The following is a 144,179-nucleotide window of genomic DNA, read 5'->3' as shown; positions in this document are numbered from 1 at the left end:
ACTATAACCATGGCAGTTACTGTGAACTGACCTAATAATGCATTGAGCAAATGGGGTAATCTCCACCCATGTAGGACAGGATAGAAAATTATAGAGTAGGATGCAAAGTAGGTAGTTTTCATGACGGTATTCTAAAGAAGTTTATTAGGATGGAAAAGTCACATGCCATTTGAAAAATTGCTTGATGCAGGATAAAGTGATAATTTAACATAAACCTACAGAGAGAGGTAAAGTTTATGACATTTAATTTACTTTGGTTGGTCCTTCTAAAAATATGTAATGCTGTAATATTTTTGTCTCCTGCAGTTTTTAATATAAATGTATAGGAACAATGGCCTGCAATGAAACTTGTGAAACATACCAGTGCAAAGTTAAATGGAGATGTCCCTGTAAAACTAACATAAATGACTAATGGGTTGCAATCTGTTAGAACAGACAAACGTGTTTTGTTTAACTATGTATGATGATGCTTCTCCCTCTCTATCTCTGTCATCACTCATTAACGTTTTTACATAGCTAACTGGGATTATGAATCTGCAGTAAAAATTTGTTAAAAATACAGTAAAAGCATTCTTACCCACTGTTTCTTTTACAGAATTCAGTAAACTATGAACAGCATAGAACAGAATGATCTCCATCTTAATGTTCAAGGATCCAAAGTAACAAGGTCCAGCCTTCCAGTTCTAGTTGAAAAAATACAAATTAATTAGCTTCAACAGGTTCTCTTGTATTACAGTCCATTTTTTAGAAATAATGAATTGGTTCTCCAGCATTCTCCAAAAATGATCAGTGAGATTTTTTGAAGTATAATTCTGAACTATTTACACATAATGTGTTTTAATTCATTACAGCTATTATTCTTTTTTTTTTATTACTAAATTGCTTTCATTTGTTTAATAGAATAATTTTTTTTTTCTTTTTCTTTTTTTCTTTTTTTTTTTTTTGGCTGCGTTGGGTCTTCATTGCTGCACACAGTCTTTCTCTAGTTGCGGCGAGCAGGGGCTACTCTTTGTTGTGGTGAGTGGGCTTCTCATTGTGGTGGCTTCTCTTGGTGTGGAGCACAGGCTCTACACACACGGGCTTCAGTAGTTGTGGCACGCAGGCTCAGCAGTTGTGGCTCGCAGGCCCTAGAGCGCAGCCTCAGTAGTTGTGGCGCATGGGTTTAGTTGCTCCGTAGCATGTGGAATCTTCCTGGACCAGGGCTCGAAGCCGTGTCCCCTGCATTTGCAGGTGGATTCAAAACCACTGCGCCACCAGGGAAGTCCCTAATAGAACAATTTTTTGCAGTTTTTTTTACATTTTTAATTGAAGTACAGTTGATTTACAATATTGTATTAGTTTCAGGTGTACAGCAAAGTGACTTGGTTATACATATATATATACATGCTTTTCCAGATTCTTTACAAGATATTGAATATAGTTCCCTGTACTGTACAGTAAACCTTTGTTTATCTATTTTGTATATAGTGGTGTGTATCTGTTAATCCCATACTCCTAATTTTTCCCTCCCTCCCCCTTTCCCCTATGGTAATCATAAGTTTGTTTTCTATGTCTGTGAGTCTATTTCTGTTTTGTAAATAAGTTCATTTGTATTATTTTTTAGATTCTGCATCATAAGTGATATCATATGATATTTGTCTTTGTCTGACTTACTTCACTTAGTATGACAATCTCTAGGTCCATCCATGTTGCTGCAAGTGGCAATTTTTCATTCTTTTTATGGCTGAGTAATATTCCATTGTATATATTTACCACCTCTTTATCCATTCATCTGTTAATGGACACTTAGGTTGCTTCCATGTCTTGTCTATTGTAAATAGTTACAGCTACTATTTGTATTGATGCTTAAGTTGTCCCATCTTTGGCCAGTAAGAATGTCTTCAAGTTTGTTTCTGACCAATTTTGACATGGTCCTATTAATCTTTGATAACTTCTTTGATTTCTGGTAAGATAGGCTGGTCCAGTGTTCATTGTGTATATTTTCTACTTGAAAAATAGACCTGGAATTAGCCATTTCTTCAAGAGTCTTCCTTCTTTCTAGTAGGAAACTGTATTTAGAAACTAACTGCAAAAGGTTCATTGTTACTGAGCTAGTCATTATTTGTAGGCTTTTCTAGCAAGCTACTTTTAACAAAAATTCTAATTGATCCATTTGATGTATGTTGGATCTCATTCCATGACCTCATTTTAGAATGTCTTGCTTTCTCCAGGCTTCTAAATGACTCCTTTTATGGTCTTGAACACTCATCTTCCTACCTGGTTTCAGAGAAAGTACCCTTTCTTCCTCTGAATAAAATGTTTTAATTGTTGGAAATCAATAGATTTTGAGGGGCTTCCCTGGTGACACAGTGGTTAAGAATCCGCCTGCCCACGCAGGGGACACGGGTTCGATCCCTGGTCCGGGAAGATCCCACATGCCGCGGAGCAAGTCAGCCCGTACGCCATAACTACTGAGCCCGCACACACCACAACTACTGAGCCTCCGCTCTAGAGCCCACAAGCCACAACTACTGAGCCCACGTGCCACAACTCCTGAAGCCGGCACACCTAGAGCCCGTGCTCCACAACAAGAGAAGCCACCGTGATAAGAAGCCTGCTCACGGCAATGAAGAGTAGCCCCCGCTCGAAACACACACACAAAAGAAAGCCCACATGCAGCAATGAAGACCCAATGCAGCCAAAGATAAAATAAATAAATTTATTTTTAAAAAATGATTTTGAGAACATATGATTTCTTCAAGGGGCCTATTGTGGCATAATTCCTAAGGCGGCAGGTGTTAGAATCAGATTGCCTGGATTTTAATCCATAATGTGGGAAATTAACTTGATGCATTGTGGTTCCTAAGCATCCTACCAGGCGAGCTATCCTAGACCATGTCATTGTGCAGAAAGGCACAGATCAAATAAAGTTGCTCAAATCACAGTTTGTGGAATTACCTTAAAACATACAGCGTGAAGCAAGGGGGTAAGAGATGCGGTAGGCTGAGACACTTAGGAATAGGTCCGAGCTAGGTGGTGGACCACACTCTCTGAATCCTGTGTTATGCAACATTCAGATGGATGCTCTCTCTCTCTCCCCCACATCAGTCTTCCCTGCTGTTGGTGTGATTACAGAGAACAAAGCTGAGATTGAACAAGTGTGCTTAGCAGGAAGGTACCTGAAAGTGAACACACTCCTTTTTTTTGTTTGTTTTTTGGAGAGAAGAAGCTGGGACAAGAACTTCTGGCCACAAGCTGCAGCTTGCCAATTAGCCTGCTGAGCAGCTGTGGATTTTATCTGCTCTTGGATTGAGCACATGAGGAGCCAGAATGGGACTGTAATGGGTGTCGCCAATGGGTGTCTGATTTTGGAGATGATATTAAGATATGACAAAGAGATTATGGTAGTGTTAAAAAAAATGTTTAAAGAGATATGGGTTCAAAACAAAGCAGGAGAGCTTGACAGTACTATTTTAGCTCTTGGTGTTAGTAGAGCAGTTGCCTTATACTTCTGCTTCTTGGTTCTAAATCCACACTAGTAATTCAGAAGGTGGGGTACAGGGTGTGCTCTTCAGCCCTAGGTTCCTTGGGATTTTCCTAGTGCCCCATGGGGCTGAAGGTGTGGAAGGTAGGGGTACAGGATTGTGGGAGAAACCACCACAATGATTTCATGGTTTCATGGGCAAATATGCTTTGAAAAGTTGGAGTTGAATGAGCTTAAACTGGATTCTTAATTACAGGACAACTTTATGACACCAAAACTATGGCTACTAATAAGGTCTATCTGATTTAAAAACAAAACATTGCTTTTAATAAACATTGCTACTTCTGAAAATCCCAGTGTATCCAGGCAAGATATTTCAAGTTAATGAGATTATTAGTAGGAAATTTAAAATGTGAAACCTCTGATAATAATGTGATGTGCAAATTTGGGAATAAGACAATTTTTAAACTTTTTATTTGTAAGACATTTTATAAGATATAATTTTAAAACATTTAAAAATATCCACAAAGCTATCATCCTAACACAATTATTTTTAAATTTTGTGTTGTTTATTACTTACGTAGATAATTCTTAAAGAATTATCATATTTTTCTACTTTATGTTTTCCTTTTTCATGTTTCGAAGTCTTCCTAATTATCATTTTAATACCTCTTATTTTACTCTGTTGATATACCATAATTTTCTAAGATATTCTAATGACAGATACTTAGGCTATTTTCAGTTTTTAAACTATATCACAGTCAGTGCTATAAGGAAAAGCTGTATCAGTGACTGGTTTTGCTTGCTTAAACATTTTCTTTAGGTGGGATAAATTTTTAAAAGTCAAATTGAGACAGGCTGGGACTTGAGGCCCTTTACTGTAGTGCTTGTACCTGGACAACCGTTTCTTCAAGCAATAGAATACAAAGAAACTATAAGGGATTAAAAATAACTGCATGCATGCTCAGTTAGGGCAAATTATGAACAGCAAGATACAAAAAGGCCAAACCCCATCTGCCACTTCTTAAGTTCCAGGAGCAAAAGCAGGGTACCACGCATGATCCCTGCACACAGCACCACCAAGGGGGTGGGCAGACCACCTAAGCCACCCTTCTGGCCCCCACCAATCCACCTCTGCCCTCACCCCATTTAAGGAACCAGCTCACCCCACTCTAGGAGCGAGCAAGGGAACCTGTTACTTGTTTTCACTCCCTCGTGTTGCAGCACAAGTCCCAATAAAGCCTTGCCTGAATTCCTTGTCGGGCCTCTTATCAATTTCTATTGATTAAAGAGTCCAAGAACCCAGGTCCATAACAAAATTACAATAAAATAGTAGGGGCTTCTGCTTTTGCTTTATGTAGGCTTACTGCTTCCAAAAGTGTTCTATCATGTACATCTTTGACATGATATATAAATTAAGTAACAACTTCTGGTCTATTTCAAAATGCCTATCTAAACTCCTTTAAAAACATTGTACATATTTATGAATCTGAAAATCAACCCTTGAAAAGCAGAATATAACGGTAACAAAAAATAGGAATTCTCCTCATTTTGCCTAAAGCGTTAAAAAAAAAAAAACTTCAGAAAGTAATTAACTGATGTATTGATTAATTGTAAATTTTCTTCTTTCTTTGAAACTCTCGCTAAAAATATTATTAAAAATCACCGGCATAGTCAGCATGTAGGCAGCATGAAGGACAGAATAATTTACAAAATGAATATTATCTCAATTTTGTAAAGTGCATCCTTTCTTTAGAAATAAAAAATTAATGATTCACTTTAACAGCTCACCCTCAGCCTCCTAGCTTCATGTTGTAAAAACATTAGAATTCCTTCTCCCCAAATAACCAGTTTTGTATTCTAATTGATTTAATTCATCCCTTTACCTTTTGGGGTTATGTAAATCAGGTTCATTATATATAGGAAATGTTTTAAATTACTTTTTAATTGAGGTATAATTATCACATAGTAAAATGCACAGATATGAAGTGTATTTTTTATTTATTTATTTATTTATTTATTTTTGGCTGTGTTGGGTCTTCGTTTCTGTGCGAGGGCTTTCTCTAGTTGCGGCGAGCGGGGGCCACTCTTCATCGGGGTGCGCGGGCCTCATCGTGGCCTCTCTTGTTGCGGAGCACAGGCTCCAGACGCGCAGGCTCAGTAGTTGTGGCTCACGGGCCCAGTCGCTCCGCGGCATGTGGGATCTTCCCAGACCAGGGCTCGAACCCGTGTCCCCTGCACTGGCAGGCAGATTCTCAACCACTGCGCCACCAGGGAAGCCCTGAAGTGTATATTTTAATCAGTTTTGACAAACACATAAACCTGCATAAACTATACCCCAAAACTCAGAAGGCTACTTGTGCCTCCTTCTAGTCAATCCTCTCCTTCTCGCCTCATCTCCCAGAAACAATCCCTGTTCTGATTTCTTTCATCATGGATTAACTATGTTGTAGAACTTTACAAAAATACAATCATTCAGTAGGTACACTTGTGTTCGCTTCTTTGGCTCAGCATCCTTTTGAAATTCATTCATATCGTTGTATGTTATCAGTAGTCCCTTCCTCTTTATTGCTGGATAGTATTTCACTTTATGAATATACTTCACTTTATTTATCCATTCTCCTGTTAATAGACATTTAGGTTGCATAGACACAAAGTAAGCACATGCTGTTGGAAAAATACCCCTAATAGACTTGCTTGGCACAGGGTTGCCGCAAACCTTCAATCTGTAAGAAACACAATATCTGCAAAGTGCAACAAAGTGAAGTGCAATAAAACAAGGTATGCCTGTATGTATAGTATAATTCAATAAAAAGTTTTAAAAAACAACCAAACAGACTACAACACAATACCGCGACATACCCACCAGAATGGCTAAAATTAAAAAGACAGAAAACACTAAGTTGGAGAAGATATACAGCAACAAGAATGGCTGTACAGGGGACTTCCCTGGTGGCGCAGTGGTTAAGAATCCACCTGCCAATGCAGGGGACACGGTTTCAAGCCCCGGTCCATAAAGATCTCACATGGTGTGGGTCAACTAAGCCCGTGCACCACAACTACTGAAACCCGTGTGCCTAGAGCCCGTGCTCTGCAACAAGAGAAGCCACCTCAATGAGAAGCCCATGCCCTGAAACGAAAGAGTAGCCCCCGCTTGCCGCAACTAGAGAAAGCCCACGTGCAGCAACAAAGACCCAACTCAGCCAAGAATAAAAATTAATTAATTAATTAATTTTAAAAAAAAGAATGGTTGTATAACTGCTTTGGAAAACTGGCAGTATCTACTAATGCTAAAAATATGTATACATATGTGTATATGCAATTATATGTATATCACCCAGCAATTCCATTCCTAGGTATACATGCCAAAAAGAAATGTGTGTGTGTACACATACATATGTATGTATATATATATATCTATATACACACACATATATGTGTGTGTACATATATGTGTACACACACACATATATATGGCTTAAGACTGTTCAAAGCAGCAGTATCCATAATAATCCAAAGCTAGAAACCGCCCCAATACCCATCAATGATAGAAAGGATAAATAAATTGTGGTATGCACACACCACCAAATGTTATGTATCATGAGAATGAACAAACTCCAGTTGCATGCAACAACATAGATGAACTTCACAAACTTAAAGTTGAGAACCCAGATATCAAAACATATGATTCCATCTATATAAAGTTCAAAAATAGGCAAAACTAATCTATGATGTCAGAAGGAACATATGATTAACTTAGGGGCCTTTGTGACTGGTTAGCAGAGATGAGGTCCCTTGTGGTTGTGATAATGTTCTGTTTTATGATCTATGAACATTACACAAGAGTGTGAAGTTTGTGGAAATTCACCAAGCTGAGCATTAATGGCCTGTGCTGTGTACTTTTCTGTGTGTATATTACACTTCAATAAAAATCTACTTTAAAAATGCCCTCAGGGCTTCCCTGGTGGCGCAGTGGTTGAGAATCTGCCTGCCAATGCAGGGGACACGGGTTCGAGCCCTGGTCTGGGAAGATCCCACGTGCCGCGGAGCAACTGGGCCCGTGAGCCACAACTACTGAGCCTGCGCGTCTGGAGCCTGTGCTCCGCAGCAAGAGAGGCCGCGATAGTGAGAGGCCCGCGCACCGCGATGAAGAGTGGCCCGCGCTCGCCGCAACTAGAGAAAGCCCTTGCACAGAAACGAAGACCCAACACAGCCAAAAATAAATAAATAAATAAATACTTTTTTTAAAAAAGAAAGAAATCTAGGGAATCAATAAGGAGTTGTTACTTTAGATTGGTTGGTCAGGGTAGGTTAAAAAAATTTTTTTTAAATGCCCTCAGATCTGAGATCCAGTCGGATCTAACCTTACTCACATGCTATCTTGTCTCTTTGGGTCACTTTTTCTTTTTTCCTTTCAGTGTTACCAGAAACATCGTACTATCAAAAAGGGAAGTTCTTTTGCTCCTTGCAACACTGTGAACGTAATATATACTTGTGTTCTAGAACAGTCTAGTGACACAGCATTAAGCTATGTCATCAATGTATAATAGCTGACTAGTTTGGAAAAACAGAAACAAATGCAGCGTTGAAGTGGCATATGGTATCTATCCCCGTTAGATAAATCATTAACCCGGTGCTCTGTGTTACAGGGTATGTGACTAAGCTTGCAAACCAAGTCAGGGATCAAAAGTAAGGACACCGTGGCACCTTCCTCTCTCAGGGAACCAGGGAAGAGAACTAATTTGGTGAGGAGTTCCAAGCACCTGCTGTCTCAGACCAGCTGTTGGTTCTCTCACTAAAGATGCTTCCCTCTGATCTTTAAGGGAAAAAAACACCTTCAAGAAAGGTTTTTAGGTCCTACTGTGTAGCACAGGGAACTACATTCAGTCTCCTGAGAGAAACCATAATACAAAAGAATATTTTTTTAAAAGTCTATGTGTGTATAACTGAGTCACTTTGCTGTACAGCAGAGAGTGGCACAACATTGTAAATCAACTACACTTCAATAAAAAACTAAATTAAATTTTTTAAAAAAGGTTTTTAAAAGGCTGTAAAGTTCAAACAAAACATCCCTTTCCCCCCTCAATTAGTTCACGGGAAACTTTCTGGAGGAGTTGAATGGGCTGTCGATTTATCTACTACCAACTGTTGAAAAATAATCTAAGGAAAGTTTACACGATTTACCTTTTTCCAAAACGAACTTCCCCCGCCCTTGCGGATAGCAATTTCTCTCCGTCAACGTCTCGATTAGTGGCAGCTGCAATGAATACGGATCATGCAGGGATGTGCGCTTACTCAGCCGGAAGGGGGCGCGCAGGGACGTTACCGAGGATTTCAATTAAATCGGTTTCTGTTTATATCCCAGGGTGGCTGCCTGATCAAACTACCTGAAGCGAGCTGGGGTGAAACTGCCTCAGAAACTCGGAGCAGCTCACCACCGCTTAACAAAGTAAGCGCAAAGTCTGTATTCTTCAAAGTTCGTTCAGGGTGACTGTTTCAGTGAAAGGTGTTGGTGCATTTTGGTCCTTGCTGGGAAAGTATGAAATCAAATACAGCATATTGTAGGAGTCTGGGTAGTGGGAGCAATGACAATTTTGTTTAGCCTCTTCACTTCCTCCATCCCCCTTTGGTGTTAAAAGGTCCATTGTTCTTGAGGGACAACAAAGCAGAGAGCCTGCATTGGTAAAGAAATAGCAAACGCCCAAAATGGCTTTCTCTGGTATTTAAATTTAAGCAATTATTTTCAGCTATTCTCAATACTCAAACCTGGGCCTTGTCATTACCTGTAAAGAAACTACAATAGTTTCAGGACTACCACATTTTTCAAGTACCACTGGAAAAAAGTCACAGATTAAAAAACCCTCATCTGATTTCATTTTATCAAATGGTTAATATTTCTCAACTTCCTGCTAACAGAATATCAAATGCTAGGCTAGCAGCTGGACTAATTATTTTTAGTTGTATATATTGCTTTCTCCACCATATAGGAAACGTTTGAAGACAAAAGTGGCTCCAATTTAGCTTTTCAAGAGAGTTTTTCAAACTCTCTCTCCGTCCAGTCCAGAATATCCATATGTGTCCCATGTGGTGTCTGGAATATGGTGCTTTGCAAATAAATGTAAATAGAAAAAATAAACTAATAAACAGAAGAAAATATGAGGTAATATTTGTATAACCTTGGGGATGGGGAGGTCTTCTTAAGCAGGACAGGAAACCCAGAGAAATTAAAGAAAAAAAATAGACATGTTTGACTACATAAAAATTAATATTTCTTTGCAAGGCAAAAGATATCATAAACAAAATGAAAAGAAAAAGTGAGGGAAAATGTTTGTAATAAAAATGACAGAAAATGGAAAATATCTTAATAAACTGGCTTCCTACAGGTTAATAAACAAAAGACAACACAATAGAAAAATGAGCCAGTGTATGAAGAAGCAATTCATAGAAGAGGAAATAGGAGAAGATGCTCAGTCTCACTGGGAGTCAGGAAAATGCAATGAATTCATGAATATAAATACGCAAGAAAAGCCTGAAAATACCCAATCTGTGAGTGGTTGTTTCAGGGCCCAGGGGCCTAGGGGAGGGTAATAGACCTGGGATTTGAAGTCAAAAGGGATTTCACCTTTAACTGCAATGCTTTATTTCTTTTATTAAAATATATTAAGATTTAAGAGGAATGTGACAAATGGTAACAGTTATCAAATTTAAGTTCTGTCTTTTGGTGAACATACATTTGCATTTCTTGGGTATATGCCTAGGAGTAGAATTGCTAGGTCATAGGAAATGCATATGTTCCAGTAATGTCCTGTTTCTTAATCTGAGGTGTTGGTTACAGGGTGTGCTCAGATTATGAAAATTCACTGAGATATATATTGATATGTGCACTTCAATAAAAAGTTAAACAACAAAAATAACAAAAAGTAAAGTTTAACAACTTTATTAACTTTGACATATAAAAATTGTATATATTTAACGTATACAACTTGATGTTTTGGTATATTGTGATACCATTTTTTCCGATGTGTGATACCATTTTTAAACCATCAGATTGGGGGAAAAATAAATTATGAGAGATCAAAGGTATGAACCTTATACAAATTAAATCAATATATATTGACTTGGTGGGAGTTCCCTGAGGAGCTAAGTGAAGAAAGCAAGCTGTATATAGACTGACCTCATTTTTGTAAAAATAAAGAACAAAGATAAAACTCCTTTTACGTGCATTTGTGTATGTATAAGCAAGAAGAAAAGACTGCAATAGATCTGCATTTTCTTATGGAAGGGTAAGATTAAAAGAGGAATGAAAAGAGAGATAATTAGCTTTTCTTTAGTCAGCTCTGTATGATCCGAATTACTAAAACCAGAATTGTTTCTAGGTATTGTTTTTACACTTTTTCTTTAAGGTTTTAAGATTTTATTTAAGTCTGTGATGCAGGACATCATCTCTTGCTGAGTTAGATTATATCCTCAAGCGTATTTTCACAAAGGTACGTCAATCCTCTTTGCTTATTTAGAATGCCCTTCTGCTGACTTTTTTTTATTGAGGCATAGTTGCTGTACAATATTATAAAAGTTTCAGGTGTACAGCATAGTAATTCACAATTTTTAAAGGTTATATTCCATTCATAGTTATAAAATATTAGTTATAATCCCTGTGTTTTACTATATGTCCTTGTAGCTTATTTATTTTATATATAGTAGTTTGTACCGCTTAATCCCCTACCCCTATCTTGCCCCTCCTCCCTTCCCTCTCCCCACTGGTAACCACTAGTTCTCTATATCTGTGAGTCTGTTTCCTTTTTGTTATATTCATGAGTTAGTTTTATTTTTTAGATTCCACATATAAATGATGTAATACAGTATTTGTCTTTCTCTGTGTGACTTATTTCACTTAGCATAATACCCTCCAAGTCCATCCATGTTGTCATAAACGGCAAAATTTTATTCTTTTTTATGGTTTAGTATTCTATATATATATATATATATATATATATATATATATATATATATATATATATATACATATGTATAATCTCACATCTTCTTTATCCATTCATCTGTTGATGGACGCTTAGGTTGCTTCCATATCTTGGCAATTGTAAATAATGCTGCTATGATCATTGGGGTGCATGCATCTTTTCAAGTTAGTGTTTTCATTTATTTCAGATATATACCCAGGATTGGAATTGTTGGGTCATTTAGTAGTTCTAGTTTTAGTTTTTTGAGGAACCTCCATACTGTTTTCCATAGTGGCTGCACCAATTTACATTCCCACCAACGGTGTATGAGGGTTCCCTTTTCTCCAAATCCTCACCAACATTTGTTATCTGTGTACTTTTTGATGATAGCCATTCTGACAGGTGTGAGATGATACCTCATTGTGGTTTTAATTTGCATTTCTCTGACGGTTAACGATGTTGAGCATCTTTTTATGTGCCTGTTGGCCATCTCTATGTCTTCTTTGGAAAAATGTCTATTCAGGTCTTCTGCCCATTTTTTAATCTGGTTGTTACCAGAATTTTTTCTCAGTACTTTTGTTTGAGAAATAATTCACATATGATAAAATTCACCAATTTAAGGTATATAATTCAGCAATTTTTAGTATATTCACAAAGTTGCACAAACATTACTGCTATCTAATTCTGAACATTTTAATCACTCCCTGAATCCCCCCCAAACCCTGTACCCATTAACAGTCACTCTCTATTCCTCCTGCCTTTCAGCCCTCAAAACTGCCAATCTACTTTCTGTCTCTATGAATTACCTATTCTGTACATTTCATATAAATGGAATCATATAATATATATGTGCCTTTTTGTGCCTGGCTTCTTTCACTTAGCATAATGTTTCTGAGGTTCAACCATGTCGTAGTGTGTATCACTAGTTCATTCCTCTTTATGGTTGAATAATATTCCATTGTATGGATATAACACATTTATTTATCCATTCCCCCGGAGATCATTTACATTGTTTCCACTTTTTGCCTCTTACGAATAATGCCACCATGAACACTGTGTACAAGTTTTAATGTGGACATAGTTTTCCAACTTTCTTAGGTATACACACAGGAGTGGAATTGCTGGATCATATAGTAACCCTGTGTTTAAACTGTTGAGGAACTGCCAAACCACTTTTTAAAGCAGCTGCATCATTTTACTTTTTTACTATCAATGTGCAAGGGTACAAATTTCTCCATATCCTTTATGACACTTGTTATTACCTGTGTTTTTTAATATAGCCATTATGGTAAGAATGAACTGTACCATGTTTGTTTTGATTTGATTTCCCCTGATGGCTAATGATGTTCAACATCTTTTCATGGGCTTATCGACCATGTGTATATCTTCTTTGAAAAAAAATGTATATTCAAATCCTTTGCCTATTTTTCAATTCGGTTGACTTATTGTTGAGTTGTAAGTGTTCCTTACATATTCTGTATAAAAGCCCCTTGTCAGATATATGATTTGCAAGTATTTTCTCTCATTTTGTGAGTTATCTTTTCATTTTCTGGATTAATGTCCTTTAAAGCATAAAATATTTTAATTTTGATAAAGACCAATTTATTTTTTCTTTGATTGCGTGTGCTTTCAATGTCATATTTAAGAAATTATTGTCTAATCCAAGGTCCTAAAAATATACACCTATATTTTCTTCTAAGAGTTTTATAGTTTTATCTCTTAAATATTGGTCTCTGATCCATTTTGAGTTAATTTTTGTATGTGGTGTGAAATAGGAGTCTACCTTCATTCTTTTACATGTGGATATCCAGTTTTCCCCAGCTTCATTTGCTGAAAAGTCTATTCTTTCCCCCACCTTGAATTGTTTTGGTATGCTTGTTGAAAATTAATTGGTCATAAACATATGGGTTTATTTTTGGACTCTGAATGCTACTCCATTGATCTATAGGTCTATCCTTATGCCAGCAGCACATGTCTTGACTACTATCTAGGTAATTTTTAAAAAGAAACTGATTAAAAAATATATATTTGATTGAATTTAGTCATGTAACATCAAAGGACTTATTAAAGCTCTCTCTGGGGACTTTACTGTTTTAAATTTTATTAATCCCGGTATTAGTTTTCTTTTGCTGCTGAAACAAATTACCACAAACTCAGTGGCTTAACACAAAACCAATTTATTATCTTACATATCTGTAGGTTATAAGTCTGACATGGGTCTCACTAGGCTTAAATCAAAGGGTGAACAGGGCTGAATTCTTTTCTGGAAGTTCTAGAGGAGAATCTGTTTCTTTGGTCAGCTTTTTGTCCATATTCCTTGGCTCACCCCTTCCTTCTGCTTCAAAGCCAGCAACATTGCATCTCTTAGACCGCTCTGTAGACACATCTCCTTCTGACTCTCTTCTGCCTCCCTCTTCTACATTTAAGGACCCTTGTAATTACATTGACCCACTTGGATACTCCAGAATAATCTTATTTTAAGTTCATCTAAATTGCAACCTTAATTCTATCTGCAACCTAATTCCCCTTTGCTAATTTATTCACAGGTTCTGGGGATTAGGATGCAGACATCTTTTCTTGGGGAGGGGGGACCATTATTCTGCCTACCACATTCCCCGTCACAAACTTTGAATCATAATACAAATGTTTTTTAATAGTTTACATCAATGTATGAGTAGCTTTAAGATCATACAGCAAGTAAGTGACAGGGCTGAGGGAGGACACATGTTTTAATTCCCCAGACGGTGATCCACTTGCCTCATTTTTTATTCAAGAAATATGTATTGAGCATTTAGATCATGTGGCAGGCAACCTTATGCTGCTTTAATAAAGGCATTTTAGACTTGTTGGGTTTGTTGGGTTTTGAGTTCAAGATCTCCAACGTTAAAATTTTTTAAATAATTTTAAAAGAATATTTAAGGATGACTGATTACTTCTAAAGAGCTAACGGTACAAAACGTATTAATCAAGTGAAGTCAGAAGTCATTCAATTCACAAGGATTGTGATGCCAAGGCAGGAAAGGCTAGTGAGGTCGGTAGGAAAGGAGCAAAAGGGGGTGGGACTCAATCAAGGATGGATGGCCAGTCCTTGCAGGGATGCTCACAGAATGGACTTGTGGCTTTAAAAAAAAAAAAAAACAGATGCTTTCACATCTACTCTAGATGCTTTGTTACTAGGGAAGAGCTTGAGAAAAAGGGAAATGTATCCATGCAATGGCAATAAGGGAAACTCAATATGTGACCTAAATGGGGAAAACAAAAACTTGCAGAAGAGTGTGTATTACAGAGTTAGTTCATTCATTTACTCAATCATTCAACAAGTATAAGCTCCAGGCATTGTGCAGGGGGTCAAGAATACAGCTCTGAAGGATGCATGGAGCCCCTAACGCAAGCCACCTCCCTGGCCAGGTCCTCCCTTGGTTGCGTGCTGCCCCTCAGAGGAAGGGTGGGCTGAGAAGGCTGTGTTCCTCCATGTCTGCCTCCTGCTGGCCCTGTCCTCTTCAGTTCTCTGAGGGCCTCCACCCCGATCTTCTCCTCGCAGAGCATGGCTCCCCCCCTCTCCCAAGTCCCAGGATAATCCTCAAACCATAATGATCCCAAACAGTCCATTTCCCAGGCTGCATCTTTCAAATAAACATGTCGGGGTGAAGCAGGAGTGGTACATAGGACTGGAAGAAGCCAAGAGAGGGGGTGTACAGGGCAGGGTGGGAAGGAGGAGAAGAACCCTCTAGTTTCTGTCTTCTTAAAAGCACAGTGTAGTGAAATGGGTAAAATCTGGTGCCTGGAGGTGCAAGTTGCCTGGGTTGGAGCCTGGGCTTTTCCGCTTGCCACCTGAGACACATCCTCGAACACTCTCTGTACCTGTTTTCCCAATCATAACATTGGAGGAATATTGTTATTTCCTAAGGCCGTATTCATAATATGGACAAAGCATTCCAGCAGCACCTCAAACATAATAAACACTCTATGTTAGCTGGAAGCACAATCTGGGGAGCCCTCTGCCACTGTGACATCAAGGTAGGTCTGCTCAGCTCTCTGTCTTCCTCTGCAGCTCTATTCCTGGTGACCCGTGGGTAGCTCTCAGGCAAAACTCAACATACTCAATGACTTAACAACTCCTAGGGACAACAGTCCAAATTCATAACGAGTGGAAAAAGGAAATTTGCATCAAAGGGACAAATCTGCAAATGTTTGCGTGGTCCCACTGTGGATAACCTCTGAGGTTATTATGCAGAGTGATTTCATTCCTGTTTTCTCAACTTCCTGCTTCTAGACTTGGCCCAGGAGCCTACCTCTGCCTAACAAAGCCCATTGCAGTGCCTTTCCAACAAGATTCCTCCCTTGGCAGCCCTCCTAGTATGTGCAAGCAGCTCATTTTAAAATAGAATCCTTTTTTCCTTTGGTCCTTCTGCATTTAGAATGCAGGGTACTAAGTGGAAAAATAGAGTCATCGTAGTCCTTTCTCCCATTTTCTTCCCTCCTCTGCCCCAACCCTTTTCTTCTGGGTCTCTTTTCTTCCTCTTTTATTGTCTTTGCTCTTTGTTCCCTTGAACTTCTCAAAATGGAATGACTCAGAATGGAGCTGATATTGTCCTGGACTTGATATTGTTCTGAACCAGATAGATGATAGTCTAGGTAACAGTACTTTCTTTTCTGAACTTGGTGCTTTTCTGAAAAAGGAGAGACGGGAGGTTCTTGGATGAAGAATCAGAGCTGGAGAGAGAAGCAACCTACTCCAGGGAAAAGACATTCTGGGAGCTGATTAGTTCATTTTTGGAGCAATCACCCTCCAGATTCCCAGGATGGCCAGACTTAGTTTCTCTTAGACTTGGAGTAAAATGTATCATGCTGGACCCAAGTGCTCCTCTGGTCTTCAGTCCAGTGTCTTTTATCTCTGGGTTTCAGGCTGTAGATGATATCAACTGTTTTATTATTTATTGTAAAGTGACTGTCTCATCTTGGATCCACATATGATTTATTTTGTTGGTTATTATTTCCTGAGTCATGAAAGGAGGGGTTCCAGTGTTCAGGAAGCCCAAGAATGGATGAGATTTGCTTGACTGCTTAGAAAACTCTGTCTAAAAATGAATCTTTTCGGAGATATGCCCAAGGACCAAGTACAGGGTGGAATTTTGCTCTTAACCTACAGATAACCTATCTATCTCAGTTATGGTTAGACTACGAACAGTATTTCAAGGGAAAGAAAATATTTTTAGTTTTTAACCACAATATATGTTGTGTAGGTAGATGTGAATAACACCTTTGGGGGGGAAAAAAAAGAAAGGATAGCTGTGTGATTAAAACAAAAAATCAAGTTGTCATCCAACTTCTTTTTTTTTTTTCCCTTTAAATTAGTCTTTTAATTTGATTGACTGATTTGAGTTAGTTCTGAAAACTGAACTGATATTTTACCAGTTCAGACAGCCATGTTGAGACTCGGCCTCCTGATCCTATAAAGGAGGAAAAATAATTTTTCCTCTACTCTTCTGAGTTCTTGGTTGAGACCCCTGTGATGAAAGATGGATTAGTGAGGGAAAAGCAAACAGAAGTTGATTAACATGTATACCTCATCTACACATGGGAGACACCCAGGGAAAAATGAGTAACACTCCGAGGTGGCTTAGACTTCAGGATTAAATTCCATCTTAGTAGGGAAAGGGGAGTAAGTCCCTTAGGGAGAGTAAACGATTTTTAGGAAAGATGAACGGGCTCTTAGAAGAACAGATGGGAGACAGGATAGTTTGATGTCGACTTCTAGTCTCCTTTCCTGTGATAAGAGTCAGTCTTCTTTGGTTGATGAAACTCCTGGGGCAGGAGATTTATGACAACTGAGTTCCTTTTGGAGGGTCTGTCTTTACGCAGATAAGAAAAGTCTATCCCAGCATTTGCTGTTTTTCAAGTGCCTTCAGCTCAAAATAATCCACATACCAGAGTTTTGAGGTGGTGTATTCTGCTACCCTTTCACCCTTCACAGAGTCTATGACCCGGGGCTTATTAGGTTGCTCATTTAAAACAATCCAAGGGAGTTACCAGATTCCTCGCATAATTACTCCTGTCTTAAGTAGACCAAGGAAAATCTAAATTATCAGTTCCACAAGTGTGAAGGAGAGAAACTCTGAAGTTAGAAGGACAGGTCCCATGAATGGCTTTTCTGTCTCTTTACTTTTCGGTAAATGTAAGCAGTCAGAAGAGAAGGCCTGCTACTGTACTGCAGCTCGACATCTTTCTTGTTTTTTTCCTCCCTCTGTGGCTGTTCCTTCTGGTTCTTCCTCTTCTCCCAGAACTCTTACCCTTGGGGAGCCCCAGGGCTCTTTTCTTGGCCCTAGTCACCATTTGCTTTCATTCCCCTGTTATCGCGTTCAGTCTTGTGACTTTACATTCCACTCGGGAATTCAGGAGTGTGCAAACTTGAAGCGACAAGATGCCCGCAACTCTCAAATGGTTCCTTTAAACAAAGAAAGCACAGCGGATATAAATAGAGAAACATAAGGCAAATGTGGCAAAATGTTAATAATTATTGAATGGAAGTAGGAAGTATATGTACTAAATATATGTACAATTCTGTGTTTATAAACGTACATGTTAAAAGAATGGAAATAGGTAAACAAATATCATCTATAATATAGATGATATATACTGAGGACTCCCGAATCATGTCTCCTGCCCAGACCTTTCTCCTGAACTCCAGACTCCAACTGCCCCCTGACTTCCCCATTTGGGGGTCAGAGTAACATACCCCAAACTGAACTGATCTGCCCTCCTCCTTGCAAGGCTGCTACATCAGTAGCTTCCCCACCTCGGTTGATAAGAGCTCCATTTTTTGTAGCTGTTCAGGCCAAAAACCTTGGAGGCACATTGACTCCTCTTTCCCTCCCAGCCCACATCCCATCCTGCAGGAAGTCCTGTCGCTTCTGTCTGCAGAGTGTATTCAGGAGATGGTCACTTTCCCCACCACCTCTCTGCACCTCCATCTAAACCGCTCCCAGCCCTTCCTTGGATCACTGCAGTGGTCTCCCAACTGGTTGCCCTGTTTCTGCCTTGTCCCCCTACGTCTATTCTCAACTGAGAAGCCAGAGAGACTCTTTAAAAATGAAGTCTAATTGAGTTCCCTGTCTGCTCAAAAGCAGAGTCTCAGCCAGAGTAAACAAGGAAAGAGTGGAAGCTGAAATCCTTCTACAGCCCTGGGCCCTACGTGGTCTACTTCCACTTCCCTCCTGGCCTGCTCTGCTCCAGTCACCCTAACTCCCTCACTGTTTCTGGGATAAGCCAAAATGCTCCTGCCTTCTTGGGACTCTGTACTGGCTGCCACCCTTTCCTGGAAGGCTCCTCCTCTAAACATTTACACCTTTCCAAGTCTTTGCTTACAGTTACTTCTTAACAAGGCCTCCCCCTGTGACTGCAGCCTGCTCTCCACACGGGCTAGATCCATCTATCCTGCTCTCATTTCCCTGCAGCACTCGCCACATTCTAACACACTCGCTATTTCACTCGTGTATTGATCACCGTCTCTCCCACTTGAATATCAGCTTGGTGAGGCTAAGGATGTTTTGCCTGCTGTTAAGTGCCCTGTCCAAGAATACTGCCTGGCCCAATTATGGAGCCTGGAAGGCAGTAAATATTTGTAGAATAAATGAATTCAATGAATGGTGACACTTTGGTTGTATTTCTTGAGCCAAAAACCTATACTGTGAACTTTAATAGGCCATAAATTAAACTTAAGTCAAAACTCTTTTAAGCTCAGAATCCTGAGCTACACTCTCCTGCCACTCCAGTTTGTTCTTTATTTTCTTACTACAGTGGTGCAAAGCTGTCTGTGAATGGCCTCTTCTATGAATGATTTCATTGTTCTTTTTATTCGTTATGTTGCAGTTCTGGGAACTCATCTCAATTCAGCTGTTTCATTGATTTCACTTAATACTTCCTTAAGGTGAAACTACACTACTCAATAGGTGAGAATCAGTGTGAGTTAAAGTCCAAATAAGAATAATCTCCCTTTGAACTGGCGGAAGTTAAACAAGTGTCCCATGGGATATGAAGATGCACCTTTGATATCTGTTCTCCCTAAACCTCACTCCCACCTCTACATCCAATGACAAGCCAGGTTCTTCCTAAATGTTGTTAGTCCCTTGAACCAGTATGAAAAATTCTTTTTGATAACATAATAGATTTTCCTCAACCTTTCTTGGCTGATTCCTTACATAGGAGATGCAGAATTATCATTATGCTCCCAGAAAGGGCTATATATGTAATGCAACATTGTTCTTTTCTATAGTAATTCTGCTACTAAAAATAGTCTATTCTAGAAGATGGCCCCACTTTTTTCTAGCTTGACCGTATTCATAGACATTTTAAATGCCTTTCTTGGTTTCTCAAACTAAATCTTATAGCTTTAAATGGATGAAAGCCCAATGGCTACTGAACAGAATAAGTTCATCTTATCCTTTCTATTTCATCTCTTCCCTTTCTATTAGACATGAAAATTGGTGCATTCAGAGAGAAAAGACAGCTAATAAAGGCATTAAATGGAAATGAATTTTACAGCAGTAAGTTGAATAGAGGTTTTAAAAAAGATCTGATCCCTGAGAGAGAAAATGGTAACATTCATGGGGCAAAATCCTCAGCAAAATCCAATTGGTGAATCTGGGCAAAGGGTATCTGGGAGTCCTTTGCACAATTCTTGCAGCTTTTCTCTAAGTTTGGAATTATTTCAAAATAAAGAGTTTTGTTTTTTTTTTAAAGGTTTGATCCTTTTGGGCTAAGTATTAGTAAATAGGGCATCAGCATGTATTAAGCATCTAGCAGTCTTGCTGGGGATACATAAAGATGAACAGTATTCAGATCTTGTCCACATATTGTTCGCAGTCTAGAAGGGGAGAGAAACATGTAAATAAATGTCGTGGGATAATAAAGTGGGGTATCTCTGTCTCAGCTTCAACTGAGGTACCAGTGAATAGATATCAGTGTAATAAAGAAAGTTGATGGTAAGACTCACCTCTCCCCATGCAGAATTTGCACAGGAAATGAGAAATAATGAAGTTCTAGACTTCTTAGTTCAAGGCTATAAAAAAGGTAGAGGGCCAATCCCTGAGAGAAGAGAGTTGGAATGCGACTTTCTTAATCTCATGCTTGAGGGGTACTCTGAGCGGATACCTTGGAGGGCTTTCAAATGTATTTCTCCGGAGGGAATAAACAGAAAACAAAAACCCAAATGGCAGACTTAAGCCCTAACATACTGTTAACATAAATGGTCTAAATAAACCGATTGAAACAGAGGGCTTGGTGGAGTCAATAAAACACATGACCCAATTGGATGCTGTCCACAAGGAACTCACTTCAAATATAATCATGTAGGTGTGCCAGAATGTGTTTCTTCCAGTTGACAGATGCAGAACTCAAGCCTGAGACATTTCAAACAGACCACAGAACAGGGTTTGAGAGAGGGGGTTGCTGCTTTGGTGGTAGGGTCAGGAGACTGCCCAGCATTGGAATCGTCCTGCACTTCTTCTGTCCTGTCCAGTAGGACTGACTGCCTAGAACAGAAGAGGCTGGAGGGGGCCCCAGAGGCCAAGGGGCTGAGGTTGGAGGCACAAGTGACTCTCCAGAGGGGCAGCTCATCCTCCTGGGCAGGGAAATGGCAAGGAAGGGGCCAATTCACCTCTCTCCCAGACCCCAACCCTGGCAGTAGTAGGGAAGGAAGTGAGCACAGAGAGAGCAGAAAGAAGATCTAAGTTCTCCATCCTAGTGCAGTAGGATATACCCTAGTTGAGGCTCTGAGTTTTGATTATTACAAGAAAGTGGACACTCCGATTTCTGAAATGAGACTGTATTTGCTACCTAAGTTGACTGTAGGAACAGTGAGCATAAGTCTATCTATTATGTAAGACTGAGCAGAGGCATCACAGGCCAACTGGAATTTTCAGCTAGTGCCCGGAGAAGAGGAACTCCATTGAATAAAAAACGACAGCGTTTGTATGAACATTGATACTATCAAGAAATTATGGTTAATTTTTTAAAGAGTGGCATTAATATCATTATTATGTTTTTTAGAAGATTTCTTGTCGTTTAGAGATACATCCTGAGGTATTTACAGATGAAATGATATGAAGTCTGGGGGCTTCCCTGGTGGCGCAGTGGTTGAGAGTCCGCCTGCCCATGCAGGGGACACGGGTTCGAGCCCTGGTCTGGGAAGATTCCACATGCCGCGGAGCAACTAAGCCCGTGAGCCACAACTACTGAAGCCCACGCACCTAGAGCCTGTGCTCCGCAACAAGAGAAGCCACTGCAATGAGAAGCCCGCGCACCACAACGAAGAGTGGCCCCCACTCGCCACAACTAGAGAAAGCCTGCACGTAGCAACGAAGACGCAATGCAGCCAAAAATAAATAAATAAGTTAAATTTTTTAAAAAAATTTATTTATCTATTTATGGCTGTGTTGGGTCTTTGTTTCTGTGCGAGGGCTTTCTCTAGTTGTGGCAAGTGGGGGCCACTCTTCGTCGCGGTGCGCGGGCCTCTCACTATCGCGGCCTCTCTTGTTGCGGAGCACAGGCTCCAGACGCGCAGGCTCAGTAGTTGTGGCTCACGGGCCCAGTTGCTCCGCGGCATGTGGGATCCTCCCAGACCAGGGCTCGAACCCGTGTCCCCTGCATGGGCAGGCAGATTCTCAACCACTGCGCCACCAGGGAAGCCCAATTTTTTTTAAAAAAGAAATGATATGAAGTCTGGTATTTGCTTCTGAATAATACTGTTGAGGGGAGGAAATGAGTGCAGGCATAGATGAACAGTTTTGGTCATAAGGTGATAATTGTTGAAGCTGAGTGATGGCAACTATTCTACTTCTATATATGTGAAGATTCCATTATATAAAGTTAAAGAAAAAGAAGAGTGGAAGAAAGAAAGTTAGATTTTGACCACTATGTATGATGCTTGCTCAACCTCCTGGTTCAACAGGCAAGTTAAACATGTGACACTAAGGGTGTAAGATAGCAACAAAGGGTGATATCTGCTCAAAACAGAGAACACCTCATGCAGGGGAGTTAAGAATGGTTTACGCAATGGGCTATTTGTTTTGGGTCTGGAAAGTTAACTAGGGGTTTCTAGGCCAGAAGTGGGGGATGACACTGCAGATGGAAGAAATCATCATGATCTGAGGCAGGATTGTGAAGAGACATGGTGTGTTCAGAGGATGGTGGCAAGCGGAATATGGCCACAGTGAAGGGTGTGTGGTTGCAAGGTGGGGAATGAATGCTCTGGTAAGGACGGGGCAGGCTTTTAAAGCCTCGTATAACATGTTGGGGAGTTTGCGTTGTATCCTGTAGCAGGTAGAACAGAGCCTGCAGAGACTTTGAAACAAGAGAGTTAACGTGATTCAATTAGGTTATATTTTAAACAGAGACTCTAGTGACAAAGAATGAAAAATGTCCCACTGGGCGGGTGAGGCCGGCGACAGGGAGACCAGTAGGGAAGTTATTGCTGCAATGCAGTGCACACAGGAAAGGGGATAATGGACCCAAATGGAGTCTTATCAGAGCCCCGGGCATTATTTCATCCTGTCTTCTAATAATCACTCCTCACTAGAAAACCCACCTAAATTCTCAAGCCACTTAATAACAACAAAGGCAGAACATAGAAGATCCAGAAGCTGAAAGGAAAAGACAGGGAAGAAGACCAGGTAAACTGTGTTGGACACACGTCTCTTGTTTTCTCCCTGGGCACTTGCTAATGTTCTACTAGGGACTAGGCACACAGCAGGCAACTAATAATTACGCTTTTGGGCAACCAGATATTATTATGTCTTCTGATATAATGCAAGGAAGTACCAATATCACCTATGACACAGTCTAGCCAAAAATGTTTAATTGGAACACATGAAATATTTCGATCTATTTTATAGTTTGTAGGAAATACGGGGATAGAGGATCAAGCTAATATACACAAGCAAGCAATCAGACAAAAACCAGGAGGTGGGAAACCTGGCTGAGTCTCTTCATTAAGTCAGTGCAATACTGCAGCAGACTAGGCTACATTAAAAGAGACTTAAGGGGCAAAATAACCAGATGGGATGGAAATCCTGGACTGAATCTTCTTGAACAAGATGAGTGATAAAGACAGTTAAGGATGTTGAGCATCCTTTCATGTGTTTGTTGGCAATCTGTATATCTTCTTTGGAGAAATGTCTATTTAGGTCTTCTGCCCATTTTTGGATTGGGTTGTTTGTTTTTTTGATATTGAGCTGCATGAGCTGTTTGTATATTTTGTAGATTAATCCTTTGTCAGTTGCTTCGTTTGCAAATATTTTCTTCCATTCTGAGGGTTGTCTTTTGGTCTTTTGTCAAAAGCTTTTTCTGCATCTATTGAGATGATCATATGGTTTTTCTCCTTCAATTTGTTAATATGGTTTATCACATTGATTGATTTGCATACATTGAAGAATCCTTGCATTCCTGGGATAAACCCCACTTGATCATGGTGTATGGGAGAAATGTAAATCAAAACTACAATGAGGTATCACCTCATACTGGTCAGAATAGCCATCATCAAAAAATCTACAAACAATAAATGCTGGAGAGGTTGTGGAGAAAAGGGAACCTTCTTGCACTGTTGGTGGGAATGTAAATTGATACAGCCACTATGGAGAACAGTATGGAGGCTCCTTAAAAAACTAAAGACAGAACTACCATATGACCCAGCAATCCCACTACTGGGCATATACCCTGAGAAAACCATAATTCAAAAAGAGTCATGTACCACAATGTTCATTGCAGCACTATTTACAATAGCCAGGACATGGAAGCAACCTAAGTGCCCATCGGCAGATGACTGGATAATGAAGATGTGGCACATATATACAATGGAATATTACTCAGCCATAAAAAGAAATGAAATTGAGCTATTTGTAGTAGGGTGGATGGACCTAGAGTCTGTCATCCAGAGTGAAGTAAGTCAGAAAGAGAAAAACAAATACTGTATGCTAACACATATATACGGAATCTTTAAAAAAAAAAAAAATGGTTCTGATGAACCTAGGGGCAGGACAGGAATAAAGACGCAGACGTAGAGAATGGACTTGAGGACATGGGGAGGGGGAAGGGTAAGCTGGGACGAAGTGAGAGAGTGACATGGACATATATACGCTACCAAATGTAAAATAGATAGCTGGTCAGAAGCAGCTGCATAGCACAAGGAGATCAGCTCGGTGCTTTGTGACCACCTAGAGGGATGGGATAGGGAGGGTGGAAGGGAGATGCAAGAGAGAGGGGACATGGGGTTATATGAATACATATAGCTGATTCACTTTGTTATACAGCAGAAACTAACACAACATTGTAAAGCAATTATACTCCAATAAAGATGTTTAAAAAAAATAAAATAAAATCATTTAAATAAAAAAAAAGACAGTTAGGGATCTGGATATTGAAATAAAATTTACTAAAATGAAAAGATAGAAAGCATTGACTGAAAAAAGAATTAGGTTACAAAGCAGTATGTAAAATATAATCTAATATGTAGTTAATAATTACAATGATAAAGATTTCGAATATGAGTTAATGTGATGGTCTCTGGTTTTGATTTTTGCTTATCTGCATTTCAATTTTTTCACTCCATCTATACTACATCTGTAATAATGATGTCATTTTTTAAATGTTAGAAAATATTTTTTTTACTTCAATAGTTTGGACCCAGCTCCATTTCCTCTCCCTGTGATTTCTCACAGTTTATTCACTATAAAAAATAATACTGCCACGCAAAAAGACAATGTTTAATTGGCTTAATTGTGAGGGGAATTCAACTTCATATATAACACTTCTGAGTTAGTTATTTATTGAAATTAATGAATGTTGCAACAAGTGATGTTTAATAGTGTACAGACAGCTTATGCACAGCAATTATTTGTGCTTCAGTTTATATTCCAGTGGCTTTATTCATTGTTATGTATTTGGTGATAATTCAATAAATACTTGTTGATGATTATGTGAAGGAAAAGTGAAGTTAGAAGGTTTGCTTTTTCTTTTCCATCAGCACTACAGTTTGGAGACCAAATTATGTGTTTCTGTCCTCATTTTCATTTTATTCTGTGGTTGAAGCAGATGACCCAGTTACTGTTTCCTGATTTTGAAGTAATTATATGCAGGCATTTGTGCTATTGCTATTTTAACTTCTAATAGTTCTATAGAGCAGAGACAGCAGTGGACTCAGAGCTACTGTACTTAAATTCTAATCCAATTTAGTCACTAGCTAGCTTAGTTTTTCACATATTTGAACAAGGCTAGATGACATCTAGGGTTCCTCCTAGCTCCAAAATTCCATAATTCTAAAACGTTGCATATTTTTTCCAAAGTGAGATTCTCTGAGCAAAAACCAACAAACAACAAAACCCTATACATATTGTGAGGGCTTAGCCAGTAGCAAGTTGTATGAATGGTGTCCCATAATTTGCACATGATGACTTCATAAAGAGATTGAAACGAGAAATTATTGTTATTTTTTATATTTCCAGGACAAATAAAAGCAGTAGGTTGCCTCTAGTTCTACAGATGATCTATTAGATTCCAAAATAACTATAGTCTCAAGCAGACTCTAATAAACCTAGCAATATAAAATGCCCTATTATCCATCACAGGGAAATACAAGTTTATAATTCAGGTTAGATCATGTTAACAAATGTAAGATATCTATCTTTTATTTTCGTGGGCTTTGGGGTCAGGCTAACTTGGGCTTAAATGACAGTTTTGTTACTCTGGTTCATTTTCCAAACCTTCTATAGAGTTTTTTATTTTTAATTTCCAAGACCATTCTCTGAATGTTTGCTTTTTTCCCTAGTAGCATACTGTTCTTGTTTCATAGTTACTGATTGTCTTCTCCCTGCATCATCACTGTTTTCAACAGATTCTTTTTCCTGTTTGCTTGTCCTGGTCCACATCTTTGACACTAGAAGCTTTCTTCTGATGTGTATTAATCCTCAAGTATCTGCTTTTTTTTTTTTATTGAATTGTTTGCTTTTTTGTTGTTGAGTTGTGACTTTATTTTATTTTATTTTATTTTTTTAAAACCCAGATTTATAGAATTGCCATTACATGATGCTATCTTTTTATTTATTTATTTATTTATTTTTGGCTGTGTTGGGTCTTCGTTTCTGTGCGAGGGCTTTCTCTAGTTGCGGCAAGTGGGGGCCACTCTTCATCGCGGTGCGCGGGCCTCTCACTATAGAGGCCTCTCTTGTTGCGGAGCACAGGCTCCAGACACGCAGGCTCAGTAATTGTGGCTCACGGGCCTAGTTGCTCCGCGGCATGTGGGATCTTCCCACACCAGGGCTCGAACCCGTGTCCCCTGCATTAGCAGGCAGATTCTCAACCACGGCGCCACCAGGGAAGCCTGTGACTTTATTAATTATTATGGATACTGGACCCTTACCAGATACGTGATTTGCAAATATTTTCTCCCATTCTGTAGGTTGCCTTTTCACTTTCTTGATAGTGTTTTTTTAATACAGAGATGTATTAAAATTTGACAAAGTCTAATTTATCTATTTTTTATTTTGTAGCTTATGCTTTTGGTGTCATATCTAAGAAACCATTGCCTAATCCATGGTCATGCAGATTTTCCTGTTTTCTTCTAAGAATTTTATACTTTTAGCAGTTACATTTAAATCTTTGATTCATTCTGAGTTACTTTTTTTAAAATTAATTAATTTATTTATTTTTGGCTGTGTTGGGTCTTAGTTGCTGTGCGCGGGCTTTCGTTGCAGCGAGCGGGGGCTACTCTTCGTTGCAGTGTGTGGCCTTCTCATTGCGGTGGCTTCTCTTGTTGCGGAGCACGAGCTCCAAGGCATGCGGGCTCAGTAGTTATGGCTCGCGGGCTGTAGAGCACAGGCTCAGTATTTGCGGTGCACAGGCTTAGTTACTCTGTGGCATGTGGGATCTTCCCAGACCAGGGCTCGAGCCTGTGTCCCCTGCATTGGCAGGCAGATTCGTAACCACTGCGCCACCAGGGAAGCCCATTTTGAGTTACTTTTTAAAATATGATGTGAGGTAGGGATCTAACTTTTTTCTTTTATGTGTGAATATCCAGTTGGCCTAGCACCATTTGTTGAAGTGATTATTTTTTTCCCACTGTTGGGAATCAGGCACACTTGTTGAGACTCAATTGACCTTAGCTGTATGGATTTACTTCTGGACTCTGATTTTATTCCATTGACCTATATGCCTGTTGGTATGCCACTACTACACCACCTTGATTATTGTAGCTTTGTAGAAAGTTTTAGAATCAGAAAGTATGAGTCCTCAAAGTTTTTGTTTTCTTTTTCAAGATTGCTTTGGCTATTCAGGGTCTCTTACAATTCCATGTGAATTTTAGGGTCAGCTTATCCATTTTTGCAAAAAACGCTGCTGAGATTTTGATATTGAATCTGTAGATCACTTTGGGTAGTATTGGCATGTTAACAATATTTTTTTCCAAATCATAATCATACGGTGTCTTACTACTTATTTAGTTCTTTAGTTTCTTTCAGCAATTTTTTTTTTTTTTTTAGTTTTCAGTGTATAATTCTTATATTTCCCTGGTTAGATATGTTCCTAAGTATTTTATTCTTTCTGATTTTATTGCACGTGGAATTATTTTCTTAATTTCATTGTTGAATTGTTCATTGCTAGTGTATAGAAATATGACTAATTTTTGTGTGTTGATCTTATATCTTGTAACTTTGCTGCATTCATTTATTAGCGCTAATGGTTGTGTGTGTGTGTGTGTGTGGTTTCTTTAGAATTTTCTATATATATGGTCATGTCATCTGCAAACACAGATAATTTTATCTCTTCCTTTACAGTTTGAATGCCGTATATTTCTTTTTCTTACCTAATTACTCTGGCTAGAATTTCCAGTGTAATATTGAATAGAAGTGGTGAAAGTAGGCATTCTTGTCATGTCCCAATCTTATAATACTCTTGTTTGAGCATGTGGGTAGATGGAAAGTCTGATTTGAAGCTTTGAGTGCAAACATGGACCTTACTGACTGAAATTCTCTGTAGTTGATCTGGCTGCGCCAGTTGGTTGGGTGACCTTCAATGTTATTACCTTTAGATTTCTCTGTTCTGCTAAATCCCTTGTCCCCTGCTTTCCAGCTTCCAAAACTGTGATGCTATTGTCTCTTCTCCCACTCTTCCTGTCCTTGTGAGTTTATACCTTAAAAAAAAATTCCCTTTAAAATGTATTAGTATTGTTTTACTGGGCAAAAGTATTTACTATCTTTCCCTGGAACTCTGGGAATGAAATTAATAGGTTTTGTGCCAGTTGCTATTTGTCATTCCTGACTCAAGCACTCAGGCTTAATCCAGTTCCATGGATAAAATATGCTTTTCACTTCTTAGTAGACTTTCAAAGTTTAGAATGGCCTGAACTTTCTCCTTAGATCTTTTAATAACCCAGAGACACCACTGACATGACCTACTGGCCCTGAGAGGAGCTGTGGTGGACTGTGCCTTGGGAACACCAGAGTTATCCAGCAATAACTCTGGAAGGAGCTAGTCACCAGCTAATGGAAGCCTCCAGTGTGGTTTCTATCATACTATTCTTGAGCTCTTTTTGTTTATCTGCACCACAAAATAAACTCTAATTACAAAAACTACTCGTGAATTGGCCTTATATCCCATCAGGAAAAGCCCTTGTCGTAATCTAGTTCTTTGGAAAGCTGTGGCACCAGGAAGCCACTAAAGGGCCTTCAGCAGAGCCATATTTAGACACGTCTTCTGATCGTTCCTGGGAGTCATTGGTTTCTCTGGTTTTAGGGCATGGGCTCTGAACCCTGACCGCAATGAGAATTATCTAAAACTTAAAAATAAAGAAAAACAAAAGCTTGTCCTCAGTCCTCACTCCAGACTAATTAATTCAGAATATCTGGGGATGGAGCACAGACAGTGGTATTTTTTTTAAGGTCCTCTGGTGATTCTAAAGCACAGCAGGGGTAACAGCCCTGACTCAAGGGGCTACTGGAGGGAAGTGATTAGCTGAAGTTTTGGGGGCTTCTCCAGAGCTTATTAAGATAGTTCCTCTAGATAGGAACAAGCCAGAGGAACCCAGGCCATCTCACTTCAACTCTGAGAGTTTGGAAATGAAGCAACAAGATCTTTTGATTGTTTTCCTTCTGAGGAAATTGTTTGACCTATGCAGGCTTTTTTTTTTATATATATATAAATTTATTTTTGGCTGTGTTGGATCTTCGTTGCTGCGCATGGGCTTTCTCTAGTTGTGGTGAGCAGGGGCTACTCTTCGTTGCAGTGTGCATGCTTCTCATTGTGGTGGCTTCTCTCGTTGCGGAGCACAGGCTCTAGGCACACGGGCTTCAGTAGTTGTGGCACACGGGCTCAGTAGCTGTGGTGCACAGGCTTCGTTGCTCTGTGGCATGTGGGATCTTCCCGGACCAGGGCTCAAACCCGTGTCTCCTGCGTTGGCAGGTGAATTCTTAACCACTGCGCCACCAGGGAAGTCCCCCTATGCATGCTTTTTGAGGACTTATCTCTTGAGTGTGGCAAGGAGTGCTTAGGAATTGTATGACACTCTTGAGCAGGCAGTATAACATCTCTTAGCCTCAGTTTCCTCAAGTATAAAAAAAGAGAATTAAAATCTCATAGAGCTCAATAAATAGCAACTCTTCCATTGTTTAAAAAATAAAAATAAAATAAGAGGCAAAATGAGAGCTTGAAAATGGTACTACCGAGGTCAAATATGCTACTGAAGAGCTGCTCTGAATGTAATATGTCTGGTTAGCACTGTGTCTGGCAGGGATGTTGCAAGGATGGTGTTGCATAACAGTGCTTTGCACATTTTAACGTTCCTACAAATCACCTGGGGATTGTGTTAGGATGCAGATGCTGATTCAGTAAATCTGAGGCAGGTCTGAGAATCTGCATTTCTAACAAGCTCTCGGGGATGCTGACGCTGCTGGTCCAGGGACCACACTTCGAAGAGTGAAGCAGAGGACACATCTGCCAGCCTTGGTATCTGCCCAAACTGACCACCCTCCTCCATCGTCTTCCATTCAGGACTTTTGTGAGGGTTGGGGAGAGGAGGATACTGGTTGGACCCACAATGGGCCTCTCACCCCAGAAGGTCTTATCCACAGGCGGGGCTTCAAAATATAAGATGGGAGAGTGTAAGGGGGCTTGGTCATTAGCTGAGCCACTCAGACTAGGCATTTGCACCAAAGCAAAGGCCAGGCCCCAAAGGCAGTACCTGTAGTTCCCAAAGAGCCAGATAGGCACTAGAGTTCCATTCCATGTGTATCTAAGACACCCCTCCCTTTCCTCCAATGAGCCTGGATGCATTCACTCACTCATTGTTTGTTCAACAAGTATGTTCCGAGTACCTACTCAACTCCAGGCACGGTTCCGGATTCCAGAGATACAGCAGAGAACAAACTGAGGCCTCTCTTCTCAGGGAGTTTGATTCTAGGGGAAGACCTCTTGCAACCAAACAGGAAAGCTAAATGCAAGAGGAATCCCACCAAAGGGCATCCAGGGTCACTCTGTCACGTTCTGTTAAACACTTGGAATGCGTTTAACTACGTCAAGGGAGCTTGTTATGGAGGAGGCTGTGTAAGCCAAAAGTGTGAACACATTTTAGAAGGATCAGACACAATAAAGTATGATGGAATCTTAACTGTCAATGTATGAAGTATATATGCACTCAGATTACAAAGATAGCAGGAGGTACATGGAGGCACCCTTTAATTTTTCAGAACTGTACTTTACAGAGCATTTGTTTTTAAATAACTGCATCTGAAAATGGTTCAGGATAGGCACTTGGCCTCACTTTTTTTTTTTTTTTGGCCTCACTTTTATGCTAAACATTTAAAAAGTACTGTATAAGCTACAAAAGAAAGTCACTTATATTGAATGTGTAAACTCGTGAGAAAGACGATGAGTCTTTTTCTACAGCATTTAGTAGCAAAATGACAAAACCATGCATATATGCAACCTACAGCATTCTTAAAAGTGTTTTATAAAGCAATAGTTAAAGCATAAAATGGAGCAATTAGCAACATTTGGAATTCCGATGTTCCCAACCTGTCCTTGTTTCCTGCTTTAGGAAGCAGTGAAGCATAGCAGTTACGGACATAAGTTTTAGAGTCAAACATACTTGGGTTCTAATCCCAGCTCTTCCTCTTGGGAGCATGTGGCCTTGAGAAAATTACCCAACCTCCCTGAGCCTCAATCTCCTCATCAGTAAAATGGGAATAATAAAAATACCACCCTCACAGAATTATTATAGGGGTTAACTTTAAAAACCTATATGTAATTCAATACTCTCTGACTTTTACGAATCACTGTACTCACAAAAAAATACTCCCATCTCCTCCCCGCCCAGTGACCCAGCATTACTAATAGGAGTGTTTCAGTAGAACCTGTCATGACATCCTTCCCCGTCTTCTTCTCCAGATTTGAATCCCCTTATCCACTGCTGCTGTCTGTAGCCTCATGGTGGTACCCTCTGATTCCCATACCTAAGCTGTGGTCTCTGGGTTTTCCCGACACTTCCAAGTTCTCAGAGCCCAAAAACAGTGCTGAAGCAAACAGAAGGGGGAGGAAGGAGCCTTCTCCTCTTTCTTCCCTGTTATTGACAGGTCTCCCAAAGCCCCTCTTGAATAGTTCCATCAACTTCTGCTTCTAACTCTCTCTCACTAGCGAGCTCAAAACCAGTCCAAGGAGCTAGGTGGATACCGGAAGCCCTTCTATTTCCTTCCATTCCCCAATTCCTTAACCTCAGCCTCTCCCTGTCCCCAGAATTCCTCTCCACATCCTGTTACAAAATAAGAACTCCTTACATATGAATGTGTACATGCTAACTGATATGAACCTGGGTGTAGGATTGGTGATGGAAGTAGGGTATCTATGTTGACAGTAGCCAGACAATAAATGCCCTGTTTTACACAGAAGTGTTTGGATAGTGATTGCACTTCATCCCACATGTGACAACTCTCTTTTCCAACTTTTAATTTCATTGACCAGTGTAGAGTATCATTTTGTACACAATGCACTCTACTAGAGACAGACACTAATTTTTTTTCTATTACTGACGGAACACATCAATTCCACAGTGTCAGATATTTATTAATAGGGTTTGGGGCAATGAAAAGAAATGGGGTGCTGCTTCCCTTGTTTTCCCAGTGGGTGAGAGAAACAAGATTCATTCTCAACTCTTAATGATCGGAATGGTTTTTGAGGCTAGTGAACTGAATCCAAGGTTGGCACTCAGAAAAAAGCACAGAGAGGGCAGTTCCTTTTTTTGAATTGTCCACATGAGCTTAGTGAGTTTATATGGGGTTGACTTGCCTCAGCAATTGGATATCAGGGATGACTGAAATGGCTGAATTGGCCACAGTGCCATTCAGCAGAACAGCTGGAGACACATTCAACCAAATTCCAAGGAACAGTGCGTGTGTCCCTGTATATCACAGTAATGTCATGCCCTTTGCTCCAGAGAAAAGGGCTTTTTGTGAATGAGGTATTATATTTGCACATTCTTTATGCACAGTCTTTTTATATTGCTGAATGCTACAATTTAATTTTTTATTGTGACAAAATACACATCACATAAAACTTAACCATTTTTATCACTTGAAGTATACAGTGTATTGGCATTAAGTTCATTGTTGTGCAAATCATCACCACTATCCATCTCCAGACCTTTTTTTATTGTCCCAAAGAGAAACCCTGTACCCATTAAACAAAAACTGTCAATTCCTCCTTCCTCTAGCCACTGGTAATCGCCATTCAACTTTATGTCTCTAAGACTTTGACTATTCCAGGTACCTCTTATAAGTGGAATTGTACAATATTTGCCCTTTTGTGATTGGCTTATTTCACTTAGCATAATGTCCTCAAGTTCATGCATGTTGTTGCATGTGTTTCTTTCCTTTTTAAGGCTGAATAATATTCCATTGTATTTATATTTCACATTTTGTTTATCCATTTTGTCCATCCGTTGATGAGCATTTTTTTTTTTTGGCTGTGTTGGGTCTTCGTTGCTGCATGCGGGCTTTCTCTAGTTGTGACGAGCCGGGGCTACTCTTCCTTGCGGTGCATGGGCTTCTTATTGTGGTGGCTTCTCTTGTTGCGGAGTACAGGCTCTAGGCACGCGGGCTTCAGTAGTTGCAGCACACGGGCTCAGTAGTTGCAGCATGAGGGCCCTAGAGCATATGGGCTTCAGTAGTTGTGGCTCGCGGGCTCTAGAGCACAGGCTCAGTAGTTGTGGCCCATGGGCTTAGTTGCTCTGCGGCATGTGGGATCTTCAGGACCAGGGATCGAACCCACATACCCTGCATTGGCATGCAGATTCTTAACCACTGCACCACGAGGGAAGTCCCTGAAAGGTATATTTCTTACTGAGCATTTTTTAATTCTATCAAAGTATCAATAACTTTGAAAGTTACTTTTGCATGAAAAAATTTAAAAGAATTTGTGTAAATTCCTCAGATAATATAGTTATTATACTTAAGAAAAAATGAAAGAATATATGTTATAAATCTAAAACAAACATAAGAAATTATCGAAAATGTTAGAAAAATGTCAAGAAATGGCATTCTATGTATCATAATAGGTAGATGAATGCAAACCTGTTGTTAGGTGTAGGAACCATACAGTTCAAAGATAGTTACCTACTCTTGGCTGCCTGTCTGTTTTAATAATTCAATTTGCACTCAAAATCCAGTCAGAGAAGATCATGGGGGAAAATTTTGATCAAGTTATAGAGTTCTTTTAATGCAAGAATCTTGTATTTTCTTTTCTATACAAATTCCAGTTCTCGGTTGCAACTTTTGATCCTTGGGTATAAAATGAATTGAGTTAGAAAACATATTCAGAACAAACTGACTAAACTAGTGGCTCTCAATTGGAGAATGGTCTGAGATGTTTGCCAGTGTCTGAAGACAGTTTGGTTGCCACAGCTCCAGGGGTGCTATTGACATCTAGTAGGTAGAAGCCAGGATGGTGCTAAACATCCTGCAGTGCACAGGACAGCCCCCACAAGAAAGAATTATGTGGCCCAAAATGTCAAATATCAATAGCACCACTGTTGAAAAACCTGGCACTAAACAGACAAAATATATCGTACAATTACAATCAACTCAAACAGAATTGAGGTTTGAAAGTAGTTGATCACAATGAGGCTATATTTCCCTTCTCATAAAGAATGCTGATTATGGGGCTCTGACATTTCCTTTTCTCTCTCCCTCTCACTTCCCCTTCAACTTTCCTTTCTTCCTTTCTTTGTTTAGTGACATGAAAGAAACTTATCTACCATCTTCTCCACTCATTTTGGACTTTCAGTATTATTTTAAAGTGGTAAGAAATGTGGTGGGATGGATGGGGTTTGGATTGGAAGTCAGGCAGCCTGGAACCAGTCCTACCACCTTGAAGTGGAAAATACTGACCGTGTGACCATAAGGCACAGTTTTCCTGACTCTTTCCTCCTCTCACAAATGGGTAGAGCCAATTTTCCTCGTGGGCTCTGCTCCAGCTGCAACGAGAATTCACTGCTGGTGTCACTTCTTATTGGTTCATGCCTCATTTAGACCCGTGGTGCCCAAGCCAAATATTTTTACTATTGCCACAGAAAGTGGATATAATAACTATACCACCCACCCCAAAGAGTTTGGAAGGATCTTGTACAGTAACTAAAAATACTTTCAAAGAATAACAATCATATAAATGTAAGGCCTTAGAGAATGAAAGGATATTAAATTACCAAGGATGAAAACCCAAAGATCAAAATGTGCATGGCCACATCTGGGGGTTCAGGATGAGGTTATTTTAAACTTGTTTTGCTTTTTAAGCTGAGTATTTGTTTCTGCTACCATTTAATTTTGGGAAGACAAAGGCTGCTATGGCCTTGAACTTTATCTCAGAGTAGTTCAAATCCTTTTTTTTGGTCACAGGAGAGCAAATTATGACAGAATAGAAAAAAATCTTCTAAATAATCGGGTCTTCATGGCATGGATCCATGTGAGCCCTTCTGGGACAATATTTAATCACTTTGTAAATTGCATATGGTGATTGTGTTATAAATAATAGTCCTATGTGCCTCATTAAGCCCCAAATGAAACTCATGGCTCTCCTTGCCACCCTGACTAGATGCATTATCTCTGAGGTTGTCTTGGGAAACAGGTGGTGCGCTCTCTCTCTCTCTCTCTTAATTAACTGGTGGATCAATTAATAAAAATTGCCAGATAAGACAAGTAGCTTACCTCCTGAGACTCTGGATATCTGTCATAGTCTATATTTAAGGCTTGAGATGGAGTTTTACAAAATGCCAGCCTGTCCTAATTTCTTCCACCAAAACCATTTAAAATATATTTGCTTAGAATGAGCCAACTTCCTTTGATGCAGCAATGAGAAAGAAACATAGACGTTGAATTCCCATCTTTCTGTAAGTAGTTCATTTACAAGAGACCTATTTATTGTGAAACTGGAAAGTAGGAGATTTGCTTCTTAAGACAGGTTTGTAGGGCATTGCTATTCAAAGTGGGATCCATTGACTGTGATCAGTTGGCAAACTATTTGTTACTTGTCCGTGACAACATAAGCACAGAAATTGAGAGTAAGTATCTAGGAAGTTTTACAGCAATCTAAGCACGTGATTGTTTTTCTAGTACTTTATTTTCATTTCATTTGGCAAAAGTGTCAGTAGATGTTGGACTGGAAATGAAAAAAATCTGGTCCTTCACTGAAGATAGTTTGAGAAGTGCTTGTGTAGGGAATCTTTCAGCACTATGCTATCTTCTCCAAGGATAACTGTCTACATAAATTTTTCATAGGCTACAGAATAATACTGTTCTGTCCTTCTGAGCTGCTCTACTTCAAAGTGTGAAGACATACAACATCCTGTGTTTTCACTGGAGCAAATACCAGCTCTTTGATGGAGAACCAGTTTCCGTTCCTTCTGCCCTGCTAGCCTCCTTAATCCTTTCCCAGTAGTCTCCTTAATCATTTCCTTCCAGAACTTATGCAATACAAAAGTGCGCCCTTTATAATGTGTGTGTGATACACTGGCCGGGCCCCTGTGCTTAGAGGGTGCTGATGAATATCTCCTCTCTCTGGTGCCTCTGCATTCCTCCGTCCCATTCCAGGAGGAGTTGTGTGTTATTATCATTCTTGTATCAGAGACGAGTTAGGTTAGCTGAGATGTGAGGTAACCGGTGATGGGAGATGAGATGACCTTCCCACATTCCGTCATAGATTGTGAAGGAAGCGGGCGCTGACTTAGGCGCCCTCCTAGCCTCTTTGTTATCCTTTCAGCCCGCAAGCCCTTCCCCACCCTGAGAAGCACAGACAGGAGCCTCTCATAGCTTCAGGGCCCATCTGGCAGGCGACACAGCATCTGATTAAAACTGAAAGGTTTAGGGTCCCTTCTGTAGACCTATATCTGCTTTTTGGAGCAGTATGTGTGTATTGCAGGGTAGGGGGAAAATGGACAATTTTTTCATTAAAAACTTTCAAACCTAGAATTAACAAATGCCAATTTTATCTTTCTTCCAGATATTTTTTGTTTGTATTAAAAAAACGAACACATTAAGTTCTCCCCAGTCTAAATCTTCTTCCCTCCCTTCCCAGATGTATTTATTATCATGAAGTTGGCAGGTACATTTCCTGTCTCTGTTTTTATACTTTAACTGTTTTATTTATTTTAATAAACACGTATATACACCATACAGTTATCTGTTGCTGTATTACATATCACCCCCAAACTCTCTGGCACAAAGTAACAACAATAATTGTATGATTATCTCTGACGGTTCTGTGAATTGACTGGAGTCAGCTGGGCGGTTCTCTCATAAAGCTGCAGTCAGATGGTGGCTGGGGCTGGAGTCACGTTGAAGGCTTCCTCACTCACAGATCTGGTGGCTGATGCTGGCTCTTGGTTAAGACCTCAACCAGGGCCATCAGCTGGAACACCTACATGTGGTCTCTTCGTGTGGCCTGGGCTTCTTCACAGCACGGTGGCTGGATTTCAAGAGGAACAGGTAGAAGTTGTAATACCTCTTATGATCTGTGTTTGGAAGCACATGGCATTATTTCCACCATAGTCATAGGCCCATCCAGATTCAAGAAGAGGGAACATAGACCCTCCCACTTCTTGATAGGAAGAATGTAAGTGTCACAATGTAGGATGAGAAGTCTTGTTGTGGCTATCTCGGAATATGCAACCTACTGCAAGCACTTATTATGTGCCAGGTGCTTTTTAAGTGTTTTACAAATTGTACATATCCACAATCAAGATGTGATACTATTTTGTCTGTTTTTAAACTTTTAATAAATGGCAGCATATGTTATGTATCATTTTGTATCCTTTTTTGCTCAGCTTTATAGTTTTGAGCTCTATGTAGCTGATACATGAGTGTTAATTCATTTTTTAATTGCTATTTTGTATTGCATTGCAGGAATATGTCACAATTTATTCATTCCCCATGTCCATGTATCTTCATTTTTTAATTGAAATTATATAGTATGTATTACTTTGTGACATCCTTTTAAAAAAACTACAGTAAATGGTCAGCACTTTCCCATGCCACCAAATACTCTCCTAACACAAAAATTTTAGTGGCTACATTGTATCCATCTATCACACAAATGGAACATAATCTTGTGACTAAAATTGTGACTAAACACTTAGAGTTGAAACTTTAGGTGGTTTGTAATTTTTCCCCTGTTATAAACAAAGCCACCACAGCCATCCATATATATAAGTATTTGTGTACATTTTTATTATTTCCTTAGGAAAATTCCTTGTAAGAGGAATGAGCAGATAAAGGGTATAAACAATTATGAGGCTTTTAATACAAATCGCCGATCTTGGATCCACTTTTGTTTATTTTTACATTATGATCAGTACCAGAAACACACATGTATCCCTCACCCAACTTAAGTAAAACAATGCCAACAGTCGAAACCTTCTGTACGTACTTCCCATTTCATCCCCTCCCTCTTTCCAGAGAACCCCACTATGCCAAATTTGGTATTTGTTATTCCCATATATTTTTATATTCATATAAAAAATTAATCTGCACATATAGAGATGCTTTCCATGTATTCATATTTTATATAAATGAAATCATACTATATGTGTCCTTCTGCCACTTTTTTTTAAAGACTTTTTTTAATAGTAATCTTTATTTATTTATTTATATATATATATATATATATATATATATATATATATATTTTTTTTTTTTTTTTTTTTTTGGCTGTGTTGGGTCTTCCTTTCTGTGCGAGGGCTTTCTCTAGTTGCGGCAAGCGGGGGCCACTCTTCATCACGGTGTGAGGGCCTCTTCACTATCGCGGCTTCTCTTGTTGCGGAGCACAGGCTCCAGACGCGCAGGCTCAGTGGTTGTGGCTCACGGGCCTAGTTGCTCCGCGGCATGTGGGATCTTCCCAGACCAGGGCTCGAGCACGTGTCCCCTGCGTTAGCAGGCAGATTCTCAACCACTGCGCCACCAGGGAAGCCCCTGTAGACCTTTCTATTAAGTCTTTATTGAATTTGTTACAATATTGCTTCTGTTTTATGTTTTTTGGTTTTTTGGCCGCAAGGCATCTTAGCTCCCCAACCGGGGATCGAACCCACACCCCCCCTGTAATGGAAGGCGAAGTCTCAACCACTGGACCGCCAGAGGAGTCCCTCCTTCTGACACTTTGATCAACATTACATTTGTGAGATTTATCTGTATTGATACATGTAACTCAGGTTCATTGACTTTTAATCGTGTGTAGTAGTCCATTGATGGATATATCCTTCAATTTATTTACCCAGTAGCAGTTTGCCACACTTAGTACTGTCAGATTTGCCAATCTGATGGGTGTGAAGTAGAATCTCATTAGGGGTATCACATTTTAAAAAGCCTCTGAAAACTGGTCTTATATCCAGTGAGGAGTGTTGAGGTTGATGAAAATTATGCAAACATATCACATTAAGAAATAACTGAAAAAAAAAAAAGAAATAACTGAAAAAAAAAAAAGAAATAACTGAAGAAAACGAGGCTACTTGGAAAAATCAGAAAACCAAAAGGGTTATGATGACAGTCCTCAAATATAGGAAAAGCAGTGATGTGGAAGGGAACTTGAGTTATTATTTGTCACTCCGGAGAACAGATTTACTTAAGGACTCCATTTCCCAGACATGGTCAAGCACAGGTGAATGGCCAGCTGTCAGGGATGAAGTGGAGCACTGGGAATCTGGAGAGTGGGGTTAAGGATGGACTTTGGGAGTCCAGTGATGCCCCTAGGGATGTTGGCAAGCTGCTGGTTCTTTGGGAACAGAGTTCTTAGCTTCTTGTCTCAAAGAGGTATGACCCAGTTGAGACAAGCAGGCTTAAGATCCACCCCAGGGGCCATTTCACCAGCTTTGGGGTTTTGTTTTACTAGTGGAAGATGCTGAGAGTTTATTGATGGGGATAATAGAGGGCATGGAGAGTTAAGGTAGGGGACAGACTGTGGAAGGAGATTAGGAATAGTCAGTTGAGGTAGGAGTGGTTTGAGAAAGAGAACAGAGATGTCTGATGGGAACTTTCTGTTGTTTGGCTCTGTCTCCCCATGAAAATATCAGTGAAATCAATATGACTCAACAATGCTTTGGGAACAATTTTTGGGGGTATATGTATAAGGAAATAAATGTCTGGTCTCAAGGCAGGGCAAAGGACAAAAGAAGGTCTAACCACATAGGCAATTTCAGGTCACATATGCATACACACAACGGGAATGTTTGCATTTTGTATGGGAGGTTGCACTATTTGGTATCCAAGCATCCTTCTAAATCCAAAACTCCAACCCATTCACAATACTGATTCTCCCAGAAAGGACTGCATTTTGAAAGATATAAGCAACACAAAACACCAAGGAATGCCTCATTAATTTCAGAATTTCAATCATAGGCTAAGATAGGTAGACGATTAGTTTTAGCAAACTTCTTGGTTCCCCTCAAATTGTATAACTATAGAAAACAGCCTAGAAGCATAGAATTTGGGGGCTAAACTTCATTGCAAAGATTAAAACCAGAAACACAGGGACTTCCCTGGTGGTGCAGTGGTTAGGACTCCATGCTCCCAATGCAGGGGGCCTGGGTTCAATCCCTGGTCCGGGAACTAGATCCCACATGCATGCCACAACTAAGAGTTCACACGCCACAACTAAGGAGCCGGCAAGCCACAACTAAGGAGCCCATGAGCCACAACTAAGGAGCCCGCCTGCCGCAACTAAGACCTGCCGCAACCAAATAAATAAATAAAAATTTTTTTAAGTTAAAAAAACCCCAGAAACACAGAATTCCCCTCCTCATGAATATGGGCTGGAATTAGTGACTGACTTCTAATAAATGGAGTATGGGGGGAGTAATAATTTTATGATGGAGAAATCTGGCAGACACCATCTTAACCAAGGGATCAAACAAACATCACCTGTAATAAGCCACTTTACATTCCCATCAGCGCTGTATGAGAGTTCTGATTTCCTTGACAACTCTTGTTAATATCTGACTTTTTGGTCTAGTCATCCTAGTGGGTGTGAAGTGGTTTCCATTGTGACACACCATTATTCCTTTTTTTTTTTGGCCGAACAGCACGGCTTGCAGGATCCCACTTCCCGGACCAAGGATCGAACCCGGGCCCTCGGCAATGAAAACGTGGAGTCCTAACCACTGGACTGCCAGGGAATTCCCCCATTATTCTTGACTGTAAATGATTACCTTGGTTTCCAAGAAGCTACACTCTTAGGATCAAAATATAATTTTCAAAAAATTTAAAAACATGACCCTTATACAAATCTAAAATGAAAATGTGTCAAGATGTAATCAATTCATTAATTAATGAGGAAACAAGTAAGATGGTAGAGCTGGCTCAAAAAGTATTTTGAGAAACCAGAGTTTATATAATCCTTTTAAAAAAAGAATTTTAGAATAATATTGCTAGGTTAGAGACAAAATTGGTTAACGTCCTACAGGGTAATAAACCATAACTTTTGAGGTTGCCACGTGTTGTGCTGGAGCTGGGTCATACCAGCTGATTGTTAAATATTCAGGAACTTTGTAAGCCAGTCCCTCTTCCCTCAGCCAGTTTATCAGCATGCCATTTCTAGTGGAAATAAATTATTCAAATCTCTGCCAGACACAAATTCACATGTCAGTAAGTAATTTTACAGAGTCTCAGTCCTTAATTAGTAATAAAGAGCAAAGCCAAACATGGCACATTCTCCTCAAAATTTGAATCATCCTTGGGTGGGCCTGTTAAATAGTGCTTCACCATAACATTGAAAGAACATGCAAGGACCTCCCTGGGGGTCCAGTAGTTAAGACTCTGCACTACCACTGCAGGGGGCGAGGGTTCGATCCCTGGTGGGGGAACTAAGATCCCCTGTGCTGCACAGTGAGGCCAAAAAAAAAAAAAAAAAATTAAAAAAAAGAAAGAAGATGCAGTCGCCCTCTTCACCTCATTTCCAAAGTTTCGGACAATTTTTTTAAATACTAATTTTCCTCCAACCTCTCTAGCTCCTACTTTTTAATCTTCTTTGTGGGCTTCTTTTCCTCTACCTTCCCTTAAATAAGGGTGTTCTTCAATGTTTTATCTCCAGGGATTGTCCTCGGCTGTCTCTCTTTTCACTGCTCTCAGTCTTCCCCCTTTGCTGCCTAATTAACTACCACTCATCATTTAACCTGCCTCTCTCTACAATAAGCCTTCCCCGATTCCCCAGGTAGGATCAGCTTTCCCTCTTTGAGAGCACTTACCACAATTCTAACAACAATTCATTGTGTAATTAGTTGTTTAATGTCTGTCTCTTCCACTAGACCATAAGCTCCATGGCAGCAGGAAACATGACTATCTTTTCTACTTCCAAAATCCTCAGAGCCTAAATAATTACTTGTTGAATAAATGAATGAGTGAGTGCGTGAATGGAGAAATAAACAAGTGGTTCGATGGTGATCTCATCATCCCCTTTCATGGCCTCAGTTTTCAGTATATTGGTGACTGAAAAAAAAATGTATCTTGCCCATTCTCTTTCTCTTTTGAAACTGAATAATAAAATGATATTCAGGGAAAGTCTCTTATTATATTCTAAAACAAGTGCTAGAACATCAGAATTCCATGTAGATATTTTGAAAATGCCAAATGTCAACAAAGGGGGCACACGATTCAGCGATTGTTTGATCTAGGAAAGAGCATTTGATTTTTTTTTAACTTATTATTATTTTTTTGGCTGCGTTGTGTCTTCACCGCTGCACGCAGGCTTTCTCTAGTTGCGGCGAGCGTGGGCTACTACTCTTCGTTGCGGTGCGCGGGCTTCTCAGTGCGGTGGCTTCTCTTGTTGCGGAGCACGGGCTCTAGGCACATGGGCTTCAGTAGTTGCAGCCCGCGGGAAATATCATTTGATTGCCCACAAAACGTTGGGAGACAATTCTCCATGGGTCTCTCATGTTTCTTCATGTCTTGTGAGCAAAGGCACCAACAGGCTTTTGTTCTGCACTATTTTTTCAAGGATAGCGTAGCATGGGAAGATGGAGATAGGGTCTCCCTCCAGAGCAGAAAGTTTGTTTGCTATGCAGTATAATAAAGATAGTGTCTTCCTTTGGGACACCTGTAGGAACTGGAGTCAGAGAACCGGTGCAAGAAAATGATAGTTCTCTGGCTACTGCTGCTGCTCTGAGCGCTAAAGTGTCCTTTGTCACTAACCCAGGAGAGTTGTCTTTGGTCAGCCTCCACAAAACTGTGGCAGACTAACTTGTTAGCTTGTAAGTGGGATAAAAATCTCAAATCCTTCACAGTTCTTGACACAGAGCAGCTATTTATAAACATTCATATTAATTGTCCGATGATCAGGAAGAAATGTTTTAAGCATTTTACACCCTAAAATAATTGACTGTCACTCATATATGGGTGCATTACAGTGTTTTAGTTTTGACTGAGAAGATTGATCAGGAGTTTGGGGTTGATGTGTAACTGATTATACTTTTTCCCCTTTAAATAATACAAACTGGGCTCCCAGTTGGGGTTTTTACACAGAGTTTCCACTTTTCAGAAGAGCTTTTCTGCTCCTGAGTGGAAGCTGCCTGTGCATTTCTCTATACTGACAGGTATGTAGTTTTGGAAGTACCTTAACTCATTCTCTCAAGTGTTTAGCGTTGCCAACAACCACCTCAGAGGCAAGAGCCACCCACGTTATTCTTTTGCAAGCCTCTCCTCCTTCTTACAAGGCTTGGCACAAGCTTCTGCCCAAATATTATCACTATTCTAATATGGTAGATCGTACTTTTCAAAGGTTGCTGCAGTGATATCTCCTACCCCACCCCCTTGCTCTTGTGCAATGTGACCTTTTCCCTCCCTCTTCAAGAGATGGAGTCTATTTCTCCATCTCCATGAATCTGGGAAGGCCCTGTGACTTCTCTGACCAATAGAACATGGCAGAAGTAACATTGGGGAAGTTCCACCCGTTGTCCTTTACTGGCCCAAAAGCTTCTGCTCTTGTCTCTTGGAAGGTTGCATTTGGGCTGCTTGCTCTCATAATTCAGCCTTCATGCGGTGAGAAATCCAGGCCACGCGGAGAAGCCATATGTAGGTGCTCTGGGTGACAGCCTCAGCTGTGCTCCTGACCAACATTCAACATCAACCGCCAGCCAGGTAAGTGAGCCATCTGGGTTGTCTAACTTAGTTGAGCCGTTAGATGATTGCAGTCCCAGTTGACCTACAGCTGCAATTGCATCAGAGACACCAAGCAAGAACTGCTGATCTGAACCCAGTCAACCCACAAAACCACAAAAGATAATAATAACTTGTTGTTTGAGGGTAGCTTGTTACACAGCCATAAAGAACTGGAACAAAGAGAGCCTGAATAAAGAATTTCACTTGACCATGTAGTTCTAAACCCATCCTCAATTGCTTAGAATCTTTAAAAACAGGAAGCAGGTTTTATTCAAGAGCTAGCATAGCAGCTGGTACCTAGCAGACATTAGCGAAGTATTTTTATGAATTAATGAATGATTAATCCCAGATTTTTAAAAAGAATGTTGACTAGCTCATTTACAAATCAAACACATGAGAATTACTCTTATTCCTTCATTTATCTGGCTTCCTAGGCATGGCCAGATCTCCAGACCAGTATCAAGACAACCTGTTTGATCACAAGTTTGAGTCTGTGTAGGAGGATATCCTAGAACTGGTTTTGCTATTGCTGGGCAACAGTTTGAATCTGATGTTATGAGCCTAGCATGGAGGCTCATTCGTCACCCCTTTTAAGGCTTTGAGAATGTTAGATTGAGATTCTGGGGATACAATCTTCAGCTCTAAGAGCACAAAGTGTTTTTTGTCTCAAAAAAAAAAAAAATCATTCTGAAGCAGTGGACAGCAATCTCCTCCCCACCCCCCAGCCAATTAGCTTATCTATGTGCCTCTATCCTCTCAATCCTTGTGCGCCAGCCTTGCTGACCTTTCAACAAGTCCTGGAATACACCATGTTCCTTCCTGCCACGGGACTTTTGCACATACTATATTATCCTCCCATCCCCACTTGTCCATTTCTTCCTCAAGCCAAACCCATCATTTTGCATCAGTTTAAACACAAGTTCCTTAAAGATGCTTTTCCTGGCCTTTGCAGGGTGGGTGAGGTGCCTGAGTTACATGCTCCCATAACACCATATATTTGTCCATCACAACATATTTTGCAATTATAATTAATAATTAATTGTGTAATCACTTTATTTCTCCAAAGATGCATATTTCTCACATGTTTATAAGCCCACCTACATAGCTTACTCCATACATTAACATGACTTTACTATTCCTCTGCTGTCATCAACATAATTTTACTATTCTAGGAAACTCTTGACCAGGAAGATAAAAGATACAAATGACTTTATTGTTGATTCCAGGGCCTTCTTGAGAGACCCATAAACTCTTCAAAATAAAGCATCAAATGATAATTTATACTCCAAGACTCTTGGAGCCCATTGCCTCAATTTCTGTGTCTACCAATCCTAAACTATTTTATCATGATCCTTATCCAGTGCTAACCAAGACTTCCCTCTTTCCTCAGTGAAAGACCAACCTTAAACCAGACTTTTAAAGTTCAATAAATAGCCCAATTTGCCCTTACTCCTCTTTGAGATGCTGTGAAGGCTGTCTAGTGTTCTCCCTTACTTTGGTAAGCAATAAACTGAGTTTTGTCATAGCAACTCGTTGCCTTGGTGATATTTGCAGGGAGGCATTTTTGATGCTAACATCCAATCAGTGTACACGTTTAGCACTTTTTTTTCTTGAAAAACTGCTATTAAATCCATGATGGAAATCAATGATGCCTTAGCTTTGAGGAAATACAGTAGTTCATTGATAGACCTCTCATGAGAATTTACGTTCTTTGTAAGGACATAGACCTGGTCAGTTTTGTTCATTGGTTTATCTCTGTGTCAGAGCAGAATAGGTGCTTAATATACAACTGTTGAATAAATGAGTGGATCAAAGAGTAGATGAGAGACCAAGACGGATTTCATGGCGTGCAAAGGCAACTCTTAGTGATGAGACTTCCTGACTGAGACTCTTGTGGCAAAGTGACTCAGAAAAGATAACTCCACTTTCTTACCTTTCCACTCTAGCCCAATTCCAGAGAACATCATGCAGTCATACAGGATTTTACATGGAGTGCTTATGGTGATCTCATATTGTCCTACAGCTGCTTATCTGCTAGATCATAATTTTTATTTGCTCAGCCTACTTACATAGTATTGCTATTATATGAAATAGAAGTTGTCCACACAGGTTGCCATTGTTTGAAAAGTGAGTAAAAATGAGTTCCTTGCATATGATATGTCATTGTGGCTTGGCTGATTGAAGAATGAAGGGGAACAGAATATGCCATCCCAAAATATGCCACATTGGCATAAGGATTGTTTTCAGCTGAAGGCAATAGAGAAGAAGCAGATGTAAGAAAACGTCTCTACCCTCCCATAGTTGCCTAAAAGCAGGACATAAATTTGTAAAGATGTACCACTCTCTCCTCTCTACCTGGAAGGACAGAAGTTAATCATCAGAGACAATTCTAGACCCTTATCAGCCCAGAGATGGCACCAGACAAATCTACATAACAAATCTCACTAATTAGCCCTTTTCTTCCATTGGTTCCCCCATATATATACCTTTCCACAATTTGCCGCTGCTAGAAACTCAAAGTCCTTTCCCTTCCTCTTGACACTTCTCTAAAAGTTTATTATTCTTTTGTTAAAGTGCTAACACCTATGTGAGTAACTCATCTCTGAGTTACTATCTCTGAGTGCGCCCATGTGTATGTACAATGCACATGTTAATAAACTTCTGTTTGTTTTTCTTTTGTTAATGTCTTTTATCAGTCTAATTTATGGGGCACTAGCCAATGAACCTAAAATGAGTAGAGGAAAAAGATATTTTCCCTCTACAAGAGCATCAGCTGAAATTTGAGTGATCCTGTGCAGAAGTTTATGGTGCTATGCCCGTAGGTGGTGCCATGGCAGCAGCACTGGGACATGCCGCATAAGAAGAGCCATCATTGAGATCTGTCAATCAATGGTGTGGTTGATAAAAGCCGGTCACTGTTATGTGTTATACATTCAGCCTTTGTCCTGAATATAGTCTCTCGTGGAGAAAGACACCAACACCTGTGTGTTCAATATAATTGAACATTTGTTAAAATATATTTGTTGATTTTACAAACAAGTCAAACACTAGATATTTACAGAAGATCTGTTATGGGCTAAGCCCTGGAGGCATAAAGAAATTTACAATCCTCAAGAAACATACACGGCTGGGAATGTAAATTGATACAGCCACTATGGAGAACAGTATGGAGGTTCCTTAAAAAACTAAAAATAGAACTACCATACGACCCAGCAGTCCCACTACTGGGCATATACCCTGAGAAAATCATAATTCAAAAAGAGTCATGTACCACAATGTTCATTGAAGCACTATTTACAATAGCCAGGACATGGAAGCAACCTCAGTGTCCATCGACAGATGAATGGATAAAGAAGATGTGGCACATATATACAATGGAATATTACTCAGCCATGAAAAGAAACGAAATTGAGTAATTTGTAGTGAGGTGGCTGGACCTAGAGTCTGTCATACAGAGTGAAGTTAAGTCAGAAAGAGAAAAACAAATACCGTATGCTAACACATATATATGGAATCTAAAAAAAAAAAAAAAATGGTCATGAAGAACCTAGGGGCAGGACGGGAATAAAGACTCAGACCTACTAGAGAATGGACTTGAGGACATGCGGAGCGGGAAGGGTAAGCCGGGACAAAGTGAGAGAGTCGCATGGACATATATACACTACCAAACGTAAAATAGATAGCTAGTGGGAAGCAGCCGCATAGCACAGGGAGATCAGCTTGGTGCTTTGTGACCACCTAGAGGGGTGGGATAAGGAGGGTGGGTGGGAGACGCAAGAGGGAGGAGATATGGGGATATATGTATATGTATAGCTGATTCACTTTGTTATAAAGCAGAAACTAACACACCATTGTAAAGTAATTATACTCCAATAAAGATGTTAAAAAAGATAAAATAAAATGATACCACAGAAATAAAAAAAAATTAAAAAAAAAAGAAGCATACACAGAAGGGTAACTAACAAAATACCCAGGCCAGCAGAGTCGTAAAGGACTCAGTGATGTTGGTAGTGGAAGTTCAGTGGAGAGAGAGATCATTTCCCACTGGGTGGTCAAGAGGGACTTCCTGGAGAGAAAGGGGACTTTAAATTGCATCTTTAGAATGGGCGAGACTTAGAGGAACGAGGGAAGGAGGCGTAGCTCTGGGCTAGATGCCAGAGAGGGAGACAACAGCAGAGGGAGTTGACATTTTTGAGGTCTCGTCCGTGGCAGGCACTTTCACAAACACTGTCTTCATTTAATCACCTCAAAAAATGTGGAGGACAGTGATGGCGATGAGGTCTCTGCTCTCAAGGGTACAAGTATTACGCTTAAAACAGTTAGAAAATAAAAGAAGCTGTTAGAGGAGAAAATACTGGACTGAATAGAATCAAGCATGGTTCAACTCTTACTTGCTAGTGGACTTCTGGGAGAGATTAGGTTTTAGTAACTGAGTCCAGAAGCCCGATTGATTGAGATCAGGTTGGTACCCAAGAGCTGGGGAAAGTCAGGCTGTTGGAGGTATGCTCTGTTGGAGGTCCAAGTTCACTAGCTGAGCCCTTTGTCACTCTGGGCCTGGGGTGTCTGGAATGGTTCTGAGAGCTATTTAGGGGATTTTCAATCTGATTTTATTCGACACACCTGTGGCCTGCCCTACTGATTGCTGAACGCTGTGGTGGTCTTGGCAACACAGAAATATTGCAGATTGGAGACAACTCCACAGGAGGTGGAAGTCAAGGAACTAGGCATTCAGAGAGAGTTCTTTTCAGAGGGTCAAAGGTCTGGAGTTTGATATGCATGCCAGCCATAGTACACTGTAGCCAGTCTCTTCCTTTGCCCTTTCTTCCTGCTGACCATGCCTGGGTGGACAGGAGTTTCTTATCTGTTAGGCTTTGATGCATTGTTCCTCTTTCTGGGAAGGTGGACTGAGATTTATTTTTGGCTGAGGAAAAAGCAAAAAGATTTAAGTAATCCTAGAGCTTACTAATAAGGCAATTGCTTTCCTGGGGACCCAATCAATGAATATGTTGGATATTTATTAGGTATAAATCACTATGTTAAGTGCTGGTGGGAAGGGATACAGAGTTTGGTAAGGTGTGGTCCCTGCCCTCATGGAGCTCATAGTCTAGGTGGAAAAAATAAAACATATACATAAAATATTATAACTAATGGTATGTAGTCTAATAGAACTTTCCATGATGATGGAAATGTTCTATAATGTGCATTGTCTAATAAAGTAGGCATTAGTCACATGTGACTGTTGAGCATCTGAATTGTGGATAGTGCAATTTTTAACTTACTTTTAATTATTTTAAATAACCATATGTGGATCATGGCTTCTGAATTAGACAGCTTTGTATGAGGAATTATGTGAGCACTAAAAAAAGAGCTGAGGTAAACAAGAGGGCAAAGGTAACCCACTTCAGGTTGATGTGGACAGGAAAGGCTTCCAGGAAGGGGTGTGATTATAGTTGGGTCTTAGGAATATGTGGAATTCTGATGGGAGAATAAGTAGAAGATAGTACCAACTTCTGGGAATTTTCAGAGCCCTGTTGGGGGTACTAGAGAGTAAATATTGAACAGAGTAGAGTCCTCTTCTGGTTTTCATTTCATCTATTATGTTAAAAAGATGGTTGAGTTTGATGAGACAGTGCTCTTTTTTTTAAGTGCCCTCTGACACTTCCTTTCCAGGGGCCTCAGCAAATAATCCTAAGGGCAATGGGAAGAGCACTAGAATGCGAGTTGGGAGGGATGGGTTCTACTCCTCCTGTGTCGTTAACTCACCCGCAGGATTTAGTTTTCTTGCCTAAAATTAATCAAGTGTTCTTTAGTAAATATTCTCCAAGGTTCTCTCCCGTACCAGTGTTCCCTAATTCCCACCACATTTTAGTGAAACAGGATGGGTCAGCCAATGCCATCCAGCTTCAAGTCTTGCGCAAGGTTGAGAAGACTCGATGGGGGGGGATGTAGGGAAGCAAGAGTCTACATCCTCTCCACCTTCCTGTTTTGGAGGGAGAAAGCAGAGGTGAAGTGGTAACCTCGCCTTGAAACTCTCTCTCAGCCCTAAGGCAATAGGAGATCTTCTGTAGGTTGGGAGAGGTGAGGAAAAGTAGAGGAGGAGTGGAAAACCCCTTAAACTGAATTGGGGATGAGCTGAATGTGTGTTGTGGGTATACTTTTAGGGTAAAGTTGGGTATGGCGAGGGGGTATCTGGAGGAAGGGGCAGGTGGTGACAGAAGTTCAAGTCCTGGAAACCTTTTCCAACTTTACTAAGATTTTTCACCATTGCTGCCTACTATCTGTATCAAATGTGGTACTTTAGAGTCATTGAAATAAAGGGATGGTTCTCACACAATTGTTGGACATCTTTTTTTTTTTTTTTTTTTTTTGGCTGTGTTGGGTCTTCGTTTCTGTGCGAGGGCTTTCTCTAGTTGCGGCAAGTGGGGGCCACTCTTCATCGTGGTGCGTGGGTCTCTCACTATCGCGGCCTCTCTTGTTGCGGAGCACAGGCTCCAGACCCGCAGGCTCAGTAGTTGTGGCTCACGGGCCTAGTTGCTCCGCGGCATGTGGGATCCTCCCAGACCAGGGCTCGAACCCGTGTCCCCTGCATTGGCAGGCAGACTCTCAACCACTGCGCCACCAGGGAAGCCCAGTTGTTGGACATCTTAAAGCCAGAGTTCTGTCTTGACAAAAACTCTCTCCTTGGCCAAAATCTGGTCAACTTCCTTTGAGCCCTCTTCTCAACTAGGTCTCAACTTTGGCCTGTAAATACTATGGACTTTCAGCACAGATGATTTTGTCTACACCGCCCACCCCACCCACTCACCCCTACACACCAAGAGATTTGAACAAACACCAGGATAGTTTCTAACAGCTCGAGGCCACATTCTTAGGATGACCCCAGCCCCCCTTAAAATGCCTGCCTGAGAAAGCACAATACTGCCTGGAGAATTTACTGTTTATTCCAGCCAAAACTTGGTGACAGCCAGACAGGCCACAGGGCCCCCTCTTAGAGCAGTTACTTTAGAAAGCTTGCAATTATAAATCTTTTTCTGCTTCCTATATCTTTGAAATGCAAACATTCAAAGAGATAACTCTTACTCCCAGCTCAGTGGACAACTTGCTCTAACTTGCTCCACGGCCTCTTGTGATAAGGATGCAAAAAGTTTGCCTTCTGCAAAATTCAACATCCATTCATGATAAAAACTCTCATCAAAGTGGGTAAAGGGAACATATCTTAACATAATAAAGGCCATTTACAACAAACCCACAGCCAACATAATGCTCAACAGTAAAAAGCTAAAAGCCTTCCCACTAAATTCAGGAACAAGACAAGGATGCACACTCTTGCTGCTTCTATTTAACATAGTATTGGAAATCCTAGTCACAGCAATCAGACAAGAAAAAGAAATAAAAGGTATCCAAATTGGAAAGGAAGAAGTAATATTTGTAGATGACATGATACTTTATATAGAGAACCCTAAAATCTCCACCCAAAAACAATTAGAACTAATCAATGAATTCAGCAAGGTTGCAAGATTAATATACAGAAATGCATTGTGTTTCTATATACTAATACTGAAATAACAGAAAGAGAAAGTTAAAAAAAAATCCCATTTAAAATTTCATCAAAAAAATCCCCACAAAACTTAGGAATAAACTTAACCAAGGAGCTGAAAGACCTACACTCTAAAAACTATAAAACATTGATGAAGGAAATTGAAGATGATTCAAAGCAATGGAAAGATATCCTGTGCTCTTGGATTAGAATAATTAATATTATTAAAATGGCCATACTACCCAAAGTAATCTACAGCTTTAATGCAATCTCTATCAAAATACCCATGGCATTTTTCATAGAACTAGAACAAATGATCCTAAAATTTATTTAGAACCACAAAAGATACTGAATCACTATGTTGTACACCTGAAACTAACACAATACTGTAAATCTACTATGGTTATGGTCTTCTAGATAAGTGTCAATTAACAAACCCAGATGGTCCAGTCACATGGACCAACCCCCTTATCAGTCCTCAGTGCCTTTTCCTTAGCACACTCCAGCTTTTAAAAAGCCTGTCTTGGGTTTCAGCTACTGTTGACTTCAGTTCACACTGGGCCCTCTTCCCTATTACAATAGCTATTATTGAATAAAGTCTATCCTTACCACTTTAACTAGGTGTCTGGCTTTGTCTTTGGCCATCTTCTGGTTTCTTGTGCTTATTCAGAAGGGGGACAGTTTCTGGTAGTTCTAGTCCTTCCACACCAGGGCAGCTTTAACTTTGACCTCGAACCACACAGCGCTGCCTGTCTTCCTCCTTCTCTACCTCACTCCAAGCCCCTCTTCCCCTGTTCTCTGACTTGGTTGGGGCCTTGTTCCCAAGCTGTCAGTTAAACTGGATATCTCTGGGCCAATTTTAGCCCCTCACTTCCCTTCACACCTTCAGATTCTATCGCCTCTTCTCTGGAATCTCCCCTCCCTTCCATTCTATATGCATTTGCCCTAGGTCAGAACACATCATCTCTCTCTCTCTCTTTTAAAATTTATTTTATTGAAGTATAGTTGATTTACAATGTTGTGTTAATTTCTGCTGTACAATAAAGTGATTCAGTTACATATATATATATTCCTTTTCATATTCTTTTCCATTGTGGTTTATTACAGAATATTGAATATAGTTCCCTGTGCTATATAGTAGGACCTTGTTGTTTTTCCATTCTCTATATAATAGTTTGCATCTGCTAATACCAAACTCCCAATCCATCCTTCCCCCCACCCCCATCCCCCTTGGCAACCACAAGTCTGTTCTCTATGTCTGTGAGTCTGTTTCTGTTGTAAAGAACACATCATCTCTTTGTGGTTTTTTTCCAGGTAAAATGCTAATGGTTATATTTTAAAGAAATTTTATGTAGTTTTTATTTTTCACTTATGAGCACTGAAGAATGTATGTTCTTCAGAAACACTATATTTAATGTTCATACAGTACTTTATTATTTGGATATTTCATGATGCATTATACATCTACTCATTTTGGTTATTTCTATTGTCTTGTATATTTTTATTTTTATTTTTTTAAACATCTTTATTGGAGTATAATTGCCTTACAATGGTGTGTTAGCTTCTGCCCTACAACAAAGTGAATCAGCTACACATATACACACATCCCCATATCTCCTCCCTCTTGCGTCTCCCCAAGAACACATCATCTCTTGCCTAAATGAATCTAATTACCTTTTAACTAATCTCCCTACCTCCAGTCTCCACAGAACTCCAGAGTGCTCCTTTTAGAATACTGAGCTGATCACCTCACTTTCCTTCTTGGAAACTTTCTTGGCTCTCCACTGCTTACTCCTTAGCAGGTATTTAGGGCTCCCCATGATCTCACCTTAACCTAACCGTCTCCCACCTCAACTCCCGTGGAACCTGTGATCACCATTCCCTAAACACATGGGGGTCTTCACATTTCTAGGCTTGTGCTCACTTTCTTTTGTCATTCTGGGATAGATGGCTCCCTCTCCCCCCATCTCTGCCAATGATCAAAATTTTATTCTTTTTCAAGACCTAATTCAAATACCGCCTCCTTCATGAAGGCATTCCCAATAGTTTGAGTTGAAATTGTTTCCCTCCTCTGTACTTCTACCTCATATCATTTTTGATGGTCAGGTTCATAATCCGGGTATAATTTATACACTATTAAATTTACCCCTTTTAGGTGTATAGTTCTATGAGTTTTGACAAGCATATACAGTTGAGTAACTAACCATCACCACAATGAAGCAATAGAGTATTTCCATCAAACCCAAAAGTTCCCTTGTGTCTCTTTGTGGACAATTCCCTCCTCCCATTTCTAGGTCCTAGCAGTCACTGGTCTGATTTCTGTCTCTATACACATTGTATTATTTAAATTTATTTTTGCATTTTCCCTTCTAAGCCTTATTTGTGTACACATCTTTCTCTCAGTAGGTTGTTATCTTGCACTAGAGAGCTGTAATCATTCCCCTTTGTATTCCTCATCGTTCCAAGCACAAGTTCCAAGCACATTTATTACATGCCAGGTCATAAATATTTAATAAAAGAAAAAGGGAAGAAAAGGAAAAGAAGGAACAAAGAAAGAAAGAAAGAGAAGAATGAGTCAGAGAACAAATAGCCAAATGGCCCTAGGAGAGTTCTGATTTAACAATAGGGCAGTCAACAGGGCTCGTGCTAGTTTAATGAATTATAGAGTTATTAATCTGAACTATAAAAGTAGCTACTCAAACACCTAATATAAAATATATTAAAGTTTGCATCAGCAAAACTGTCACTTTTTTGGAGAAGGAAGTCTTTGTTTTTTTTTTTTTTTAATTTTTTAATTTAATTTAATTTAGTTTTATTTATTTATTTATGGCTGTGTTGGGTCCTCGTTTCTGTGCGAGGGCTTTCTCTAATTGCGGCAAGTGGGGGCCACTCCTCATCGCGGTGCGCGGGCCTCCCACTATCGCGGCCTCTCTTGCTGCGGAGCACAAGCTCCAGACGCGCAGGCTCAGTAATTGTGGCCCACGGGCCCAGTCGCTCCGCGGCACGCGGGATCCTCCCAGACCAGGGCTCGAACCCGTGTCCCCTGCATTGGCAGGCAGACTCTCAACCACTGCGCCACCAGGGAAGCCCTGGAGAAGGAAGTCTTAATGTAAATGACATATAAGGTGTAGTACGGGGTGGGAAACACCCACCCACCACTGCCTCTGATCTCCTTGCATACTACAACATCACAACTATGATATGAGGCATTCTGTCCTTGGTATACAGCAGGTACACTTAAAACTTTCAGGAAGGGGGCTTCCCTGGTGGCAAAGTGGTTGAGAATCCGCCTGCCATTACAGGGGACACGGGTTCGATCCCTGGTCCGGGAAGATCCTACATGCTGCGGAGCAACTAAGTCTGTGCGCCACAACTACTGAGACTGCGCTCTAGAGCCCGTGAGCCGCAACTACTGAAGCCCCGCGCCTAGAGCCCGTGCTCCACAATGAGAGAAGCCACCACAATGAGAAGCCCGCGCACTGCAACGAAGAGTAGCCCCCGCTCGCGCAACTAGAGAAAGCGCGTGCGCAGCAACGAAGACCCAGCACAGCCAAAAAAAAAAAAAACTTTCAGGAAGGTAATTACCATTTACTAAGTGCTCCCAAAGTCATTGTACTACATGCTTTTCAATGTTTCATTTAAATCTAACAACTACTCTCGCTTAGGTTAAAGTTACTAGTTATTTCTTGGGAAAGGAAATAAGTAATTAAAGAAAGTATAGGGGTATACCTCCAAGGGGAGGAACAGGTTAGAATTTTCATCTTTGGCTCTAGATGAATTCTTTTTTTTTTTTTTAATAAATTTTATTTATTTATTTATTTTTGGCTGCGTTGGGTCTTCATTGCTGCACGTGGGCTTTCTCTAGTTGTGGCTAGCAGGGGCTACTCTTAGTTGAGGTGCGCGGGCTTCTCATTGCAGTGGCTTCTCTTGCTGCTGACCACGGGCTCTAGGTGCACGGGCTTCAGTAGTTGTGGCATGCGGGCTCTAGAGCGCAGGCTCAGTAGCTGTGGCGCACAGGCTTAGGTGCTGCGTGGCAGGATCAAACCCGTGTCCCCTGCATTGGCAGGCGGATTCTTAACCACTGCACCACCAGGGAAGTCCCTCAAGATGAATTCTTTAGAGATTTTCTGAGTTTTTCTTCTGTGAAATCACAATAAGCAGGAAGGGACGAGAGTCTAGGGTAATAAACACTTTTTGACGTCTATCGTTGATCCATTCTGGGTACTTCTGATGTGTTGACCACGTTCATTTCAGAAGGCAACATGATGAGAAGGAATTCTAGTGTACTGTTTGATGAGGTAGTCAACTAAAGCGCATGCGTTAAATTTGTGCGTTAAAGGGGTGTAGTTAGTAAATGGGTAGAAATAAGAACTGCCTTCTTTCCGTATTTTGGTGTCATGGGAATTTAAAGTGATCATGCAACCACTCTTTTGACATAATTTTCTCGGTTCTTAGAACAAGTTGGAAGATAAACTTTGGCCAATGTATTACACTATGCCCTTTGTAATTAAGTAACCCAAGATAATGTGTTAAAGTTTAGTGGAGATTTAAATTCCTGAGCTGATTAAAGAGAGCTGTTAAGACAATAAGCTTTTTTAAAAATGTAGTGTTAATATTACTCCTGAAGTTTCCAGATATTGTATAGTGATGATCTGCGCTATTGCTTATTACTTGTCAATCTTGTAGAATGGCTCAGAATTAAATAACAACTAAAAATAAGTATAACTCAACCCAAAGGCTGGAACCAGGGCAGGAAGATCACTATTTTTGTCTGGTTCCGGGTTGTGCTCCGTCCACACAACGTGGAGGCACTGAAAGATGTGGGGTTAGGGAGGGAAATGTTGTTTCAGGAAGATACGTCTGGATATGGGTGCAAATGGCATGGGGCAGAGAAGAGACAGAGGCAGATAGTCCACTCGGAGCTTGCTGCAATATCCAGGCTGACGTGATCAGAGAGGGGCTGGAAAGGGAATGTAAGAGATCAAACAAAAAAATGGTAGTGCCTGCGGCCAACACTGGTCGATGACCAGACCCAGTGGGGTTGGGTGAGTGAGGAAGAGAACTGAAAGAACGGCTTCGTGTTTTCCAAAGACCCAAAGTTTTCCGCAGAGGCCCCTGGACTCTTCTTCCATCCTTAGAGCGGAGGTCCTGGGACCAGCCGGGAAGCTCAAGCCTCAAGCTGGTCAGGCCAACAAAAGGCGCACAGGAGGCAAGACCTCTAGTCCCCCTTCCCTCCGCCTAGACACTCAGGCGTCCCTCGGGTTCCAACCCCTCTCTCCCCGCCGCTCAAGGTTCCCTGATCCGCATCCCCTTCTTCCGCCAGCGGCCAGCACAGCCCTCAGTCCCTCCCCTCCCCCGTGGGGCGCTGACTCGCCTGGCTGCCACGTCTCACTGATGACATCACCAGGGCCGCTCGGCCTTAGCCAATCCGCTAGGGGGAGTCCTAGCGAAGTCCTAGCCAGCGAGTCCGAGGGGAGGGGAGCAGGGAGGGGCGGAGCGAGGGGTGTTGGGAGAGGGGGGGAATAGGGCGGGCGACAACCCCTCAAGTACGCGTGCGCCAGAAACGCGGGGCTTGGCGGGAAGCTGAGTCCGGGTCGCGGCGCCGTACCGTCGTTCCCCAGCGCCCGCAGCCACGCTCGCAACTCTCTTTCCCGGCATGCCACGCGGTGCGGCCGCCCTTTGGGCTGTGTAAAGGCCCCTTGGTCTAAGGCTTTCCTATTTCCTGGTTCGCCGGCGGCCATTTTGGGTGGAAGCGATAGCTGAGTGGTGGCGGCTGCTGATTGTGTTCTAAGGGGACGGAGTGGGGGGAAGACGTTTGCTCTCTCGGAACAGCGTATCTCATTCCTCTCCCTTCGACTACCCGTGGCGCGGAGAGTCAGGGCGGCGGCTGCAGCAGCAAGGGCGGCGGTGGCGGCGGCGGCAGCTGCAGTGACATGTCCAGCATGAATCCCGAATAGTGAGTGCAGGAGAGCACCGGTCGGCTTGGGAAAGCTTAGAGGGGGCGAGGAGGGCGGAGGCGGGGGCCTCGGCCGGGGTGAGGTGGGGGTGATGGGGCAGGAGAGGTTGGCGGCGGGGAGTCGGGCCCCATTGTCTGACGGAGGAGGGGCGGTCGGGGGGAGGGATCGGGCCGGAGGGGTGAGCCGCCCGGGCCTGGACCCGGTCTGGTTGGAGTCCTGGCCTGAGTGCCAGGCCGGTGCGGAGAAACAGTCTGGTAAGGGGGTTGGGGCGTCGGGGAGTCGGTGGTGGGGTCGTGGGAAGGGGTAGCTTCTCTTGGAGGCAGTGACTTTTGAAGGAGGACCTGTTTTTAAGGGGAGGGAGGGGATGGGGTGGGAGAACTCTACTAGAGGACACTGTTAGACCCTGCGCCCGCGGTCTGCGGAGCTGTCAGAGCCGTCGGGGTGGAAACCAGCTTTACTTGCAAATCTTGAGCTTGTTGGCTCTCTCTTCCACCCTCCGCGCCAGGTTGTAGGTAATGCTTTTCAGGATTGCGTGGGATTTAGGGGAATGGGTAGATGGTGAGAAGCGATTTAAAATTTTTAGTTCTCTTTTTTAGTTTTTTCCTGGAGTTCTTTACGAACTCAGCGGTCCCATTGCCGTCCCAAAAACCTGGGCATTTGTGAGAATTTTTTTTTTTTTTTTGGGACACTACAGTCATTTTGCCATGTGTAGGTCAAGGGAAAAACAAAACACCAGCACTAAAACCTAGGGACATCTTTGTGATATTACCAACTGAAAGGAAGGCTTTGCTTTCAAGTTGAAAGAGAAACGAATGGGCCCTATGATAGATCTGTAGGGTTTGGATTACCTACTTGAATGCTTGCAGATAGGGAATGAGGTTCCATGACGTGTCATGAAAAGTTAATGCATTTCTTTTTCTTGCTTACTCAGTAAGTCATCACAGCAGATGTGACACACCTGGCACCTTTCCTGGGAACTGGTGTTCGCTTTCCTTGGGAAGACTTTCTTGGGTTCTCCTTAATGGCCCTTAAAAACATCCTTCTACAGTTTGCATATTGAAATTTAGGAATAATTGAAGGAGATTTAATTGGTATTCCTCTTCAGTGTCAGAAGGCTTTGAGGGAAACGGGGGAATTTTTTAAAGCAAAGATCAGTGTTTGAGCTAAATGTTGAGTTTATTTGCTGCTTTGGTCAGTTACTGCTGAACATTTCCCCTAAAAGGTCCGCCCATGGGTTTAGCTGACTGTCATGTGTGTGTCACATGGCTCTTGCAAAATGCATTCTGACTTCAAGTTTTGTAATACTGTGGTTTGACGCTGAAATGTCCGTTTTTGTTCTAAATGGAAGCCATAGTATTTTATTAAAATTTTATATACCTTAAGAAGTTGAAGACAGTGTTTTAGTAGTGTCAGATTTGCTGTGTTGGTAGTTTTTTATCAAGGGCTCCAAGGACAAAGTTGGTTTTGCATAGTTGGGCAGAGTTGAACTTGAGGTCCCTAATTTAGTAGCTTTCCTGGCAACAGTAAAGTACATGGATTTTCCATTTTATGGAGGTTTTTCTTCTGTTCAGGGAGTTTCTTAAATTTGCTACATATATTTAGTACTGTAAATAGCTCTTGAAGATTAGTTGGACAGAACCATGACAAATGATTTAGACTCTGAATTTGTTTCTCCTTTTGTAAAATAGGACAGTCATCTTTATTCCTGTCCGGGTAGTTGTGAGGCTCAAGTATATGTAGAACAATTTCGTAAACTGTAAGAGCACTGTAGATGGTGTACATCATTATGTGAGGCATTCCAGTAGTGCTGGGATTTAGGAATATAATCCTTACCTGCAAGGAACTTATAATAGAATATAAAAAATAGATTTTATATATGTTAAATACCAATACGTATGGCAAGTTCCAGATGTGTGGCATGGATTGGAGCCACAAGATTTTAAAAGAAGGTATGGGCTTGTGGTTGGCTAGTAGGGTTTAGAAAGATCTTATAGAAAACAAACCAGTAAGGGAGTTACTAGCATTAGATTTGGAGAAGCAGAGGGAGTGAGAAGGATTGTTCAAGAGGGAAGAAGAAAGAAGAATGGTTAATAAATGGCAAGGGTAGTAATTCTTAAGTAAATAGAGTGCCAAACCATTCTTTCTTTTGAGGACTCTAGATTAATGACCTCAGCAGAATCAGTCCCAGAAATCATTTGTATATTTTTATGGCCTTGAGTGTGCCTGTACCTGGGCTACTGTATTTATATTCTAGACTGTCTCTTAAGTAAAATAACCTAGGAGTTTGGGAAAACGTTTCGAAAAGCACTAGTGAAAAGTACTAAGGTGAGAGGAGGTGGTATTTTATTACAGAAGGTCACAAAGGCAACCAGCAAGCAGATTTTTAGAAATCTGAGTTCAGCAGTTTCTTCTTTTTATCTTTAATAGTTTGTTACCATCATAAAAGTAGAGAAAAATTGGAAAATAGAGAAAAGAAGGAAATTCTTACAGTTTAATCACCCAAACACAAATCCATTTGCTTTAAAACCTTGTTCTAAACTTTAAAATCGCATGTTTTTTTCTTAAGTTAAAACTTTTAATGGATGAGTGCCTTTCATGATTCCACAGTGTTATCCTAATAGCTAACATTTATGGCCACTTATTATATGCCAGGAACAATATTGTACATTATAATACATGTGTATTATAGCGTATACTTTATATGCTAATTTGAAATAATAGTATACTAGGTAATGTTTACAGGTGCACCCCCAAATGTTCCTTGTTTTGGTTTATCATCTACTATTTATCTTAATCCTTTTAGAAACTTTCAAAATCTGCTTTATGGGTGCTGCTGAATTTGGTACTGAAAATGTGTTCTTGACAAAAGAAAAAGTTTGGTTCTCTCAGAATGAACAGGATTTTAGATTTATATAGGTAGGTTGACATACGATTACCTGTTGCTAGCTTTATTACTGGATGCTTTTACTTTATGATCTTTAAGTTGTAAGCTTTTGGTTTGGGAGTGAGGAGAATAAGAAATATGTCAATCAATGATTAAATTTTAAGCTTTTTCTTTGACTACTTTCTATGTTATTTGGCTGATTCGGGAGAAATGATGGCCCTGGGTTATCTTTATGGTAGAAATTAAGGGTAATGACTGACTCGCTTGAATTACAAATGCTGCAAACAAAAACAAAATGCAGCTGAAGTGGAATCTGAGCAGTGGAAAAAGTAGATGGAAAGGATCAGAGCTTTCTTTTTTTTTCTGGAGATTTGAGGAAAGATTTTGATTTTCCTGAGCTAGGTGGTGAAGCAGGCAGTGATTATTTCAGCACACTGCTTAAGAAATAGTTAACATTATTCTCATACCAGAAGCATTTTTCCTAATCCATTAGCTTCTAGCAGATTTTTTTTTTTAGTGTCAAGAAAATAATTTTGGCCACTTCATCAAGGAGTGTGTTAAGAATAAAGTAGGTGTACCTATCATGAATATGCCAGTTAACTACAGTAGGAGGAACTATATGTAGTAGTCTCTTTGAATCGACTAGTTTAATGCAGAAAAAATTTGTTTAAAAAAAAATTTACCTTGTTTTTAACTTTTTAAAATATCATGGCTTAAGTTTTAGTCAGTCTCTTAAACTTTGTTTTCTGTCATGGTAGACTCAAGGAACATCTGACTTTTTTTTTTTTTTTTGCCAGCGCTCTGCCTTGAATAAATCTCTCTTTTAACTTAAGGGTTTAAAGGTAAAAACAAGTTAATCAGTTCTGTTATCTGTCTGACAGAGTGTAATTTCATTAATAAGTATATCATTACTGCCTTTTACATAATTTTTAGTTAGAATTTTTTTATTAGAAAAGAAGCAGAAATCAACTAAAAATAGATTTTCTTTTTGTTGGTTGCCTTGATGACTTTTTCGTCGTGTTGGTAATGATTTGAGAAATTCAAAGAAGTTTAAAGAAGAGGTATTCTCACTATTCAGAATATGATTATTGTCCGTAGAGAATCAATGTATGTAATTCTTTGGGTAATGTAAGTTACCAGTAGCTACATAGACTTTCCATCTTAAGAGTTTTGTGTGAATGGATGATCCTGAAGGATCATTGAAAGAAACTGAAATTTTGCATTTAAAATTTTCTTCTTCTTTTTCATCATAATTAGGTTAAAGTATAAGATGTTGACGGTTTCTTACATGTTCAGGGGTTTTTCTGTTTTTTTTTTTTTGTCTTAAAGGTGGAAGAGCTTCAGAATCAAGTGTTCTCTTGCCGACTGTTTAGTTGACTTTTAAAGAGAATTTTGCTTTCTGAGTAATTTCTTTAATATTTCAGTTTTTATTCTAGAAGCAATCTTGGTGATTTATCTAAGTTATTATGATTAACAAGTGCTAAGCATCTTGCTGGATTCATATCCTATCAGCAGTCCTTTGGCTGTGTGTGTTTTCTCTCCTTGGCAACTTTTGATTGTACATATATGATGGTTTTACTATTTGTAGTTGTAATAGTTAAGTTTCATTTTTGATAGTTAAGAATAGCTTCCTTTTGCTAATGTTACCTACTCTTGTCTCTTTCCTAATATATAAAAACAGGGTTAAATAAAATGCTTTTTAAGATTTTGAGATTTTTAAAGATTTGCTAAAAAATACTTTGAGTGTTTTAAGATGAAGAGAAACCGAAAATGGGTGTAGGATGCCAGTGCATGAGATATTTTAGATGTGCCACTTACCTGCTTTTTACCACTGTTTGTCTAAACTACATTTTGGAGTTTTAGTAAGAGATTTAGGCAAAATGTCCCCTCCGCCCCTTTTGTTTTTTAATCTTACAGGGAGAGGGGAACAGTCAGACTATTCCACTGTTTTCTTGTAGAAGGTGGGGCTGAGAAGAGATTGCTTCTTTGATATCTGGAATAGAATTTAGGGAAAAAAAACAAAGTCTTGGCTTTTCTTTGGAACCACCCTGTGATGTTTCAGATTATAAAAGGGTAATGGTGTAATGATATTTTGGGGAAAAAAATAATCCTGAGGCCTTAGGGAACCAGAGAACAAGTGTTTGTTGGTTTGTTTACTGACTTAAACGTGAAGAAATAGGGTACAAAGGAGAGGTAGGAAATGAAATATTCCTACTTTTTTGTGACCATCAGTCACAAAAGTACATCAGTACTTTTGTGACTGATGGCTCAGTTGGTCAGAACACCCCACTTTATTAAATCCAAGATTGTTGATAGGTTCCAGTTGTTTACTCTGTTCCATGTTTATAGATTCCCAATTCTGACAGGTAGTGTTACCTTCGCTCACAAGGGTGACCACTCTTTGGAAACATTATTTTTAATAATAATAGCTACTGTTTAACAAGTGCTTACTCTTTGTGCCAGCTACTTGGCTAGGGTCTTTACCCAGGGCATTTTATGCAGTCTGCATCTCAAACTAGTGATCTTTACAAAGGAAATTGAGTGAATTATATAATTAAAGTTTTCTAGGAACAGTGATGGATTTAACTTGTCTGAATGTATTTTTTTTGAATAACAATAGTACTTAAGTGGAATTGTTCTTTGTCCTTGCTACTCTGCCCATAGATATTTTCCAGTAACTTGATTTAGGGCAGTTATTCTTAACCCATTTATGGTCACGTACCCCTAGGAGTATTTGACGAACCCTGTGGATCTGCTCCCTATGTGTATACATACTCATAACATTTTGCATGAAGTTGCAAGTTGTTCACATTCCCTGAGCCTATTCATGAACCTCAAGTTAAGAATGCCTGATTTAGAAGATTGAAAACAGAAAAGAGAATGTTCACTACCAATTCTTTTGAAATGTGGAAACCCAAGAGGGACAGAGTTTAATTTTAAATCTGGTATCCTGAACTGATTAATTTCGAAATGTGAGATTTGTTTGGGCATGGCTTTGTTTTGATGACCTAGTCTGTGCTTTTCCTCTCCTTTTATTAAAATGCTTACCTGTTTGTTTCTCATTAGGTTACTAATATATGAAGTGTTTCCAAGATTCTTGAAACAAAGGCACAGTAAGTTCACAGAACATTAGTGTTCACATTAAGAACAATGTCATCTCTGCAGTATCTTTACTACCTTAAAATTCATATGGATGTAATTAGGATAAATGCCTAGCCAAGTGTAATATGTAATATAGTCTTAATCGAATTAGATGGGATTTATAAAAATAGTTAAGTAGCCAGATTTATAAAAGGACATTTGAAGCAACTTTGTCAAATATACACTGGATAATTATTTAGTGCTTAATTTTTGGGTTGGTGGCTGGCATCTGTCCTCATAAAGAGCAACTGGGTTCATCACTTACTAAAGCTAATGTAGTCTGAACTCCAAAATTTACCATGCTCTTTTGAGCTGAACTAACTTATTCTCTACTAAGACAAATGTTCTAAGTTAATTTAAGCAGTGAATTACACTTTTCTTTATATTTGGTCAGATCTTTATGCTAGTTCATAGGTGGTTTGATTCATTCTGATAGGTTTTATATACAAAGTAGGACTTAACATGTTTACTGACCTTTTTATCATATCTGAGTATATATCATTGAGGGAATGTGGTGAGATATGAAAAAAACAAAAAAAAAACAGCATTTAGAGTTGTAAACCCTAGGTTTAAGTTCACACCACCACTTACCTCATAAAAGTCATTTATGCCTTTTGAGCCTGTTTCTTTATAACGTGATTAGTATCGCCTCAGTTCTGAGTCTCAAGAGTAAACTGTACAGTGCTATGCAGGAGTTGACACGTGTATTCCAGTAAGGGATGTTAGAATATATTTAAGAATATATGTAATATATATATGCAGGTGGTTTCAATTTTAATGCTTTTCTAACACATTTAATCATTACACATTGATCTCTGATCTTGTCTATTTGAAAAATGTTTTCAGTACAGATATTTAAAATCTTCCTGTGAATGTACACACACACACACACACACACACACACACGCACACACGCACACACAATCTGATTTCCCTGGAAAAAAAGCTTGGTAAAGAAAATAGCCAGCCCTTTCTTTCTCTTTTATCAGTTAGACTATGCTAGGAGTTGAGGGGTTTTTATTTTTTAATTATAAAACACAGACTTTGCTCCCAGGTGCTTACCAGTTAAGAAGACTCAAGCTCAAGCAAGCATAGTCAATTTAACAGTATTAGCACAAATTAAATCTTGTGATATTTTTAAAGAATAAGATGGCATAATAGTGCAAAAGATTTGGAGAAGGGGCCTAGGATTTCTATTATTAACAGAAAGTTTTAGTTATATTGCTTTAGCTGGAGAGGAACAGAGCACTGAGGAGGACTTTCCAGAAGCCCTGACACTAGTCTTGGGATAAGGTCAACAAATAACAATTTGAGTTCCCACCACTAGTCAGAAGTTTTATGTCTGTCCATTATTTCCCCTAATAGTATGAAGAAATAGTGTCCTAATTTTATAGAAATCAGAGCCAGAGAAGAGTTAAATGGCTTGCCCAGGGGCATTCAGAGGAAGCAGTAGAATTGGAATTTTAACTCAAGGGCCTGTGATTTTACAGTCCAAGTATGCTGTTTCCAGTTTAGTGTGTGTGGTTAACTTCTAGGAATTTAAAATTAAGCCAGTTAATTAGGCAACTAGCATTTTTGTGGTCAGTTCTGTCTAAAATTCGTGATTGGAGAGGCCTTTTTAAAAATGTTAAGAAGGGTTTGTGAGGTATGTATTGTGAATGGCCCTTTGACTTTCTTCACATCTTGTGTTGGGTTGATATTTAAAGCTTCTCTAGGCTTGAAGTTAATTATCTTATCCATTCTCAGTTTTTCTACCCTCCTGACTATTCTTGAATACTTATACTTGGGGCCTTAAAGTCATGAATGTCTTTCTGTGAGAAAAGCAAGTAAAGCAGAGAACGCCTGTCTCTTGCTGGAGAGGCAGGCACATTTGCTGCAGACCGTATTACTGTTTCATGTGTTGCTAGACTTTGGGAGTTGTGATCATAGTACTTATAACTGTTAGCTGGTAATTTTTACACTTTTACTTTAGATTATACTGGTAAACTCCTGTGATACTTCGTCACCCATCCATCATCTGTACTGAAACTTTGGATAAATAGCTTCAAAGTTTTTGTCTGTAGCTCTTGAGATTTTTCATCAGGTTGCATCCTGATTTGGAGGGAGGAAGGAAAAATAATAATAATTGCCACTTATTTTGCTCCTGTACCAGACACTGTGCTAAATGCTTTAGAGGCAATGTTTATAATCTTGACCAGAGCCTAATTGGGTGGTAGAGAGTGCTAATTGAACCTTTTTACAGATGAGGAAATAGAGCCTCATGGTGATAGGTAAGTACCTTACTTCAAGATCTTGTAGCTAGTATGTGATGAAGCCTGAATTCAAATACAGTTCTTTCCAGGTCTAAAACCCATGCAGGCTTTGAAAGGTAAGGAGGGATGGACACTTACAGCCCCTCCTTGGTGCGTTTTTCACTAAATATTTGCTGTTATGTACGTGGTAAGACCATTTAGTCTTTTGTCCTCTTGTATGGCTTACTACTTCTTCAGAACAACCAAAGCTTCCCTCATTTTCAGAATTCCAGCTTTGGATTTTTGGAACACTGTTTTAAACAGAGCTAAAGTGGAACCTGGAAAATTAATCTATTGTCTCTAAATATTTTTTTTTTTATGTAGTTTTAGGGATCAGTTATGGGGAGAGTTTTTTAAAAATTGCTTGGCTGTTTTCTTAAATATGGTGGAAAGACTGTTGCCCTCTCAGATTCTTGGTAATTGTTTATTTTGACTAACAGGCTGCTTTTGTCCATAGCTGAAGGTTTATTTAGTTTTTTTATTAATTTAATCACAAAAGTAGTATGTACTCTGTAAAATTCAAATGATATAGAAGCATATGAAGTAACTAAAAGTTCTTACCTCTTTTATCCAGCCTGATGGGCAATTTTGTTGTTGTTGCCGCCACACCACATGGCATGTGGGATCTTAGTTCCCTGCCCAGAACCCATGCCCCCTGCAGTGGAAGTGCAGAATCTTAACCACTGGACCACCAGGGAAGTCCCCTGATGGTCAATTTTGAATTGTGTTCTGTGGAGCATACTTAAAGTGAGTGAAGAAGAAAAGTAGATGTCAAGCACAATTACTGCAGCTCAAGTTTTATTAATCATTCCATACCCCAAAGACTAATAGACTAGTGTGTAGTTTAAAAGTGAATTCAAGTTTATTTGGCCACTATATCATAATATCATAACCATGATTCTGTTTTAAATTTGTTATGTAAGCTTAGTTTTAGGCTGTTTTCAAGTATGATTTTATAAAAAGATAAAACTACATGATTCCTGTCATGCAAGTGAACTTGTTCTAGGTGAAAGAGAACAAATTTAGGTTCCATTGAACTTTTTAAAATAGTAGGCCTTTTCTAAGATATACTTACAGCCGACACTGTGAAATTTGTATTTTGGGGGTACTGTTTGGATAAAAACAATTATATAGTTTTCCACTGTTTACTTTTGTCTTCCTTGGTGTGTTTCCAAAGGGTAGTTGAAACTTGTGTTAATGTCAGTCAGCTATCTCTTATATTCATTGACAGGTGAACTATGTCTGGTAATCCAAATTTTGTTTCATAAAAGAAGAAAAAAATGTTTATTCTTATTAGTCCAAAAAGTTGACTTCATATCTTTGTGGCTATATTGGGAATGTGCCAATGCTGTCTGCTTACAACCTTGACCTACGCTACCTACTTAGATGTCATTTGTGTTAGGACAGGTATGCTGAAAGAACTTGTAAGGTTGTTCAGTCATTGAATAAATCATTGATTAAAAATTTTTCCTCCCCTCAAATGACATTTTTTTTTCTGGTTAGAAAAGTAATACAGTCTGACTGCAGACTATTTTTTAAAAATATAAAGAAAAGATCAAGTGTAATCGTACAATTTAGAAGTGTCCATTTTTTCCTCAAAATCTTTTATGTGTGTACAAATTTTTTTTAACAAAAATGGGTTATACTAGACAAACATAGTCTATAATCTTTTTACATAACAGTATCACGTAGTCTCTTTTGAGATTATAGAATTCCAAGTAGTATTTTAGATTCAGCAACAAGCAGATTCATCTCCTACTTCATATTTTATAGATGTAGTTTGGTAACTTCATAAAAAGGAAAACATTTTACCTAAATAGAATTTTGAGTCAAAATGGGTTTTGGTAACTTTTTAAAAATATTGTTTCATGCTCTCACAATAGTGACATTTTTTAAGGTATAGAAAATGTTAATGCTTACATGCAAAAATGGCATGGGTATCACGATTATGTTCAGATCATAAATAATGGAAATAGAGGATCTAGAGTATTGCTGAAGTAGACCAGGAGTAGACTTAAGGAGAAACTGATAGCAAAAATAATTTTTCATTTGCTACTATATTTGACATCCCACCATCCAATTGTTAAAAGGTTGAATCTGCCCCTTTCCATCGAGCCTTAATCTATGTCAGTCTTAACTGTCTTAATTTCTCACTGAATTATTTCCACTTTAATATTCTCAAAAAATACTTGTGCCTCAAAAGCAAAGTTTTTATTTTACAGAATCCAGCATGATTTATGATTGTTGATTTAACTCGAGAAAACACAAAATATGTCTCTCATGTTTAAAAAATATCAGGGGCTAGCTTTTCAACGAGATTGTACCTATTTCACTAATGTCCTCATAGTTTGTTTTTCTAAAACCTTTTTATTTTGAAATAAATGTAGATTTACAGAAGAGTTGCAAAAGTAGTACAGAGAATTCCTGTATACCCTTCACCCAGCTTTCCCAATATTAACATCTTATATACCATGGTACATTTATCAAAATTAAGATATTAACATTGGTAAACTATGAACTAAACTATAGACTTTTATTCCAATTTCTCCAGTTTTTCCACTAATGTCATTCTTCTGTTCCAGAACCTAATCCAAGATACCATATTGTATTTAATTGTTATATCATGTTGGCCTCCTTCAGTCTGTGAGTTTCTCAATCTTATTTTTCATGACCTTGACAGTTTTGAAGAGTTTAGGTACTTTGTAAATTTCCCTCAGTATGCATTTGTCTGATGTTTTCTCATGATTAGACTGGGGTTATGGATTTGGAGAGAGATACCATAGAGGTGAAGCACTCTACTCATTACATCATATCAGAAGGTACATGATATCAATATGACTTATTGCTGGTGATGTTCACGTTGATCACTTAGTAAAGGTGGCATCTGTCAGGTTTCTCCAGTGTAAAATTACTATTTTTCCCTTTCTACACTCTGTTAGAAACCAGTCGTTAAGAACCCACACTCAGGGGAAGGGAACTAAGCTCCATTTCCTGGAGGGAGGAGTGTTCAAAGAATTTGTGGGCATATGTTAAAACCACTGCAGTAATAAATATTTGGGGGGGGACAAATTTTGAGGCCATGCAAATATCCTAATTCTCCTTGAAGTTTCACCCACTAATTTTAGCATTCATCGGTGGATCTTGCCTGCAGCAGTTAATCTACCAGTGATTTTCTATTTCTCTCATTCCTTCTACATGCATTAGTTTGAATCCTCGTGTAAGGAAGTGTTGTCTCTCCTCTCCTATTTATTTAATTAATGATTTATACACTTATGGACTCATGGATATTTATTTTATTCTTTGGGTTATAATCCAGTACATGATTGTTTACTTTGTGCCTCAAATTGTTGCCTTGGCCATTGAGGTTGGTGTTTGTCCTTTTAACATGCCATGTCCCTGTAAATTTTTTTCTCTGGCATTTTGCCCAAAATGTTACTCAAGGATGGGTATAGATATCCTTTAGGTGTTTCTCACAATGAAAGAGACCTGATTAAAAACGCAAAATTAACATGTTCTCTGATCTCTTAGCACAGTCCTTTGTAAAAGGCACAGTGTTATATTTTGGATGAATAAGTCAGTTTACCTTCACACAGATAGGTATGTTAAACATGAGAGTGGGGAAAAACAGACTCCAGACTACTTATGGGGAGAAAATATGAAGTGTCATTGTCATAGTAAATTAGACATGAAAAAAACCTGAGGAAATTCTCATTGGGAACAGTGGATAGGATTCACTAGAACTATCTGATTTAGGTGAGTGGTGATTACAGTTGTACTTCTATAAAGATTTCTCAACTGATATAATTCAATTTTTTCACTTAAGTCAAAATGGTATTGCAGACTGAAAACTTAATCCAAATTCTTGAGAATAAAAGAAAAATACATTTAAAGTCTTACTATTTGCTAAATTATTCTTGACTCTTTGTACCAAAATTCTGATATTGAGCTTTCTAACTTTAGATTTGTATATTTCCTATCAACATTTTTACTGTGTTCTGTTTTGTAAATTATAGTTACAGAAATGTCTTTAAGTGATCTCAAATCTGAATTCTATTTTACATCCTGTATATTAATACTTTAGAAATAAGGTACTATAGGAGTAGGTAATTTAAAACGTTCCAGTGCAGGTAACATGCTGTTGATCACAGTCTCCTGTGTGTGAACTCAATAAGACAAGAAGTTTGTTAGTTGATTTTGTTTGCCATTCTCCTCCATGTCTCTTGCCGTGTTAGTGAAGCTAATGGTTTGGGGGAGAACAAAATAGCCTTCTTTAGCAAGATTCATTTGGGACAGAGTGCTCTGCTCGTCACATTATTTTTTTTTTAAAGAGCTCCTGACTTATTTATGTATTTATTTATTTTATTTTTTTGGCTGTGTTGGGTCTTCGTTTCTATGCGAGGGCTTTCTCTAGTTGTGGCAAGCGGGGGCCACTCTTCATTGCGGTGCGCGGGCCTCTCACTGTCGCAGCCTCTCTTGTTGCGGGGCACAGGCTCCAGACGCGCAGGCTCAGTAGTTGTGGCTCACGGGCCTAGCTGCTCCGCGGCATGTGGGATCTTCCCAGACCAGGGCTCGAACCCATGCCCCCTGCATTAGCAGGCAGATTCTCAACCACTGCGCCACCAGGGAAGCCCTCTTCATATTATTTACAATGGCTCTGAGCCGTAAATTATCAGGAACTCATAAATTAAATAACGTTTCAAAATAATGCTGTTTGTAAAATTTAAAAAGAATGATAATTGAAAAGTGATTTTTTAAAAAATTGACTACTAATTTCCTTGAAATCATAATGTAACTTGTAGCACAGTTAGGAAGCATTCATGTTTTTTACAGCCTTATGGTTATTCTGAAAGAGAGAAATTGATCTTTAAGGTAATGAATGATACCACAGGCAGCATATGTGGCCCAGTGCTGTCTTTTACTGTAAAAGGGTCCAGTACCACTGATTCAGAGGATGTTTATTGAGTGTTTACTGGATGCTTGGCACTGTCCTGAGGGAAACTGGTAAATTCAGGGCATTTGTTGTATCAAAATTTTTGTTAAAAACTAAGTAATTGTAGTAGTATCGGTGGTGTGATTTTTTTCTTGCTGACTGAAATGTAAATTCATTGCTAATGTTCAGTGTTCAGCATTCTTAAGAATTCATTTGGTCTAATTAAAGAGAAAGCTATCAGTAGTACTGAAGCGAGTCAGCACAGCAACTGTACTGACTAAAATAAAAGTTGTTTGGTATTAGGTATCAATAATTTATTAAGAGTAAATTTTTATAATCATTATCCCCACTACTCCCTTTTTTCCTTAGGATCTCAAACTGGAAAGGGTGTTAGTTATTAAGTTCATCCTGTGTTTCAATCAACTCTTCTTAATGACTTATTTAAAAGCTTACTTCCTTCTGTGACCTTTATTTTGCTGCTGACTATGGCACTTTGGTTTTTTAAAAAAATTCTTTCCTTTAGGTATAATTAGGAACAATAAGTGTACTATGGTAACTCGGTAAAACCAGAAAGCTATGTTTTAAGTAATACATAAATCACTGTATAAACCTAGGTAACAGTTGATTAATATTCACAGAGATAATCACTTCTAAACATCTTGCTTACATGTAAATCTGATAATTGTAATCTACATTTCATTTGCAAGTGATATTTGGGGTTCACTTTAAGTACGTAGCATTTTTTTAAAAACTAAATCACAAGGAAGAAAATTAAGAATCATGTATATCTTCTAAAAAAAAAATCTGTAAATTCTGGATTTTTTGTCATTTTGAAATTGCTTTAAAAGAACATACAGAACTGGTCAGAGTTGGGAAGAATCTATGAGAGATTCCTTTGGAGACCGTGGGCTGACCCTGTGTTGTCTTCAGGTTCATGAAAGAATCCCTGGGAATGTATTGTTTTGTTTTGTTTTTTAACATCTTTATTGGAGTATAATTGCTTTACAATGGTGTGTTAGTTGCTGCTGTATAACAAAGTGAATCAGCTATACATATACATATATCCCCATATCTCCTCCCTCTTGCATCTCCCTCCCACCCTCCCTACCCCACCCCTCTAGGTGGACACAAAACACCTAGCTGATCTCCCTGTGCTATGAGGCTGCTTCCCACTAGCTATCTGTTTTACATTTGGTAGTGTATTTGTGTCCGTGCCTGGGGATGGTTTTTTAAGTTAGGTTTGGCAGTGGTAAAGGTGCATAAACATAGCCTAGCTTTCAGTGTTTTCTGAAGAATGCTTTAATACAAGCTTAGAATGTTGGTAAAGTTGTGCATTTATACAAACAGCCTTTGATTTTACTGCATCTCCAGTTTAAGATATTTATAATATAGACTTTCAGAAGTTAAATGATCCATTTTTTTTTTAAAGGGGGAGAATTCCAGGTGGATGCTAGGGAAGGATCATAAAAGCCCTTCGTTGGAGGATTGCTATGAAATAATGACTTGAGATTGGAATTTGAAGGAGAGATACGTTTCATTGGCAAGAACAATGAAAAGTTAACTGCCTGTATTACTGCAGAAGAGTGGGATTTTTCTAGCATAAGTCTTGGGCCCTCCAAGAATGCATATCACTTATGTTTCCTTTCATTCATTGCTTGGAAGTGGCAGTTCAGCTGATATTAGAGATCATGGGTGGCATTGCCTATCTTATTTTTACATAATTCTGTCATGTTCAGTGATTCATCAAAAGGGCTCCTGCTGTTTGTTGCAGTTTGGTCTTCTGTTAGGCTGTTCGGTCTTCTGTTAGGCCGTTCATGGGCTCTTCAGGAGCTGTAGTCTTCCTCAGTGAGCTGTTATTCTTGGCTATATTCTTGTTGTTGTAGAACTTACAATACAGTATGCTTTTTATTAATGTGATTTTCTTTTTCTCTTTGCAGTGATTATTTATTCAAGTTACTTCTGATTGGCGACTCTGGAGTTGGAAAGTCTTGCCTCCTTCTTAGGTTTGCAGTAAGTTGAAATCAAAATGCTTTTAAAGAAATTAATGCTGTTTATGTTTTCTAGGTAGACAAAAGATTAAACAGTCTTATTCAGGATATTAATTCTTCCAGAATTTATATATCATATATAAAGCCTCCAAGTGTACATCCCCAGTGATATCTAGACTCTTAAATAGAAGAAATGCTGTTGCTCTTCAAAGAAATTCAAGCAAAGTGTAGTTATAAAGTCAGAGTGTCTAATACTCTTCTTGGAGATCAGTGTTTCATTCCAACATAAGTAGTGAGGTAAGGGGAAAATAGTAGGTCTGTGTTGAAAGTGGCTTGATGGAAAACAAATCTTCAAGTAAAACTTTAGTAGAATAAAAAGAAAAAGCGGGGCCTGGTACAAACTTTTTTTGACAATGGCATAGAGTTCTATATGCTGAAATTTACAAACTGATAAATAACTTTCAACCTAATAAATAAAATCTACAGTCTTATTCATAGTCTTATCAACTGCCTTCAAATTTAGCATGTTTTCCTTCTCACTGTCTAGATCATTGGTTCTTAAGAGTATGGACCAGTGGGGATTATCAGGACCGTCTCGGGGTCCATGAGATCAAAACTACTTTCCTAATAACACTAAACCATTAGTATTTACTAAGTAAATAATTACTTAGTACTAAGGCAAAAGACATTTGCCTTTTTTCACTCTACTGATCTTTGGTCTGATGTTGCAAAAGCAGTGGTGGGTAAAACTGCCGGTGCCTTATTAGCACCATGTTGAAGTAGTGCTAAACCCCAAATTATACTCATAGTCATGGTGTTTACCTCTGTTCACTCACAGCGGGGAAAAACACCATTTTCATTTAAGAGTGTCTTTGATGAAACAGTAAAAATTATTAATTTTTTTCATACTTTTTAAAATTGAGGTATAGTTGATGTACAGTATTATGTAAGTTTCAGGTGTACAACATAGTGATTCACAATTTTTAAAGGTTATATTCCATTTATAGTTATAAAATATTGGCTCTATTCCCTGTGTTGTACAGTATGTCCTTGTAGCTTTTTATTTTATATATAGTAGGTTGTACCTCTAAATCCCCTACCCCTGTCTTGCTCCTCCCTCTTTCCCTCTCCCCACTGGTAACCACCAGTTTGTTCTCTGTGAACAAACTGTGAGTCTATTTCTTTTTTGTTATAGTCATTAGTTTATTTTTTTAGATTCCACATATAAGTGATATCATACAGTATTTGTCTTTGTCTGACTTATTTCAGTTACGATAATACCCTCCAAGTCCATCCATGTTGTTGCAAATGGCAAAATTTTATTCTTTTTTATGCCTGAGTAGTATTCCATTGTATGTATATGTATGTGTATGTATACATCTTTATTCATTCAGTCTGTTGATGGACACTTAGGTTGCTTCTAAAAATGATTAATTAAAAAAATCGTGATCCTCGAGTATTCTTTTTTAAATATTCTGTGTGAAGAAATGAGGAGTTTGCATAAAGTAGTTTTACTGAAGACTGGAGTATGTTGGCTGTCTCAAGGGAAAGAAAAGCACTTGTATAGTTGTTTCCATTTTGAGCTAAACTAGCTGCTTTTTTCATTGAACATTTTTTTTTTTAACTTGAAAGAACAACTAACAAACTATAATTATGTAGAATTGAGTACTGGGTACACATTTTATCAGATGAACAGACATTATCACTTCAAGGAAAATATCTAACAGCATTTGCTGCCTGTAATAATAAATTCAAGCTTTTCAAAGGAAAATTAGAATTTTAGAAAACTTAAAATTCACCACTGCAAGCTTGACAGCATCTCAAATACTTAATATGACTTTTCTGATGATATAAGTGATATTAATGAATCCCATATATATATATATATATATATATAAAACTTCACTATATATAATGGTTAAAAAATGAGACCATGGAAGTAGCAGAATAAAACCTAGGTGGCTCTTTAATCTTGTGTGAAAGTATTTTCTAACGCAGAAAAAAATCAGGAAAGAAAAGATTGTTAAATTTGATTGCATTGAAGTTAATGCTGAGCACATAAAAATGTTGGAAAACAAATGGTACTAGGAAAAAAATATATATGAGGAAGGGGTGATATTCTCAATACATAAAGCACACTTACACATTAATAATAAAAGGATGTTTGCCCTGATGGAAATATGAGCAAATACATGAGCAGGCAGTGCACAAAAGGAGAAATACAAATTGCCAATAAATATGAAAAAAATGTTCAATTTTATTTGTATTTAAAGGACTTTAAAATTAGATACTACTTAATTTTTATTAAATTGGCAAATATTTAAAATTAATTAAAATTAAGAATAATTCCTAGTATTAAATCAGCAATTCTAGGTAGGTGGGAAGAAGCTGGCCTCTCTTGAGGAAAATGGCTATAGCCTGAGGTATTTGTGCTTCAAAGAAAATCCTTTCCAGGATGCCTGTTGATCTAAGTCATAGGTTTTCATACTACCTACACAGTAGAATCACCTAGGATGCATTTTGAAAATACTGATTCTCACACCCCTGAAGTAGAGACAAGCTGCGAAAGGTATGATAAATGTATAATAAGCTTTGGGAGCACAGAGGGAAGAATCTCTTAATTATTGGCTGAATAGTTGGGGAATGTTTGGACAGTCAGTATTGCCTGAGCTCAGAATTGAAAAATGAATAAAAATTGCCATGTGACCCAGGGACTGGGGAGTAGGGGGATAAAGCTTGGGAGTGGGGAGAAGGAGATGCTGAGAATTTGGACAGTAGGAAGGGCATGTGCAGTGGCTCAGAGGCACGCAAGTGAGGGTCATTTAGGGGTTTATAAGAATTCTAACAGCATTTATAAGTATTTCTAACAAAGTACGTGGCATGTACGAGTGCTGAATGAATGTTTACTGCATTCATTTTGTTCTCTATCCACTTTCTATAGTACCTGATGCTTATTAGACAATTAAAAAATTTTAATGATGAGCATTTTGTCAAATTGCATTCAATGCTTCAAGAGTATCCTTTTATCCAGTGATTCTGTGTATGCATTAGTGTGAATATATGTGGAGGATAAGTCAGCATAGCTACCTCTAGCCACTTGGAACTCTCTCTGATCACATTTTATTCTTTAGTGATCTTTGTTTCAGTCTCATGTACACATCAGGTTCAGCATTATCAAGACTTCCCCACACTGGCTTCATTTAATCCTTTTTCCCCTTCTCTTTGTTGGGAGTGCCACAAATGCAGATCCCAAGTGTGTCATTTTCCCCTTATATACTTCAATATGTATTTCTAAGAACTGGACATTTTCCTATAAAATACATTTGTTGACTTAACAAAATAAATTTCCCTAGTTGTCTAAGAAGTGTGTTGTTATAGTTGGTTTGATTCATGATTCAAAACATGGTTCACACAGACTCATAGACATAGAGAACAGACAGTGGTTGCCAAGGGGAGGGGAGGATGGGGTGGGATGGAGTGGGAGTTTGGGGTTAGCAAACGCAAACTATTATATATAGAATGGAAAAACGACAAGGTCCTACTGTATAGCACAGGGAACTATATTCAGTTTCCTGTGATAAACCATAATGGAAAAGAATAAAAAAAGAATTTGTATATATGTATAATTGAACCACTTTGCTGAACAGCAGAAATTAACACAACATTGTAAATCAGCTATACTTCAATTTTTTTTAAAAAAAAGTGTAATTTTAAAAGTTTAACCTTGAGTTAAACATTGTTCACATAAAAACTTGTACACAAATGTTCACAGCAGCATTGTTCATAATAACCAAAATGTAGAAACCACCCAAATGTCCACGAACTGATGAATGGATAAACAAAATGTGGTATATCCATACAGGGTACTATTTTTCAGCCATGAAAAGTAATGAAGCCATAAAAAGGAATGATCCATGCTGTAACATGGCTGAACCTTGAAAAGTTTATGCTGAGTGAAAGAAGCCAAACACAAAAGGCCACATTGTATATAATTCCGTTCATGTGAAATGTCCAGCACAGGCAAATCCACGGAGACATGAAGTAGATCAGTAGTTTCCAGCGTCTAGGGGGAGAGGAGGAAATGGAGGGAGAGTGCTGCTGGGTATAGGGTGTTCTTTGGGTGATGAAAATGTTTTGGAATTAAATAGTGGTGATGGTTGCACGACCTTCTGAATATACTAAAAACCACTGAATTGTACATTTTAAAAGGGTGAGTTTCATGTATGTGAATTATATCTGTTTAAAAAGTCATAACTAAGAAATAAAATTGACTTCTAAAAAATTTTCAGGAGAGTGACACGATCATAGCTTTGTGGTGAATAAGTTGGATGGGGAGGAGCAAGAGTTCCCCTGATTAGAAAATTAGAAAAATCATTCATAATCATTGAAAATATAAAACCTTTTTCTATATGTATGTAAAGAATTTGCCAAGAGATGTTTAGAAAAATTAAAGAATAGCTATTGAAGAAAAATCTTTTAAGAAGAAACCATTGTTAAATAGCACTTTGTCTTCAGAACATGAACAGAGTGCAGGAGAGGATGGAGTGGCTGTTCTCAGCATGTTACGCCTTATAAACTGTTTATCAGCTTTGTAGATAAAAGTTAACTTTATATTTTCTTATTTACTCTATTGAACATTCATTTTAATTGTTAGCTTTCTTTCCCTTCAGGATGATACATATACAGAAAGCTATATCAGCACAATTGGTGTGGATTTCAAAATAAGAACTATAGAGTTAGATGGGAAAACAATCAAACTTCAAATAGTAAGTAATTTTTGGACTAGAAATTTTTGCGGAAATTATTTTGGTAAATTTAGAGTGTATTTGTTATTTTTTAATATGTTAACAAAATTAAAGTATCTTAAGAATCATTCATCTAATGACAGTGGTAGAATAAGAATTGTTTAGATTAAAAATGATATAAGATTACCTTCCTCATTGAATTTTCTATTCATAAAGCAGAGAAATACATGTTTTTAAGTCAAACTTGGTCCTAGTTCTTTTTCTTGTGCTTTTATCAGTGTGGTCTAAGGGGTCTAAGTTGAGGTTTACCTTCTCTTTTAGCAGAAGTATATTGAGCAATTTTCGTATGTCTTTTATTGTGCTGAATACTATGGAACATTAGAAGAAACCTAGGAGAGGTTCTTCATATGTGGTTTAGTTGAAGAGTATTTATTAGAAAGTATGTACCAACTCTGTAGAAAAGTAGAATTTTATTGGAAGGGAACTTAGCTTTTCTTACATATTTTACAGCTCAGAAGATGGATGCTAAGAGATTCGGTGACTTGCCTACAGTTACTAGCAGAACCAAGTGACCCATAGCTCTCTGTTTTCAATATTTTGTGTCCCTGTGCCATCCTCATTCCCTTATCCATCCTTATATCCTCAACCCTGAATTAGAAGTAGGCAGTTGTAGTAGAAACTTAATATGGGTCTGGGTGCTACCAGTGTGGACATAGCTATGGTCATAAAAAAAAAAAATCTCTGGGTATCTTTTAGAGTTGGCTGTTAGTATGAGGTAACATAGAAAACAAGTGACTGTTCTTTATATAGAATTGATAACACCCTGAACTGGAAGGAGTTTTGAATTTGTAGTCAGAAAACTTGGATTTGTTGTCTTCATTCTGCTATTTATTACAGAGTCATGGGTTTAACTTACTTCAGTCTTTTTCCTGAGACTCAGTTTCTTACCTCTAAAATGAGTGTGATAATGCTTGATTTACTAATAAGGTAGTTGTGAGAACCAAATCTATAGCTCTGTGTATGTGTGTATGATAATGTATGTGAAAGCCCTTTGTAAACTTTTAGGCAATATACAGTTGTTACTGATGATGCGACACACACCCAGACAAGTGGATATTTGATAGGTTATTATTTTTTTAATTTGTTCTCTTATGTGACTCTGATAAGGAAAAGAAAGGTACATTACAAAAGAATTGTGGATTTTGATACAAGTGAACACCCTTGATATCCCAAATTAGGACTTGCAAGGATGTAGTTATCAGAGATACCTTGAAATACTTTGAACCAATGAACAGAGTATCTTCCATTTTGATTTTTCCCGTTATATGTAGAGTGCCAACTTGGTACCATAAAGAATATTTCAGAAAGAAGCACCCAAGCCTGTAACTACTGATGTGAAATGATTGTGTTATGTGTGATCATTGGTCTTCATAACATTTGGGTATATTTTTGTGAAACATTTATATATTGCTACTTCCTCTGGCTGGAAGGATCTTATAGGTCACTCACTCAGTCTTCTTTCATCTTCAGTAGGAATTTCCTTTCCCTATCTGGTGCCTTTTTTTGAACATTTCTGAGAAGCTGACCATTTTTCAAAGCAGCTAGTTCCATTTATAAATAACCTCTTAGTTATTAATTCTTTATTTTGAGCCAAAGCCAGTTTCCTTTAACTTCTGTCTCTTACTACTCTGCCTTTTGCAGCTGCCTGATAGAGATTAATTTCTTTTCTATTGGCAGCCTGCCATTTAGATTGATTTTACCACACCTTCTACCTCTGAAGTCCGTCATTCTTATCTGGAAGCATGTTTTCAGAACCTTTTACAATTTGGGTTTCGGTTACTCTCACATTTTATATGTGCCGTTTATTAAAATATGATTCCTAAAATCAAATACAAAGATATAATCCAGCCAGTGTGGCTACATGGGGTAAATTCTCTACTGATTTGGACTCTGAATTTCTTTTTTTTCTCTTACACTTCAGGGACTCATGCCATTTTCTCATCATTGGCCCATTCAAGGACATGAAAAGAAAACCTGCATTTACTACATTTGCCATCTCAGTAACCATTTTACCTACTAGTTTGGATCTTAAAGTTTTTGGTTGTTTTTGTTTGTTTGTTTTTAAGTCTTATATTTTGTGACTAGGGCATTAAAAATCTAAATGCAGGATTTTACTTTTAACCCTGTTACATTTCGTCTTGCCTGGCTTGAATTACCCTTCCAAGTTTTCTGGGTCTTTCAAAATGATTGGGTTTATCTATATTTTAATTATCTTTTCTGCTTTTCCTATTCAAGTGTGCCATTTGGGTCTTTATCAGAGTTGGTGATTACAAAACATTCAGCAGTGTGGGGCATGTACAGAGTCTAGTCCCGTACCATGAAAGGCCTCTTTCTGTGATGGTTTATTCATTTTCAAAGCTTTATGGAAATGCATACATTACACAGACATTCAGATAGATTCAAGGTTGCAGGGACGAATGAAACACAGCCCCATAGGAGGAGATCCCATTTCAGTGGGAGAGACAAACACGGGAAAATCAGTTACCCTGTGATTATGAGGGGTAATGAGGATTATGTACATAAAGAGTGATCAGTTACAGAGGAAGGTACTGTTAGGATATAGAGTCAGCAGAGCTTTCAGAGTGGCAAGGAGACATCAGAAATTTTGCTCTTTGGGTGCCATTGCTTAGTCAGCTACAATTCTTTGTTAACATTTATTCAGAAACATTTTCTTCCTGTTGTTGTGCTATCTTTGTGAAAGGGGTTGGTGGGCAGAGAAGGGAACTAACATTTTATTGAGCAGCATCTATAATCAGGCGTTGTGCTAGGCATTTTACAAGCATTAGTTCAAACTTAGCAATTCTATAAAGTGAGCTGTATCTGGGATTTATAGACGAAGAAACTGTTAGGTGACTCTTCCTAGAGTTAAATAACCGGGAAGCTAAAGATGATGTTTTGAAGTCACGTTGGCTTGGCTCCAGAGGTCATGCTTCTCCAAGGATATCCTGAAAGACTTGAGGCTCCTTACTGATACAGTAGATGTAGATAGTCTCCTGACTCTCATAGGCTAGTACTTGGGACGAAAAAGGTAATGAAGCTATGGTGGCTTTTGTTTGTTTTAAATTAACAGTTGTTAACTTACTACCTTATTTGCTTCATTATTACTTCTCCCCGCCCTCCCCCCTCAGTATGTTAAATTATAGATATGATACTTTACTCCAGAAATACTAACTATGCATCTCTATTTTACTATGTAACCACCATTATTACATCTAACAAAACTGACACTAATGCCTTAATGTTATCTAATATCCAGTTTGTATTTAAATTTCCCCAAAATTGCAGCTTATTTTTAACAGCTCTGTGTTGGCTAGGTCTTAGAAAAGGAAGTGATTTCACTGAGTGCTCCTGAACTTTTTTTTTTTTTTTTTTTGCCATCTAGGACTAGGGGGGATCAATGTCAAGTTCACAGATATATTCCAAAACTTTACAACTGCTTCCCACTAAAGGCTGTTGCATCTTAATCTCCGCTTGTTTTAGGCTTTAAGTCAATTTTTTGTTTTTGTTTCTTTAATGGTAACCATTAAGTAACCATTCTGTTATTTCCCCATCAATCAAGATGTTATCTTTTACCAGTATTTTTTAGTGGGGTAGGTAGCTTTTCTAAATTTTTTTAAGAAAAGGACATTGTCTAGGAGCAATTTAAACAAAATTCTCATTGCCCTGGTTAAAATCGTGGCTTTAAAAATCTGTTTCCTTGATTTTTCTTTTTTTTTTTTTTTTTTTTTGGCTGCATTGGGTCTTCATTGCTGCGCACGGGCTCTCTCTAGTTGCGAGTGGAGGCTGCTCTTCGTTGAGGTGCAGTGGCTTCTCACTGCGGAGCACGGGCTCTAGGCGCACAGGCTCAGTAGTTGTGGCGCACGGGCTTAGTTGCTCCGCGGCATGTGGGATATTCCCGGACCAGGACTCGAATCTGTGTCCCCTGCATTGGCAGGTGGATTTCTTAACCACTGTGCCACCAGGGAGTCCCTTGATATTTTTAATAGTTTTTTTTTAACCCAGAACTTTAATGTAGCAATGTTATTTGTTTCCAGTGTTGGAGCCTAAATGAAGTGTAGTAAATTGCTCTTAAAATGAATTTTATAAAAGTATTTGGAATCATCTTCCTTACATTGTTTTCCCTAGGATTAAAATAATTGTTCCTGAGATGGCTAAAGTGCTATCTTGACTGGTGGTTATCTGAATTAGGTCCTTTCAGTGCTTTCCATGATGATAAATTGTGCTAGCAAATAATTTTGTCTTATGTGTGAGAGTTGTACTGTGTTACAGGGATGTTAGTAGACCAGTAGCTTTCCTAACACCAAGTCAGCCTGTCTTTGCATTCATACTAGCCTGGCACAATGCTAAAGGCTGTAGAGAGTATGAAAAGTATGACAGTTTCTGATCTCAAAGAGCTTATAATTATAGTATTGGTAGCATTACTGCAAGCTAAATTAGACCTTCGGGTATTTGGCAGTTACCCTGCAATTTAGTAGTGTGAGCACAGAGAGCTAATGTTTCTATATCAAATCCTGGTAGTCCACAACTATGTAAACTAAACTGTTCTCCCGCTTCCCTCCTTTTCCCCAACTCTGTTTTAATGGAATTGTTTGGATTTCTTGATTGTTTTATAATAGTGGGACACAGCAGGCCAAGAAAGATTTCGAACAATCACCTCCAGTTATTACAGAGGAGCCCATGGCATCATAGTTGTGTATGATGTGACAGATCAGGTAAGCTCCAGGAAAAATTGTGTTATACTGACAAAGTAGTAAGTTACTATTTGATAAATATCAGACTATTTTACTTATAAGCCATCAGTATCATTTATATGGCAGAAAAGTTTGTCCACCCCTAAGGAAGTGAATGACATAAAAAACGTTTGTTTTAAACCAATGTATCTTTTAAGAACAGGTACATTGTTATTTTTCTCCCCTACATCATTTGAACACCTAATGAATGGGTCAACCAAAATTTCCTAATATTTTCCTTTAGTAAATAGGAAATTTAGTAATTGGTTTTACATTTGCTTTCAAGGGACCCAAGTTATATTTATTATCAACTAAATAACTGATCATTTTGTCAGGAGTGTGTAGGGAACTGGGATTGTTTGGCTTATACTGTGTTTTTGGTGCTAAGTGTTAACAGGAATTTGCCTGGTAATTAGACCTGTCGGAATTGCCAAAAGTAAGATTAGAGGCTTCTGCCTGTGGAGTATGTGGTTCAGAAATAGGATGAGCTTTGAGGAAGATTTTAAGAGGAGAGTGAGTAGCTAAAGGAGAGCTCTTGAAAGGAGGTAGGGGGATGTGGAGATAGTGTGAAGAATGTGGTCTGAGGGCCATAATTGTTCTTTTGATCAGAAAGTTAGAAAATTTCAGGGTCCTTTTATTTTGCCTGTCAAAGAAAAGAATGAAAGATGAACTTTGAAAACTATTAGAATATATAATTCTTGTAGGAGATGTTAAATCTCACCTCAACTGTGAAATCAGAGCTAATTAGAAGATAGCTAGAATTATAGACTTTAGATTCAGCACCATTAGGAGTACTGGGTGAGTGATAGCAACATGAGGAAAAAAATGTTGCTGGTTTTAAAAATCTCAAGTAATGACTTGTAATATTTAAAAATGGAAAATTTCCTCCCTTAAATATGGCTATGGAAAAGAAAACAAGCATCTTTACTTTGGACCTGTTTATTTAATGATTTTTGACATCTCTAGTAGTTCACATTTAGTAGGCTTATTTATAAACCAAAATTTTGTCAGCATTTCAAAAACCAGGTTTTGTGGTGCATATAAATGGCATACTCCAAAACAATTGGATTTGCCTGAGCTGTAGTTTAATGCTGAGCTGTATTTCCCTCTCAGATGAGGCATTTTCATCCTCAAGGCTTCAAATTCTGTTTTCTTATTCATGTCCGTATGTATCATCATTTTAATATGTCAGTTCACTTCTTTCCCAGCATTAGAGTTCTTTTTTTGTAGCTAGATTGTCTCACTAGCTTTTCTTAGGTCAGGAGAGATGCGTCTGTTTATCACTTGCTTCATTAGAACAGTTGTGTCCAGAACTGTATTATCATTCTTTAAAATGTCTGCCTTTTTAGGAGTCCTTCAATAATGTTAAACAGTGGCTGCAGGAAATAGACCGTTATGCCAGTGAAAACGTCAACAAGTTGTTGGTAGGGAACAAATGTGATCTGACCACAAAGAAAGTAGTAGACTACACAACAGCAAAGGTATGTTTAAAGTTTGATTTTCAAACTGAATTGTAAGGTGCTGAATTTGAATTATATATGGGTATGCAGTCACACAATGGCCGCAACCGCCTTAGCTTTTAAATACATGCGGCAGAATACTTTGACAGTAATAATTTGTGCAGTGTCTACTTGGATTCAGTAAACTTAGTCCTTCATCACTCCTTTCAGATGATGAAATGCACTAAGTGAAAAAGATTTTTCAATTAATTGTGCCTTATATATTCTCTTAGGAATTTGCTGATTCCCTCGGAATTCCATTTTTGGAAACCAGTGCTAAGAATGCAACAAATGTAGAACAGTCTTTCATGACAATGGCAGCTGAGATTAAAAAGCGAATGGGTCCTGGAGCAACAGCTGGTGGTGCAGAGAAGTCCAATGTTAAAATTCAGAGCACTCCGGTCAAGCAGTCAGGTGGAGGTTGCTGCTAAAATTTGCCTCCGTCCTTTTCTCACAGCAATGAATTTGCAATCTGAACCCAAGTGAAAAAAACAAAATTGCCTGAATTGTACTGTATGTAGCTGCACTACAACAGATTCTTACCGTCTCCACAAAGGTCAGAGATTGTAAATGGTCAATACTGACTTTTTTTTTATTCCCTTGACTCAAGACAGCTAACTTCATTTTCAGAACTGTTTTAAACCTTTGTGTGCTGGTTTATAAAATAATGTGTGTAATCCTTGTTGCTTTCCTGATACCAGACTGTTTCCCGTGGTTGGTTAGAATATATTTTGTTTTGATGTTTATATTGGCATGTTTAGATGTCAGGTTTAGTCTTCTGAAGATGAAGTTCAGCCATTTTGTATCAAACAGCACAACCAGTGTCTGTCACTTTCCATGCATAAAGTTTAGTGAGATGTTATATGTAAGATCTGATTTGCTAGTTCTTCCTCGTAGAGTTATAAATGGAAAGATTACACTATCTGATTAATAGTTTCTTCATACTCTGCATATAATTTGTGGCTGCAGAATATTGTAATTTGTTGCACACTATGTAACAAAACAACTGAAGATATGTTTAATAAATATTGTACTTATTGGAAGTAATATCAAAATGTATGGTGATAAGTATTGTTTTAATTCTTATGGCTAAAGGGAAATAGAGCCTTGCATTATACTCAAAACAGCCATTTGTGTGTGCAACCAGGGCATTGTAGACCTATCTTAGAGCAGCATCCAATATGCTTTCCAGATAATATAACTAATAAATGACGTAGGGAGGCTTCCGTGCTGCATAGGGATTTAACCAAGCTCAGTGGTTCAGGGAGATGTATGCTATCTAGCCTGTTATCTCTGATCCTTCTCTAAAACCATTTGAAATGGCTTCATTGATCAACATTTTAATTCTGTGGTAGAGGTGGAAAGCAGCACACCTTTCCTTTTGGCAGATGATTAGACTAACGTGTGCTAATATTGTTTCTTCCATGCTTGGAGTCACATGTCAGCTCTTTTATCCTCCACAACTGTGTAGGTTGGAGGAGAGTTAAAGCATTGAAGTAGAAAGCAGGAAATTTACTCTTTGCCCAAATTTTAGAAATTATATCCCTTAAAATTAGCTGAAAACAGGAATGCTGGGTGGGAATGATAAATGAGAGAAATATATTTATTTCAGTCGAATTTTGCACACGTGAAAATTTTGTTAACTAGGACCTTAAAGATCCTAGGGTTGGTTTTTATTGTGGGAAACAAAAGTCTTTTGCTAATAACACTGGCATTTTAAGGTGATAGAAGTCAGAGAAAGATTGTTTCCTTGGGGTTGAACTAGCAGCCAAAACATTCTTTACTTAGGGGCTTGGGATGTGGCTGTTGGCAACGCATTTCATGGTGGGGTCTTTAATTCAATGGTAAAATTTAAGCTAAAACAAGCCAAAAATTATAGGTTTCTTTATTTTCACTAAACAGGCAATTGAAATACACGGTACAAAAATAAGTGGTAAGATTATTGTAAAATGAAATGGACAGAATAAATATTCAATTTAATTTTCCATCTATGAGAATTTCACAATAAAATCACAGTTTACTTTGTATTATAGATGTGCTTGTTGGATCTATTCATCCTCACATAAGGCAACTGAAAAATTCCTCAAGTTACCAGTAGTATTTGGGTGAAGATTTTTTTTTTAATGCTTCAGAAGGTTTGTTTTTTTGCCTTATCAATACAGTATACGAGGGGAAAGAATTCAGAAACTGTGTTTTAAAGTAGGTGATACAAATGTTAGAAGTGTGATGTTTTATACAGCAAGTTCAGTTTTATACAGCAAATTGTTCAAACTGTCAGCTTATTCTTGGTGAGTTAGCAAAAAACATTACATGAATTTGAGATGTAAGCACATTTACATACTTATTTAGTTTGGAAAATTCTAATGTTCTTTTTCCCCCATGGCAGTCCAGACTGGGGCTTACTGCAAGATGTTTCAGCATGCTTCACTACTTGCTATTTTGAATTTGCCAATAAATGCAGTTTCGGGGGGGAAAAAAAATTCCCATTCCTACCCCCATTTTCAAGTACAAATATTTCAAGCTATTATGGGCTTTTAATAATCCGTTCAACTCAGTAAAGGGAATTATTGCTTGCCATATTTTAAATATAAGTGGCTGCCATGAATTAGCTTACAGAAGTGAAGAGTGTTCTAAACCTAAGCAGTCACAGTCTCTGGGAATCCTTACAGAATGATGATAGCCATTCTGGTACGAGCAGTAACGTCCTGTTCTTTGACCTTGGACCAAAATTTCCTTTGGCATGTATGTCGCCACTGCAGCATATTTTACATCGGCCCTTCTTTATGTTCCCATTTAAGCTTCAAAACAGCCCTGTATTGACACTGTCTCCTATTTGCAGATGAGCTTAGCCATGGAGCTTCAACAAGAACCCAGGTTTTGAAACTGCCAATCCAGCTCCTAGTGCTGCCACTTCCCTGTGGACTTAAGTTCTACTAATTTAAGGGGACTACTAGGAAATTATAATACAGGTAAACTTGGGATTTTGGAACTACATGATATGTCACTGTAAGCCACTGCTGTCCTTAAGGTAATATGTACCACAGTGCACTGGCCAGCCAGGCCACTTGAATCTAACCTGGCCGTATTTGCTCATGGAATGCTGCTGGCAGCGTCTTCCTAGTCAGAAACAATTTCAGCTTGAGTTGTAAGGGGGGGTCTTAAACTTCTTACAGCACTGCCGAAGACATCATTACCAGTTGTGTTGATACTCTTCAGTGGCATTCACAACTAGGTCCAGAGTAGGCACCCTTCAGTCACACCTTATTTCAAAGGAGGTGAACAAAAGTATCTTAGATCATCTCTAGATAAAAGCAGTACTTTGTTGGGAAACAGGGTACTCCGAAATAAAATAGTCTGTGAAAATTCCTGTCAGCTGAAGCTGATTATAATTATTAGGTTGAATGGTAGAATGGCATGTTCAGCATTCAACTGCTATAAAATACCATCAGCCAGTTAGTTTCTATAGGGTTGTCATCTTCAGTTTTTTTGCTGACTAGTAAGACTTAACTTTCATGCCGATCAAATGTTAGTAAATAAATGGGTTTAACTCCCAAGGGCTATCCTGTAACACACTCACTGGAAAGGCACGTACCAATTTATAACCACAGAGAGAAGGTGAAATATATCAATTTAAGAACAGAGGCCATTAGATAGGCCTTTTTAACCAATTCTAGGCTTTTAAGAATATTTTACATATATTAATGATCTGCTAGGAAGGTGTTCTGTCTTTTTAAATCTCACTATGTGTGGAACCAAGATTAAAATAGAGATGGCAGCATCATAATACACAGTTTAGTTCTGATCATGCCCTTAAGCATTATGATAAATCATACCAGCGTTAACAGAGGCACTTGAAACACTGCATTTTATATAGCTACTGTTGAATTATATATAGTTTTACTTCATAGTTAATCTTTAAATATTAGAACTTACAGCTCATTTTCCAGCATAAAGTCTGAGAAATTTTGAAGCAGAAAAGTCAGGTTCATAGGATTTTAGTTTACACCGAGGTGGACGAGATGGTGTTAAGATTATGTGGCTCAGCCCCCAAAACTGAAGTCCACAACTTCTCTTAAAGAGGCTAATTTTGTATTAAATGTTCTATTCTGAGGGGCTATCAGAAGTCTGCTTTATGAGAATAACTTCTAATGTTACCTTCTCTGGGTTCAGGTGACTTGTTCATTTCTTTATAAACTTAAAAGATCTTCCTTTCTTAAGCACCCTCCTCAAATGAGAATCTGGAGTTTGAAAAAAAGATCTTTAAGTGTGAAGAACCTTTCCTCAAGTCTTAGCCCACGGTAATACTAAAAGTAAACGGGGAAAGTGCTTTCCTCCTTCCATGTTCATTCACAGCCCAATAAAATTTTTTTTAAGTGCTTTTTTATTTTTTCAGAATCTGTGGTTACCAGCAATAGCCGATCATTTTGCTTTAAAAAGCCATAGAATTGGCTTTAAATGGTTGATCCACAGATTTTTTTTTTTTTTTTCCTCTACAAGATACTTCTTACATGTCAACTCCCAAAGCAACGAAGAATTACCTTTTTCCCCTCACTTTCGACAGCCTTAGCTTCTGTAGTTAACCAGGCTGTGTGATCTATCCATGCCCTTCTCTGACCTTGGACTACTCTTCCAAGGGAGAGCAGGAATGGAGGAAGGCTCCTCCTTAAAGCGGATAATTAGTCCATAGTCCGGCTGAAGCGCAATGGCAGTTCCCCAAGTCCCTAACACATTCTCCTTCAAGATGTTAGGCAGGCAGATGGAGCCCTGAGCACTTAGGATGATAAAAGATATCCTAACAGCCCAAAATAATTGACAGAGGTTCTATTTGTTCAGAACCTTCTATTAATTGGGAGAGTTAAAAGTCTCTTCTACAATCTTCAAAGAGGGATTTATAAGCCTATGCTTCATTTTATGAAAAGACCCAAGTTCCTGGCCCACCAGTCTCTTGGATCCTCTTGTATGCCTGAGAATACCAAGTATTGGGTACCTGCTTCCTCATACCTTCTTTAAATGATCTCAGCAGGTGGACTAGTTAGGGGCGCTCTCTCCTCTTTTTAACTGGACAGAGGAGAGGAAAGCCCTGTAAGCCTTATTTGCATTATTTTATCAACAACCGCAAAGCTACATGCTCTTTGTAGAGAAGCACCAAAGGAAAACCTTAATTTGGAAGGATTCATTTTAAATAAAAATAGTAACTCAACAGCCCTTACTTAAGCGAAGAGAAAGGCATTTTAAAGCTAGTACATGAAAGTTTCCCCCTTGATTTCAGTATTGAATGGCTCTTACAAGGACTTCTGACAGTTTCCCAATAGCCAGATTTTGGCTAACAGATTACATCTCTTCCTGAGAAGATGCCTGAAAGAGAAAGAGAAGCATCTGTTACAGGCAGAATGCTGCAGAGGAAGAAATGACACGGCAGTCACCTGCATTCATTTCAGAATTAAAATGACTACCGCTCAGATTTATTTGAGGCAACCAAAGGGACTCCCCTGCTCTTGATATACCTGGATTTATCCTTTGCCTTCTTTTGTCTACAGTGAATTCTAACCCAGAAAATCTCGAGTTAAACGCCAGACGTTGGCTGTAGGAGAGGAAGTCTTAGAGAAAGTATGCTCCAGTTGTGGAATCATCATGTTGGGCAGTGGCAACCCCACAGCCAGCAGCGATCCCTCTGTTCTCTTGGCCTCCCTTCCCTATGACTCCTGCTTGACTTTTCCAGAGATAAAAAGTTGTACTGTTAAGTCTCCAAGGCGTGGAACTCCCATCTTATCCCCCTAGCCTTTTTTGGAAGGGAGCCTTTTCAGGAAAAGGGGGTATGGAGAGTGGTCAGCAATTCTGGATCCCCGTGGGTACTTGGTGCTGTTAAGAGCCGCTTAGAGATGGGGCACCAAATGAGTTGGGTGAGAAGAGTCTGCAGAACAGAGGCAGCTTGTACTGGAGAAGTGTACATGTGCAGACGTAAAAAAGTAGGTACAGGTAAAGTTTGCAGTTGTTCTCGTGGCGGGTGGGGGTAGTGTCGGGTCTCCCATAGACAATGGAAGCTAGAGCACCCTAGTCCTCAGCAGGTGCAGGGCTGAAACTGAAACTGAGTAATGGGAAGCACCACAGTGAGCTTTCATCATCACTGGAAGACGCCCCCCCCCCACCCTTCCTGGCAATGGCAGCATCTCCCTTTTTCAGTTTCAGGGGCTTCTCCCAGCCTCGTATTTGTTTCACCAGCTCTTAGCTCCACAAGTGTCTAAGAAACAGCCAACTGTTAGAGCAGGAGCTCTGTACCCTAATTGGGCACTGGGGTCCAAGGACAGATGTTCTTCTCTTGGGCTGCTCTACTTACCAGGCTAATCCCCTTCACGCTGGCGCTCCTGTGTGCCATTGGTGTGTTGTCGGGGATGAGGGTGCAGCCAGCCAGTGTGTCCAGAGAGGCTAAGATAGTGTCATACAGGTGATCTGCATGGCTCTCCAGCTCGCTGGGCTGCCTGGAGATCCTCCCGAGGATGTCCTTTAACACTAACAAATGAGGTTTAAAGCAGTCAGGCCAAAGAGACAATGCAAGTCTAGTTTCAAAAGAAAATATAAGGGTGTAGCACTTTATACAAGAAAGGAACACGGCAATAGTTTCACAATGTCCACTTTTTTTTTTTTTTGACAGTGACTCTCCAGGGACTGTATTGCACTGGAGGATCTATGCTGTTAACTTCTGATTAAAGCTGAGAGAATTATTTCACTGGCTCCACTTTGGAGTTACATAATCCACAAAAAGGCACAGAGACATAGGTGTCTGGTGACTGGAATTATCTGACTTTTGGAGATAAGACCCAGGGCACACACCCAGATCCTGTGGGGCAGAAGTCTGAAATGAAACAAAACAACATGCCAAGATTAGGACTCTGGGTCCTGCTACCAGGTCCTATCAGCTTGTTGGCTGTGGGACTGTCATTTAGCACGTATATGGGTGATCTGGTAATGTAATATGGGAATGCTTGTGAACCCTTTTTTGTGGGTCCTAAATGAACAGACTTCAAAAGAAAATTACCTGAAAGCAGGCTAAGACAAGATGGTTAGTGAGGCCAAGATTCCATCCCCTACAGGTCAAGTGTTCATTTGAGGAAGGGATGGGCTAGGTTCACAGTGCATCACCCACAGCGGGCTTGTTTTTTTCTCTTAAAAACTTTACTTCCTTTGTTAAACACAAAGGCTGCTTTTGCTTCCTGCGCCTTTATCAGCTGTGTTCACACTCTCCCTGGTTTCCTGCCACAGCTGCAACATCTGCTAACAGAGGAAGGGAAAGGGGAAGCTGCATATCTGCAGAGGATACTGACGGATGGGTGGAGGAAGAACGGGGGCTGGCTGTGTTGAGATCAGCCCCTAGGGAAGCCACGTCAGTGCAGCATCGCCGGGGCAAAGTGCCGACCTGACAACTTTTATGAGAGCCAGCAAGGCAGGCCGAGGAATGCGGCCAGGGCACGCGGCACAGCTCACCTGGAAGGGCGAATGGGCTGGGTTCTCCCCTCACACATTCACCAGACCTTTGCCCGGTCCTCCTGTGAGTGGTCAGTGGAATTCAGGGGACCCTTATTTTTTGAACTTTTATTTTAGAATGTTAGAACATTTGGTTGGCTCCAAATAAAAGGAAAGCTGGGGCTTCCCTGGTGGCGCAGTGGTTGAGAATCCGCCTGCCAATGCAGGGGACACGGGTTCGAGCCCTGGTCTGGGAAGATCCCACGTGCCACGGAGCGGCTGGGCCCGTGAGCCACAACTGCTGAGCCTGCGCGTCTGGAGCCTGTGCTCCACAACAAGAGAGGCCGCGATAGTGAGAGGCCCGCGCACCGCGATGAAGAGTGGCCCCCGCTCGCCACAACTAGAGAAAGCCCTTGCACAGAAACGGAAGACCCAACACAGCCATAATAAAATACATACATACATAAATAAATAAATATTTTAAGAAAAGGAAAGCTGGGAACAGTGATGAAATTATCTTTCTCAGTTGAGACTTTGATGTTTTAATTGAATACATGCATACGGGGGCCTGGTTCAGCTTGATGCCAATGGGTTCTAGTTATTTGATCCAGTATAATGAGAAATTAGGGTGTGAGACAGGACCGTCAACTCATGCACCAAAGTAACTGGGTCAAAATGTTATGAAAACCTGCCAGAGAGCCACTGGGGAGGCCTTTGGCTGGAGGCCGAGGTGGGCACGTTTTGAAGGAATTAATTTGACCTCCTGTCCCTAAAGTTATACTTGTGGCTGAGGAAGAAAGCAGGCTCTGAAGAAGCTTGAGGGGGACCGGGGCGTGGGACGGGACGGGAGGTGTCCGTGCTCAGGCTCCACTGTCTCTGACAGCATGCTCTGGAAAGAAGAGTTGTGCACCTAGCTGGAGAGACCCTGTGAATGTCTAGGGAAACTTGTGATTTTCACAAAACAGCCAAGTTCCTGATTATTGCAAGCAGAGGGTCGGGAGGGGCAGGGTGTCACTCTGAAATCATAGAATACCCAAAAGCCTCTCTTTTTTTTTGGCTGCGCTGTACAGCTTGTGGGATCTTAGTTCCCCAATCAGGGATCAAACCCAGGCCCACAGCAATGAAAGGGCCGAGTCTTAACCACTGGACCACCAGGGAATTCCCTAAAGCCTCTTATTTGGGCAGTAAAATACCTCTAGACTCCTTTGGAGAGGAGGGCAAAGTGGGTTGTTATTACAGATTAAACACTGAGAAGTATTACTGAATCAGTTTTTAAATGAAGGTCCAAGAACCTGAAGCTTGTAAGAAGCCCACTGTTACACGTGGCCTCCAGGAAGTGTCCTGGTATTGAGCTCTTCTGTGCTGCTGTGTCGAGGTGCAGGAGCCTGAGCCGGGGGTCAGCGCACAGGGGCTGGAGCCAGGCTGCCACGCCTTGTGTGGCCCAAGGCAAATGCACAGCTCTGTGAAATAAGAGTAATAATAGTATCCATCTCACAGGGCTGTGATGAAACGAAAAAACTGGTATGTCAACTGCTTCAGCACACAGTATTCAAGAAAATATTGGTGTAATTACAAGTGGCAAAGGAGCCTGGCATACTGAATTTCTGCCCCAACAAAAACCAAAAAACCCTAAAAACCCTAGTGCAAGAGAACATCAGAAGAGCCAAGACAAAGGCCTCCCGCAGGCAGGGGATCACCAAGGGCTCACATAATTCACACTGGATAAGCCATGCCCTGCTGAAAACCCTTCAGTGGCTCCTCGTCCCATCAAAGCCCCTCTGCCCATTCACAGTTTTCAATCTTGGTTTTTTCTTCCCAGGGGACTTTTGGCAATGTCTGGAGATGTTCAGGGCTGTCACAACTGGGGGGATGCTGCTGGCGTCTAACGGGTAGAGGCCAGGGACGCTGCTGAACACCCTGCAGCGACAGGACGGCCCCCTCACAGCAAAGCATCGCACGGCCCAGAGCATCAGCGGTGCTCAGGCTGAGAAACTCTGGTCTCCACCACCTCCCCACCACACACCGCCCACCACTTCTGGTCAGGAAAGCGCCACCTCGTCCCATCTCAAGCCAGTGAGGCCTGCCCACTTCTGCTTACGCTGTTTGCTTCCAGCGTAAACCCCATTTCACTCCAAAACTGAGGCAAGATACAGACAGGCTCTTTCAACACTTGGTTGTTCAGTCTTACAGGAAAATAGCGACTGCTCTGGGGGGTGGGGGGGTGGGGGCGGGTGGTCCATCAGTTCACTGCTTTAACCTAGCGTTCTCCTAGCTCATCCTATCGTATCTGCCCCCGGCAAGGTCAAGGCCAATCGTAAACCCCTGCACCCTGCACGCTGAGATGTACTCTCGAAGTCTGTGACTTTCACACCTTTCTAACCTGGGAACCCATCCTGCAAAAGGGGCTCGGGCTTAGTTTGTGCCCTGCTGTCCACTTGTCCCCTCTCATCAGTTCACTTCTTCCTTCAGTCTCTTCCTGTAGAACAGACTGACTGCTCTCAGATCCTGGAACAAATCCCTCCCCAAACCAGAGAGGGGTCCAGCCTGCAGTGCGAAAGGAAGGGAACCCTAGGGGCTCCCCGCTGTGAGCACCCTAGCCGAAAGCCAAGGACAGGACTAAAGCCAGCATTCCCATCCAGGACACCACCAAGGAAAGATAAAAGCAGAAACTAGAGAGCACCGTTCTTGCAGGATCAATGCCTAACTTCTTAGCACCTGCAGGGCTGTGACTGCCTCATCATGTGCTTGCGGGGCCGTGATGATTCGAGGGGCTGGCAGACGGCTGTGGGAGTCGAAGGCAGCGGGTACGGATGGGAGGGACTCTGGCACTAGGCTCCTTCCCAGTGACAGTGTGGGTCCCGGACTTACACTGAGAGGGATTAAGCCCTGGCTTAATTCAAAACCTCAAGCGTCTCACCTGGGGTATTATCCAACAGGCACTGAAGTAGAATCTCCCCTTTCTGTATGACGCTCTCCGTCAGGGACTGGTGGTCATCTATATCTTTCTTAAATTGCTTAAAGCATATCAAAAAAAAAAAAAAAGAAAAATGTTTCATTACTACCATTTCGTAAAAGTTATTAAAAATGATCCCTTGTTCAGTAGCTGGATTCCCCTTTAACCCACCCAGTCTTCAGAATCCAAGTAAACAGTACAATAGTTTAACTTCACCTTCTCTGAGCCCAAGGCAAACACAGAATCAATCCTTTTTTCTGTTTACAGTTGGGACAAAAGCAAAGCTTTCTTTTCCCTGGCAGAGCCTAGCTCACGAACAGCCTGGAGTCAGGGTTTCCTGCTTGTGCCACACCTCACAGGGTTCTCTTTAAACTCACAGGCCTACGAGAGTCTCAAAACACGGACCTGGTAAGTAAGAGCCACAAGAGCAACGCCTTTCACATGACCACAGGGAGCTGCTGCCTCGCCCCACATCCTCCCCTCAATGTCCTGCTTTCTGTGGACTTCAGGACATGGGAAGGCGTCAGGGAAGCTGACAGTCTCCTAAGCAGCTGATTTCTTTTCCCCTCGCAGCATCAAGCCTTGTAGCTGTTTTTGGTTTTTCCTTTAGCTGCTAAGATGTAAAGTCAAATCCATGACCACCTTTAGTACAGGGTGCAGAAACTGGCAGTTTAATTTTGAATCTACAATTTTACTTTTGGATTTACTGTATTCCTGTCTTCAGTTTTCCTTTGCCCTAATACCTATACTTATTATTTTATTCTTTAGCACTCTCTGCAGTTTATATGCTGCCAGGAACCCACTGTGTTATTAAGACAAAGTATGTAAGACAAGAGTCACAAGTGAAAATATGTGAACACAAGCGTGCATGCTTATATTAGGTCAAGGTAGCTCACACATATGCCTGAGCCAAGCCCCATTCTGTGTGGGGAGGGGTTGACAGTGTGGTCCCACTCTGTGACACGGTTGTGTGGATGACACAAGTGGGCTAGGCTTCGCTGACCTGCAGGGGTGACTCCTAGCTCAGATCTCAGCTCTACCCACAGAGCAAGATAGTTGCTTACGACCACCCTGGAAGTGGAGATGCAGGAGGACAGAATGCGGGATAAAACGGAGGGCATGGAGCTGTTCTACGTGACACCGGCTCTGACGGGAGCGGGGGGGGGGGGGGCACTCCAGAAGGGCCACCCAGGTAGATCCAACTAGGGCAACTTCCAGGCAACGTCCTCTCCGCACAGTGGTGGTGCCCCTGGGCCTCCCGGGGTGGGCCCTGCCCAGCTCTGCACATACTCTCCGGGGGTCCCACACAGAGGACCCTTGCTCTCGGCCTTCCTCTCCTTCCTCAAGCGTACTCTGGGAAAGGAACTCTGGCAGCCTCTCTCCATACAGCAGGAAACAGCATTCCCACTAGGGTAGGGCAGCTGGCCCACCCAGGCAAGCCCCCCACCCCGCACCACCGCTGCAAACTTTAGTTGGCTCCAAGTTGTAAAACAAAGGCCCTCCCTCCTGCCTGGGTGTGGTGGGAGCTCTGAGTTGGGTGGTACGGCCCTGGCTCAGGCACAAGTAAATCCCACGCTCTCCTACTCAAAGAACTGTCCCAGAAAACCCTTTCTAGACTAGCATCAGGTTCAGACCACAAATACCACCTCTGCTCCTTCAGAAGAGGTGAGAAAGGCTTGGCCAACCAGACATGCTAGAAGTCAGTGGGTACTTCAGTCAAAGTTAATGTTTATACTTAGGGTAACTGATTATCATCCAATTCAGAACACTTTTGAGTGAAAGGTGTCAGAGGTACAAGCTTTCAGTTATAAAATAAGTGAGTCATGGGGATGTAAGGTACAGCATGGTGACTATAATTAATAATACTGTGTTGCTTATTTGAAAGTCTCTAAGAGAACAAATCTTAAAAGTTCTCATCACACACAAAAAATTTGTAATTATGTATGGTGATCAGTGTTAATAGGCCTATTGAGGTGATCATTTTGCAATACATAAAAATATCAGATCATTATGTTATGCACATGAAAGTAATATAATATTAAACATCAGTTACACCTTAAAAAAATAAAAATCCTGTAGTGGTGGTGTGTAAATCACTTTGAACTCTACCATAGAGGCTAAGAGACAAGGGTTAAAAATAACTATATCTACAATATTATGTTAATGGATACACAATATAAAGAGATGTATACTGGGACATCAAAATAAATTATGGAGGTCACGTAAAAAAAAAAAATTTTTTTTTTTTTTTTTTAGGATGTGCTTCTTTATTAACGTGTCAAATAACAGGATCCAGCAGCAGGTCTGGTAACTACCTAAGTTTCAAATTAGTGATGCACGTGAATGATAATTCAAGATAACTGTTTATAACTATATGTAATGTGAAATGAAAATAAGTGATTTCTAACGGTGACAGAGGTACTGCTAATACTACTGTGGCTTTTTGTCTACATTTACAGCAAGAAAAAAAAAAAATTATACTTCATTTACAGGTTAGTGAAAATGATTTAAAAAACTTCCCTTCCACGTTCACAGGCCCCTTTGATTCTACCTCCAGATAAATGGGGCCCCAGTTAAACACTCCTGCGCCGGCGCCTTCACATAGCCGGCGGAGTCCTGTTGTTGGCTAACTGACAGGCCGCTGCTCTGAGATGTGCTACCTCAGTCCTGCCGGGCAGCCTTTCCTTCTCTCTCCACCTTGTCCTGCCCTCACACCTCTGGTTAGTGCCGCAGCTCCCAGCGTGGACCCTTGCTTCTTGTCTGAGCTGGCAGGGAGTTGGGGCGTGGAGGTAGCTGCTTTTCAGTGCTGTGTCTTTGGCTTGAGGGAGATGACTGTCATTTTGCAAAGATTGGCAGGAGGGGGCCCAGTCGTCTGTGGGACACAGGCCTCAAACAGGGAGGCTAAGGACAAGAGGCGACGTTCAGGGTGTCTTTCTACCATGAGAGCATGTCTGCACCCAGGCATGATGCCCCTTAGAGTGTGTATCTGCTCAAATACTGATAATTATGCCAGAACAGCACAAACTGTCACCCAAAATACACCTGTTCTAAAGTTAACCAGAACCCACAAAGAGATTTTTTAAATAACAAAATCTAAAAACAGGCAACCTCCACCCCCCAAAAAATACCTTCAGAAGCAAACTGGATCCTATTTTTGTTTAAATACCATCAAAATGCCTTGTGTATATTCTGGCGTCAGTACAATTGCTGCTCAGATCCTTAAATCCAGTCAGTGTTGTCCAAAAGAGCTTTCTGTGATGCTGGAAAAGTTCTGAATGCTCTGTTCAATCAATATGGTAGCCACCAGACAGATGTGATGACTGAACACTTGGAATGTGGCCAGATAACTGAAAAATCTGATCTTTAATTTTACTTAATTTCAATAGCCATGTGTGACTCATGACTTCCGAAGAGTGCAGATCTATGCCTATCAATCCCTGAGATATTTGGAAAATCACATCACAAATAACCCTGAAGTATTTTTGATTGAGGATAAATAAAATGCACTTTGTTCAAATTCTATTTGGCCTGGGAAATAACTCATACATGTTACAGCTTTTCAGCACTAAGAATTTGAAAAGAACCTCTGATTAGATTTCAGGTAAAAGTCAATGGACCACAACATACATGGCATCAGTTATTTGAACTTCTACTTTCTAATCAAGTAATTTAGCCACCACTCTCATGAGTGAACAGTCAGATGCCAGGACCACATATTACCCGGTAAAGCTGCAGAGAAGACTTGAGGCCTGTAAGGCTGGACCTGGATGCAGTCAGGTGGTCAGCAGCGTCTGCTACATTATACAGCCAGCGGATCAGCTCTTCCAGCTGACAGCAAAATGCCTGTGTAGACAAATTAACACGTGGTGTTACACACGGAACCGCTGTTCACATTTTCAAAGGCTAAAAATACCTGGGGGAATCCCAGGATACAGACTGTGCGCCTTTCGCGAGCATTCCCCACTGAGGCGTTGTCTCCTCTATGCCTGTCCCCACCCCGTGACTCCAGACCTCCGCCAGGGCAATAAGAAGAGCGCACCTGGTTCTGTGGCCCCCTCAGTCTGAGAAAGTCCAGCCCCACAGGTAGGGACAGAGGAGCTCAGGTGAGGGCAGGGACGGGGACAGCCCAGAAGGGGCCTGCCTGGCACAGAGACCAGTTCCTGGGTCAGCACTACCGCCAACTCTAAAACTGCTCCTGGGGAAAACGTGGACGTAAAATACGTGACCATGATCGTGACTCACCTGATCCTATGCCTGAAAACGACTGAATTAAAACTGCTTGTCCCTGTTCTGCTCCCACCCGCCCAGGGAGCTGGGGCCCTAGACTCCTGCCACCCACTCATCAGGGGTGGCTGTGACTCAAGCACTTCACCCCACGGTCTCTCTCAATCTTTCATCACAAAGGAGGGCACACACTAACACCTGTCCTACCTGCTCCACCATACAAATAAAGTCATCCATGGGACATCGGGGGGCAGGTTAAAGCCCTTCTGTGATGTCGCTACTGGGGACACAGCCCTCGGGCTGGCTGCCCTGCTGCCGTGTGGACACAGCACCTGGGCGCTCAGCCGGAAGGCAGGCCGTGGGCTCTCCGAGTGTGTGTACAGCCACGCTCCAAACATCCTTGTGTCAGGGACTACGCGAAGCGCTCGACATGAATTACTTCATTTAATCCACACGACAGTCCCCCAGAGGCAAAGCTCCCCATTCCACAAACGAGCAAACTGAAGAGACTGAGCCAAAATTCACATCTGCCTGATGCCGACAACCCTATTCCACGGGGCATTAGCTCCACCTCCTGGTAGTCTCAGGTGGTCCACAAGAGAAGGTTCAGTGACCAAGAAGCCTAGGAAATGGTGCATCTGATACCTCCAACCCTGCAGTTACACCGCTTTATCAAACTGAAGCTCTGAGAAGTCCTTCGGCCAAGAAACACTTTCACTGAGCCCGTATTTGCTGAAGGCATCTGAGCACAGGTCCTTCCTGTGCAGAGTACCCGTTAATCCTCAAGGTCAAGTGCCTCGGGGAGCAGCCTGGATAGTGTTAGCAGCTCAGGCTCCAGCCCTTGCTAACTGTGCACGGGTAGGTTACCTCATGTCTCACTGCCTTTTTCTCCAACTGTGATATGAGAACGCCAGTAGAAAGTCATGAGGATTAGACAGGAGGAGGTGCAATACAGTGCCTGGCGCATAAGTACTCAGTGTCACTAGGTTTTATTATGAGGCTAGTGGGCTGGGGGAAGAAAGACGACTCCTCTGAAATGCTGAGTTTACCTTCACACACTGCACGAGCGACTCTTTTCCCTGCTCTCCTCCTCTCCTGGGAGGCTGCCCTTCGGCATCTGGATCCGAGAATGCCCGCTGGTCCAACATCGCCGGCAAGGAGGCGCGTGTTCTCAGCGGTCCAGAGGAGGCCCCCAGGGCCTGGCTGCTCACCAGACCGCCCTCTCCCGCTGAGCCCCTTGCACGGACGAAGGAGCGCAGCAAACAGTGGTTGTGGTCCTCAGGGCTTCGGGACCCTCTGAGGGCAGCCCCAGAGGGAAGCTGGCTTTGGCTGGAGTCTGACGGGAGGGAAGCTGGCCCATCACTGTCTGACACGTCCAGGGATCTCTGCCCTTCGGCAGCATCAGTGGGCAGGGGCACCAAGGTGGGAATGCAACCCAGATACGAAACCAAGCTAGACACCTGCGTCAGCCGAGAGGGCAGGGCCAGATACTCGTCATCACTTTCCACCTCCTCTTGTGGTTTCCACCCAGACTCCGTGCAGGCGAAGCGCCCGATACCCTGGCTGGCCCCCTTCTCCCTTTCCAGCCTGGGTGAGGGCCACCCTCTGTCCCGTGTTCTCAGGTGGGGAGAGCCCAGCTCAAGGTGCTTGCCCACAGGTGGCCAGTGCTTCATGCCCCTCAGGGCTGGCTCTCTGCTCTCCCAAGGAGTGTCCCTACTGCCTGGGGCTCTGGGGGTAGAGGCAATGGGGCTACAAGATGCCAACCCCACACTGCCCTGCTTCTGGGGTACTCCAGAGGGCCACCGCTTAGAGATCGGCTCTCTGGGCCCTGAGAACGGCAGGGCAGCGGCCTCTGCTGGTGGGCAACTGTGCGAGACATTAGTGGGTGACTTCAGAGTGCTTGCTGGGGAGACGGAGAAGCTATCCAGGTCTACGCCTGAGTCCTGCAGGATGGGCTCAGCCAGCACGCGGCTGTCAAGGTGTTTTGGGAGCTGAGGCCCGGGCCTGAGGGGGTAAGTATAGTCCAGCAGGTCTTCATACTCTTTATTCGGGCTCCAGAGCGGGGAGTGGCGGTCAGGGGAAGGAGGCAGGGAATCCGGCAGCACGCAGGCCCAGTACTCGGCCTGGAAGGAGAGGCGCCTCCTGCGCAGCCCGGGAGCATCGCCCCCTGAGGACACTGGCTGGGGCGACCACTGGAACCGAGGCCCCAGCTCCACCACCGAGGGGGCCGACGGCGGCACAGCCAGCTCCAGGGAGGAGGAGACCTTGGCAAGGGAGCAACTCTGAGGCTCCACCTTCTCCTGGTGACCCTGGAGGCTGCTGCCCGGGGATGAGGCAGAGACGCTGCAGCTGGAAGACTGAGGCGCAGTGGCACCTGGGCTCACGGCGGACCTCCACCTTGACGGGAACGGGCACCCCGAGACGTGAGACTGTGGGCTGCGGGCTAGCACCTGCGGCGACTCCACTGGGGACGGGTCATCGTCAGTGTCGGCATCATGTCCTGAGCAAAGAGCGGTGGTTCTGGGAATGGTGTGAGTCTGAGGTAGCTCCTCTGAGGCAGAAAGCCTAGTCTCCTCCATCTGCAGTGACAGGAGGGAAGGAAAAGGTGAAAATAAGCACGTCAAATTTCTTCCCTCAATGACAAGTTGGCGCTTTTCTCTGGGGACCCAGATGATACTGAGGAAAGGTCTTGAAAGGAAGAGCCTGCTAGCCGGTGCAAGAATCAGACAGAGTGTGCTGCTGGTGGCTGGAGACGCAGACTGCTACCCGGTGCAAGAATCAGACAGAGTGTGCTGCTGGTGGCTGGAGACGCAGCCTGCTAGCCGGTGCAAGAATCAGACAGAGTGTGCTGCTGGTGGCTGGAGACGCAGCCTGCTCCGGGGAGCAGACTGCCTGCCCCAAGCTGATCCCACCCCCCGTCCCTTCCGAAGTTCTCCCTCCGCAGATGCCTAGTTCACGAGCGAGCAGAACTCAAGGAGCTCTGTCGTGCTGAAGTTGGAACACACTGCCTAACCTTTGAGAAGCGTGTCCTGGGCGGGCAGAACCTCAACCGTTCTGTCGCTGACGGGACTCGCATCCAAACCCGGCAGTCAGGCAGCCCACCTGGCTCAGCTCACGCTCAGCGGTGACGCGTGGCAAAATGAGTCATCCGCCTCAGCCTCTTCACTTCAGGTTTTTAACATGCTCGGTGAAGAGGCTGCCCCCAAGGCGGGCAGGACAGCACAGAGGTTAAGGGCATGGGCTTTGGAACCAGACAGACCTGAGGCCAGGCCCTAGCTGCCAGCTTCCAGATGTACGACTTTGAGCCTCACTTCTCTCACCTGTAAAACGGGGGTAGTGGTAGGACCGCTTCCTCAGGAAATGCGGATTAAATGAGCTCAAGGGTGAAAAGCACAGGGTGAGAGCTCAACAAACAGCAGCGTTACAATAGCACCAGACCCGCACTCAGGAAACGGCCCATTTCTGCATTTGTTCACGTGCTGCCAGCCTCACTGAATCTGACTCAGGTACCCGAGCCTTGCAGCGCCCCTAGCCCCCAGGCAGGTGGGCCTAGCCTCTGTTTTCTCCCAGACAGTCAGCTCAGCACCTCCTCCCAAGATGGGGCTCTGGGGGCAGCATGTGGCGGTCAATGCCACAATGACACGGAAGAGATCAAAGCCGTTCCCATGAAAGGCCTTGGCAAGCAGAACATAACAGGACGTAGAGATGGGAGGGACAGGTCCATCAGGTAACCTTCCCGACTATACTGAGGGCCTGAAAGATCCAGTGATTTGCCTGAGGTCACAGACACAGGCAGGACTCCCTGCTCCACGTGACTCCCAACAGGCAAAGTTGCCCTGTCATCAGGGAGGCCCCCAAAATTCTCCTTGCCCAGAGATGGTGCTGCCCACCATAGGGGCTCTAAGGTACCGCCAGGTTCCCTGGGTCCCAAGGGGATACAGTCTAAGAGCCCTCAGGAGCCCACAGCCCCGGACCCTCCTTTCCCACATCTCCTCAGGGGCCCTGTAAAGCCTACACATCACCGAGTCAAAAACAGGACATGGCTCCCACTGTCAGGGCTCCCCTGGCCTAGCCCTCTGGACAGTAGGTCTTGGCCATAGCGTCCCTGATCCTCAAAAGGTCACCAGTCACACTCTTGAGGAACAGGAGATGCTGTGGACAGAGCCCCCTGCTGGCCCCAAGGCCCAACTCTCCATGTGAAGCTGTAAAACAAAAATCATCACACCCAAGCTCCCCGACTTCCCCACCTCGTATGGAGGCTGGGAAAGCGTGTAAGAGGCTGACACAGTGCTGGAAGGTACTCTCAGAGGACAGCTTTAGGTGAAGCTACAGCCCCACTTGCCTCAGCCCCTACCTGGCTTCTCACGGAGTGCAAATCTCCAGTCCCCAGGCTGGCAGGGGGAAGCAGGGAACTGAGAGCCGGCTTAGACCCACCCGCTGCCGGCTCCCTGCTGGCCCCGTTGGCCTGCGGCTGGCAGGCTCCCGAGGGGCCAGGGCCAGCCCCGCCGTGACAGGCAGGGAGCCCCTGGGCACCCCCGACAGCGGAGGCAGGCCCCCCCTCGGCTTCCAGGTGGGGCAGCTGCTCCCCGTGCGCAGGTCCTGCAGGATCCAGCTCCTGCTCCGGGCAGCTCCACCCCCCAGGGCACGGGCCCTTCGCGTCCGCGGCTGCCTCTGCCTTTTCTTCTCCCAGGGCCATTGAGATGTTCCTAGATCAGGGCTCTGCTGAAGCTTCAGCTCCCTACAAAATGGGAAGGGGAGAGAAAAAGAGAAGCTTTCTGCATCTACGGCTAAGAAACCTTGTTTTTTTTACATTTTAATGATTAAGACAAACACTTTTTTGGCCAAAAGAGCAAATGATGGCTCCTTCCTCGAAGGAAAACAGAGGTCTGGCTTTTCCTCAGCTCCAGACCCGTCCACAGGGGACACGGGAGCACGTCACTGTGTCCTCTGCTGTTGCGTGGCTGGCAGCAGTCCCAGCAGCAGGTGCCAGGAGGCTCAGTGCAGGCCCCGATCAGAGTCAAGGTCTGTCCCACCTCAAGTCGCCTTTCCGCCCCTGTCACTTTGGCCTAGCCCCGCTGGGGAAGGGGCCTGGCCTGGGCCCTCCCTGAGCCAGCCTGCAGCAGTTGTCGTGCCAACACACCCGGCGGCAGGCGGCTCCAGGCCGCAGCGGCCGAGAGGCAGCCTCGCACCCACACCCGGCCTGTGGGGCTCCAAGATGGCCCGTGACCGGAGGCAGCGGCAGCTCTCCTCCTGCTGACTGGGTTACAGGTAACCGGCGACTGAGGGAACCGTGGAAATCCAGCTGGTAACAACGGCAACGGTCACGCCGCGTGTGTGCACGTGACAGTGAGAGAGAAGCACACCGGGCAGGTGGCGGGCAGGTGGGGCGGGGGGGCGGGGGGCAGTGTACCAGGGTGAGCACTCGGGGCGAGAGAAGGAACAATCTGGGAGCTGGATCTGAAAACAGAACCGTTCCAACAGGAGCTTCAGGGACCACAGAGGGAGACCCCCCCCAGCCTGAGTGTGCAGGCAGGGGCTCTGCCAGGAGCCCTGACCGGATGGGGTGGGACAAAAAACGGGCAGGAAGAGAACTCCAGGAGGATCTGGACAGGGAGGTGAGGGAAGCGCAAGTGCCCGGGATTTGGGCGGCCGCCTGGAATGCATTGGGTCAACCTCAAAGCTAAAACCTGGCCAGAAACAGCCCCACGTCCTCAGAGACGAGAAGGCGGGTGACGGCAAGAGGAGGCGCCGGTGGCAGCAGGGAAGCCTGAGAGGGCAGAGGAGGCTGGGGCCGCGGGCTCATCCTGCTGGGACCTCACACTGGGAACCACCACTGGTGCGGACCGTGTGCCCGGAAAACAAGAGTGTCCTGCCCTGCCTGCCTGGCGAGGCTCCAGACAATCAGAGGCGAGCCTAGAGCACAACACACGTCACACGCACTCTCATCTCCTTCTCACGGCCAGCAGCACGTGCGCAGGGACTAATCAGAAGAATGACTGTCCTGAACCGGTCACACGTGGTTCAAATATAAAATACACTGCACATGTAAGTCTCCCTCCAGCCCTGTCCCCATTCCTAAAACGAGCCAGGGCATGCGGGGCATGACGACAGCGCCTGTGCACAGTGCATGCTGACTGTCAGCTAGTATTTGGGGGGGGAGGGGCGGAATCAGTGCAGAAAGTCACCTTGCAAGGAACGAAGGAGTCCAACAGAGGAAGAAACACCAGGTATTTTTTCATATAAATCAAGCAAAATGCTTACCACTACATACTCCCACAAAAACAGGTAAATAGTCTAATTAAAGTTGTGTGTGTTTCTCATCTCTTGATTGTATATGCAGACAAACACAAAAATCTACTTCATCCTTCCCCCTCTTTTTACGTGAAAGTAGCAAACTGTACAGGACACGCCGTTCAGAACCTTGCTTTTCTTTCTTCTTTTTGTTTAAATGAAATATCGGGCTTCCCTGGTGGCACAGTGGTTGAGAGTCTGCCTGCCAATGCAGGGGACACGGGTTCGAGCCCTGGTCTGGGAAGATCCCACATGCCGCGGAGCAACTGGGCCCGTGAGCCACAACTACTGAGCCCGCGCGTCTGGAGCCTGTGCTCCGCAACAAGAGAGGCCGCGACAGTGAGAGGCCCGCGCACCGCGATGAAGAGTGGCCCCCACTCACCGCAACTGGAGAAAGCCCTCGCACAGAAACGAAGACCCAGCACAGCCAAAAATAAATAAATAAATAAAATATGGTATGAAGTTAAAAAAAAAAAAAAAAATATCTTGGAGATCTTTCCTTAGCAATAAACAGACAGCGCTCTCTTTTTCTTAACCGCTGCCCAGCACTGTACTCCACTGTAAGGATGCACGCCAGCGTGTTCCACCGGTCCCCTACTGGTGGGTATTCACGTTAGATCCAACCTTTTGCTACTACACACAATGCTGTGTGAACCACATACACACACCACTGCACGCGTGCTAGCACACCCACAGCGCCAACAGTCAGAAGGAGAACTGCTGAGGCGAAGGGGGCCCGCACGCGTACTTCTGGCATATGTTCTACCTCCACCGGGTGGCATCAATTTATACTCCCACCGGTGGCCTGAGAGAGTGCCGGTTTCCCGCAGAAGGCAGGTCCTCCTATCCTCATTTCACAGAGGGGGAAACCTCTCAGAGAGAGTCAAATCCAGGCCTGTGTGACTCCAGAACCCAAGCTCTTTATGAACTGGGGAACAACTTACAAAACAGACAGACACACAAAGTAGAAGAGGGGAGAGGCTGGTACAGGGACAAAGAGATGAGTGACCAAGTCCTGCCGAGAACGATTTTCATGGAGCCATGCCCTCACCTAGTGGCTATTTAAGAAACTGCACATGAAGACGATTCAGGCAAACTGTGTTTTCACAATTATAGGAATAAGCTGAGCCCACAAGCTGGAAATATTAGGGTGACGGCTAAACCTAGCCTGCAGCCCCCAATTTCTACTTCTTGCTCCACCTCTAGAAATTCTCTCAATGGCCAGAGTTGGGCCATGACGGGTGGCTAATACCCCTTTTACTCTCCTAGTCCCCTCCCCCTCCACTAAAGCCTGTGGTCATAAGACAGGACTGGAATAAGATGATGCTGGGGCAAAAGAGGGGTGCAAACAAATGATCTCTGTCTTTGTTTTAATGATGTATTTTTGATTTGTCTTGTCTGGATCTCGTTATTCAAAAAAGAAGGTATCCATTCATTCTGGGGGTGAGTGGTGAGCTAGAATTATAAGCTATGCAGGAGATATACCTCTAGATAACTTTCAAGTATACATACAAACCTGAACTAGGTTAACAGTGTCGCCAGAGGCCCTTCAGCAACCAGGAAAGAAGGTCTGAAATTCAGTGACTTTCATGGAAATGGTACTTCTGAAGAGACAGATTATAGGTGGTTATTTTCTCAGTCTGGATACGCAGTCCCTTCATAATCTTACGTATTAATCTGCCTAACAAATCATGCTGTATTTTTCCTGTGCCACAAGAGTTTTATATGAGAACTAAGACAGATTCATGTGAAAGAAAAAAAGTCCATGAGTGTTCATTCCAAATTCTATGTAAAGTACTACAGAATACAAAGAAAAGAGAAATCAACTCGGAGCGAGATAATCAGGGGAAACTCCTTTAAGTAATGACTGCTGAATACATCAATCACGTCGAAGAAAACATCAGCCTAGCAAATGTATAAGCTCCGGATTTCTAGGGCTCAACTCTGTCTGCATCTGTCAGGTGGGCATCTGTAATACTGCATGAAAAGTCCAGTCCTCGTTTCCATAGATTCTAGATTTTACACATCATCATTCCTTCTAACCCTCTGAGGGTGAGGGTGGAGATGGGGATTCTGCTTGAACCCTTCCAGTGAGAGACAGCTTACTCCTTTCCTAAACACCCAATGGACTGCTCAGATGAAAACAACCTGCTATGCTGTCTGTAGCTTCAAACAACCTACTACTCTACGTGGGTCCTCCCTGCTCTCTGATCACACATTTTACAGTGTTTCTGGAGGCTAGCAGCTCCTTGGTGGGCAGAGGCCTCAGTCAGCCTCCTTCCTAACCGGGAAGCAACAGGAGATTGGACAGAGTGACCGGAGAGCTCTGAGCACAGACAATGAACAATGAATTCAAGCCTCCCATCTGAGAAAGGTCTGCACACACCACTTCAGCCCTGTGCTTGGCCAAACCAAGCGACAAGACACATAAGCTTCACGATGTTCTAGGGACCACTTGGAGTTTGGTATTAAAATTCTCCATTAGTTTCCAGGACCTGCAGAGACCGTATGACCTACCAGATATAATTAGGAGTTACGTAGGCGTGGCTTACTCTTGCCCTACAGTAGAAGTATGGGGTCACACTAACTGGGTAAGCCTGGACTCCTGACGCTTCCTGGTACCTGCTGCACCACCCTCGTGCAGGCCTGTCACAGCTACCAGGACTTCCTCCCACTTGCTTCTGTCCAGGATGGAGAACAGAGGACTGGGAGGTGTGCGCGTGTGTGTGTGTGTGGGGGGGTTGGTGATGCCCCTCTCTTAACCATTTAAATGTACAAATGGTCGACTTAGGGAGCAATCCTCCTCTGATCAAAAAGACTTTCCCCACGATTCTGTACATCACAAGCTCCCCTTCCAAACAACCTGATTAATACCAACTCCGCCCAGGAAGCTGGGTTCTGGTCAGGGCCTGTCTCTGTAGCCAAGTGCACAGACAGCACCTGTACCGGCCACGGAGGCCAGGCGCTGCCTGACAGAGCCAGCCCTACCAGTTCAGGGGCCAAAGCCTTGAAGCTCCATGCTGCTTCTGCAGGAGGCCACAGGTGTCAGTGGTCACGGCATGCACACACAGTGGCAGAATCTGGCCAGAGCAGCAGACAAAGAGGCTCTCAATGCCACTCTTTCTCTAGGAACATAAAGCTACCCACAAGGAAAGGGGGCCAGTGGGGAGGACCCAGCACTGTCAGGTTGCTGGAAGGCTTCTGGGGGAACGAGATGGACAGCAGCAAGGAGCTCAAAGGCACAAGCCAGTCCAGGCATGGGAGGCAGCATGAAAGCGGGTAAAGACTTATGCGGGGGAGGCCAACAAAATGGGCAGTCACAAGAGGGCCAGGCCTGCCTCGGGGGGGTGGGGGGGTGCCGGGAACGCTGTGGCGGGAGGTTTGAGACTGGGAGGCGGACCTGCCGCCGTTCCACCTGCTCCTTCCTTGGATGTATGAGCCCTGCAGCCCATCAGCCCTCCACACTGGCCCTGTCTTTCCCTGTGGGGCAGGTCACCCTGAGTGTTCTGTCCCCCTCCTTGGCAGGTGACAGCAAGCAAAATGAAAAGGGAGAACAGGCTCAAAGCTACGAAGGGGCAGACTTATCTCCCACAGCTTGGCAATAGGTCGACGCCGTCTTCAGGATCCTTGGCCCCAGTAGCCCCTTTCCTTCCCCGCCACTGGGGCAGCTTCCTTACCTTTTGCTTGGAGTCAAAGAGTCCTCCAGGGCCCTAGGAGGCACACTGGGTCCCTCTAATAAAGTGGTGGGAAGGCTGCCACCAGACTGCTCTCCCCTCCTTTCACACTCGCACTCAATAGCTGGCTGACTGGGGCCGCAGAGAACCTCCCAGCAAGGCCAGTCTTCTAACTTGTCATGAGAGGTCTTTAGATGACCTTTAAAGAGGTGCAACTGTCACATCTACAAGGATTTTAGCTGAGCTTCCAGCCACCCCTCCCCTCAACCCCAAGCTCTATGGCCTCCTCAGCAGTCAGTAGATTGTTGCCATCCAACAAAGCTCGAAGTATGAGGATGATGGGGACTGAACATGTCAATCAACTGGACACCGTTCCCACCAAAGAGCAAGGCCGAAAAACAGCTGCCCTGTAACAAAAATCATTCCTACTGTCTGAAGAAGCTGGCCCTGGACCACATGGCTGCAGTTCCACAGGCCATTGCTTTTACTGTACTGACAGTTTTCCGTGAGTCTGCTGGGCTACATCGTATGAAGATTGATAAGAATCTTACTGATTTTCTGGAGATACTATTAAGAACACTTCTCTTTGGAGAAGAATTCTCAGGTCTCAGTAATAGAAACAGCTGTTTCACTGAGTAGCCAGTTTGTTTTTACTTTATATAGGTACTGGCAAAACTGGTTCCAAAAAATATTCTCCTCTTTGCTCTTGCTGCTTGGAAGCTCAGAACCAAATCAGTAGTCCCACCCAAGTAAAATGTATAGCACAGAGAGGCACTCACCTTTTGTACTTATCTTTGATTTCTCTTAATTTTCTTTTACCCTATCTGCCTCAATCACTTTTATTAAAAATCTTGTTACACTGAAACTATTTTGGAAAGATTCCTCAAATCATTTTTGGAACAAAATAGAGGAACTGTTAAAAACAGAAGGAAAAAAAAACCCAACAACTCCTAAATCCAAGACTTCATCTCAATACCAGAAGGAAACAAAGCCTGTTTACCAGTACATCTAAAAAGCAAATGTAGATACTTATGTTAGTACTTTTCTACTCAAAGTCCACGGAAAAGCAGCATATGCAGCACCTCAGAGCCTGTTGGGAATGCAGATTCTCAGGCACTACCCCAGAGCTTTGGGATCATAATCTGCATTTTAGCAAGCTCTCGAGGTGGTTGGTAAGCACAGTAATGTTTCAGAACCACCAGGTTAGTAAGCCTGTTTCAGGGCCTTGAAAGGGAACTATGATGGCTTTACAACCATTCATCAAGCGCCTACTTAGGCAAGGCATACAAAAGAAGGAAACTTATGGTCCTTGTCCTTAAGGTCTTTCCAACAGGACACTAGAAAAAGCTCACACCTTGTGGCAGGTTTTTAATGGTTAATTATAGAATGTCACAACTGGAAGGGCATCTTCAGAAAGAACAGTATTCCCTAGAACGGATTCAAGATTCATGTGACTACACTAAAAGCAAAATCAGAGACCAGAATTCTCCTGAGATAGTTATAAGTGAGAAGAGGTACGGTCTTTGTTTTGGGGACTCCAAATAATTTGAGAAACTGACATGCCAAGGGGACCTACAGCTGGAAGGAAATGGACAACTTAGCCTGTTTCCTGTGACCAGAAAGTGGTACAGGAAAACCTGGAAGTGAGGCAACATCCTCCTAGGGGATGTATGTGCCACCTCAAGGTCTGGCAAATAGTTTTAGAGCTACCAGAAGACTTCTTCCACTTTTCACAATGTTTGTGAACAACTTTAAAGATAGGAGACAGTTTTTAAGGGAGAACAGATTTAAGTTAAAAGGAGAGAAGCCACTTCAAGTCCGCCTCCAACTGAACCAACATTTTTGTCAGCCGTTATCAGCCCCCATCTCCTCTGTTTTCACATGACCATTTTGAGTAACAGACCACATGAAGAGTGCATCAAATACTACTGTACTACTTGGCCAAATTGTTATTTGGCACTCCATCAATCTCCAGTGGGTAGAGGTACTCTAAATGCATAAACAAGTAATCTTCCATGGAATACTTTTACAGCGGGGGGGAGTCTGGAATGGCTTAAGGGATTTTTTAAAATCAAGGAACAGATAAGGACCAAGAGGCAGACAGAACCTGAAGGGTCAAATACTATACAGATATTTAGCACTAGTGAATCTGTTCAAGTACGTTTATTTTTATCCTAACAACTGCTAACAGCTACTGAACATTTTCTTTGTGCCAGGAACTATGCTAAACACTTTATGTCAATATTTTACTTAAACCTCAGAAATAATGGAGTAGGACCTATTGTCACTCCCACTTTATAGAGACCGAGGCATACAGAAGTTAAATAACTTGTCCATAGAGTTAGTAACATGGCGGAGCTAAAGTCTGATTTGACTTGAGAGCCAGAGCTCAACTGTCTCCCTCGCCTGTAAGAATAATTGGGCCGGGGCTTCCCTGGTGGTGCAGTGGTTGAGAATCTGCCTGCTAATGCAGGGGACACGGGTTCGCGCCCTGGTCTGGGAAGATCCCACATGCCGCGGAGCTACTAGGCCCGTGAGCCACAACTACTGAGCCTGCGCGTCTGGAGCCTGTGCTCCGCAACAAGAGAGGCCACGATAGTGAGAGGCCCACGCATCGCGATGAAGAGTGGCCCCCGCTTGCCACAACTAGAGAAAGCCCTCGCACAGAAACGAAGACCCAACACAGCCAAAAATAAATAAATTAATTTAAAAAAAAAAAAAAGAATAATTGGGCCGAGTTAAAGGAATTAAAGTTTTTATTTTGTCAACTTTTGGCTACACTGGTGATTTTTTGTTTTCTTTTGGCTTCCTTCAATCACTGAGTGCCTTCTATGTTCCAAGAACTGTGCTACGGGCTGGGGAAACCACAATACAGTGTGATGTATAAAATCAGAGGCTATGGAAGGCTGTGCAAAGGAGGGAGTGATTATTAGTTGTGGGGTAGGGCAAGGGCTTTAAAAAGCTTTCCAGAAGACATGAAACCTGAATTGTTTGCTCTTTTCTGTACCGGGTGGCCCAGAACTGATCGACCCAGGTAGTGGAGGGAACAAGAATGAGAAGGGGTGACCTCTACCTCTTTTAACCAAGCCCTGTATCGTTGACTCCTTGACCCAACACATTTTGTCATGCATTTTTAACGACACCCTTTACACCCTAGGTCCAGGAACGTAAGGGTATTTATGAATGCCATCTATCTTCCTGCCCGCCTTCCCCCACCCACTCCAATGAATTCCCAGTGAGGTCCAAATTTGCTCTGGCACTGGCAGGTTTCCGCTCATTTTTATTACAAACAATACACCGAACCCAACCTAATAATTAAAAGGGCCTGAAACAGGTTTTGGACTTGTGCCCCTGGGCTGAGAACCGTTCTAGCGATGACAGTTGGAAAGGGTGGCCCCTTCAGGCAAAAAAAGTGAGACAAATTGCTTTTTCCCCTCGGCAGCGGGGCTGCTGCATTCAAGGTGACCAGAAGGCATCGTTCGTCTCCATCTTAACAGTGGTAATGATCCTGAGCGGGTGAGAGAGGGTCTCTGCGGTAGACCAGATACGGGAGCAGCGCGGGCCCCTAACTCCCGGGGAACCTGGGCCCAGCGAGCGCGCAGTGTAAACAAGACACGCCCAGGGCGAGGCCGCGAGGGAAAGTGAGTCCCCAGCAGCCGAGACAGCCCCGCGGCGCAGCTGCTCCGACCGGAGGATGCGCGGACACGCGCGCTCTCGCGGCCCGGCCTCGCGGCGCTCAGGCTTTTCCAAGGCCGGCCTCCCACCTCCGCGCCTAGACTCCCGGCCGCTAACCTCACCCGCCGTTTGGACTGCAAAATGGAGTCTCAGGCACGAGGCGCCCCCGCCTCCGCGAAGTCTCTGCGCCCTTCCAGGCGGGGGACGCGAGGCCCAGCGGCCAGCCCGGCCCGCCTCCGCAGACCCCGAGACCGCAGGGCAGAGGGGGCCGGGCCAAAGCCCCCTGCGCCGCGGACCCCCGAACCCCGCGCCCGTACGCCGACAGCTACATACCGCGCCTCAAACCCTTCGGACTCCCGGACCGGGCCGGGGGCGAAAGCAGCCGCACGTAGCGGCCCCGAAACGGGATTCCTAGGTGGACACTGCCGCCCTCCCGCCGGAGTCCTGAACGCCTGGGGCGGGACCGAGTGATGACCACGCCCTTCGGGCCAGCCCTGCCTCCGCGCGGAGGGCGCCTTTGGAGCCGCACGACCAATCCCAGCCGTCAGTCCTAAGTCTCGACCAATGCACGACCCGCTCCTGCAAGAAGAGCCCACCCCTGGCACCGTCTTGGCCTATGGGAGGCCTGACCTTCTTCTATCTGCAGTCCTCCCTCGCCTTCCGCGCTCGCCGCTCGCTTTGCGTGTTTGGGGCCAATGGGGTCGCGAGAGGGCGCGTAGTCCCGAGCGGCGAGGAGGGGAGGGTGACTTGGGGCGCTCTCCTTGCGAGTAGACCACAGCCGGAGTCATGAATTCGTTGTTTCATTTTGCGCAGAGGGTCGGGCAGTGTTCCTGGCGCGCCGCTGCCAGGGAGGCGGACCCACTGTCTTTGTGCGTCTGTTTACATTCGCATGTAAACAACCAGGAGTGACCCGAGGCCTGAACAGGTGCCACGGGGCACAAGCACCGGAGGAGGGCGAGGTCACCAGGCCGGGTGGTTGGAGACAGCCTTAGGGGGCCGGTGGGACTTAGGCAGGCTCGGAAAGGATGGGAGGGGTGTGGATAAATGAGCCAGGAGCTGCTTAGCGGCTCTCGGAGCAGCCTGGTCTGATGGGAAATTGGTAATGGAATTTGAGGGGAAGTGGGATCCAGCTCGTGGGAGGCCATGATGCACATCTCCTTCCTCCACCTCCTCCCCTCTGCTCCCGCCAGCATGAGGCCTGGGAGCCTAGTGGCACAGCTCTTTAGCTTGTACCACTCAGCGGAGTCCCACCGGGCTGGGATGGGGAAAGGATCACATGGTAACCCCTCTCAGACCGGTCCTGCCTTCTGATGCTTTTGCCCAGCAGCACTTTCAGCAATCTGGGTTACGTTGAATGCCTCGCCAGTTCATAAAACATGTCTGTAAATGTCTGAACCCCAGCTGTGGGCAACTTGAATTCCAGAGTACAAATTATTTATCATGGAGCTCTTGGGCGTCAGAGAGTTTAGGACAGCAGTCCCCAATCTTTTTGGCACCAGGGACTGGTTTTGTGGAAGACAGTATTTCCGGGGAGGGGGGAGGGGGGTGGTTTCGGGATGATTCAAGCACATTACATTTATTGTGCACTTTATTTCTATTACTATTACATTGTAATATATAATGAAATAATTAGACAACTCACCACAATGCAGAATCAGTGGGAGCCCTGAGCTTGTTTTCACTTGCCACTCATTGATAGGGTTTTGATATGAGTCTGCAAGCAATTGATTTATTATGGTCTCTGTGCAGTCAGACCTCTCTGCTAATGATGATCTGTATTTGCAGCCGCTCCCCAGCGCTAGCATCACCACCTCAGATCATCAGGCATTAGATTCTCATAAGGAGCAAGCAACCTAGATCCCTCACTTGTGCAGTTCACAGTAGGGTTCGCGCTCCTATGAGAATCTAATGCCACTGCTGATATGACAGGAGGCACAGCTCAGGCAGTAATTCGAGCGATGGGGAGCGGATGTAAATACAGATGAAGCTTCGCTTGCTTGCCCGCTGCTCACCTCCTGCTCTGCGGTACCCGTCTGTGGCCTGGGGGTTGGGGACCCCTGGTTTAGGAAATTGTTGGGTTTTCCAGAACCTGTCATGACAGCTGGAGGTTTTGTCTAATCCAAGAGTCACAAACTTTGACAGCAAGAGCAGAAACTAGCCCACAGATGTTTTTATTTGGGCAGCATGTTGATTTTATTTGCTTTTGTTTTTTTATATAAGAATTTAAATCCCACAAGCACTACTTCTGTATTAAGTAACAGCCACCCACTTCACACATTTATTATCTGCCTGACACTGAAAGATGTTTATGTTTGTGACCCCTGATCTTCTCTGAATACACAGAAGACCTCTGGTGGTGTCACCTAATCCCACTGGTTGAGACTTGGGTCTTTCCCAGACAAGACAACCAGCTGGACAGAGAATGGGGCCAAGTCCAAATGGGTAACCAGGTCAAGCATAGAACCAGGGCACCAAATCCAAGTGAAGGGAACTTGAAAAGAAAATCAAGCCCAAATGAATAAGCTCTCAAAAAGCCAAGGAAGTTATGGGTGGTGGAATTTGAGATAAGCAGACTATGAGCATAAAAGTAATTCTGAAGTTAGCAAAAAAACAGCCCAGTATACCTGCTGTATGTCAGATCCCAGGTCAAATCCCATCCTGATCTCCTCAACCAGATGTGCACGCTCCCTCCTTTGAACTCTGCAGCATCTGTGTTCACCTTTCCCATAGCCTTTATAATTTTCTACCCTGTATGGTTTCCTTATCTGTAAGAGGGCATAGGATGGATGACGCCTGAGGTTCCTTTCAGCTATGACATTCTGTACTTTTGTGTTGTGAGCATCTTTTGCTTTTGCCTGACAAGTAATCTTTCCTTTGAGGAATTGTCTGAAATCGCCTGGACCAGATTATTCTTTAGGGGCATCTCATTTCTCTGGCCTTCCAAAGCAGGAAAGGTGGAGAGTGAGGAGGCATGGAGCCCAGGCCTGGCCAACTATAGTCTCCTTCCTCTTCTCCACAGAGACTCAACCTGAGATGGTCTGAACCCTTGCCTAGGATTTTAAAGAATGAGGCTGGCAGAGAGTTTATTTCCTCAGGTGCCTCTAAGCTTAAGCAAAGTAAACCTAGAGTTGTGTATGGTTATATTCCTTATTATCAGAAAACCTGGGGGACCAGGTCTGGAAATGGTAGAAATCCAGGAAGGTCAGGCAGCAAGATACTCAGCCAAAGTCATGCTGCTTGAGCTGCTCTGGTTAGGGTGTATGCCCGTACTTTTAATGCCACCATGAATTATTTTTCAACTCTTCTGTGATGTTAGGTATTCACTCAAGATTCAAGTTTTGGGCAGGACCACTGACTTGTCTAACTGTAGGTCATGTTCCTGTGTTCTAACTGCCAACAAGCAAGGAGAGTTCTGGCTTCTACTGTGGCTTGTACTGGATCAGTTGGCTTCTAGTGTGGGAGGAGGGGCCCAATTTCCTTCCAAGACTCGGAGTAGGGGGGCTCCCTCCAAATTAGAAGGATATTCAGGTGCTGGTAGCCAAAAGGACCTCCACTATAGTCCATCTCTTAGGCTGCACAATGCAACCATCTCTCCTACAACAACAACAAAAATGCACTCATGCCCTCCTCAAAGGAGAACAGTTCAAAGTCTCATCAGTCATTTTATCTGGCCCCAAGTCCAAGTCTGCAGGTGACGGTCCATTTGAGACAGGCTGGGACCTGGGACTTGGGACCCTTTACTGCAATGCTGGCACGTAGACATCTTCTTGAGCAACAGAATATGAAGAAACTATAAGGGACTAAAAATAACTGTGTGCATGAGTAGTTGGGGCAAATTATGAACAAAATACAAAAAGGCCCAAACCCAACTGCCTCTAATGAGGTGCCAGGAGCAAAAGCAGGGTACCACGCATGATCCCTGCACACAGCACCACCAAGGGGGTGGGCAGACCACCTAAGCCATACCTCCGGCTCCCACCGACCCACCCCTATCCTCACCCCATTTCAGGAACCAGGTCTCTCCACCTCAGGGAGTGAGCAAGGGAATCTTTTACCTGTTTTTGCTCCCTTGTGCTACAGCAGGAGTCCCAGTAAAGCCTTGCCTGAATTCCTCGTCTGTTCTCTTATCAATTTCTATTGATTGAAGAGTCCAAGAACCCAGGTTGGTAACACATCCTTCTTCTAAGTTTTTCTCATCATCCTATTTCAGTGTTGTAATATGTAGACTAAATTTTGGAGTTAACTATCACTAATAAACTTTAAATACAATAATGAAGAGAAGGAAGATGAAAGAAAAAGACAGTCACTAAAAACTTTACATTTATAAATGCAGCAAGAAAGGAAATACAAGTAGAGGCTACAATCCTCATTTTTGAAACTAGTAATGAGGCTTTATTTGCATTTATGATTTCCCATCTTCAATACCTAGTCCAGGTTTCCAGTTACCTTCAAGCTGCCCAGGATTCCTTCCTGGTGGGGTTAACTCAACTTTCATTCTTGAGGAATCTGCCTTGGTGAGCCTGCCTATATGTAGTACAGTACCTTTCCATTAACTTGTATCCCTGGTGTGGGAGTGATGAGGTGTCCCAGGAGACCTACTGGGTTCCAGTCATACCCCTCCTGCCTCTATCCCCTTGATAGTCAGGACCAGGCACCAGCCAACACTGTAACCTCCTGTGGCATGAGGAGACCACATCAATCTCAGTTTCCAGTTAACAGGAGCCATTGCTGTAGGCTCTGGTAAAAGTATTGCACTTGAATATCTAAATCAGCTGATTTGAGTAAAAGGGAAGCATGAATTTTGGAGGAGAATCATTAGGTATAATTTGAGAGGTGCCACACCCACTTTCACCAGTGAACCAGTTGGTTCACTGACATTTGCATTCTGCTGAGGAAGAAACTCTATTCGTCCTTGGTTCGGAACATACACTTCACCTAGCAGGACAATACTACAAACTCTCAGAGTACTGTCTCCTAGCTGGCCCTTGAACTGATCTTCTTTTGAAATTACATTCTTATGTTATTAAAGTAATATATGCACGTATTCTTTTTAAAAATCATGTAGTACTAGAAGATTAATAAGACAAAGGAATCCACTGCCCATTCCACCCCCTTGGTCTCCTTTATTAGAGGCTTTCATTTTCAAAATTTTAGCTTTCTCTTCTATTATCTTCATATTTATAAATAACATACTCATTGTGTTATTATTGATTTATGAATTTGATACCAATCTGTTGACTTTTTATTATATGAGAATTTAGCCCTTTCCCATTTTCTCTCATCCACCTTTTATTTGCTATATCACAATCTTTATAATTTAAAATAGACACCATTTGAATAGACACCATTTATATCATTATGACTTTGTAAATATTGTTTATTGCTGAGCCAAGTTCTATACCATGGTTATATTTTCTTTATCTTAAAACTTTTATTTTCCCTGGAGCTAATGATTTTTTCACTGCATAGATTTCATTGTATCTATACTTATTTTTTCCATCAAATGTGTCATATTTCTACCATTGTTTTAAAATGCTCACACTCATCACATATTCTTCCATGGCCATTTTCCCCTAGAGATTTTCTTCCTAAGAAATCTTCCTCTCTTCCTTGCTTGCTTGTTTACTTCCAACCTCTTGCTCCAACCTTGACCTATTATTTTACCTTAGGCCTCCTATACTGTAATCTCCCCTCACTAGAAAAACTTGTTATTTCTGGTTCATGAAGATCCAGGACTTTCTGAAGTAAACAGAAAACAGCAAACGCCATCCATATAAATCAACTATAAGAAGAAAATAACAACCCTTTTCAGCGAATGAAAATACAACCAAAAAATAGGGGGAAACTGCAACACAGCACTCAACATGAATTAAATATCATTTGGTAAGCAACTGCAGCTAAAAAGAACATAAAAAATCATACACTGAAAAGCTCAAGATAGAAATGGACACAAAACAGAAAGCTGAGAAATGAGGATTGACTGATTGAGAAAAGAAAAAGAAGAAAAAAATAATAATCTTGAGATATGAAAACTAAATTATATGGTGTCTAAGGGAAAATGGGTTAGACTAAGACTTCAGTAAGGAACATTGAGAAAAAAAAATTAACACAGGAGAACCAAAAATAAATTTGGAAAAGAACTAAACAATCAGAGAAAAAGTGAGAAACACAGAAGATAGACAAAGAAGAGCCAACATATGTATCATCAAGGTCCCCAAAGAAGAAAAACAAACAAACAAAAACACCCATGAAACTATAATACAAGACAATTTTCTGGAAATAAAATAAGACATGAATTCCTCAAAGGGACCAAAGGGACCTGGGGTAAAAATGGATTCAATATCATTAGCCTCAGGGAAATGCAAACCAAAATCACAATGAAATATCACTTCACATCTACTAGGTTGGCTATAATAAAAAAGGCAGGTAATAACAAGTGTTGGTGAGGATGTGACAAAATGGAACTCTCATACGTTGCTAGTAGAAATGTAAAATGGTGCAGCCACTTTGGAAAACAGTCTGGCAGCTCCTCCAAAGGTTAAACATAGATTTACCATATGACCCAGCTGTTCCACTCTTAGGTATGTACCCAAGAGAGCTTACAATATGTTCACATAAACACTTGTACATGAATGTTCTTAGCAGCGTTATCCATAATAGTCAAAAAGTGGAAACAACTCAAATGTCCATCAACTGATGAGTGGGTAAATAAAATGTGGTATATCCATAAAATGGAATGTTATCTGGCAATAAAAAGAATGAAGTACTGATGTATGCTGCACAACATGGATGAACCCTGAAAACATAGTTGGAAGAAGCCAGTCACACAAAAAAAACACATATTATATGATTCCGTTCATATGACATGCTCAGAATAGGCAAATCTATAGAGGCAGAGAATAGATTAATAGTTGCCTAGGGCTAAGGAAATTGGGGAGAATTAGAAGTGACCACTAATGGGTAACAAGTTTCTTTGTGGAATGGTGAAATATTCTAAAAGTGATTGTGGTGATGATTGCACAACTCTGTGAATAAACTAAAAACCATGGACATATACATTGTAAATGGGTGAGCTGTATGGTAGGTGAATTACATCTCAGTAAAGCTTTAAAAAAAAATGATAAATTGATACAACCACTATGGAGAACAGTATGGAGGTTCCTTAAAAAACTAAAAATAGAACTACCATACGACCCAGCAATCCCACTACTGGGCACATACCCTGAGAAAACCATAATTCAAAAAGAGTCATGTACCAAAATGTTCATTGCAGCTCTATTTACAATAGCCAAGACATGGAAGCAACCTAAGTGTCCATCATCGGATGAATGGATAAAGAAGATGTAGCACATATATACAATGGAATATTACTCAGCCATAAAAAGAAATGAAATGGAGGTATTTGTAATGAGGTGGATGGAGTTAGAGTCTGTCATACAGAGTGAAGTAAGTCAGAAAGAGAAAAACAAATACAGTATGCTAACACATATATATGGAATCTAAGGGGAAAAAAAAAAAAGGTCATGAAGAACCTAGTGGCAAGACAGGAATAAAGACACAGACCTACTAGAGAATGGATTGAGGATATGGGGAGGGGGAGGGGTGAGATGTGACAGGGTGAGAGAGTGTCATGGACATATATACACTACCAAATGTAAAATAGATAGCTAGTGGGAAGCAGCCGCATAGCACAGGGAGATCAGCTCGGTGCTTTGTGACCACCTAGAGGGGTGGGATAGGGAGGGTGGGAGGGAGAGAGACGCAAGAGGGAAGAGATATGGGAACATATGTATATGTATAACTGATTCACTTTGTTATAAAGCAGAAACTAACACACCATTGTAAAGCAGTTATACTTCAATAAAGATGTTTTTAAAAAAAAATGAATACAGGAGTCAGTTTCAAAGAGTTTGTCATTGGCCAAATTTGGGACAATTTGCACATCAAAAAGAATAATGTTAATCAATTATAATAATTTAAAAAATACGTCCATTGTAATTCTCGAACAAACAAACAAAACATAAGAAAAAGGGGAAGAAAAAGAAAAGTTCATCTTTACAAAGTGGTAAGTGTACATGGAATAAGAAAATAGACAATCACCATTTGCAACCCCAAATATAATAATTAACCAAGTCAAGGATTATTAATGAATGCTAAAACTATTGGGAAAAGCTGTTGGGGAACAGGATATTCACACAGACTCCAAGCATCACCCCACAGATTACTTACTAATTACAAGAGGAAAGTTATGCATTCATAAAGGATAAATCAAGCAGTCATCACCATACCCAAGTGACCAAAATCACTAACAGTGGGACTACCAAATGTGTGCCTCCTAAGAAGTATTTTTTCCAAAAATATTTAACCTAACTTCCCACTTACAGGAAATACAGTGGATACTCAGACAAGTTTAATACCACCATAAGGAAATAAGTGTCTCCAGAATATGGGATGTTCTACAAAACAATTGGCCTAGACTCTCCAGAAATGTCAAAGGTATGAAAAAATAGAAACAGATGGTATCGGGATGAACTGTTCTAGATTAAAAGAGACTAAATAGATTAAACAACCAAAAACAATATGGGAACCTCAGCTGAATACTGGAGCAAAAAGAAAAAAGAGCTATAAAAGATTTTGGGGGGAAAGTTGGAAAGAGTTGAATTTGGGCTGATATTCGATTATATTATAGCACTATTATTAAATTTGGGGGGAGTGGTATTATAGCACTATTATTAAGATTGTAGTTATGTAGGAAAATGTCCTCCTTGTTAGGAGACACATGCTGAAGTAATTAGAGGTAAATGTCTTGATGTCTATAACTTATTTTTGGTTAACAAAAGAAGTATATGTGTGTACCTATATCTATATAAAAATAGTAACTGTTAACAATCAATGAATCTGTGGTTGGCAGCCTTTAAGATGGCATGCAATGAATCCTGTCCTTCCCCCCCGTGAAATTCACACCCTTGTGTAATCTCTTTCCTTGAGTATGAGCTAGAGTTAGTGATTGGCTTCTGCATGTGGCAGAAATGATAGGATGTCACTTCTATGCTTGGGTCACAAAAAGACTGCAGCTTCTGTCTTGGACATTCTCTCGCCCTCACTGGCTCGGATTGAAGCTGGCTGCCATGCTGTGAACCACTCCATGGAGAAGTCCACGTGACAAGGAACTTAGGGAGGCCTCCAGCCAACAGCCAGTGAGGACCTGCGACCCTCAGTCCAACAGCCCATGAGGAACAGAATCCGGCCAACAACCACATGAGTGAGCTTGAATACAGATCTTTCCCCAGACCAGCCTTCACATGAGTCTGAAGACCCTGACTGCAGCCTCATGAGAGACCCTAAGCCAGAGACACCCAGCTAAGCAGTGCCTGGGGCCCTGACCCACAGAAACTGTGACATGATAAATATTTGTTCCTTTAAGTAGCTGTTTTGGAGTAATTTGTTTCACAGTGATAGAGAACTAATTCACTAAGTAAAGGATATATCTATTGTACTCTTTTAATATTTCTGTGCATTTGCAGTTTTTCTCACCACAGGGACACTTTGGCCTGCACACTGCTATTGGCACCACGGCCCTGCATACTGAATCCAGCCACTGCTGACATTTGATGTTCCTGCAGTAAATTATTTCTCAACGGATTCACTAGCAGGGTCGTCCTGTGCCCAAGTGCAAGCTTCCAGGTGTAGGACCAGAAACTACCTGGCTTTCTCAGCTTCCACAGTGGGAACTGTGTTCCTGCCTTCTGCCAGGACCCATGCAATGGGGGATTCCTCTCAGATGGGAAAGTTATTCAGATGCTGGGTAGACCAAAAAATAATAATGATGGGGAGGTGGAGGAAAAAAAGGGGAAAAGAAAGAAAAGGAGAAAGGAGGGAAAAAAGAAGATGGGTAGGGGGGGAGGAGAGAGAGAAGAGAAGAGAAACATCTCCTGTACTTTCTTCTGTTCCCCAACTGTCTGGAAAGCTTACCTGCTGTAGGGGAGAATGAGATGCACAGAGAGTTAGGATGACTTAATTTAAATTCTTGGGTACTTATTGTAGACAAAGAAGGTTGCCTGCCATTTCAGGAAACAAAGGATGTTGAGGCTATCAAGCCATCAGCTACCACAGCTGCCCCCAGTAGGTGTACCCTTAGGGGAATTCAGGATGGGGAAAAACAGGATACTGGCCCTAGGTAGTTAAGGTGCATATCAAAGGAATAATTTCAATAAGCCCAGACTCTTGCATCTTCCTATAGTTAGAAAAGGGCTAAATCCATTAACTTGAGATGTCTGGTTTTCTTTAATTAGCAGTAATCTTTTGATGTTCTGACTACCTGGGGTTTTGTTTGTTTCTTTGTTTCTTTGTTTTGCAGAAACTCCTATATATCCTGGCTACTCCCTTACCTCTTTGGAGCAGTTCCTCAGCTATCTGAGGCTGTATCCCAGGCTTAAGTCCTCAGTAAGTCCACTGAATAAAACATAATTCTCAACTTTTAGATTGTGCATTTTTTTTAAGTCAACATTATTATGGTGGCTCAACTACTATCTATCTTTATCTCTACTTTTACTCTCCTGCCAGTATTAACCCCATCTGTCTGTGTCTCTTTCAAGCCCCCAGAGAGATGATCTGATTGTTTGGCTGGCCACTACTTAATAGAGGGTGTTCTCACTGGTCAGTGCCTTCACTTTAAGCTACTTCAGCAGTGCTAGATTGGCCACTAGCATACAATGCCCTTGGGACAGACCTCCCTTGCGGACTGAAAAAATATGCACAATGTGAGAGTTGTGAGTTAAGTATTATTGGGGGCAAAATGAGGACTCCAGCCTGGGAAACAGCCTCTCAGAGAGCTCTGAGGAATTGCTCTGAAGACGTAGAGTAGGAGGTCAGTATGTATGTGATTTGGGTGAAGGGGTTACCTGCACTCAAGCACACATTTTGGCAGAAGGTTGCTGTTAGTCATGAGGCGTAGATGTCTCCATTAATGATTTTAGTGCTTTTCTAGGTATGAGGAGATATAAGAAATTGGGCTCATAAAATCTCCTCCTGAAAATATCTAACTATCTGAAGACCTGTTCTGCCAGTTTTTCCCAGAGCACAGAGGGCCTCATTCCTGATCTCCACCCTGAACTCCTTTCAGGGTGTGTTGAAGGTCAGCGACTGCAGTGGCTAATGACGTCATTCTTATAGAACCAGATGGCGAGTGACAATTTTTATTTGGTACCTTCCAGTCCATTTATTTGCCTCTGAGGTGGTACCAGACAGAACTTCTGCAAAAGAGCCCCTAAACTGGGGGCTTCAGCAGGCATCGATGCTTCTGGAAGGGCATAGTGTCGAGGAAGGAACTGTGCTTGGCCTATACACTCCATCTCACTGACAAAAATAAGATATGCACAGAGAAAGCTGACTTTGAGTAAAGGTTGACTTTGGACATAAAGTGAAAGTGAGACGTCTAGGTGGTGCTGATTTGTGGTCAGTTAGAGAGACATGGAGCTGAAGTTCAGAAGTCAGGCCTGGAGGTGAAGATGGGATAATTGATCATATACACATGTAAAAATTAATAAGCAGAAACCTCAATTAGAATGGGGAGCTCTCACACCCTGCGACCATAGCGGAGCCCAACAGGAAGAAGAGACTCCTCTCGTTTCCTGGGAAGGAAAAGCCATGGACTCTGTTTACTATAGCTCTCCCCACTTCCTTTTCTCTTCTATAAAAGTGTTCTCCTTCCCTTGCCGTGGGGAACTTGCACGGCAGGTTTGCAGACCCTGACTTGCAAATGTTGGCTGATCCCGAATAAACCCATCTTTGCTGGAGAAAAATCTGGCAGTCTATTTGTTTTAGATCAACAGACGTGATATAGCAAAAGCTACAGACAGGAAAGAGATTTCCACCAGCGTGGAAGAGATTAGAAAGCTGGAAATGCAGAGGGCCACTGCTGTAATAATATCTATTCCTTCAACCATTTTTACCTCTTCCCCTTCCTCAAGCAGGTAGCAGGCTCTGTGTTTACTTTCCTCAGGGGAGGTTTGTGGCGAGATGAAAGAAGTTGCCTAGGAAATATTCCATTCCTGGCTTTGTTTTCAAAAGTCTAGCCCCCCTGAGGTGATTTAGTGCACAGTGGGGAGAGGAGACAGGAAATGGCTCTGAGGGAAACCTGAGCAGAGGCGCTGGTGGGGTTTCTCCAAAATAAAAGATGTCCTCTGGCTGGGGGAAGGGTCCAGGCTCCTGCGACAGCCAGGACCTGCGCCCTGCTCCCTGACAACACCCCAGGGGCTGGGTGACCTCGGAGGGAACAGTGAGGGGTTCCCAACCTCACCAAATCTCCACATGCCCCACGGGTGACATGTAAGCTAGTGGCTCCTCGAACTGAGGGAACCAGGTAAACTGAGACTGGGGGCCTTGGCAGTGACGAGGGATGACCTATAATGGCAGGGTGTTCCAAGGGCCTCCCAAGGATGCCCTGAGACAGACTTTCCTGTTGTTTGGAGGTGAAATTAACTTGATTTAGATAATTTATTCCATAATGGAGTTTTTAAAAACTTGGTGGGGATTGATGCACTACATCAATAATACTGCCCTGACCATCTTTGTGCACTTAGCTTTTTGTATCTATGGGATGCTTTTAGAAAGGTAGATTCACAGAAGTAGAAGAATTACCGATTGAAAGGGTATAGACATTTTTAAGGCTCTTGATACATATGACCTAAATGTCCTCTGGAAGCTTTGTGACTTTTCAGATTTAGATTTTAAAACTAGGACCTCTCCTCAGTGAGGTTGGGTGGGGAGGGATGGGAAACCTGTTGGGAGGCTCTTGCAGTATTTCATATGAGACATGAGGAAGGGCCAAAGTAATATTATGGCAGTGGGGAAAGAGGAAGGGACAAATTCCAGTGTCATTTAGGAGGTGATGTCAGTAAACCATCTCTGCCTATCCGTGAAGGAGAGAGAGTAACCAAGAGCACCTTACTAATTTCCAGTTTCAAAACTGGGTAGATGAAAATCCTATCAATCAGGAAGCAGTGAGCTTTGGTGGAAAGAGCCCGTGTCATGGATCTAATGGACCTAGTTCAAATCCCAGCCCTCCACCCCCCACTAATTAGCTGTGTGACCTTGGGCAAGTTACTGAAACTCTCTGAGCCCACATGCCTAGATTTCCTCACTTGTGAAATGGCCATAGTAACGTATGTTAGTCTCCTGGGTTACTGTCAGGATTAAATATGAAAATGTTTTTAAAGCACCTGGCCTATTGTGGTTTTGAAGAAATTAAAGAAAACCTATTATATGGATAGAAGAGGATATAATGACTTGGAGAATAAAGAATATATGTGGTTGGAGAGAAACTGTGTTTAAGGTGTCTGCAGGAGGTTCCATGCAGTAGAGTTTATCTTGTTGTACTGTTTTAAGAGACACACATGTATGAGAAGGACTAGAAAAGAGGGGTGGCAATCCTGCTGCCCTTGGGCAGTGGTGCAGTTCTCAAGTATGACCACAAGGTGGAGGCCTTTTTGGGCAAAAAGCTCCTTAGACTGTTGACTGATGGGGTGGGAGCGCCGTATTCATCTGCCAAACATCCATGGAGATGTTCTCTGTACTGGACTCTGCCTTCCAGAAGCTTCCTGACTGGTATAGTGGGGGCTTCAGCTTGGTGGGAGGGCAGTGAGTTTCTCTTTTTTACCACTGTAGGGTTTTAGACCTTTACCTAATCAGGGAAATTTTCCTTCCAGGTTGGTCACTGATATATCTGACCAGGTGCAGAGTGAACTGCAAAACTGAGTTCCCTAAGCCTGAAGTACTTTTTTGTTTCTGACAACGCACTTAGGAAAAAGAACATTTAACAGAACTCAAGAGATTTCCTGGGGCTTTCTACCAAAGCTCTTTCCTACCCTCCAGTCCTTTAAAAAAAAACAAAACAAAAAAACCCGAGGACCCTGACCCATTTGAAAAGCGCAAATCTGACCGAAGGCACAGATCTTTCCTGTAGAGAGTGTTGGGGGACAGTAAACCTCTCCTATCTAGAGAAAATAAAATGCCTTATTAATAGGAAGTACGGTGTTATCAGCATTATTAGTCTAACTGTATGTTGAAGAAGATGGATTTATGAGTTATAATCCAAACAGCAAATTTAGTTTTAAATCCCATTATCCCTTTTGGGACTGGAGTGTAAGTAATTTTCCCCCTTCATCTGCATTAAACCCTGCAACACCCGGTATTATTCTAGTTACTTTAAGTAAAAAGAGGTCATCACTCTTCATCAGTCTCAGCTTAGCCATTGAGATGTCAGTCCTAGATAATCAGAACTCCAAACATTGTTTCAAGCCTTCTGCCCTCTCCCTACAAGGGCGCGGCTACGCAGTGTGTATCGGGGATGGAGGCATCTGTCTGCGCCTGTCCCCAGCTCCAGGCAAAGCCCCTCCACCCCAACTTTGTAACTCTGCTTTTGGACCCTCAGGATTACAGGAGGTGGGAGGGGGCCAGGTACATTTTTACTCAACTGGTACTGTAGTAGGATGGCTTCCTGCTCTTCAGGTCTGGAGGTGTTTAAAGCTGATTTTCTCATGGGGTTCTCTTTCAAGAATCCCAGCACTGCTGGTTTCACCCGAGTTCTCTTGACCTGGGAATTCAGCAGTTTCTTTGCTCCCTCCACAGTCCCTAAGAATCCACTTCAGTCTTCTTTTGGCTGAGGTTCCAATGTTCCTCTAGACGGCCCCATTGGTGGTTGTCTAAGACAACCCCAGTGGCTCTCTTTCTCTCTGCTACCATCAGGTCCACGAGACACACTCTCACCCTCCATGGCCTGAGAAACTGGGCATGCAGGTCCATCCCAGGGCAGAGGCAACTATTCTTCATTCTCCTCCCACAGCAGCTCAGCAGCCCACCTCTTGCCTCTAGATTTCCTGAGTGAGGGCGAGACACTCATCCACTCTGCCTCCGTAGCTGCAGGGGACACGGATCCGGCTTTCTAAGGGCTCTGGTTGAAGCCCCTGTCGCTTAGCCTGGGCAAAGGCAGGCACTGCCCTACCCCATCAGTCAGGGTCCAGTCAGGAGTCAGAAACCACATCTGTTATTTTAACCGAGGGAATTTAACGTGAAGAATTGTTAACGAGGTATTGAAGAACTGAAAAAGCAAAAGAGCATGAAGATATCACGGAGGTGGCAACGACGGGAAGCCACTACCGTGCCTAAGGCTGGGAGCACAGAGAAGCCGTTGGAATTATTTACATGGAGAAGCTTGCTGGAGGGGCCGGCAGAGCTGAAACTCAGACCTCTGAGGACGGCGTGCCAGCCAGCTGGTGCTGCATGCCCAAGGGGGTGTGATTAGCTGGATCAGAGAGAGGGGGGAAAACTGTGCGTTGGAACCAACTGCTGCTCCTGGAACGAACTGCTGCTGCCAAGGTGAAGAAGCATCGTTAGGGTGATGGCGACAGAAACAAGCTGACTTAGGGGAAGAGCCCTTCCTCCCGCTCCAGCCTTGCGAGCTCTTCTATCGCCCCCTATTGGCAGAGCCTAAAAGGAGCAGCTGGCAAAGGAGAGTCGCCACCAGGAATCACAAAGCCTAGTGCAGAGGGTGGGTTTGAAGCTGAGAGACCATAGCTTAATGACTGCCACATCCTTTCTTTGTTACTCTAAAGAAATGCTCCAGAAATTATTCTCATTTCCAACCACCAGTACTCTCTGATACACTTGATCTGGGTAATTTGTCTAATAGATCTCAGCCCTCTACTTTGAAAATCCTACAGATTATTCTAACTCACAACTCACATTAGTATCCAAAATCTATTGTATCTTGGTGCCTCCACTGAAACTTCTAATGTCCATTACAATAATAGTAGCTAACATTTCATAGGCATCTACAAGGTACCAGGCAGCACTAAGGAATTTACATATTAATAAATCTCATTTAATCACCAACAGTTTCACTATTATCATTAAATACTATGATTGATATTCATGTACTTTTTCATCCCCATGTTATAGATGAAGAAACTGAGGCGCACAGAGATTAAGTAACTTGCCTAAGACCATACAATAAGTAAGTGATGGAGCCAAGGTTCAAACCCAAGCAACCTGGTTCCACAACCTGCAATCTTAATCACTATGTTAATTGTGCTGTAGACTGAATGTATCTGTTCCCCCACCCCCAATTCATATGTTGAAGCCCTACCCCCCAGTGTGGCTGTACTTGGTGAAAGAAAGTGATAACAGTTGAATGGGATCATAAGGATGATCTGATAGGATTAGTGTCCTTATAAGAAGAGACACTGGAGAGCTCTCTCTCTCTCTCTTTCTGGATGCACTAAGGAAGGACCAGACGAGCACACAGCAAGAAGGCGGCTGTCTACAAGCCAGAAAGAGAACACTTACCAGAAACCAAACTGACCAGTACCTTGATCTTGGACTTCCCAGCCTCCATAATCAGGAAAGTAAATCTCTGTTATTTAAGCCACCCAGTCTGTGGTATTTTGTTATAGCAGCCTGAGTAGACTAACACGGACTATAGTTTTATTATGTAACTTGAGTTTGTTGGTTTCCAAGGGAATAAATGTATTTGAAATAAGGCATCATTACTAGTCCCCAGCTAATTTCATGTCCCTCATATTTTGATGGTCAGACTGTTTCCTTCCACTCCTGGAAGTAAATAGCTGAGTCACTGCCAGGAGAAAGGGAGTGTGAGGTGAGGTTATGTCCAAACTTCTCTGACAGTCTGCTAGGAGCACCCAGCTTCCTCAGCACAAGGAGTAGCACTCGGGTGTGCTGCTGACCGTTGCAGTGATTATTACAGCCAGGTGGGCGACCATTCGGTGCTTCATGGGAGGACACCGGACGTGGGAACGGCTTAACCCGGGCAGGAGAGGGGCTTAGCAGGGTGCAGGATCAGATTCCACGGCAGCCACAGAGCCCTCAGCCTAGTTCTGCAGGTGAGTCCCATCTAGCCTTTCTCCTGCCTTGTGGTGACTGATTTTTCAAGCTATCACGTTAATCACAATGACATGTACCAGCCTCAGTGCCCCCCTCTCCACAGCACCCCAAAGAAACCATAAAGAAAATAATTATTATAAGCACATTTCAACTTTTCATGCCTCACCATTGCCAATTGCAGGAGCTCCCAGACCCTTGACCTGGAAGTTCTAGGGCTTTCACTCTATAATCCCAACTGACCTTTCCAGTATCTTCTCCTAATACTTTTCTACTCGACCTGTAGGTTCTAGCCAACTGCCTACCCAAACATAGATCCCTAAACATGTTCCTCATTTTCCTACCTTTGTCTTGCTTATCCTGTTCCCTATTTCTGGAAAGTTCTTTTCCCATGTCTGCTTATTGAAATCTCAATCATATTCAAAGACTCTTTACATCTGGGAGGGCTCTTTATGTTTCAGGTGACACTCAAACAATAAAGGGAATCTATTGGCTCATATAACTGGGAAACACAGAGGTATGTAGCTTCAGGTGATGCCTGATCCAGCAACTCAGCACCACAAGTGACCTGGTTTTGCTCTATCCTTCTTTTCTGCCTCTTGCAGGATCAGCTTGTCTTCACACACCCTCTCTCCCCTCTCCTAGCGGTGGTAGGTGTACTCCATGTCTTTGGAGGCTGACCTGGATTACATTAGTGGGCTCCTGTGTTCTCTGCCTTCCACCTGGGCTTGGCCAGTGTGGAGCACCAGCAAGAGCTCAGAAGATGGTTGGGGTGTTTATCAAACCTCTGTCTTTCATGGGGCACATCCCTCCCCGATGAGGTGACAGTCTCTACACAGTGCTCGCTGTCTCTGCATTCCAGTAACCATCCTCTGTGGGTCTAGAGTAGTAACGGCCCCAAGATACTTTACTATTCCTTGAGTTTTCCCTGCACCTTGCTCCTACCTTTGTAAATAGGCCATTAATTAATTGCTCCTCAAACTGCCCCACTGAGTGTGCCTTCTATTTCCTGCTGGGATCTTGACTGATATAGCAGGCTTTCCCCTTCCATGGTAGCAAAATGATTTGCAGCAGTCCCACATCATACATCTTCACCCTGCATGGTTCAAGGGAGGGAGCAGTTCTCATTTAGCTGCTTCAATAAAAGGAAGATGAAGCTTCTTGCCTGGAAGCCCAGCACATACCTTGATATTCTTTGGCTTCCACTGTATACTCACCCACTCCTGAACCAATCACTATGGTGGTGGTGGTGACGGTGATGAGAACGGAAATGTGCTGATGCACCTAAACGAGTAAGAGTCTTCCCTGGTGCTGAGGTTGGGGTCATTTCAACCCAAACCCTGTGCCTGAAATAGATGAGGGGTGATTCCCTCAAAACAAAACAAAGGTGCGGCTGTCCTAAATGGAAAGAGGAGGGGATGCAGCACACTCGCCCCAAGTGCCATCTCTTTCTTTGAAGCCTGTGATGGTAAAATTTACGCGTCAACTTGACTGGGCTAAGGGATGCCCAGAGAGCTAGTAAAGCATTATTTCCGGGTGTGTGTCTAGGAGGGTGTTTATGGAAGAGACCAGCATTTTAATAGGTAGACTGAGTAATACACATTCTATATCTCCTATTGGTTCTGTTTCTCTGGAGAACTCTGAGTAATACAAAGTCTGTCCTTATTTCCCCAAGAGGATATCATGTAATGGCCAGCATGATAGGTGTGGTTCTTGCCCTCATGGAGCTTACAGTGTAGTTAGGGAGACGATTTACATTATGCTAAGTGCCAGAAAGGAAACAAATGAGGTGCTGAGAGAAGAAAAATATTGATGACCTACTTTAGATGGTGTGGTCAGGGAAAGCTCCTTGGAGGAGGTGACATTAGCCAAGGCTGGAGAGATGAGGAGCCAACAAGGGCAGGGGGAAGGCAGGAATTCCAGGCATCCTGATGTGCACAGGCTTGTGAGTGGGTAAGTGCCAGGTGCATGAGGAAACTACACAAGGCCAGGTGGCTGGAGTGAGGTGGGCAAAGGGCACAGCTGCCTGGATGAGGCAGGAGAGGTAGCAGGGCTTCCTGAATCAGGGTGTGGATTCCATTCTGGGTGCAGAGAGGAGCCACCGAAGGATTTGAAGCAGGGGTGAGCCTTACTCCAATTCACATCTTAAGATCACTCGAGAAAAAGGGGCACTAATTTGGGACTTGCTGCAATTGTCCAGGTGAAAGATGGCAGAGTCCCAGACAGGTGCCAACCGTGGGATGGAGAAACCAAGCAAATCTGAGACCTATTTTAGAGGTAAAATCAGCATGATCGACTTACTGATGGGTGGGAAGTGGGTGAGGAGGAGGTGAGAGAAGAAGTAGAGGAACTCCTCAGTTGCTGGCCTGAATACTGAGTCATGGTGATGGGGGTGAGAATCAGGAGTGTCCAGCAAAGGCCGCTCCACATCTCAGGTCCTAACCACAAAGTCCGGCAAGAGTCTGATTGGCTCCCTTTGGGTCAAGTGCCCCGCCCTGGTCCACTAGCTACGCTGAGATGGGGGAAGGTATACGGGAGTGAGTGTATGAGGGACTGCCTAAATTTGCTAACAATTTTTCAAAAAGGTGAAAATAAGCACACAAATAACTAGGATACAAAGCATTATAAGGCCTGAGACAGATACCATTTGGGGTATCTTTGCACCCCACCCGCCATTCATTCCCCTTTCTCTACAGTCTGGCCCACCTGCCCTTGGGTAGAGGCCAACTACAGCTGATGGCAGGAAACTCTCCTATGAGAAAACAAACAAAGAACAACAGTAAAATGAAGAACGAGGTGGAGCATGTCTGTAGACATATCTCTGGTTTTGTGTCCAAAGAATCGACAATTCCAAGATGACTTTAGTCTACTTTGATTTCTCACTGATTCCAAGTTACCTCATCATTTATATATATAATTAATCTACACAGTAGGTTGCTCTTTTTCACATGCCAGGATAACTTTAAAAAATGGTTTTCAAGTTATTTTATGGGTCTATTTAAATTTTCTGCCTGCTTGATAAGCCCTCTGCATCCATGGAAACTTCTCCATGAATCCTTGTTTACAAACGATTCAGGACTTCTGAGTATTCTGGGGCACTGATGTCTACCAATTCACTGGTATAAATGGTTTCTCTAACTCTATGTTTTACTAGAGAGAAAGAAATACATGTATAATGTAGGCCTAACATTTACCCATCTCCTGTTTCTATATTAAAAGATTATTCACTGCTTTTCAGCTGGGTGACCTTGGACAAATCACTTAACCTTTAATTTTTTTGTTTGTAAAATGGCAATAGTGCCAAACTCACTGGGCTGTTCTGAGGATTAAATGGGATAATCTGTGTAAGCCACTTAGCACAGTGCCTGGCACATGGTAAACCAAGCATTCAATCACAGTTGACAGCTATCCACATGAAAGGAATAAAGAATATCTCTAGGACTTCCCTGGTGGCGCAGTGGTTAAGAATCCGCCTGCCAATGCAGGGGACACGGGTTCGAGCCCTGGTCCGGGAAGATCCCACATGCTGCGGAGCAACTAAGCCCGTGTGCCACAATTACTGAGCCTGCGCTCTAGAGCCCGCGAGCCACAACTACTGAGCCCGCGTGCCACACCTACTGCAGCCTGCGTGCCTAGAGCCCGTGCTCTGCAACAAGAGAAGCCACTGCAATGAGAAGCCCATGCTCCACAACAAAGAGTAGCCCCCGCTTGCCACAACTAGAGAAAGCCCGCGTGCAGCAACGAAGACCAAAGGCAGCCAAAAATAAATAAATAAATAAATAAATAAATTTATTAAAAAAAAAAAAAAAAGAATATCTCTAAATGCTACCATGGTGTGGTCTTCAGCATGTATTGTGAAGTGAGAAAAGCAAGGTAGAGAAAAGTGTACAACCATATTAAATACATAAAATATTAAATATATATACTTATATATTATGCATATACTTATATTTAAAAACCAAATAATGGGAGAATAATCAATAAAATTTAAAAATGGTTACCTATGGGGACAGAGGGAACAAGGTCATGTGGGAGAAGAAAGACAGAGAAGCCAGACTTCTCTGAACATAACTTCATTTGTAGATTTGACTTTGGAGCCATGTAAATGACTTACATAAATATAAAATAACATTCTAAAATTTTAAAGTCATCCCTAAAAGTAAAAAATAAATCAGTTTTGGGGATAACTACCCAGAGAAGGAACTCTACTAAGTCTAAAACACAGTAACCTTAAGTGTACATCCCTGGTCCAATATACCCTGAGGACAAAAAAAGAACGGCCAAAGTGAAAGTATTAAGATGTATAAAGTAATCATGTTTTTGCTAGCAGAAGTATTATTCTCAGATTGTTGTGTTTGTTGCGGTATGATAAAGCAATACAATATGTAACATTGCAATTCTGTCACTCCCAGAGTAAATGAGAGTCAGAATTCTCAGTGTGGGAGAAAGGTGATATGGGTATAAGGCAGAAGAGGTCAAGTAAAATCGCTATGGTCCTGATTTTGAATAGGAGCTATTGGGATGAATTCAGAATGTATTTCTTAGCTCTGTCCATGGAAAAGACCTAGAAATAATGACCAACCCATACCAATAATGAGCACTCCTAGCCTCCAGATTGTGGCATCATGTGTTAAAATGTACCCACAGGATATTAATTTATGGAGGTGACTGAGTGATGACACAGTGAGGTAATGCCATTAAAAGAATTTATTACTAACATTTTCCAAGAGCGGAGCATGTTACACCACACTGGGCCATGTGGGGAAGCAACAGGTTTTGACAGAAGGCATAAGGAGTGAGGAGACAGCATGGTCCAGAGCCTTTATTGTGTTTTCTGTGTGAAAGGCAAGGCAGAGCATGATAAACAGTTTAGGACTGAATAATCTGAATAATGTTGGTGGGCTCTGGGATGGTCTCTAGCTGTCTGGTACCTGGCCCTGGGTTGATTTGGGGCAGGGGAAATATTGGCTTGGTATGTGAGAGTTAGATAAAGGAGGTGGTTGGGAGTATGGACTAAGGGTTTGTTGGTTTGCATATGAAAGGTGCCGTGCAGGTGAGTTGTTTATTATTTTAGGAATTAGCTAGCTCTGGGAGAGGCAGTCTCCTGCCAGTCAGCAAGGCTCCCCAAGATGTCAAAACATCATAAATTTAAAACATGATTAATACATCTCAAAATACCATTCATTTCCCCCTGAAAGGAACCAGTCGTCCTTGGAGAAATTGTTGGCTCCAGGAAATATATGAGATGAGCCTGGAAGGTCTTGTCATACCAGAAAGTAAGAAAGCTTTCAAAGATGACTTGAGTCATCCCAAAAGGACTCAATAGCCAACTTGAGATGCCTCCCACTGGCCAAAGATGGGGTGATTTCAGCCTTAATAAAGATAAAAACTGCAATGGATTAAAACACGCCAAATATTTTTAAAGTTACAAGTTAACAATGCTACTAAAAAGAAGTGTATTTTTCCTGATTGGAGGATGCTAGGAAATCAACTCAGTGTTTTGAAAACCAGTAAATAAAGAAAAAGAATCAAGCATTTATCCTGTTTTTCTGAACTGTACCACTGGGTAACCAAAGAGTAAATGAAGGGTGTTTTCTTTGTTTCAGTGCTATATAAGGAACGGTGGAAGTAGACTATCACCATTTGATAAGCCCTAATATATTAAAGGATCTAAGTGTTGAGTGTCAACACCTCTTGTCAGAACAAAAAGAGACAGCCAGCCTCCTGCTAGAATATACTGCTACTTAGGAAGCTGTTTTACAAAAACATTGAACCTGAATCTGAACGAGCCTACAACCAATTTATAAGAAATTCAAAGGCGAAGTGAAACACAATACATGAGGCCACCACAGAGTTGTACTCAGCAAAATCCAGACTATGGGAAATTCTCCAGGCCAAAAGCCCTGTTGTATTCAACAAATTCATTTCAATGAAAAAGTATTAAATGGGGCAGAGGTGAGGGGGGTGAGGAACGTATGGACCTATCAATCGGTATCAGTGAAGACCTGATACAGATCCTAATTCAAATAAACCTTTTAAAAGTTATAATTTTATAAAGTGATTGGAAATTTGATCTCTGACTAGAAGTTTGATTACATTAAAGAATTACTGTTAGTTTTTTAGACACAATAATGGAATTTGGGGGATTTTCTTCAGAGTCCTTACTTGTTAGAAATACATACTGAAACATTTATGGCTAATTATATGATGTCTGGTATTTGCTTCAAAATAATGCAGGAGGGGGATGTGGATGGGTATAGATAAAATGGAATTGGTCAGTGGGTAATGAGCACATAAAGGTTCTTTATGCTATTCTGTTACTTTTGTGTGTATTTAAAATTTTCCATAATAAAAAGGCTTTAAGGGAAAGAACACAAGGTGACAACAACAACAAGTTAGCAATTACCCTCTCTATTCCCAGACCTACACCTCTGGCTAGCCTGTAGCCCATTATCGTGAAAAGATCCAAAGACTAACCATCTATTGATATTTGGCCAGTCAAGATTTCAGTTTTCAAATTTTTCCTTAATAGAACTTTCCAGGCACATTTTTAATAACATCTTATTAATTCTTTTTTTTAAAAATAAATTTATTTATTTATTTATTTATTTATTTATTTATTTTTGGCTGCGTTGGGTCTTCGCTGCTGCGCTCGGGCTTTTCTCTAGTGTGGTGGTGGGGGGGCTACTCTTCATTGTGTTGCACGGGCTTCTCATTGGGGTAGTTTCTCTCGTTGTGGAGCATGGGCCCTAGGTGTGTGGGCTTCAGTAGTTGCAGCACGCGGGCTCAGCAGTTGCGGTGCACGGGCTTAGTTGCTCTGTGGCATGTGGGATCTTCCCGGACCGGGGCTCGAACCCTTGTCCCCTGCATTGGCAGGCGGATTCTTAACCACTGTGCCACCAGGGAAGTCCCCCTATTGATTCTTATGAAAGCTAGATAGATTTAATTAATCATTCAGGCGACTAAAAGATGACCCCTTCATGTTAAATGCTAATTATTTTGATTAAACTTTTTTTAATGTCTTATATCACTCCCTGTCATAGGAAATTGAGTCACTAACAACTTTTTAAAAAAAATTTTATGGCTCAGAATCATTGTTAGGAAACCTCAGGCACTGAGCTGGCTGTAATCTAGCCTAAGGGGCTATTTAATTACCCGCTGTTATTAGTGTTAATTCAAAAGCCCTGAGACTTTGATTCTCTTCTAGATGGTGATCTTCCCGTTTCCTCCTCCTTGCTGCAGTCAGCATATCTGCTCCCCATGTCCCCACCTTGTAACTGTAGTCTGTTCTTTATCCCTCTTACACTCCTCATAGCAGCCTAATAGGGTGCCCTGCTCACAGTAAGCACCCAATAACCATTTACTGAATTGGATTAAACCTGGGAAGAATGGAAGTTTGCCAAAGGAAATCAAATGATTAAGCTTATTAAATCATTAACTTTAATTTTAGACACATCCCTTAAGCCACTGAGTGTAGTTTGGGAATTCATACCTGAGTTCCAAATGGCTGAGGTAGCCAGGAGTCTGGCTACAGAATTAAATGGGGGATGCGGCTCTAGTATGCATCAAAATTTATGTTTGCAGGCACACATAACTGCTGCTGATTTGTACCACAGGAAGAACAATAGTAGCAAATTGATAAAGGAGTTCTAGTTCCACTTCTAATATGAAGAACAGCCCTTGATTACCTTAAGTACAACCCCTACCTTCATTGTAGATACCAGTGTACGAAAATATTGTCTGAAATTCCAGGCTACTTGTTGAAATTAAAACACATTTTTATAAAAGATGATGAAATATTTTGACTAAAACAAAGAATTAGGTAAATTGTGTGGAAGGAAAAACCCATAATCTTCAGTTTGTCTTTCCTACTAAAACGTTTGATCTTTAACTATGAGATATATCTTAAGTGTATCTTTAGTAGGCACTTTATTTCTCACTAAATATAGTTTTGTTCAGGCACAAAACCTTGGAGTCATCCTAGATTTCCCTTGGTCTCATCTCACATCCAATCCATCTGTAAATCCTGCTGACCCTACCTTCAAAATCCATCCAGGATTGAGCCGACACCTCTGCCACTATACCCCAGTCCAGGTCACCTCTCTCCCTCTCCTGAGTTTTGTTTTAGCTCCTTATCTGTCCCCAACTTCCACCACTGTCTGTTCTCTATCTGTACCTGGAGTGATTGTTTATAAGAAGACAGTCTTATCCTGTCTCTTCCCAGCTCTGTACTCTCCAGTGGCTCCCATGACACACCACATCTCATCATGGTCGACTGTCTACACAGCCAGCCCCTGCCTGCCTCTCCAAACTCATTTCTTCCACTCTCCCTGTTGGCGGCTCTGCTGCCATCACATGAGCTTTCTTGCTGCTCTTGAAACATGCAATAAATCTGTGCTGAATGAATGAAATCCAATAGTTGCTGAATGCATGAATTAGTGAATTAAATTCTACAATAATTGTAATCAATATAACAATTAGTACAAGCTGTTATGCTAGCCCAGCCCAGGGAGATGCTTTTTTTTATCCAACTGGTCTAAACTGGTGGTTCTCAGACTTTACCTGGCATCAGAATCACCTAAAGGGCTTGTTAAAACTCAGGTGGTTGGCTCCACCCCTAGAGGAGTTTCAGATTCAGTAGATCTGGGGTGGGTCTAAAAATCTGCATCTCTAATAACTTCCCAGGTGAGACTGATGATTCCGACCCAGGCACATACTTTGGCTTAAATATTCCAGCCTGGAAGGTCAATTGAACATTCTGAGCAGAATTTTGGCAAATTTGTCCTTGTGTTCGTGCGTGGGGAAAAAAAAACCCAGACCTCATTTTTTTAATACTTAGCCACAAGGTGGCCCCCTAGCTCCGGTAATGACTCCACTGGCCCCCAATTAAACCAGCTTTTGTTATTTGGAGAAGTTCCCAACCATTTCTTTTCTTTCTTTTCCTTCCTCCCTCCCTCCCTTCCTCCCTTCCTTCCTATTTTCTGGTGAATTTAGCTGTAGGGCCAGTAGTTTGCTGTTCACAAAAGGCTGTCTCATGGGGCATGCTGGTGGCCTCCTCAGCAATGTAAGCTTCTGCGCTCTATTAGAAATCACCACTGTCCTTCACATGGAAATGACGCAGGGGAAAATAGGTGTGTAAGTGTGAGAAGACACTGTATCAGAAAATGAAAGGAGATTTCGTTGTAGCCTACAAGGAAGGAAACACACACAGGACAGACGTCCAGCTCTGTGTAGCCCAAGGCGCCCTGCACACAGTAGACACCGCATAGGCTGATCAGCCTCTCAACCCCTCCCACCCCTCCAACCCCCTCCTTACAGTGGTGAGGAGGGCGCCTATCCTTCAGCGGCCACCCGCCCTTCCCCGGCGTCTTCACTTCACTCCCAGCCAGCCCAGCGGGCCCTGGACCAGCAGGAGTAGGAGAAAAGGACGGAGGATTGAGAACAGGGCTTATCGCTTTCCTGGGCGAGGTGTTGGTACCTGCGGAGGGGCTGGGCTGGCAGCTGATGGGCCAAAGTGGAGAGTGCTGGGCGGGGCAGCACGCAAGGACTCAGTGAATGGCTCCTCCCTCTTCTCCCCTGCACACCTGTTCTCTTGCTTCTCTTTCTTTGTAGGCTGAAACATACCTACATTTCATACATTCATGGAGCCCGGAAAATGCAGCCAAGTGATAATGTGCAAAAGTTAAAAACAGCCTTCCTGACATATATACACTAATATGTATAAAATGGATAACTAATGAGAACCTGCTGTATAAAAAAAAAAAAAAATTCAAAAATTCAAAAAAATTAAATTACAAAAACGTATAATTAAATAAATTATATTTTTATAAATTAATTTTTATGTATAATATATAATTTAGTATTATACAGTATTATCTAAATAAATACTCAGAACTCCAAAAAAAAACAAAAAACAAAAAACAGCCTTCCACATTACAAGGGGGTTTCCATTCCCAGAAAGGATGTGCTCTTTATATGTTGATCTTTTTGTCACGTAAAAGGGTCTCACTGAGGCTATAGGTGGACCTCTTTGGGGACTACTGGTAATCTTTAGTCTTTGTTTCAGTTTTATTAAGTTTATGAGAACTTTGTTTCTTATCACAAATATCATTACTCTCATATCTCTGTTTTCTACTCATTTGAGAGAAAAATGAACAAGGGGAAGTAAAGCTTCAAATAGCTGTAAAACAGATATTGCTGAACGAAGATTGCGACACCGCAGAGACACACCCACTGGCTAGTGGGCAGCAGTATCACGAGAGGGTTTGCGGTATTTGTTCACTTGTGGAGACCTGCATGCGTCATAATGCAGGCATTTAGGGGAATCCAGACCTTGTCTGGAGTAGGGAGATATGTCCTGTAAAGGGGAGCTGTAGCAGACCCTGCCCACTGACCCCTCAAGTCTCATTGTAACTCCCTCAGGAGTAAAGCCTGAAAACCTAGAAACCCCTTTCCAGACTCCTTCGAAGCTCTGCCGAGCAGAGGCACCTGTGTGAAACTTAAAAGGTGCACCTGGGAAGGTGCAAGTGAGGAATACAGGGTAGAGCTATATTGGGACGTCGAGATGCAGTAGCTGGGGCCGGGGTTCTACTGCCTGGTTCCTTGTAGCCAAGGTGTGGGGCAGTGGGCAGTGCCAGCAATGGAGCTTCTGTTAGAACAGTTCTTCTAGAACTCAGAACTCTTAGCTGCATTGTTCCTGGCTACTGGCTATTAGCAACCTGTCTGTTTCCCTGTTATTCTCAGAAATTCTGCTTCTTACTAATACCTGGTAATCGATGCTTCTCGTAACTAGAGTGGATTCTGTTGTCTGTAACTCGGAACTCTTACCAATAGGTTACTCTGTCTGAATCAAAGCTATTCAGACTGGCTCAAGGAAATGTGACATCATTCTCTTTAAATCCCCTGAAGTTGTAACAAATCTCCTGTTACCCTTTCTTCTAGTTCCTGTTCACAGTTTGGATCTCTTCCTCCCATGTGCTCTGATGCGTATCAGTCGGGGAGGTTCTAGCACTCCCTACCTGACTGCAGATTCTGCTGTTTCCTCATCCAGTTCCCTGAAGGTGTTCATTTTGAAAGCCAGCTGACACTCTTCCTTGGCACTTTTGTGGCACCTCCAGCACTGTCACTTGGATATTTTTTGACAGCTATTACCATGAGAACATAAACACCACGGAGTACTGAACACATTGACTTTCATGACTCAAAATGAAGAAACAAAGCACAAGTGCTCATTGATCAGGGCTTACAGTACAGGATGCCATGAGAGCTCTCAGCCGAGGGCGTATAATACTCCATCTACTTGCTAATGGGTATTGTTAAAAAAAAAATCTGTTAACCCTATTCTTCAATACTGTAATTCCTCATGTGAATGGCACTATCAGCTTTGCATAGAACAATGCTAAATGTAGTATATTTTTATTGCACAAAAAGACACATGGCAGGAAAATCGAATATAGGGACTGAAGGCCGCCTAGAGATGTTTCATGTCAATAGCACTGACTAGACACTGAGAGAAGGCACCTGTGCTAAGAAAGGACTAAAGTGGCTAGCTCCAACTCTAACACCAAATCCCAGCGTGCAGGTGGGAGGGGGGTTGGTTTTCTCACACCACCAATCAATTCTCCAACACCATCTGGGTGTCCTAAAATTCAGCTCAATTCTGACACTAGCCACCAGGACAGAGCATCAGATTCCACAGGTTAGGGGCTCAGTCCCACAAGACTGCCCCCACTTCAGATGCCACTCGCAAGTCCAGGTTGTCACCTGTGCTTCTGACTGATTGGCTATAAATCAGGGGTCCCCTTGGTCCCCTCCTTGGGTTTGATTAATTTGCTAGGGCTCACAGAAAATACTTACCAGATTACAGGTTTATTATAAAAGGATATAATTCAGGAACAGCCAGATGAAAGAGATGCGTAGAGCAAGATATGTGGGAAGGGGCGTGGAGCTTCTGTGCTCTCTGAATGTGCCATTCTCCCCCAAAATCTCCATGTGTTCACCAATCCGGAGGCTCTCCGAACCCTGTCCTTTTGGGTTTTTATAGAGGCTTCATTACATACTACCTTGCCAGGTATGATTTTTGTAGAAGAAGAGATTTAGATTTTATTAACACCTTTATTGTGATACTGACATACAATAAATGGCATTTATTTAAAGAAAAATGATTAAATCATTGGCCACTGGTGATCAATTCAACCTCCAGCCCGTCTCCCCTCCCTGAAGTTAGGGGGTGGGATTGAAATTTCCAACCTCTAATACCGGTTGATTCCCCTGGCAACCAGCTCCCATCCTTAGGTGCTTTCCAAAAGTCACATCATTAACATAAACCAAGTTGTAGAAAGGGGCTGGTTATGAACAACTGGACATTCATTTCACCCTTATGGCTCTGAAGCAACTTCAGCAACTGAGCACAAGAGATCAAATACTATGACAAAAGATGCCGCCGTGCTCCTAGCACTCAGGGAATTCCAAGCGTTTGGGGAGCTGTGAGCCAGGAACTGCGGATGAAGACCAACTCCATATGAGAAGTAGATTTTGGTCACCTGAACGACCAAATCTGTATTTATTATAAATCACTAGCTCAGCAGTTCGCAGCCTTGGCTGCGCATTGGAATCACCTGGGACTTAAAAAATGAAAATTATTCAGGTCCAAACCTAGACCAATCGAATCAGACTCTTTGAGGGTGGGGCTTAAGCATTTATTAAGCTCAGGTGATTCTAATGAGAACCACTGGGTAGGACTTTCTACTTTGCCTCATTTATTCTCATGTATGTGGCTTTTTCTCCTCTCACTATTGGCGTCTGAGGATTTAAGTTTTTCTAGTAAGTAGCATTTGTGGCTGGAGGCCAACTTCCGGTTAAAAGACTCGTATGCAAATGAGGCCTACTTGGTGTGGATGGGAGCTCCACCAGGGCATGAATACTTGCAGGCAGGGATTGCTGGGGGCCATCTTGGAGTCTCCCGGAGACACGTGCCTTTGTTTGTCTTCCAGCTAGTAAAACTTCCAACCAGCGGACCAACAAACCTCAGGCCATTGTCCTAGGGTTGAGGTGGCTGGGCCCTCTTTCCTGGGCTGAACACTACAGCACAGTTTACATGACTTTCCAGTTTCCACCAAACCATACCAGGAGGTGGCAAATCGGTCAGGAGAGAGGGAATATATTTTCTTCAGAGCAGGAGTTGACAAACTTTTTCCATAAAGGATCAGATGGTAAGTTATTTAGGCTTTCTGGGAGAAGGGCCAAATAGAGGATATCGTGTAGGTTCTTATATAACAGAAGAGAAAATTCCTGCCCTGCCCCATCCTACCCCATTTGCCTGGGATGGGCCATTCCCAGGAGTGGACACCTTGATGCCGAGGTGCCATCATCTTGGAGATATTTTCAGGACAGAGAGCCACTGGCCTGATGGGGCGAAGCTTGACAGACGGGGTGGGAGGCTGGGCTGCCACAGTCTGTTTCATTCTACCAGTGCCACCTGAGCCTGGAGCATAAGTCCAGTCATCTCAACTTGGGCCACTGGCCAGAGGGGAGGCAATTTGCCAAGTTGCCAACACCTGGACTGGACTTCTACTGCCTGGTCCCCAGCATTTGCCAACAGTGAAGTCCCCAACATGCAGGTGGTGACCAGTGTGGACCCTGGGCAGGGGTAAGATGCGGCCACCAACCAGCGAGGCTGGTGCTGGGAGTGGAGGGAGGAACGGGGACGAGGGCCACACATGCCTTCTGTCACATGGACCCTTCCACCATAAGCACGTATTAAAGATTATATTTTATAACTGTGATTATATTTTATAAACACAAATATAATCCAGGATGGGCTATATGCTTTCCTTCTGATTTTAAAATAAATTATCTTTGTGGGCTCCTACACATATTGTGGGCCCTAGGCCCTGTGTGTACTGTGCCTAATGGGTGAGTTGGCCCCAACCCAGTGGATGGGGCCACCCAAGCTTGGTCTCCATGGCTCACAATGCTTGTCTGTTGAAGCAGTGCCTGAGGGCCACGCGAAAGCAAGAAGCAGGCTGGATTTGACGTGGGGGCCGGTTGGCTGAACCCCTGCTCTAGATGACCAAGATGCAATTAGCTGAGAGCATTTCCCGTGGGCCACAGGACACCTAAGAAAAGACATGGTCACCCAAAGTAACTGGGAACCCCCTACAGAGAGTTGGATCTCCTGCTGGGTCCTGCTCCCCACCCCTATTATTTTTCCTAATGAAGTATTACTCACTTCTGGAAAAGTATATAAAATATATGTGGTCAACTTAATTCATTATCACAAAGCAAACACCCATCCAGATCAAGAACATAGCCAGCACTTCTGGAGGCCCCTCTAGTCCCCCTCTTATCACCACCCCCTCTCTCCACCTCTCTCCACCGGCTACTCAACTGACTTCTAACTCTGTAGGTCAGTTTTGTTGGTGTAAATGGAATAATACCACACAAAGCATTGCACTCTTTGGTGTCTGGCCTCTTTCAGTCCCGGCCATTGTTGCTCTTGTGTTTCTGGAAGGACTGAATGGAGTGGGCCACCACTCACAAGATCCTTTTGTCATGAGATTGCTTCTCTTACATGGGCTTGGCTGGAGGTCAGGAGGGCCTGTGAGCAGCCCAGCCAACCAGCCCAGGGTGCTCTGTGGCCTAGAGATAAAATGTACATTCATGCTACAAAGAGGCTGGCAACAAACCCTTGTGACAGGCACATTAACAGGAAAACCAACCTGACCGGGGAAGTTGATTAAGGATGTTCCTCTTAACTTCAGCCTCATTGCCTCTGAGACTCATTAACCACTACTTATTAAAAGGAAAAAAAATTTTTTTACAGGGCAGACATATTCCACATGCTTTATGTTTGAGCGTGAGCCAAATCTTTTTAACTGCAACTCACCTCCCGAGTTCAGGGCTGCCATGTGTAACCATGAAGTCTGCACACTGCATAACGCCAGGGGGCATCGTTTACAAAGAATATGATGTGCCTGGTGCTGGGCATGGAACCACACAGTGCGGGGAGTAGAATGTTAGAGACTCAGTTGCCTGGATCCAGACCACATGGTAACTTAACACGTGGTCTGGGTACCTAGACCTTCATCAGTTATACATGTTTGGGGAAAAGTTCTTCAAATTAGTTAAGTGTTCTGGTTAATCCATTATTATTAATTAATT

General features: G+C 42.0%; 2 protein-coding genes across 7 annotated transcripts; one reads left to right on the top strand and one right to left on the bottom strand.

Moving 5' to 3' along the window:
• Positions 1–57,342: 57,342 nt before the first annotated feature.
• Positions 57,343–85,841, top strand: RAB1A (RAB1A, member RAS oncogene family). Its single transcript, XM_068564717.1, has 6 exons — positions 57,343–57,577; positions 72,762–72,834; positions 77,483–77,578; positions 82,234–82,329; positions 83,697–83,828; positions 84,080–85,841. Exons 1-6 carry the CDS (start codon positions 57,555–57,557, stop codon positions 84,275–84,277), a joined length of 618 nt encoding a protein of 205 aa, XP_068420818.1. The 5' UTR covers positions 57,343–57,554; the 3' UTR covers positions 84,278–85,841.
• A 220-nt stretch (positions 85,842–86,061) lies between these two features.
• CEP68 (centrosomal protein 68) lies at positions 86,062–112,566 on the bottom strand. Of its 6 annotated transcripts, XR_011076622.1 has the most exons (8): positions 112,455–112,566; positions 102,836–103,219; positions 99,531–101,060; positions 97,978–98,100; positions 94,222–94,318; positions 90,181–90,353; positions 88,002–89,201; positions 86,062–87,106 (listed from the first exon to the last, which is right to left on the bottom strand). XR_011076622.1 is itself a non-coding variant. In XM_068564712.1 (7 exons), the coding sequence occupies exons 2-7, from the start codon at positions 103,175–103,177 to the stop codon at positions 89,178–89,180; spliced, it is 2,289 nt and encodes a 762-aa protein (XP_068420813.1). In that variant the 5' UTR covers positions 103,178–103,219; positions 112,455–112,566; the 3' UTR covers positions 86,062–89,177. The 6 variants fall into 6 exon arrangements, 5 of the variants coding, with proteins under 5 accessions (XP_068420813.1, XP_068420814.1, XP_068420815.1 ...); XM_068564712.1 differs by having other exon boundaries at positions 86,062–89,201; XM_068564713.1 differs by lacking the exon at positions 112,455–112,566 and adding an exon at positions 106,289–106,369 and having other exon boundaries at positions 86,062–89,201.
• Positions 112,567–144,179: the final 31,613 nt, after the last annotated feature.

The sequence above is a fragment of the Eschrichtius robustus genome, chromosome 15 (genome assembly GCF_028021215.1).
Source record: "Eschrichtius robustus isolate mEscRob2 chromosome 15, mEscRob2.pri, whole genome shotgun sequence".
Classification (NCBI taxonomy): Eukaryota; Metazoa; Chordata; class Mammalia; order Artiodactyla; family Eschrichtiidae; genus Eschrichtius; species Eschrichtius robustus.
Note: the sequence above shows the minus strand (reverse complement) of the source record. Positions and strands in the feature narration are given on the sequence as shown.

What these genes read in the sequence shown, in the direction of transcription:
- RAB1A (XM_068564717.1), top strand. Translation starts at nt 57,555, where the DNA reads ATGTCCAGCATGAATCCCGAATA. An exon ending in AAACAATCAAACTTCAAATA is followed by an intron (nt 77,579 to 82,233) that starts GTAAGTAATTTT and finishes GTTTTATAATAG; the next exon opens with TGGGACACAGCAGGCCAAGA. An exon ending in TGTATGATGTGACAGATCAG is followed by an intron (nt 82,330 to 83,696) that starts GTAAGCTCCAGG and finishes CTGCCTTTTTAG; the next exon opens with GAGTCCTTCAATAATGTTAA.
- CEP68 (XM_068564712.1), bottom strand. Translation starts at nt 103,177, where the DNA reads ATGGCCCTGGGAGAAGAAAAGGCAGAGGCAGCCGCGGACGCGAAGGGC. An exon ending in TGCACTCCGTGAGAAGCCAG is followed by an intron (nt 101,061 to 102,835) that starts GTAGGGGCTGAG and finishes CTGTCACTGCAG; the next exon opens with ATGGAGGAGACTAGGCTTTC. An exon ending in CCTGTTGGATAATACCCCAG is followed by an intron (nt 90,354 to 94,221) that starts GTGAGACGCTTG and finishes CTCATTTGTTAG; the next exon opens with TGTTAAAGGACATCCTCGGG.